This window comes from Suncus etruscus, chromosome X (genome assembly GCF_024139225.1).
Source record: "Suncus etruscus isolate mSunEtr1 chromosome X, mSunEtr1.pri.cur, whole genome shotgun sequence".
Classification (NCBI taxonomy): Eukaryota; Metazoa; Chordata; class Mammalia; order Eulipotyphla; family Soricidae; genus Suncus; species Suncus etruscus.
This window is the reverse complement of record NC_064868.1, coordinates 116,628,572-116,751,313: the sequence shown is the minus strand read 5'-3', so window position 1 is coordinate 116,751,313 and position 122,742 is coordinate 116,628,572. Positions and strand designations below refer to the sequence as shown.

At 44.3% G+C, this 122,742-nt stretch overlaps 2 protein-coding genes across 3 annotated transcripts; one reads left to right on the top strand and one right to left on the bottom strand.

The window, feature by feature from the left end:
- Positions 1-5,557: 5,557 nt before the first annotated feature.
- Positions 5,558-7,602, top strand: ZBTB33 (zinc finger and BTB domain containing 33). The gene has a single exon (XM_049767567.1). It carries the CDS (start codon positions 5,558-5,560, stop codon positions 7,565-7,567), a length of 2,010 nt encoding a protein of 669 aa, XP_049623524.1. The 3' UTR covers positions 7,568-7,602.
- A 3,244-nt stretch (positions 7,603-10,846) lies between these two features.
- On the bottom strand, positions 10,847-96,245 carry TMEM255A (transmembrane protein 255A). 2 transcript variants are annotated; one of them, XM_049767602.1, is made up of 10 exons: positions 96,033-96,245; positions 89,567-89,709; positions 77,500-77,562; positions 71,867-71,956; positions 59,852-59,920; positions 56,932-57,003; positions 56,449-56,537; positions 38,782-38,944; positions 23,238-23,381; positions 10,847-13,201 (listed from the first exon to the last, which is right to left on the bottom strand). In XM_049767602.1, the coding sequence occupies exons 1-10, from the start codon at positions 96,088-96,090 to the stop codon at positions 13,043-13,045; spliced, it is 1,050 nt and encodes a 349-aa protein (XP_049623559.1). In that variant the 5' UTR covers positions 96,091-96,245; the 3' UTR covers positions 10,847-13,042. The 2 variants fall into 2 exon arrangements, with proteins under 2 accessions (XP_049623559.1, XP_049623560.1); XM_049767603.1 differs by lacking the exon at positions 56,932-57,003.
- Positions 96,246-122,742: the final 26,497 nt, after the last annotated feature.

Here is a 122,742-nt window from a genome sequence, read left to right as displayed (position 1 = left end):
ACATTCTGGATTCCCTTGAAATGCCTTTTGAGCAAACTCCTAACATGTGATGCTTAAAATCCCAATTAAAATAATTAGGATAATGCAATAATTCCCATCCGCTTTGTTTTCTCACAACACAGAACATTGAAAAAGAGTATAGGAATTGCATGTGAATTTCTCATTTCATGTAAAAAGCAAGGTTTTTTTTATATTTTTGATATTTGATATTTTTGTTTGGGACATGACCATTATTGCAAAGAATGTGGGCTAGATGGTAGGTGCTGACCTGACCTCAATGTTGAATTCAATAAGGGTTAGATATATTTTTATTCTGAGATGAAGAGATAGTTCCTTTATCAAGGAAGCAAGTGTTTGGAACCTCATGCAATATAATCTTATTAAAAAATTTAAAGGAAATAAAGGTAGTCAATGGCCTTGATTGTTAAACAGAAAAGACTTATAGTGGGCCCGGAGAGATAGCTTAGCGGCGTTTGCCTTGCAAGCAGCAGATCCAGGACCAAAGGTGGTTGGTTCGAATCCCAGTGTCCCATATGGTCCCCCGTGCCTGCCAGGAGCTGTTTCTGAGCAGACAGCCAGGAGTAACCCCTGAGCACTGCCGGGTGTGGCCCAAAAACCAAAAAAAAAAAAAAAGAAAAAGAAAAAAGAAAAGAAAAGACTTATAGTTAGACTTCTACTCACTCTTAGTTGTTTAAAATCAATAACAAGTATAGAAGGGAAAAGACACTCAAAACACCCATCCTTGTTGGCTCATTCATCACGGTAGTCGGTAGTGTATTGCCACAGATTTTTAAAGGATCAAAAATCAGACCCGTATCAATTCATGAAACAACTATTATACCTCTTACTATTATAAACGACTCGACTTAGGATGCCTGTTATATCACAGACTTCAGTGCCTTCGGAGGAAATGCTACCTAACTACAAACAATATATTGGGCCCTGGATGGTGAGGACATGCTTTGCATGGATGTCTGAGCCCAGGAACAATTAGCCCATGACAAGATAATAATGAATGCACCTGTGAGCAGCAGGCATCATTCGAGATATAGGTGAAACAGTAGCATTCAGTTTGCTGCCCTTTCCCTTTGTTCTATGCCCTTGTCCAAATAATTTGGGGGGATCATCGTGAACCTACACATGGAGCTCTTTGACAAGGGAAACACCTGGGTTGACTTTTTGATTGATTGATTACTTTTTTTGCATCCATAACGATTTGATACAGGGTGGTCTGCTTGCCAGCAAGCGATGAGCAGTGCGCCTAATTAGCGATTCATCGCAGAAAGCCGTACTTAGCATTTATTCCTTAAAAGAATAAAAATTGAGTGGAATGTGCTTATTTTGCTCTGCTGGTCCTTGACTGCTTCGAAGCAGCGGCCGGACTGTGCTGGGGGCTATTCAAACTCTTTGCCCTCGTGGTGTCCCCAAGAAAACCAGCGAATGGAGCAAGTGGGAGCTTTGCAAAAGTACCAAAGCCGTGCATCTGCTCAAGTGCTGACGCCCCCGAAGGCGCCACGCGAAGTTCCGAGGCGAAATAGAAGGTTCTTAGCTTCCCACCCTGGGAGCTCCGGGTGCAGCCAGAGCCCGGGCTTTCCCTTTCTTTTTTTTTTCCCACCCTTTCGCCCTCCGGAAATGGGCTGAGCCGGCGCGAGCTTCCCAGCGTAGCCACGCCCCCTGGCGGAAGGAGCCGAAGCCTCGGAAGGCGCCGAGGGCCGGCCCAGCGTGGCCACGCCTCCTAACGGAAGGAGCCGAAGCCTCGGAAGGCGCCGAGGGCCGGCCCAGCGTAGCCACGCCTCCTAACGGAAGGAGCCGAAGCTTCGGAGGGTGCCGAAGTCCAGGCCAGAGCGGCCACGCCCCCTGACGGAAAGAGCCGAAGCCGCGGAAGGCACCGAGGGCCGGCCCGGCGTAGCCACGCCCCCTGTCGGAAGGCGCTGTAGCCGCGGAGGGTGCCGAAGTCAGCCCGGAGCGGCCACGCGCCCTGACGGAAAGAGCCGAAGTGGCCGAAGGCGCCGAGGGCCGGCCGTGCGTCGCCACGCCCCCCGGCGGAAGGCGCCGAAGCCTCGGAGGGAGCCGAGTCCCAGCGCCGCAGTCGCTTCGGCTCCTTCCGGCGCGCGCTGAGTTGCCCGGGCGCCTGGAGCGCGGCCGCCTCCGCACTGTGCCCTCTGTCGGCGACGCGGCGCGGAGCGGCCGGACTCACTCTCGCTCGCTCTCTCACTCCCTCGCGGCGACGGGAGGAGGCGGCAGCCGCGTCGGCGACGTCGGCCCGGACTGGAGCGCCGTTGGAAGCCGGAGCCCAGCGCCGCCGACCCCGTCCGGCGGCTCGTGCGTCGCGGACTCGCCCGGTGCGCCCGGCCCGGACGCGGGCGGCAGGTGAGCGCGGCCGCGGAGCGCGGGCGCTGGCGGCTCCTGGGCCGCGGCGGGCGGGCGGGCGAGCGCGGCGCCTCGTTGCAACCAGGAAGCGGCCGCGGCCGCCGCTCGGCTCCCCGGCCCTTTCCTTTGTGTGGGCCCGGCAGCGAAGGAGGCACGAGTGTCCGGGCTGCCGGGAGCCGGGGAGACGACGGAGGCCCGAAGGAGGACGCGGGCGACCCCCTCGCCGGCGGACACCCGCTCGGCCTTTTGGGGGGCCCTTTTCTGCCCCCTCCCCACGGCCACTTAGGAGCGTGTCTCCCGGGCCCACCGCCCCTGCCCCCCGGCATAACAATGCCGCCCGCTTGGCCTCCTCCGCGCCCGGCACCCCATCCTGCCTTCCCCTTTACCTACCCCCCCACCCCGGTGTGCCCTGGCTCAACTTCTCGGACCCCCCTCCGAGTGATCCCCGAACAGCAGCGTGCTTTTCGCGGCCCCCGGGGCTGCCGAGCAGCGCGCGCGCCGCTGCTGGGGGTCAATGGGGAAGATAAGGGGGTGACGGAAGGAAGATGGGGTGCCGCCGCTGCAGGGAGCCGCGTGTCGCTTTGCTGTCCCGGCCGGCTTGTGGGGCGTCCCCCTGTTGCCACCTTCACCGCGCCGTGGCCGGAGACGAACGGCTGGTGCCACGGCCAGGCTGGCCGTGGGTGCTGTTTCGGGGCCCAATCTGTAGGAGGAGGGAACCCGGACAAAATGAAAGCAAGCCCGAGGGACGCGATCTCCCCCATTGGAAAACCCTCTTTGCAAGCCCCCCCTAGCTGGAGCTTCCTCTTTAGGTCACCTAGCTCTCCCCCGTTGCAAACTGGCCTCTGTTCAAATGCCCCGATTTCGGTTCTCTGGTCAAAGGTCACCTCTTCTTTACAGGTGTGTGACTTTCTGACTGTCCTGCCTTAGGGGGAAGACTGGGGGGGGGGGCGATGGCAAAGGACGCCTTGCCACCAAGGCTGTTGGAAATCCCGGATTCGCAGACTTTCGGCCTACCTTGGGGTAGCCTTTGGAAGTTAAGCCTTTGGAAGCGGCTTCGGGGGTATCTGACACTCCCAGCCTTAATTAAGCATTGTGCAGGTAGTACTCGCTGAGTGTTTTCAAAGCAATCAGTGCTCATTTGCAAGAAAAACGAAAGCCCACAGTAGCTGTTGATAAGGTACCGAAAGTAAATGTCTGTCGCTTTCCACCTGCCCCCAGCATTTTTGGGAATTGGAAATACACATTTTGCGGGTCCACACCCCTCCCCTCGTATCTGCTCCTTTCCTGCTGAGTATTTTCATCCTTCCTTACTCACTTCGGTGCCTGTATAAGCGCCCTCCTATCAGTGGGTCGCATTCCTTCCCAGGAGGGCATTGAAATGTTGCACATTTTCCTGGGAATAAGCATTAAGAAATGATCCGCGTTCCTTTGTCTGATTTCTTCAGAAGAGCATCTGTTTAGTTCACTTAAGCCTTCAAATCTTTAACCTCCCCTCCCCCCCCCAAGAGCGGTGCCGGTAGAAAGGTGGAGTGCGCCAGAGGGAAGAAAGGAAAAGGAGAAGGTGTGAAAAGGTGTTAATAGTTCTATCTAGCCGAATCAGCCCGGTGTAAATAAGAACGGACAAAACAATGGGAAGTTTAGAAGTATTAATTATCTATCAGTGTTTACAAATACCCAGTCACTGGCAGCCCAGAGTAACTTCCTGGGAATATGTTCTTCAAGAGAAGTTGACATTTAGGAGTATATATTTTGGATTTAGTATTGCACTCAAGAATTTCTCATATGTAAATTCATTTCAATGCCTTGCTTTCATGATGAATATTTTTCTGTAAAAGTAAACGTGTGTGATTTGTCAAAAATTAAACCCAGGGCTTCACACATACAAGGCAAGTGCTCTACCACGGAGCTGCGTGCCTGTCCCTATTTAGAAGTTTATAGACAGTGGTTCAAAAATATTGCACTTCAACCATAGGATCAATAACAACAACATCAAGGAAAAATGAATTAAGTCTTCTTTTTTAAATTTTGCTTTGGAACCCACGCCAGCAGTATTCAGGGGCTTACTCCTGCCTACTGCTCAGAGATCAGTTCTGACAGTGTTTGGGGAGTGTTTTTGTTGGTGGTGGTGGTGGTGTGTGTGTTTGTGTGTTAGAACCCAGATCTGGGGGGGTTGTGGTGGTGGTGGCAGTGTGTGTGTGTGTTAGAACCCAGATCTGCTTGTAAAGCATGAACTCTTGACAGTTCAGGACGGTGTGTGTGAGAACTCTGACAGTTCAGGTGTGTGTGTGTGTGTGTGTGTGTGTGTGTGTGTGTGTGTGTGTGTTAGAACCTAGATCTGGGTGTGTGTGAACCCTTGACAGTTCAGTTCAGGGTGTGTGTGTGTTAGAACCCAGATCTAGGTGTGTGTGTGTATGTGTGTGAACTCTGACAGTTCAGGGTGTGTGTGTGTATAATCCAGATCTGGGTCTCTGTGTGTGTGTATTAGAACCCAGATCTCCTGCTTGTAAAGCATGAACTCTTGACAGTGTTCAGGAGGGTGTGGGTGCTGCTGTTTTTGTGAGTGTGTGTCCAGACCCAAAACTGGAAGGAAGAAAATGAATTTTATTCTGAAAACTGCTTAGAGGTCTAGCATGAAGGATATGCCTATCTGAGATGCAGGGAAGTGATTACTTAATACTCAACATCTGTAGATCAGTTTAAGACTTGTCTGTCTCTTCGGAGGGGAAATCATGAGATTTGACACGTGGTTATTACCCAACTTGTAGAAACAATTTCTGTAAAATCCCAAAAGACCTATAACCAAACTTTATTTAAAACTTGAAAGAACTTTCTATACGTATGAGGGAGGTCATGGTAAGGAAACAACAAATACTCCCAAGGCTGACCTGGTCTTTAATAGGAACCATATCCAGAGAGGCTAGTATAAGATTGGGCTGGGTGGAGGGATAGGGAGTGAATGAGGACTCTGGGCAAGGTGAGGGCAAGCTGACTCAGGTGGAGGTTGTGTTGGACTTTTATGGCATGAAGTCCTGCCATTATCCATTTTGTAGACCCCAGAACCTAAAATAAGGGTTGGAAAAAAGGGAAAGAATTGTGTCATGTTGCTCAAGAGTTTGATTTGTGACTGATAAAGTGCTTTTGTTTTTCTCCCTTAATCTCCTGCCCCCCTCTACCTTCTTTCTCAGGCATGGAGAGCAGAAAACTCATTTCTGCTACAGACATCCAGTACTCCAGCAGCCTGCTGAACTCCCTGAACGAGCAACGTGGCCATGGGCTCTTCTGCGACGTTACGGTGATTGTCGAGGACCGCAAATTTCGAGCCCACCGGAATGTGCTTTCGGCCTCAAGTACTTACTTCCACCAGCTCTTCTCTGTGGCCGGGCAAGTGGTTGAACTGAGCTTTATAAGAGCCGAGATCTTTGCAGAGATCCTTAATTACATATATAGTTCTAAAATTGTGCGTGTGCGATCAGATTTGCTGGATGAGTTGATTAAATCTGGGCAGCTATTGGGAGTGAAGTTTATAGCAGAGCTCGGTGTGCCATTGTCACAGGTTAAGAGCATCTCAGGTCCAGCTCAGGTGGCGAATGAAAACACCTTACCACCTGATTCGAGTGACAACCCTGATGCCCCCAAGTCAAAAGATGAGGCCCAAGAAAATGGGGCCACTGTCATGCCTATTATAACAGAGTCTTTCTCCTTATCGGCTGAAGACTTTGAGACTAAAAAGATCATTGTTACTGATTCAGATGACGACGACGACATCATTTTCTGCTCTGAGATTCTGCCCGCAAAAGGGACTTTGCCGATTCCCAGCAAGGCAGCTCCAGTCCTGCCTAGCCCAGGCACAGTTGCTATTTCAGATGTGACACCTTGTGCTAGCAGTAAGTCTCCCCCTTTGACAAATATCACACCTACTCCAAAACTCCCTCCTTCTGTGACCCCGACGGCACTGAGCTCAGCACAGGGAACTGAAAAATTGCTGGTCTCTTCGGCCCCGACACATCTGACTCCCAACATAATTTTGTTGAATCAGACGCCACTTACAACCCCGTCAAATGTCAGTTCTTCGCTTCCTAATCACATGTCTCCTTCAATCAATCTACTTGTGCAGAACCAGCAGGTACCTAGCAGTGCTGCTTTAACTGGAAGCAAGGCCCCAGAAGAGGAGGAGGAGATCATAGATGATGATGATGACATTATTAGCTCCAGCCCAGAATCGGCAGTCAGTAATACATCCTTGGTCCCACAGGCTGGCATCCCGCCAAATACCCCTTTTGATGGGTCATTGATACAGAAGATGCAGCTTCCTGCCCTGCTGCAAGAGCCCCTTGCCAATTCTTTGAAGATTTCAGATATAATTACGCAAAACACCGGTGATCCAGGTTTGGGAGCCAAACACCTAACAGAGAGCCAGAAGATCATTACTTTAGATACAGCTACTGAGATTGAAGGCTTGTCGACAGGTTGCAAGGTTTACGCGAATATTGGTGAAGATACTTACGACATAGTAATCCCTGTCAAAGATGACCCTGATGGAGGTGACGCCAGACTTGAGAACCAGCGGCCCAAGACCTCCAGTAGTGAGAAGGCCAAAAAGCGCATGAAAGTAAAGCACGATGATCACTATGAGTTAATTGTAGATGGACGGGTCTATTACATCTGTATTGTGTGCAAAAGGTCGTATGTCTGTCTGACGAGCTTGCGGAGACATTTTAACATTCATTCTTGGGAGAAGAAGTATCCTTGCCGCTACTGTGAGAAGATCTTTCCTCTGGCGGAGTATCGCACAAAGCATGAAATCCATCATACAGGGGAGCGAAGATATCAGTGTTTGGCCTGTGGCAAATCGTTTATAAACTATCAGTTTATGTCATCACACATAAAATCCGTTCATAGCCAAGATCCTTCTGGAGATACGAAGCTTTATCGGTTGCATCCTTGCAGGTCTTTGCAGATCAGACAGTATGCTTACCTTTCTGACCAGTCAGGCCCCGTGTCCGGAGTGAAGGATGATGGTGTTGGGTACAAGGCCGATGCTGGCAAAGAAACTCCAGTGGGGACCACATCTACTCCTCAGAACAAGCCAATGACCTGGGAAGATATTTTTATTCAGCAGGAAAATGATTCCATTTTTAAACAGAATGTAACAGATGGCAGTCCTGAGTTTGAATTTATAATCCCAGAATCGTATTAAACTCTTTCAAAATATCAGTATCAGAAAGTTTGGGTCTTAATTAAGAGGCGGGGGGGGGGCGGGGTTCAGAAGACCCAAAAATCAATTTAAGGTAAAAATGAGTTGATTTGGTCTGCTGTGTCATTTGGAGATAATTAATTTTAGAGGCGAATTTTGAAATGTTATGGATAAAACTTTGATAAAACTTTCAGTTTTGAGTAGAAATTATGAAGATCTCCCACCCAGTCTTTGTTGCTCTAGTTAACTTTCAGCTCATCTAATAAAAGAGGCAGAAAAGCAAAGCGTGGAAGAGATAGTTTACTGAGTAGAATTTGAAAGTCCGAATGTCCTTTAAAAATAACTGGAGTTATTAGAATACCCTAGTAAATCTTACAGCTTTCCCCTTATGTGTTAGCGCTATACTGATAAATTCTCAATTTTCTTAATATTGAGACAATATATATTGTGTCTTAATATATGGCATAAAAGAGTAAACAAGAACTTCTACAGTTGTTCTTAAAATTTCAGTCTTGTGTGTTCTCTTAGTTTAGATTTCTGCCTCTTCCCACCCTCAGTGAAATGACTGTGCAGACAAGTCTCTCATCTAAAGAATTAAAATAATTTCAGATAATTAGAATAGAATCTTTTATTGCCATAGTCTGGAAAAGACCAATGGCTTGACTACTGTATGTATGTTGTGTATGTGTGCATATAATATAATATGTCTGTATTATATATATATATCTGCAATGTGGTCTCTGGGCAAATGAATTAATGGAAAACAAGTCTCTGATGCAGACGGGCGATAATAAGTTCTGTTGCATTTATTTTGAAGCTGTTTTTACGTGAAAGAGTCAGGGAGTGGAAGTGATTGGAGAGTTCCTTTTTGCTCATTATGAGTAAAAAATACTTCAGAATGTTTTTAAATTTTGAATCTGAAAAGGCCACCAAATAAATCTTTATGTATAGATCTTTATAAATGATAGATTCCATAAATGAGACTCTACATATTTTGAGTGGAGGCTACTGGCATATATTTTTAAATGCTCATATTTAGAATCTAGTTTTCATGTGAAATAGTTAAATCCGTGATCTAGTATTTTCCTGTGAACAAGGCCTTTTAGGTTTCTAGCCCTTCTAAAAAAGTTCCGTTCCATCTGCAAATTTTTGCAGTATGATATAGCAATCAGAGAGTAAAGAACACATAAACTTGTTGATTCTCACTTATTTTGAGAATATAGCCGTCAAGTATTTACACTTTCAAAAGAAAGCCAAAATGAAATAAAGTGCTAGTACTAAAAGAAAGCAGGTGGAACAAATAAATAACCTAGCTTTTTATAACAAGGTTAAGTTGTTGGTTTCTGTAAATTAACTTTTTGCAAAGAAAAAAAATTAATAGATACTGAAAAAGATTGTTGTGCATAGTTATTAGTCATTTGTAACCTTGCTTAAGGATTTCTTAATCAGCATAGATATTTCTTCTCAATTACATATTTTTAAAAATAGTCTATCTCTTGCCTTTGAACTTAAGCTTTAATCACGGTTTCTTATGTATACATCACTTTTCTGACAGTAAGCTAGATTTGGAGATAATCATTTGGTATCAGACATCAATATTTGTAGCAAGACACAAGAGAAAAAAAAGAATAGACCCTGTGCTTACTGCGGGCTAGAGTGCATCTGTTTGTTTTCTGTTAGAAGTCTACCTTCAAATCATGTAAACTAATCCTTGGAAAATGTAAATGACTTTTGAACTTAAAAGACTGGTCTCTGGAATCAATGCCTTTTTCTCTTTCTGTGCAGATATTGATAGCATTACCCTGGACTCTAGTTAGATCCTCCATTTTTCAGTGGAAATTTGTTCTTGATTCATTAGTGTTCTTTCACCAGTGAGTTAGACACCATTTTACAAGTGTGAAAAATGCCAATGCCTGCAGAGCTCTCAGACCTATATCTTACTTGGTAGTACCAGGCTTTTGGGGCAGACCAGGAATAAAACTTGTGATGGAAGACTATCCATCCTAACCAGTGTGGATAGAAATCTTTGATGCCTTGCTGTGCTCTATGTAAGTTCTGAACCAGAAATTTAAATGATGTGCCCACTGACCATGTCTTCTGGAGTTGGGTGGGGAGTAAACAAACTGCAGTATTTATTGTATTTTTGCTAGAAGACTCTTATTTGCAAGTATGTCAGGGTCTTCGGTTTTTCTAAATGTTTTTTCACATCCAGAACATGGAAATCATGTGGAATACTCCTAGAGATTAAATTAAACTCCTCCACTCCCAGTAATTGTTGGGTTGGAAAGTTGTAGTATGCAGTTACCAAAAACTTACCGTGGGGGGGTTCCTTTTTTGTTTTGTTTTTTGAGTCACACCTGTCTGCAGAGGGGACCATGCATTGTTGGGGGATGGAACCTAGGGTTCCTGTGTGTCAAAAGTATGTGTTTCAGCCCTTTGACTCATTTCACTAACCCAGGGGTTTTAATCCTATTTTATGCACATTATTCTGGCTGTGGAACATCCTTTCTTTTCCCCTTTGAAGTTGGCTTCAGATTTACCCCTATGCCTTTACACATGTGTAATAGCTCTAAATAAGAGCTGTTTGAAATAGAAATGTGTTCAAAGAAGTGACCCCATAAAAGGCAAGGCTCAGATTAAGCAAGAGTTTTTTTTAAATAATCATAGCAATTTATGTAAACTTGATTTTAAAATAAGTTTTTAGATGATCTTTCCCTAGCTTACTAGGGGAAATTAATGCAGCCTTCCCCACACTGTGCCAGAAAGAGAAAGGAAATGGCAAAAATTGATCAGTTGTTCTGTGCTATCAAATCGAGAATCGAACTGAAGTTCCTGCTCCATTCAGCAGCACTGGCTTCCTCATCTCCCCTCTGTCAATGATGAAACCTTGTCATTTCTACTCAATACTGTTACTGTGCAGACTTGTACAATCTTCCCTACCCTGTCATGACTGTTCTTTTTATTGACCATTGCTTGATATTCATAGAGCTTCTTATGGCAAAAATAAAACTGTTATAATTCTGGTATCTGGGTGCCTTTCTTTTTTTAAAAAAAAAAGATCTTTCAGAACAAATCTATAGACTTGGTGTGATTTTCTAGTCTCTGTGTTGTCGGAGGAGATGACGACAGAATGGCAGTCACCCATTGTTTTAGGAGGCCGGTTAGTCACCTCCATGGTTTATCTTGAACCATGAGAGTTCAAAGTAAATCAGTGATTGTCAGTTGCTTTGAGTATTTGTGATACTTTTTTCTTTAGATTCCAGGAAGGCTCATATAAGTGGGTAAGGAGGGAGGATACTTTTATTAATTTGAAACATCACAAAAGCAGTCTGGGTTTCCAATATGGCAGTGATACAGATTTTAAGCAACATCCAGTTGATACAGGTTCTGGATTAATACTTTAATTTTTCATGCCCAGTTCAATACTTGAAAGCAGAATTAGGAAGATAGCAGTATTACAAAAAGCAGTCAAGGTACATATTGGAAATAGAAATTCCGTCATTACAGCAAACGTCTGGCAAGAGTAAAGCCGCAGATAGTACTTTTTCTAAGGTAACATGCACTTCATAGAATTCAATAGAATAGAAAAAGAAGCTGATCAAATTAAGTGTTACAAAATCTATACTGTTTCAAGTTATTTTGTAAAGTAAGAAAAATACATAGAAATGAGTTGTAGAATCTTAACACTTTTAAGAAATGTGATAAATGTAGGATATACTGTGAAATGGTGCCTTTTAGAAAATTAAATACTCATATACACACTAAAAGCAAAAGGTAAAGTATAAACAGCAAAAATTTGAGTAATAAAGTTCCTGTTTGTAGAGTAAAAGTCAATTGGTTACGAGTCCCTTTTGAAACCCAATAGAATTTTAACATGCTCAGAACTGTAAAAAAACAATCGTGCTTTTTTTTTATATACCTCAGAAGGATTCTGGTTTTTCAAATTTGAAATCTGGAGGAGACATCATTCATGAGGCTGAAAGTTGAATTGAATTTTTGCAAATATTTCCAGTGAACTGTGCATGGACCCCTCATGCCTTGGAAATTCGTGGTGGTGGGTGGACGGGAGCACCGACATTTGCCTGCCACCTCCATTCCGTCAAGTCTGGAGGTAGCGAAATTGGCTGGGAAGTTTTCCAGTGTGTGTTCTGTGTTTGCAGAAGGAAGGAGGCACCCTCCTCGAGCCCCTTGAGTTTTTCATTACACAAGTGTTAGTTTATCTCGCTTCCTTGAAACCATGAATTCTCAGGGTAATGAAAGAGTTCTGAAGTGAAGGCTGGGGGTGGGGGCAAAGTTAAATTTATTAGGTTGATGGGGTTAAAGCAGTGTTGAATCAAAAGAACTACATTGCTCCCTACCATGATGTGCCAGGTGGCTTTTAACTTAACAATAACACCTGGGAATTTGCCCAGTTGGCTACAGGGTGAGGTTAGCAGACTTGAAGCGGCATTGTAACACTTTTCATAATCTTGGATGGACATCATGATTGGTCACAGCAGAAACAGACGGACCAGTAAGAGCAATGGCACTAAAATACAGATGATTCTTAGGGAGTGAGGTGTAGGGCACGTGCGGTTTGCAGGAGTTGAAGCACAATATTTGAAGAGTAAATACAAAGATTAGTAACAATTCCTATTCCAACACAGGAAACTAATCTAGCATTTCTTAAAAACTGAAGTTTGACCAAACTTGTTCTGTCTTCGGTAGAGAGTGTATTTGGTAATACTGCAATGTAGAGTAGAACCACTGTCTCCTTTTAGATGATTTTCTATACCCCACGTTACTCTGCATTTCTTGCTTCCTGAATCATCAATCTTGTCCCCCACTATTTGAGGGGATATTGCACTTTTCCCTTTGGGAGGTACTGAGAACGAAAGTGGAAGGGAATGATGAGAGCAGCTGATTTTCAGTACTCAGAAGATGTACTAAGATGGGGAGTGTTTTCCACATCCAGACATAAGCAAAGAACTCTGTATTGGAACTACTGTAATGTCCCACCATCTGGAGATTTTCCCCTTAGCAACTGACTTTGATGGTAGGGAAAGATAGTACTTACAAGCCAGGTGCTTCAACTAAGGAACTAGGGGACCAAGAATTTGGATACCAAGGGTCTGAGGACAACACCCCATTTACACAAAATGAAATAGATGGAAGCTAGGCTTCGGAGCAGACAGCAATATGATTGCAGTGTAATCCAAGTCCAAACACAGTAAGCTGCTTGCTGGATTGAATCCCTCACCTTGTTTGCAAAGTAGGGTCTGCCCATCTTGGAAATGTGGGGTTTTACTTAGCCCTGCTCCATTCTTACGTTCTTACGTTGAATAAATTTCACCCTTATCGTTCCCTAGCCCAGGTGGCTAGTCATCCAAATTAAAATAATGCATGGGAATCACATTTGACATTTTGTTCCCTACACACTTCCACTAAAGCAGAAATACAAAAGCCACCATACTCATAATAGCTGGCTGGAATTCCTCTTTAGGGGCTGTAAGGTGGGGGCTTCTCAAAAGGAGGATAGTAGGGGGGAGAGTAACGTGGTGGAGCACTCGATGACCACATGTAGCTTGGTGAAGGAGAGGCAGACTGGGGCTCATCAGAAAGTCCGGAGGGAGGGGAAGATGGGAAGGTACCAGAATGCTGCATGGAAAAAAAAGAACAATATTAAGCTTACTTAATACTTAGGCCCTCACCCCTGGTTCTTGGGCTGTTCCTCACACTGTTTACAGGAGTGACCCCTGGCGGATCTTGGGGGACAGTATGGTTTTAAGGGTTCAAACTCCAGTCAGTGGGATGTGAGGTAAGCACCTGACCCCTTGTCCTAGCTCTGAGCCAGCAGTGCCAGTTTAGAGAGCTTGGTTGCAATAGCTAAAAATCAACACATAAAACTAAATACAACCCACATTGGCTGTTTCACCAAGAACTCCAGATCCTCACAAGAGTTTAAGAGGAGATGACATGAGTGGCTCCTGTATTCTCTCGGTCATTCAGACTGCAGAGTTTAGGCAAAAATCTCCTTCCCCTGGAACCCCCACATTCAGTCTGCTCCTCCCCAAATCCTCGTTCATTCTAGTCTTAAATCCATCGTCCACCCTTAGCACCTAAACCTTCAATACAGTATTATTCTCTACCTGTAATTCAGTAGCTCACCCTGAAGCTTATAACAACAACATCCCAACTAGACTCCACAAATGTCATTTGGGCCTTGATGTTCACTGAAGTTAAGCTATTCAAACCATGGCAAATCCTGGCTACGAGAATCTATTACCATGGGTAGTCTATTTGTAAACCAAAACTGAGACCGGAGAGGTGATCTCTGGTTGGTGGCGGTCTGTGGATCTGGAGCCTGTTAAGTAAATCGAACTATTCTTGCTCTACCTTCAGTCCTTAAGGGGAGACTAGGCAGGAGAGCAAAGGGAATCTGAGGCATGGAGGTGAAAAGGCCAATGATACAGAATGAAGGACAACTCAACAATTTGCTGACACTGAGGATTCCATTTTACTGTGTGACATCTAACTTGGGTTGTCTTGAGGAAAGCAAAGGATGCAAAGTTCTGTAAATATTTAGTGACTTGACATGTTAGAAGTCACCTGCTACTTCTTTCTACCTATCCCAGGTGTACCTTGGACCCTCAGAATGTGTTCTTTGTTGCATCCTCCTCTGCCACTGATTTCAGAACAGGAGTGGGTTACTAACAGGTTACTCCTGAAAGAGTAACTACAATGTCAGGAGGACGAGATGGATATTGTTTTCCAAATAGATCCTCTTCACGAGATGGTACACCTTGTGGATACTACTTGTGGGTACTACTGCCTTGTTCCAGGAGGGGAGCATAGCTGAGGTCTGAAGGAAGGCCAGAGAGGGACTTCAAGAATGGCAAGTGGGGGCCCGGAGAGATAGCACAGCGGTGTTTGCCTTGCAAGCAGCCAATCCAGGACCAAAGGTGGTTGGTTCAAATCCCAGTGTCCTATATGGTCCCCCGTGCCTGCCAGGAGCTATTTCTGAGCAGACAGCCAGGAGTAACCCCTGAGCACCGCTGGGTGTGGCCCAAAAAACAAACAAAAAAAAAGAATGGCAAGTGGCAGGAGGCCAGTTTTAGGCTCTCCAGAAGAACAAAGAGGAGTAAACAAGCAGCCTGAGAATGGCCGTGTTCAAAGTGTCAGCACGAAAAGGAACTAGTATACATCTGGGAAAAAGACCCACTTATAGTCAAGTTCCTCAAGAGTTTTCATGATGTTTGGGGTGGTCACACCTTTGTTGTGTTGGCCAGAGACTGAAGATGTTTTATCATTTTCTAGGCTCCAGCTAACCATACAAGATATCTGAAGTCAAACACCAGTTGACTAACTCTACTTATCCCCAATCCTGACTTCTGTGGGTGGGGGTGTCCTAGAGGATGGGATAGCCAGGTTTCTAGGTCTTGCTTCAAACACTGAAATAGCTGTTGCTTCCCAGATAATGTTAAAGCTGTAGATACTCTAGGTGCCACCTTCTACATTCCTCCCTGCTCTACTTCCCATCTGATGGAATGAGAACATCACAGAACCTTAAGAGCCTTCACAGGCCAAACAACTTGAGGCAGGGCGTTCCAGGCAGTCTTCATTTGGGGGAGGGCACCTCCAACGATGTTCAGAGGTTACTTCTGGCTCTGCATTCAGACATTACTCCCTATGAACCTGGGTAGGCCCTACCTACTGTGCTTGCTTTCCAGGCCCAGCCAATCTTTCTTAAAATCTCCTCCCCACCCCCAAAAAAGGGTCCGGAGATATAGCATGGAGGTAAGGCGAGAAGGTCAGTGGTTTGAATGCCGGCATCCCATATGGTCCCCGATGCCTGCCAGGGGCAAGTCTGAGTGCAGAACTAGGAGTAACCCCTGAGTGCTGCTGGGTGTGACCCAACCCTCCCAAATCTCCTTTTCCCTTGTGCCTCCAGGAACATAGGCTTTTCTCACATATATCACTATCATAACTTCCAAACTTTCTCCTCTGCCTCCCCAAACACTATCCTTATTTTCTACTTTCCTCTTCTGTGACTTTTTTTTTTGATTTTTGGGCTACACCCGGCGGTGCTCAGGGGTTACTCCTGGCTGGCTGCTCAGAAATAGCTCCTGGCAGGCACGGGGGACCATGTGGGACACCGGGATTCGAACCAACCACCTTTGGTCCTGGATCGGCTGCTTGCAAGGCAAATGCCGCTGTGCTATCTCTCTGGGCCCTGAACCCTCACCTTTTCCCTAGAGAACAGAACCTCAAAATTTCAGCATGAGGCAGCAGGGTGCTGTGGCAGAATCCCACCATCATTTTTCATGTCCTCAGGCCCCCAAGAGGCAGTGAAAGGCTTGTGGGGAGCAGCTGGCAGGGGTGGCAATTGAACCAGTGGCTAATAAAAGAGTGGGTGTGCAGTGGCCTTCAGATTTTCATTTCTTGTATTGAGGAGATATTGGATGGGGGAGAGAGCGCGATGCTTCTTCCTTCCCAGGGAGGATACTGGGAGTCTTTGGGAGCATTGAAGGGCTGCTGGCAGAGCTCAAGAGCAAACTGGCTGCTGTCCACACACCCTTGAGGTTTGGAGAAAGAAAGGCCCACAGCACCAGCGTGTGGTTTCCTAGCAACAGGCAGGCACCTTGAGAAGGCTTTGGCTTTGTTGCCAGCTGGGAGCTGGCCGGGTGCTTTTTGGTTTCTGCCTGTGAGTCGAATTTTCCTAATAAGACAGGCAGCTCCCAAGAACAGAGCTTTGAATCCTGTACCTCAAAAAACATCTACCAGTAAATGGTCTCCTGCTGGGTCTGTCAGTGGGAACTGTGCAGTGCCACAACTTAGAAGCTGGGGTGGCCTGCAGGACAAGGATGCTGAAAAAAGACCACTGAGCTGCCTGGCCCCACCTAGGCCTGCCCTTGGCTCTCCTGAAGACCAATGGCTTACCTGTCTCTTGGGCTGTCTCTCAAGTGCACTGTGAGGCCTTCACTACACAAATAGCCCTGGCCCTTGTACTGTGCAAAAGGAGGCCCGCAAAGGAAACAGGGTCTAAAGAGCAAAAAATCCAGGTTTCTCTTAGTTATTGGCATTCTCCCTATCTTTCTGGACCCCCCCCCCCAAAGCAAAAGCTGGGAGATAGAAGACTGGGGAAGAAGAAAAATAGATAAAAAGAGGATCAGACAAGCCTCTACCAAGGAAGACCTACCACTGCTTTGGCATTGACTTACTGCAAAGAGTGCTCCCAACACCCAGATGACTCAGCAACAGTCTGCATGCAGGGCAGATCGCTCCGCATTGAATGGTATGCTGAAACTAGAGGATGCTCCACATCTGCCTGACATCGATGAAAGAAATGCACAGAATCCAGAGTCTTTAAATATAAGAGTCTGATACCAACAATAGCTAAAGTGTGAAAAAGTTTCACCGGGACCTTGAGAATGACTCGAGTTGGACAGACTGGTATGCCTGGAACCCAGAGTCGGTCTTATGCCAATAAACTTCTGGGGTGAGGTCTTTTTGTAATCAGGTGAAGGATTTTTTTTTGTTTTGTTTTTTGGGCCACACCCGGCGGTGCTCAGGGGTTACTCCTGGCTGTCTGCTCAGAAATAGCTCCTGGCAGGCATGGGGGACCATATGGGACACTGGGATTTGAACCAACCACCTTTGGTCCTGGATCGGCTGCTTGCAAGGCAAACGCCACTGTGCTATCTCTCTGTGCCCAGGTCAAGGATTTTTTTTTCATTTTCCCATTTTTCTGGACCTATGCAAACAACGGCGATTGCCACTTCCACACCTTTACTATATTTTTTTACTCTTATCCTTTAAGGAAAAAAATACAACTAACTGAACTTAAAAACAAATAACTGTAATAGAATGCCTGTCTTGAATACAGGTAGGGGATGGGAAGAGGAAGAGGGCAATGTTACAGTGGTGAAGGGGGGTGTTCTGGTTATGACTGTAACCCAACTATGATCATGTTACTTAAATAAAAAATATATTAAAAAAAGAAAAATGAAAAAAAATTGGGCACTTTGGATAAAATCTCGTTTCCACCCTAAATGTCAAAATAGATATCTGTGGTAAAACATATCATCACCTAACTAAAACTGGCATGCGTTCATCAAAATGAAGGTATATTTCATTTTTAAAATAATAAAATTATCTGAAGACATTAAAAAATGAGGATCAGAATGGGGCCGGAGAGATAGCATGGAGGTAAGGTGTTTGTCTCTCATGCAGGTGGTCAGTGGTTCAAATCCCGGTATCCCATATGGTCCCCTGAGCCTGCCAGGAGCGATTTCTGAGTCTGGAGCCAGGAGTAAACCCTGAGCACTGCCGGGTGTGACCCAAAAACCAAAAAAAAAAAAAAAAAAAAAAGAAGGATCAGAAATGATGGGGAGGCAAAGATAATAAACAGGAAGGAAAAAATGGAGGAAAAACAACCACTGAGTGACAGCTGCTTGAGGTGCTCATTAATATGGACCATAATGCTTTTCTCCATTCTTTTGTGAAATGGGCCCGATTTGAAAACAAACAGGTCATTTCCGGTGAGTAAGAGGGATACTCTGCAGCAACGAATATAAGCAGAGATGCCTACAGGTAGCACAGGCCCAGAGACTTGCTCTGAGCTGAACTTGGCTTTTAGTGAAACAAGAGTTTTCCTACTAGGGAGTGTGGCCAGTAATCCTTAAGTGGTGTCCAGAAAACTATACAGGGTAAATAGTAGGGGGAGATATGGACTTTATAAGCCCCTCCCCCCAACTTTCAGAATTGAGGCTTCAGGACTAAAGCTGAGATAGCTGAGATATGAGGGACAAGAAAAGAAAGTGTGGGGGCTGATGACCAAGAAGGCAATGGGGAGAGTGTCAGCTTCCTGCTTTGGAGCAAGCAGAGTGCTAAAAAGCAACTTGGAGACCCACATTTGGCAGGGTCTGTCTTCAAGCTCAGCACTTAACACATACTAGGGGCCAATTGGGCTCTCCCAAGTCTTCACTCAAGGTCTAACCACGAGAAATGTTTCCCAAGCTTCCTAACTGCACAGTGGCCCAATAGGGGCCTGGCTTTGAGGAGAGAAATCTTTGGCTTCTCTCAACTTCAGGGTACAATGAAGATTCAGACTCAAAAGTGTATGAATTAGGGCCGGAGAGATAGCATGGAGGTAAGGTGTTTGCCTTTCATGCAGGAGGTCATCGGTTCGAATCCCGGCGTCCCATATGGTCCCCAGTGCTTGCCAGGAGCAATTTCTGAGCCTGGAGCCAGGAATAACCCCTGAGCACTGCCGGGTGTGACCCAAAAACCACAAAAAAAAGTGTATGAATTGTCCTCGTGGGAAATGACAAGAATGGGGAAGACATTCCCTCAGAAGACAGACTAGAAAGGTCAGTTTTCCTGCTTGAATGTGGGTCCTTTTGCAATCTGAAAAGAACAGAAGGGAACAGTCTGTCTGTTTGCTGTCTTTTTTCTCTTTTATTCCACAAGGCAGATTTGTACTTCTGGTGGCTTTATTCTCAGAGTTGGCATGTATTTTGCTGACTGCTTTCTCATATCTACAAATTTAAGCATATGTTCATTAGCCTCAACTGTTTTGGGTAGAAAATGGCATTTTCTTGGATGAAAGTATAAAGGATTGGAACCTGGTGAACTAAATTTAACTCAAATGCTCAAACAAAAGACTGCAGAAGTTCTAGTGGGAAAATGAATCACTTTGAAACAAATTTCTCAATAGGTCCAGAAACATAGGATAAAAAATAAGGTGCTGACCTTGCATGCAGCTGCCAACCCCAATTCTATCTCCAGCACCACATAGCATCCCCCCAAAAACCACCAGGAGTGATTCTGAACAAAGAACTAGGAATAACCCTAGCATTGCCCAGTGAATTTGGCCTAATGCCTCCCTCCAAAAAAAGAAAAACTAAATCCTTCAAAACCTACACTAGATAATAATCATATATCCACAAAGGAAATAGGAAATAAATCCTGAACCTAGACAAAGAATTTAGAGAGGACAGTGTTGTGTTCCAACAGCCCTGGAATAGGGAGCAGCTGAATGATGCTGATAGGAAGACTAAAGAGACTTTGAATCATGATGAGGAAGGCCACGATTGAAATCAGGAGAAGGAAGCAATGTCCTCAGTTTAACTAATGGGGAAAAGGTCTATACTGGGCTCAGAATTCCAAATCCCCCCCCCCCCCCAATTCCTCAAGCTGATCTGGAGCTACATAAAACTGAAACAAATGCTTGCTCTTTCACTTCACCTGTCACTTTTGGAAAGTCACATCCCTCTTCCCCGAGATTCAGTGATCTTATCTGCCAATGAGGGGACCCAGAGAGATAGTGCAGAGGGTAAGGTGCTTGCCAGGCATGTAGCCAACAGGGCTTGATCCCCTGAATCCCATATCGTCCCCCAAGCACCACCAGGAGTTATTCCTGAGTGCAGAGCCAGGAGTTAACACCCTAGCTTTGCTCTGTGTGGCCCCAACACAAAACAAAAGCCAAACCAAAAAAGAAGACGTTGGGCCACAGTGATAGTTCAGGGACTAAGGTACTTGCCTTGAATGAGGTTGACCTCCTGGTTTAATCCTTGGCTTTATATAGGGTCCCCCAACCACTGCCAAGAGTTATTCTGAGTGTAGAGCCAGGAATAAGCCCTGAGCATTTTTAGGTGTGGCCCCAAAACTAAAAAAAATTATAGGGGCTTTGGGTCAGAGATAGTACAGAGTTTAAAGCACTTGCCCTGCAAAAGGATGATCCTCTAGTTTGATCTTTGGCACCAGTTAGGATCCCCTGAGTACTATCAGGAATGATTCCTGAGCACAGAGCCAGGAGTAAGCCCTGAGTACAGTTGGGTGTGGGCCCATCATATCCTAAAGAAATAGAGGTGTATGGAGCCGAAGAGATAGCATGCAGGTAAGGCATTTGCCTTTCGTGCAGAAGGTCGTTGGTTCGAATCCCGGCATCCCATGTGATTCCCCCGAGCCCACTAGGAGCGATTTCTGACTCCTGGAGCCAGGAGTAACCCCTGAGTGCTGCTGGGTGTGTCCCCCCCCACAAAAAAAAATAGAGGTGTAGGGGCTGGAGCGGTGGTGCAGCAGTTGGGTGTTTGCCTTGCAAGCAGCTGACCTAGGATGGACCACGGTTCCATCCTTTGGCATACCATATGGTTCCCCAAGCCAGGAGCAATTTCTGAGCGAAGAGCCAGGAGTAACCCCTGAGCGTCACCAGGTGTGGCCATAAACAAAAAACAAACAAAAAAAGTGCTTCTTATAGGTGCCAGAGCGATGGCTCAGTGGTAGGGAGTTTGCCTTGCACACAGATAACCAAGGACAGATTAGATTCCCAGGCATCCCATATGGTCCCCCAAGCCAGGAACAATTTCTTTTTTTGTTTTTTTTTGTTTTGTTTTGTTTTGTTTTTTTTTTTTTTTTTGGGTCATACCCGGTAGCGCTTAGAGGTTACTCCTGGCTTATGCTCAGAAATCGTTCCTGGCAGGCTCAGGGGACCATTTGGGATATTGGGATTCAAACCACTGTCCTTCTGCATGCAAGACAAATGCCTTACCTCCATGCTATCTCTCTGGCCCTGCCAGGAGCAATTTCTTAGCGCATAGCTAGGAGTAACCCCTGAGCATCACCGGGTGTGGCCCAAAAATCAAAACAAAACAAAAAAGAAATAGAGGCTTAAGGGGTCAACCCATGTTCAATCTCCAGCATCTCATATGGTTGCCCCAGCATTGGCCTGAGTGATCCGTGAGTACTGAGCCAGGAGTAACCCTTGAATATTGAAAAGTATGGCCCCAAACAAAAAAATGAAAAATAAGTTCAAGGCCACAGAGATACTGTAGAGCTGTAGCACATGGTTTGCATGTGGGGGTTCAGGTTCAATCTGTAATACCTCAAGCAAGCACTTGAACACAGATATGGGAGTAACCATTGAAGATCACTGCGCGTCATCCCCAAGAACCATGTCAAGAGTAGCCCCAAAGCACTTGCAGAAACCAAAAAAATAAATACATTTCCACATTATTTTACCAAGCTTTAATAGATTCTTCCTTGTTCTGTACTTTATTATATATATATTACCACATCTGACAGATCTCAGGAGCTACTCCTGACTCCATGCTTGAGACTTACTCCTGGCAGTTCTTGGGGGACACTATGAGGTGCTGGGGATTGAACTGGAGTTGTCTTTGCACAAGACAAGTACCTTAATTCCCGTGCTATCTTGCAGGCTCCCTAATACTCTATTTAATAACAGATACATGTGCCTGTTCACATTACATACATATATTACTGCTGCAGTCTAGTCCTAGACCATCCCAAAGAGTCTCTAAACCCAGCAAAAGTGCACTTTATTCAATTAAATAGGGGTTTACTACATTAATTTTTTATCTGTAGCTACAATTAGATTAGCCAATTATTCTGTATTGCTACTTTGTCTGTTTAATTCGAAGCACCCAACCTACTCACGATTCTGTGTGGCCTGGAGCACTTATATGAATAGTGGGCACTTAGTGAATAGAAGCAAATTGCTCCTCCTTCAGAGATATTCCTTGGCTCCCCAGTTTTGAATGAGTGAGACTGTAGTGGAGTCCACTTTTCCTTTGGTCAAGAGTTACATGTCTGAAAGGATCATTTTGTTTGTTTTCTCTAAGAGCAAACAGCTTAGTGACTAACACACAGTAAGAAAAAAACTTTTATTTAATTAAAATAACTTTATTAGGTGCTTTTGGAAGTCCTATTTTTTTTTTTACTTAGTCTCAGCTCAAAAGGAAAAGGGGCAATTACAATTGTTTTATTTTGGGGGGGGCACACCTGGTGACGCTCAGGGGTTACTCCTGGCTATGCGCTCAGAAATCGCTCCTGGCTTGGGGGACCATATGGGACGCTGGGGATCGAACCTCGGTTCGTCCTAGGCTAGTGCTTGTAAGGCAGATACCTTACCCCTAGCACCACTGCTCCCGCCCCCAACAATTGCAATTCTTTTTGGGTTTTGTGCCACACCCAGTGGTAGTCATGGTTACTCCTGGCTCTGTGGTCAGAAATTATTCCTGGCAGGCTCAGGGGACCATATAGGATGCAAGGGATCAAACCTGCGTCAGCTGTGTACAAAGCAAATGCCCTTATTCACTATACTATTGCTTTGGACCCCAATTGCAAATTTCTAAGACCATATCTAACGTATGTTTGGTAAGAGGGTAAAAGTAGGAGCAGTGTGTAGTGAACAAATAATTTCTTTGTAGTCCTAGTTAAGAAGTAGGGGAGAAGGAACTTTTCCCTTATGATAGATTTGATTCAAAGCTGTGTCTGGCTCAGAGTGCACTTGTACTACAGAAGTAGGTTAAACCTCTCCCTGTTCAGAGGAAGAGGAGCAAAGTCCTTATCCATGATGGGTCCATGATGGGCCACCATTTTTTCAATTAAGCCATCTTTTTTGGTGAATGGGATACCTTGTCCTTCTCTCTTTTTCTCTCCGTTTCTTCCAACTCTCTGATGCTTCTCCTTTGGTGTCTGTCCTACCCACCTCATCTCTTCTATTGTCTGCCCACAGAGTCTCTCAGCTAAGTCAAGTTGCTAAAGGCCATCAGGGAGAGAGAGAGCCTAATTACTTCAGATATATGGAGAAAATGTTGTGAGTAGGGAGGAAACAAGAAAACATGAGTGAGAGTAAGAGGAACAGAGTTATTTTGCTCTCAAAACATACCTGGAAGTCATAAGCAGAATATGGTGGCAGGTGAGGAGGGCTGTGGTAGTAGGTATTGTAGGAGGCCACTTGAGGACGAGCATAGTACGAAACAGTTGGATGGGCATTTTCAACAGAACAGTTCAGTGCCGGAAGAGTTGGGTTCTAGAGAAAAACACAAATTACAAACAATATAAACATTCATCACTAGGAGAATGACTGAATAAATGGTGAGTCATCCATAGCATAGAATAGCAGACAATTAGAGATTTGGACCTAGATTTAGTGGCTAAGAAATTTATCTGGGAGGCTGGAGTGGTGGTGTAAGCAGTAGGGAATTTATTTGCCTTGCATGCACTGACCTAGGAAAGATCCCAGCGCACAGAGCCAGGAGTAATCCCTGAGCATCACCGGGTGTGGCCCAAAAATTAAAAAAAAACCTCAAAAAAAAGAGAAATTTATCTGGAATACAGTGTTAATTTTATTAAAAGGGTGAAGATAATACAGTGGGTAGGGCGTTTGCCTTGCATATGGCTGATCTGGGTTCAACCCCAGGCATCCCATATGATCCCCCAAGCACAAGGAGTATTTCCTGAGTATAGAGCCAGGAATATGTTTTGAGCATCACCTGGTGTAACCCAAAAACTAAAAAAAAATAAATAAAAGTCACCAACTCTAGGCAATAAAATGATCAGTGTTCCTATTCCAGGGATTAAGGGTAAGAGTAGTATTATTAGAGCAGTGATAATACTCTGCATGGGGTTACAGTGATAGATACAGCTTATTATACATTTTTCCAAACTCACAGATTGTACACCTCCCAGAGTGCAGACTTTGAGTAGCTCTGATGGGCCAATACAACTTCATTCTAGTAGCAATGTACTACTTTGATGAGGCTGTTGATAATGCGAAAGACTACATGTGCAGAGAAAGTCTATATACTTTCAACTTAATACTATTGTGAACCTAAAACTCTAGGAAAATAATACAAATTACTAAGCCACCATGTTAATATAGTATGATTACAATTCATGCGCAAATAAAGACCCAAACAATTGTATGTGTATATAAAGCTGTAACTTATTTATAAATGCAAATAAATTATAAAGTTTCACAACCATGCCTATTATTTTTTTATTGGAGGATGGGGTAGAGAAGGGTTTTGAGACAACGCAGCAATGCTCACGGGCTCCTCTGGGTACTACACTTAGCAGTGAACCCTCGCAATGTTTGGACAGCCATATGCAGTATTGGGGATGGAACCAGAATCTGCTATTTTCAAGGGAAGTACCCATCCCTGTGCTAGCTCTGGTGTGAACTAGGATTATTTTTTCAGAGGAAAGTACTACTAGGAGTTATATAGGGCTACATAGGGACTCTTCCCCTTCTGCTATTTAGCCATCATTTTTACAACTAATAGATAAATATTTTGTCATTTCCCTCAATTTTTCATTAAAAAATTTCAAACCAGGGCTGGAGTGATAGCAGAGTGGTAGGGCATTTGCCTTACATGTGGCCAACCAGGACGGACCCAGGTTCAATTCCCATATGGGGCCTGGCATACCATATGGTCCCCTGAGCCCGGAGCGATATCTGAGCGTAGAGCCAGGAGTAATCCCTGAGTGCCAGGTGTGTCCCAAAAATGAAAAAAGAAATCAAACCTATGGCCAGAAACTGTGCTATGTGACTTTTAAGGTGATAAGGGGGAAAAAAGACCCAATAAATAAAATTCAAATATGTGAAGCCCAATGTGCATTTGCTATGACCAAATGTGATGAATCACTAGGAATCTGTGAAAATCGTGACAGTTTCAAAGAAATGAGGGCTGATCTATAGTAGGAAGCTTGGCACAGTTAGGGGGTACAGTTAGGCCAGAGATGGACCACTATGAAAATGATAGTGGGAAATGGTCACTCTGGGCAAGAACTAGATACTGAAAGGAGGTAAAGTGATATACATAATACCCTTTCTGTAACAGTATTGAAAAAGAAAAGTGTCTGCCATAGAGGCAGGGTGGTGGGGGTGGTGGGTGGGAAGGAAACTGGGGACACTGGTGGTGGAAGTGTGCATAGGTGAAGGGATGGGTGCTCAGACATTCGATAACTGAAACTCAGTCATGAGAAACTTTTTAACTACAGCTCAGAGTGATTTAATAATTTTTTTTGTTTTTTGGGCCATACCCATTTGACGCTCACGGGTTACTCCTGGCTAAGCGCTCAGAAATTGCCCCTGGCTTGGGGGGACCATATGGGACGCTGGGGGATCGAACCGCAGTCCTTCCTTGGCTAGTGCTTGCAAGGCAGACACCTTACCTCTAGCACCACCTCTCCGGCCCCAATAATTTTTTTAATGTTGTGAGGTTTCCTACAGATTTCAACTTGGCTAAGGACATGAAGGATATTTATTTTTATCAGCCCTGTAGAATGAAAGAACAACCTTAACACTGCAAAGAAATCATGAACAAAGAAGCAGAATATATTGATTACAATGTAGAAGGAATTGGGTACCATATGGGCTCAAGAGATTGTACAGTGGATGACCAATCTGAGATTAATCCCTGGCACCCCGTATGTTCCCTGAAGCACCATCTGAAATGACCCCTAAATACAGAGTCAGGAGTATGCCCCAAGCACAACTGGGTTTGGCCCCTCTAAAAAAGGAAAGAAATGCACCCTCCAATAAAACAAACAATGGATTGTATACCATGATGATAATATATAACTCTTCATCTAGTCCAAGACAGAGTTCTTTTTCTCAACACATACAAAGCACTGCTTATTTATTCCCAAGCAGGCCTGTAAGTTAAAACTGTGAATGTCAGGATATCCAAGGTGTGTGTGTGGAGGGTACATGGTTTTGCCCATTTCAAATGTTACAATCAGTAGTGAAGAGGATAATTAATGAAGAGAGATCTTCAACATCAATTAGTCCTGTTTCTGGTTCATATCTACTCAACATTAACAGAGAGCAGATGCTTCCTCTGAAGTGATGAAAGTGTGTGGGCAGGCTCTGGCAGTGACACAGGCATCCATGCTGGGATGTTGGCAAAGGAAAACTTCCTTACAGCAAGTTTCAACACAGTTCTGTTGCTCTCTTCTTTGGAGTGGGTTTTATTGTTTACATTTCTCGTAAGCTTAAAGAACTACAAACCTCAGTCATTCCAATGCAGCTCAAGGGACAATCAGCCTCTAGAACAGGGGTCTTCAAACTACGGCCCGCGGGCCACATGCGGCCTGCAGAGGAGTCTAATGCAGCCCGCCAGCAGTGAGCACTGTTTGGTTGCCAAGATACCTGCCAGCATATACACTCAGTGTCACGGTTTCTCAGGGATGACGTTAACCACCTCCGCCCATGGCATGTTGTGTGCTGGGAGGGTGGGTGTGAGGGCGGTGTTGAGAGGGACACTGATGCGCCCTTGGGCCTGGTGCTTGGCGTGTGCATTGCTGATGACGTCACTGGAGGGCGCCGGATGCCGCGTGGCGAGGAGTACCACATGTGGGTGACTATATGATGTAAAAAGGCGCCTGCTCCACCCCCAGGCAACGTGGTGTCTGTGGTGCTGTGCCTGCCTGTACAGTGAGGTTTTCCTCTACTCCCTCCACTGCCAAAGGTCAGTCAAAAGTGCCATAGAAATAATTTTTTGCCAGATGGGGGTTCTGCCCGATTGGGCTGTGGGTGACTCATATGAAAATTCCCCTTTGGGGGTGGTGAGGCGTTCAGTGCTGAAATCAAAGTTAGGGGGTGGGCAGTGGTTGGGAGGTTAGGGGTTCAGTGCTGAATTGCCCATGTGGAAAATTAGGGGTTCGATGCTGAAGCATTTTAAAGGGGTTACATTGAAAATTTTATATGCATTTTGCAATTCCTTTTCAGTGTTCACATGCTGATTCCGAACATATCAATTTGGGCATTATATAGGGAGATATAACTGAACTATCAGGGACTGAGCTGGTCTGCTTAGAAAAGCCTGCAAGGGTAAGTGTTCACATCAGGGACTAATGGGGGTTCATACACTGTGTGTATATATACACACATATTTGCATTTCACTAATATCAGTTTGGAATCCCTAGGAAACAACGATGTCAAGAAAAAGAAAAATTGACGGTGAGTGTAGGATATTCAAAGAACAGTGGACTTACGATTACTTTTTTATGCGGTACAAAGAAAAAGCTGTGTGTCTGATATGCCAGAATATAGTTGCTGTGTTCAAAGAATACAATTTGCGACGCCACTATCAAACTCAACATAAAGATAAATATGATTGTTTGGTTGGAGAAGTGAGAAAAGATAAAATATTACAACTGAAACATACACTGACGACTCAGCAAAATTCTTTTGTGAAGCAGAAGCAGTTAAATACTTCCTCACTGCAGGCAAGTTTTCAAGTTGCCAAGCTAATAGCGCACAATGGCAAACCATTTGTGGAGGGAGAATTTGTTAAAGAATGCCTTATTTCTGTTGCCAAAGAGATGTGTCCAGAGAAGGCCAATTTATTTAGTACAGTGAGCCTTTCAGGAGTTACAATGACACGAAGGATTGAAGAAATGGGAGAAAATTTGCTGCACCATTTGCAAAACTCTGCAAAGAAACTTTGCTATTTTTCCTTGGCACTCGACGAAAGCAGTGGTGTTCGTGATTCTGCCCAACTTCTCATTTATATGCGTGGGACAAATGAGTATTTTGAAGTCACAGAAGAGCTTGCTGCACTGCAAAGTATCAAAGGTACAACCACAGGAGTGGATATGTTTGAAAAGGTTTGTCAAACTGTGAATAGTTTGGAGCTGGACTGGGTTAAATTAGTCAGTGTAACAACTGATGGTGCTCCTAGTAGCATGGTGGGTCTAAGAGAGGAGTAATTGCTCACAATACACAAGAGATGGACAAACATAACCATCCTCATCCAATTGCCATACACTGCCTTATCCACCAACAAGTGCTGTGTTGTAAATCACTGAAGTGGGACTCTGTTATGAAAATTGTGGTATCTTGTGTTAATTACATTAGAACTCATGCACTAAACCACAGACAATTTCAGGAATTTCTGAGGTAAATGTTGCCCATGAAGATGTTCTGTACCACACAGAAGTCTGTTGGCTGAGTAGAGGGAGAGTTTTGAAACGTTTCTATGACTTCCGCAGATTACAGCTTTTCTACTTTCAAAAAACCAAGAAGTACCAGAGCTCAATGATGCAGAATGGAAATAGCACCTTGCCTTTCTGACAGATATAACAGAGCTACTCAACAGTTTCAATCTGCAACGCCAAGGCAAGGGGAAGCTCATCTGTGATATGGCATCACATGTGAAAGCATTTGAAGTAAAATTAGGCCTTCTCATCAAACTAGTACAGGAGGAAAACTTCAGTCATCTCCCAACAACTCAAAACCTGTCAGCAGACAAACCATTGGTTGCATTCCCAAAGGAAACATGTCTGGCTTCACTAGAATTGTTGCAAAAGGAGTTTCAATTTAGATTCAAAGAGCTTCATCTCCATGAACAGGACATACAGCTTTTTCGTAACCCATTTTCTGTTGAGATTGAAAATGTCCTTACAATTTACCAAATGGAACTGGCTGAACTGCAGAATTGTGACTCTCTGAAAGACGCATTTAAGTCAAGTAACCTTTTGAATTTCTATGCATCTCTCCCCTCTGACACATATCCAAATATCAGGAACCATGCACTCAAAATAGTAACCATCTTTGGTAGCACTTATGCCTGTGAACAGACTTTTTCAAGAATGAAACATCTGCAATCTCCAACCAGATCAAGATTAACTGATGCCCACTTGCATCACTTGTTACGACTGGCAGTGACAAATATGGAACCAGACATTGACCATCTCATTAGCCAAATGCAGGCCCACAGTTCCCATTGAAATACTGGTGCGTGATCTGTTTATTTATAAATGGTTTCATTTTATTTATATAAGATATGTGCAGTGTGAGTAGGAATTAGTAGCTCATATAGTCCGGCCCTCCAGCTCTCTAAGGGACTGTAATCCGGCCTCCACTTTAAAAAGTTTGAAGACCCCTGCTCTAGGAGGTGTGGGAGAAAGTTTCAGAGCTGGGCCATGTTAGGAGCTGACTGGCTTTACCAAGGGATGGTGGTCAGAAATGCCTTTCCCTAGAACTCGAAGAAGATTGGTATCTCTGGGGAAGTCCCAGAAAATAAGTTTCTTTGGCCTTTTGTCAGTGAAAATATCCTGCAGCTCTTACCAAAAAATAATAATGAAGCTAGTTGTACGCAAATAAACTAAGCCTCTTGCAGAGAAACAGCCATGTAATGTAAACTAGAGCTCTAAGTTTCTGTATGGTGAGCAAGTCCAGAGGTCCGGGATCATCTCTGAAAGGAAGTGGATTATCGCTGGGAAAGAAACACGTAAGAAAAAGCAGTTACATCAAATGAGTATAAGACACATACAGGAGAGAAGAAAGTCCAGGGTAGAGTGGAGAGGAAATGGACAAACAACAAGAGACTGGTGAAGTGAAACACTGGACAGGGATTGGGCAAACAAAATGACCCCCAAATAATGACCTGGCTAGATTTCAAAGTAAATGATTCCATAACAAAGGCCCAAAGGTAACAAACTGAAAACTGGGAGGAAGTTTTCCTTGGGGTAAGGATGGGGAGGAGAACACTGAAAGAATGCAGAGGGAAGTGGCTACTTGATAAATGCTGGAAGGTGTTAAAATGTCTTGGGTCCAGAGAGATAGCATGGAGGTAAGGTGTTTGCCTCACATGCAGAAGATCAGTGGTTTGAATCCCAGAATCCCATATGGTGCCCTGAGCCTGCCAGGAGTGATTTCTGAGCATAGAGCCAGGAGTAACCCCTGAGCGCTGCCAGGTGTAACCCCAAAGAAACCAAAAACCAAAAAAATGTCTTAAGGTAAAACCCTATTAGGAACTGGTAAACCAAGGTGCCTAAAAGGGAATCAAAGTACCTGTCCTAGTGGAGGCTGGTGGGTGAGAGAGAAACTGAGGGCACTGATGGAGAAAAATAGACACTGATGGTGAGATGAGTATTGGAACATTGAATGCCTGAAACTCAATCATGATTGACTCTGTAAAATTAAAATAAAATAAAATAAGCGATTTCAAGTTGACAATAAATTTGACCCCTCTCTGTGTGCGTGTGTCTTGAGCTCTCTTATATATATGCATATAGGAGTTTGTTTCACTGTTAAAACTCTGGAACTCAAGTTATGAAACCTTGATTAATCAGTGGCCTTCCTTTTATTTATGTATTTACTTATTTTTGATTTTATGGATCACACCGAATAGTGCTCAGTGGTAACTCCTGGCTGTGTGCTCATAAATTATTATGGGGAGGGGGGCGGAGAGATAGCACAGTGGTAAGGCATTTGCCTTGCATGCAACCAATCCGGGACGGACCCAGTTTGATTCCTGGCATCCCATATGGTCCCTTGAGCTTGCCAGGAGCGATTTCTGAGCACAGAACCAGGAGTAACCCCTGAGCATTCCCATGTGTGGCCCAAAAACCAACCAATTAATAAATAAACTGTTAAAATTATTATTGGGGCTGGAGGAATAGCAAAGTGGTAGGGCATTTGCCTTGCATACAGCTGATTCAGGACAATGGTGGTTCGAATCCCAGCATCCCATGTGGTTCCTCGAGCCTGCCAGGAGTAATTTTTGAGTGCAGAGCCAGGAGTAATCTCTGAGCACTGCCGGGTGTGGCCCAAAATAAAAAAAAGAAAATATTACTGTGGTAGGCTCAGGGACCATATAGAATGCCAGGAATCGAACTCGGATCAGTGACATGCAAGAAAAGTGTTCTACCTGCTGTGTGCTATATGGCTCTGGCCCCAATCAGTGGTCTTCTGAACACCAATGAAAAAACTGGTTGTTAGCACAGGAAATGGTGAAAACAGTTGTATAAATCCTAAGACATGTAATGCATAGATGCTACCTACCATGTAAGCCACATCCCTGCCTATTTATTTTATTTTATTGGAGTGGCTAGTCGTGCTCAGGGATTACTCCCAGCATGGCTTGGGGGACCCTATGTTAATCTAGGGATCAAAATGTGGGTGATCTCTTGAAAGGCAAGCACCCTAAAGCACCTCTGTATTATCCTTTGGCAATCCTGTCTCCCAACTTTTAGCTGGAGATACAAAATAGGTGAAAACAGTAAGATGTAGATGTTTTTTTTAAAGACATCTCCTGACATAAACTGACTTGAAATTCTGATAAGCAAAACTTTCACAGGAGGAACAAATGATATCCAGATTGGAAACAAAGAGACACCTGTACCATTTGCAAAGTATTAAACTTCAATTAGGAAGATATTTCAATGGTACAGAACTTGACTCTGGGGAGTGAAGAGGGGGTGGTAAACTCCAGTCACTCAAATACTATAATCCTATATTTATGACTGTGGACTGGGAGACAAGGAATATAAATAGGGGTCAGACTCATTGGCAGGAAACATCTTGGCAACTGTTGACAGCAGGGCTAGTAGATGCCATTCTGGATCTCACTTGCCACAGTAAGAGAGCATGAGGGCAAATTCTTACAGAGTTCCATCCACTCTGGAGTTAAGTTCACTGGGGGCTAGGAAAAAATCTGTTGAGAAGATTAGTTTCTGGAAGATACACAGAACTGCCCCGTAACAGCCCATATCTGACTGCCAGCAACTGTCACACAACTCCAGACAGAAAATATTTTGTAAATCTTCTAAAGCACAGAGAATTACCAAAGGGGCCCAGTGCATAATGGGCTCTTCATTCACTCCTGCTTGTCCAGAAAGAGGCTGTCCTTGCCTGGGAATGCATAGTCTTCCAGCTGAGACTTAGAGCTTAGCCTCCTCTTAAATCTGTCCAGTTATAGCTCTCCAGCCACCACTCAGGTCTTTGTGATTTGGGCAGCTTTAAAGACTATTAGGGACTGACAACCTTAAAATCTTGGTTGCTGTTCATGAACAATCCAACACAGACTTTCCAGTCCCCACCTAGAAGACCCTCAGGAGAACCAGCTATAAAAGGGAGATCACCCACAGTGACGCTCAGGCCCACAGCCTGAAAATAACAGAGCCATGCAGACTACCTGAAGACAACTTCAAAGCAACTGTCATAATGATAATCACTCAAGAGGACCACATCAAAGGCTAAGAAGGTCTGAAAAAAAATCCAAAAATAGAAGCAATAGAGTTAAAGAATACAACAGCTAAAATGAAAAATATAATAGACAACAAACTGGGAGAAGCCAAAAATCTAATCTGTGAGTTTAAAGATCAAGTCATGGAAAGTACCCAAAATGACCAGCAAAAGGGAAAGAAAAAGAATGAAAAAATAGCATAAGAGTTATATGGGACAATATTAAGATGGATAGCATTAACACCATAGGAGTCCAGAAGAAGAAAGAATGTTATATTTTGAAGACATCATGATTTATCAAGTTCCTCATAGTTCAGTTTTAATCATAATATGTTCCAGCACCAGTTTCACTCCCAGTGTTGATTTCTGTCTTCCCTCCACTGATGTCCCAAGGTTTACTCTACCCTCTCTTCACCCCCAGCCTGACCCCTTGACAGGCACATTTTTAAGTTTTGTTGTAGTTTGGATCTCATGATTTCAGTGTTATTGACTCTCTGGTTCTTTGTGTGTGTGTGTGTGTGTGTGTGTGTGTGTGTGCGCGCGCGCGTGCGCGTGCACTCCTCTATGATACCCATGTGCCCGAAATCCTTGATTCCTGGCTCCTATTACTTTCTGTCCACTTCTTGATATTCTCCTCTGTACCCTTTACCTTCCTATATTCTGGGGGTCAAGAGTGATAGTTATCCCTCTCTTTAATACTTTGCATTCCCTTGCCCAATTATTCTAATATATGATATATGAGATCATCCTGTATTTGTCCTCCTTCCTTTGGATTACTACACTTAACATGATATAATCCAGTGCCATCCAAGTTGCAGTGAATTACATTATTTGACTGGCTTTTGGAGCTGAATAGTATTCCTTTATATATAATATATATGTATATACACCACATCTTCATAATCTATAAGATTGAAGAATATGGGCCCGGCAAGATAGCACAGCGGCGTTTGCCTTGCAAGCAGCCGATCCAGGACCAAAGGTGGTTGGTTCGAATCCCAGTGTCCCATATGGTCCCCCGTGTCTGCAAGGAGCTATTTCTGAGCAGACAGCCAGGAGTAACCCCTGAGCACCGCCGGGTGTGGCCCAAAAACAAAAAACAAAAACAAAAAAAAAGATTGAAGAATAGCTAAGGATTTCCCTAAGCTGAGAAAGGAATTAGATTCCCAAATCCATAAAGTGTAAAGGGTTCCAAACAAAAGAAATCCAAAGAGATGCACACTAAGCACATAGCAATTAAAATGCCATGAGCCAAAGACAGAGATAGAATAATGAAAAAGTACAAGAAAAGCAAAGACTCACATAAAAGGGAAATGCTGTAAAAATCACAACAAATCTATCCATTGAAACTACAGACCAAAAGGGAATGCTGTGGTCTATACAAAGACCTTTAACCAAGAATATTCTACCCAGCTAGGCTATCAGTAAAATTTAAAGTGGTGATTTTCTTTTTTTTCTTTTATTTTTTTTTTTGGTTTTTGGGCCACACCCGGCGGTGCTCAGGGGTTACTCCTGGCTGTCTGCTCAGAAATAGCTCCTGGCAGGCACGGGGGACCATATGGGACACCGGGATTCGAACCAACCACCTTTGGTCCTGGATCGGCTGCTTGCAAGGCAAACGCCGCTGTGCTATCTTTCCAGGCCCTAAAGTGGTGATTTTCATACAAAGAACAGCTAAAAGAGTCAAGGCCACTAGACTAGTCTTCCCAAAATTACTTAAGGGAGGTCTATAAAAGAATGAGACCCCCATTTGGCACTAGAAAGATCCCCCAAAAGCAGAAACTGTGAGAGAGGATAGTAATAAAGGAAACTCTGTTTTTGAGTTTCCTAATTCTTGTTATCTCCATCCTTTACAGTTTAGAGAATCACATTTTTCATTTATTACATTTTATTTTATTTTATTTTTTTGGTTTTTGGGCCACACCCGGCGGTGCTCAGGGGTTACTCCTGGCTGTCTGCTCAGAAATAGCTCCTGGCAGGCACGGGGGACCATATGGGACACCGGGATTCAAACCAACCACCTTTGGTCCTGGATTGGCTGCTTGCAAGGCAAACGCCGCTGTGCTATCTCTCCGGGCCCCATTTATTACATTTTCAATTTAAAATTTATACTTGATTTTTTTTGAAAAGATGTGAATTCTCTGTTAGAAAACAGGATAGGGGGGCCGACAAGGTGGCGCTAGAGGTAAGGTGTCTGCCTTGCAAGCGCCAGCCAAGGAAGGACCGCGGTTCGATCCCCCGGCATCACATATGGTCCCCCCAAGCCAGGGGCAATTTCTGAGCGCTTAGCCAGGAGTAACCCCTGAGCATCAAATGGGTGTGGCCAGAAAAACCAAAAAAAAAAAAAACAGGATAGGGTTTGGAACATGGTATACCTGAAACTCAACTATGGATAACTTTGTAAATCATGGTTCCTGGGGCCAGAGCTATAGCATAGTGGTAGGGCGTTTGTCTTCCACATGGCTGATCCAGGACGGACTTTGGTTAGATTCTCCGACATCCTATATGGTCCCCACAGCCAGGATCAATTTCTGAGCACATAGCCAGGAGTAAACCCTGAGTGTCACCAGGTGTGGCCCCAAAACAAAAACAAACAAAAAAACGTGGTTCCTATATTAAATAAGTGAAAATTTCATAAAAAGAGATTTTAGGATTCTTTATATTACTTATTTTATGTTGTGAGAGTTGTGATAGTTTGTAGTTTTTAAGGAACATGTTCACCACATAACGGTTTTGTTTGTTTCGTTTTTTGGGGGGGGCCACAGCCAGTGACGCTCAGGGGTCACTCCTGGCTATGCACTCAGAAATTGCTCCTGGCTTGGGGGATCATATGGGACAACAGGGGATCGAACTGCAGTCCATCCCAGGTCAGCACATCTAAGGCTACAGCCCTACCACTTGCACCACCCCTCCAGCCCCTCACATTAATATTTTTAAATTTATGTTCATAATAATTCCTCATGCTCCTAATATTTGGGGGAAATCTTTCGTGAGATTTTCAATTTTATTTCTGATAGTGACAACTTGTCTCATTTCTATTTTTTTTCTTTTTCAATCTTTCTAGTAATCTATCAATTTAAAAAGGTTTCTTATGCTGGATATCAAAACCCAGGTCCTCACACATGCCAGGCATATGTTCTGGTCAGCTACATTCCTATTCCCACATTCCCATCACAATTTATTTTATTGTTTTTTATTATCAATTTTGTTGATTTCTGCTCTTTAAATTTATTATATAACTTATCTGCTTAAATGGGGCCACACCATGCAGTGCTCAAGACTTACTCCTGGTTCTCTGCTCAGGAGTCACTCCTGGTGGTACACCGAGGAGGTATCATGTGTGGTTTCAAGGATGTGAACTGAGATCAGCTACATGCAAGGCAAGTGCCAACCCTTGTACCATCTCCCCAATCCTTTTTACTAGAATCTTTTTCTTTTGTTTCTGGGCAACACCTGGCAATGCTCAAGGGCTACTGCTGGTTCTGTACTTAGGAATTACTTCTGGCAGGGCTCAGGGGATCATGTGGCATGCTTCGGATCAAACTTGGGTTGGCAACATGCAAGGCAAACTCCCTACCCGCTTTACCCATCCTTAGTATATTCTTTTTTGTGTGTATGTGTTTTTGAGGGGTCATGCCCAGCCGTGCCCAGGGGATACTCCTGGCTCTGCACTCAGAAATTACTCCTGGCAGGCTCGTGGAACCATATGGGATGCCAGGGATTGAACCTGGGTTGTCCACATGCAAGGCAAGCACCCTACCCACTCTGCAATTGCGCTGGCCCCTCAAGGGGCATTTTTATGAATGGTGTTGGAATACATTTTAATTACTTTTTCAGTGGAATAAATTACAATCATTAAGATTGTTTTTAAATTGCAGATTTATAACAGCCAGAGCGGGTACAACCCTTGCTTTACATGTAACTGATCAGAGTTTGATCCCCAGCATCCCACATGGTCTCAGCTCTTGTTATCATTCCCTAGCAAGGGTGCCTCTGAAGACTCCAAATTTTTCTCCTCACAGTGGAAACACAACATAAATCACCAACCACAGTTGAACTCAGGCCTAGGGCTTCATGTAGCTTCACCTGGTTCTAGAAATTCCTGATGTGCTAGGATTTTCTCCACCCTGTCCCATTTGATTCAAGCGAGCTAAATCATGGCTCCCTTCAGAGCCCTTAGACTTTTACTTGTCTGGTTGCTTGAGAGCAAACATCTTGTCCCTGCTCTTTGCTTTTTAATCTTTCTTTTTCCCACTGGCCCTTGCTCGAATTTCCAGGGTACATATGTGATGATGTGAACTGCCTGCCTTGTTCGCTTTTACTATCCCAACAGTTGGGAACAATTTTTTACTTTTTTGAGTTCAAGCAACCAAACAAAGGAAGTAATGTCTGTTAAAACACATGTCGAACCAGAAAGAGCTATCGAAATGTTAGTTAGGGCAGTTGGTGGAAGAAGAACAAAGGCTCTGGCGCTTGGCAAATCTGGGCTCTAATCCCAGCTCTGCTATTTAGCTCCCGCGAAGCCACTTGACCTCTGTTGGCCTGTTTGCTCATCTATAAATGAGAGCAGCTGTACTTACCTCACAAGGTAAGAGTCGGGGCTGAGGAGAAAAGCTAAGAATGCTAAGAGACTTGTCAAAGAATGCTAAGAGACTTGTCAGAGAGTAAAGGGGCATCGCTGGTACCTGTCAGAACAGAAGATTGACAGCCACCCCTTTAGATCCAAGGTCACAATGAAATGAAGAGTTCAGAATCAGATTTCAACTGGGTAGCAGCAGGACTCTGAATAAGAAAGACTCTATAGACTCTGGTTGAGAATGGTTCTTGTAGGAACCCCATTGAGTGCCCCCAAAAGTCACCTCCCCCTTCCATTTGTATCTCCAGATTGAACTGCCATGTATCCCTGGATCAGAAAGCTCGAGGAATGATCCAGACACATCTGAACATCCACCTTGACGCCATATGCCCTCAACTTGCCAAACTCAGAACAGGCCAGATTTGACACCAACCCTCTCTTTTCACCTGCCATGATGCAATTTTCCCCAAGCCAAGGGGGATTCTTGTCACCCAAGAAGCTCCAATCCAGAAACAGCTTTTCCAAAACTTACTTCCCCCAAAGCTCCCTCAGACTACAAAACTGGGAGAACATCCTTCTCTTTCTTAAATTGGTGACTTCCTTCCCCCTCAGGGGAACTATGCAATGGCCTATACTCCAAAGGACTTTCCTGGGGGGTCTAGGACATGGGATTGAAAAATGTTGGTATGAAAGAGCAAGAGGAGAAGAGAGAAACAGGTAGGAACCGGAGTGTGTGGGCTTTGCCTGCAGGAGCCCTGGGTGCCATCCCTGACATTGCATGATCTCCTAAGCATTGTCAGGAATAACCCCTGAGCACTGAGCCAGGAGTAGTCTCCAAGAACCACCAAAACTAAGAAAGAGAGGGAAAACTATCCAATGCCATGCAGCTAGCAAATGGGTCTTAGGTGCCTTCAGTACTGAAGGCTGTCTTCATGGGGTTGCAGAATCATGCAATCCATGATGTACAATAGACTGTCTAGAGTTTGACCAGTCCTGAACTCTGTGGGTACTCACTCCACTGACAATGCTCCTTTGGCACAAAATAATTCACTAAGCACAAGTGGGACATCCCACTAAAGTAGTGGTACTCAAACCTAGCTACATATAGAGATTAGCAGGACAATAATTTGGTAGGGGTTGGGAGGCAGGCATTGGGCCACACCTGGTGGTGCCCAGCAGTTATTTTTGGCTCTGGTATTTATGAGTGTCCCTTATTGGTCTTCCAGAGGCAGACTATGTCATGCTACAGATTGAATCGGGCTTAGCTGCATGCAGAGCAGGCTTCTATCTCTCTGGTCCCAAGACTTTAATTTAGTCCCGGACACCAATCCCTATAAGAGATCCAGGTCTGTGGAATTTTAGAATGTATACATATTGTTATTATTTATTTATTTATTTAGTTCTTTGGGGCTATACCTGGTTGTGTTTAAGGTTTATTCCTGGCTCTGTGCTAGAAATTTCTTAGCTAGCAGGCTCAGGGGATCTTATGGGATGCCAGGGATCAAAACAAGATTGACAAGCTCCCTACCTACTATACTATTGTGCAGGCACCCTATTATATTTAAACTTTTATTTATTTGCAGAGGTGGGACTTCCCACAAGTGCCTGGCAATGTTCACCTTAGTTATGCGATTCTGATGATTTCTGTGCTTTGCCCAGTGAGCTGGTGCTTCTCAGGCCCATGGTGCTGAGGGCTACCAGGGCCATCCCAGCAGTGTTCAGGTTGCCATGCAGTGCAGGGGATAGAAATCGGGCATTGTGTATGCCAACCCAGGATGTACCCGAGTTCGATCCCCGGCATCCCACATGGTCCCCCAAGCCTGCCAGGAGCGATTTCTGAGCACAGAGCCAGGAGTAACCCCTTCCTTTCTTACCATGTCCTTAAAGCCTCCCAGGACTGCAGCAGTGATGATGCCCAGGAACAGACCGACAATGTTGAGAATGGTGGCAGACCAGAGCAGGTGGTAAAGGTGGATGATGTCCTGGCAGCTGCTGACATCGATGTATTCATAGTAGCCACCAGTGATCTCCACACGGCTGCAAAGGGAGAAGGAAGTGTAGTTAGGCTCCAGAGAGCAGACCTGTCCTCTAGGACTCTAGCTACCATAGCAGCTAGGCAAAGACAAGTGACCAGTATGGTGGGGATAAGGAATCTAGCATAAGGGACATATGTCATAGGCCTGAATGCACTTGGTGAGAAATACATTATAATATTTTAAAATGCGATTTCTCATTATAAAACAAAAGACTGATTTGTGGGGCCAGAGAGATGGTACAGCAGTAGGGTGTTTGGCTTGTACTCGGCTGACCTGGGAGGAACCTGGTTCAATTCCCAGCATCTCATGTGGTCTCTCGAGTCTGCCAAGAGCGATTTCTGAGCACAGGCCAGGAGTAACCCAAGTGCCACCGGGTGTGGCCCAAAAACCAATCAATCAATAAATAAAGTTTTTTTTAAAAAAGGACTGACTTGTCCAAGAAACACTTGTTCCCATCACTTATATTAACCCCAGAGTGCTTAATGATACTTCCTATGTATCAGTAAGGTACAATGCTAAGTATTTTATTTGTTAATTCTAGGCAGTCAACTATATTAGCTACTAGCCACACATGGCTATTTAGATCTAAATTAAATTCCAGTAAAGGGATCAGGAGACAGTGCAGTTGTAAGGTTAGGTTCATCTCTCATATCAAATTGCCCCCAGCTTTCCACCAGTCTCCCCATGGCAATCTGAAAGCCTTGCCAGAATGGCCCAGGTCATCACAGCTCCCAGGGCCCCAAGCACTACTATATCCTCTCACACTGAATCACCAGTTCAATTGGCTGAGGAGTAGTGCTCTGGGGACCCCTGCGAACCACTTTGAAGACCCCAAAAGTAAAAATATTATTTTTAAACTTTTCTTGTTTAGTGGCTATATCTAGTGGTGCTCAGGACTTACTCTTTTTTTTTAATTAATGAACCTTTATTTTAAAAATTAATGAACCTTTAGGGCTTACTCTTGGTTCTGCATTCAAGACTCACTCCTTGGGGGCCGGAGAGATAGCATGGAGGTAAGGCATTTGCCTTGCATGCAGAAGGGCGGTGGTTCGAATCCCGGCATCCCATAAGGTCCCCTGAGCCTGCCAGGAGCGATTTATAAACATAGAGCCAGGAGTAACCCTTAAGCGCTGCCAGGTGTGACTCAAAAACCAAAAAAAAAAAAAAAAAAAAAAAAAAAAAAGGACTCACTCACTCCTGAGTGAGGGGCTTGAAGAACCATATGGAATGCTGGGGATTGATTGAACTGAATAGGCCTCATGCAAGACAAATGCCCTACCCACTACACTATGGTATATTATGGTCCAAGAGTATTTTTAAAATTGAATTTAAAATTAAAAACCAGTTTTTCAGTTTTACCAGCCACATTGTAAGTGCTAACAGTGACATGTTGAAGGGCCACACTAGTGACTAATATTTCTATCACTGTAGAACATTCTAGTAGACCAGACTGCAAACCACACTGGTCCATGAGGTAAGAACTATCACCATTTCCTTTTTACAGTGAAGAAAACTGAAGTCCAGAAAGATGAGGAACTTGCCTAAGTCCCAAGTGGAAGAGACTGCATTTAGGCTTCAGAGATTTTGGTTACTTCCTCTCTTCAAACAAAACAAGACATCAAGTAGGCAAACACAGAGTCCCAATTAAGAACCAAATCTGAGTTGCTTCCCAAAGCCCGAATATTCCCAAAGCCCTGACTATTTCCTCTAGATGCCCATCCCAGGTACAAGGTGTTGACTTAATAAGAAAGTGTTTGTCTTATATATGTAAGGCCCTGGATTCTATAAACAGCACGACACAAAAATAAAAAACAAAGATACTGCATCCCACAACCACTCCAGAAGGAGAGAGCATGATATTTCTTTTAACACACACACACACACACACACACACACACACACACACACACACTCACACATTATCATGTGAGAAGACAATGAGGAAGTAGCCATCTGTAAGCCAGGAAGAAAGCCCTCATCAGTACCTATGATTTTAGGCTTTCAGCCTCTATAACTATTTAAAAATAAATGGCTGTCATTGAAGTTACCTTTTTTACTTGTGTGTTTTGTGCCATATCCAGTGGTGCTCAGGGGTTACTCTTGGCTCTGAGCTCAGAAATTGCTCTTGGCAGGTTTGGGGGACCATATGGGATGCCATGCCAGGGATCAAACCCGGGTCTGTAGGGCAAACGCCCTACTGCTGTGCTATCACTATGGTTCTTGAAGCTACCCTTTCTATGGCATTTTGTTATAGCAGTTCAAGCTGACTAGTACATCATCTTTCTCTAACTCCTCTGTAGCTCTCATTCTTTACATATGTGTTTACTTCACAAGTATCCATATCCCCACTTTGAAGTGAGCTCCACGAGAGCATGGACTTATTTCATTTGGTTCACTGCTGCACTTGCTATATAGTTGATACTAGACAAATAACTGTTGAATTCACGACTTTACACTTCCTATCCTCTTGGATGTGGCAAACTAGTTATCAACTTAGACACACGTTCAAAACTACAAAAATTTCAAGCTTTGTAATTCTTAAAGTCTTATCACAATGCTTTGGCATCAGGAAGGGTATTACATGTGACTCCACTGCTGATTTTTTAAAAAATAAAACTTATAGTTTAATCTTATAGTTTAATCCAGAAAAGACTCAGGAGGGATTAATCACACAAGATGATTTTGTAAACTTTACAAAGGGATTTTGTTGAGGTTTCTGTAAAATCAGAATTTGAAATCAATATAGTCATAGAAAATAATTGTCTGTGTTTATGTATATGTGCGCTTTTTGCATGTTTCAGCATCTTATTGTGTGTGCTTGTGGGTGTTTCTCTGTATATGAAGATCTATCTTTGAGAAAGAGTTGGTGAAACATGAAGATTCCTACATCCTGCCCATCCTACAGAATCTGGCAGAATCTCTTGGGAATGAGACACATAAATCTATGTTACTGAGTTCAGTGGTGTTTGAGATACACTAATTTTTTTTTTATTTTTGGGTCACAGCTGGCGGTGCTTGGGTTACTCCTGGCTCTGGGCTCAGAAATTGCCCCTGGCAGGCATGGGGAACCATATGGGATGCCGGGATTCTAACCACTGTCCTTCCTGAATCAGCTGCTTGCAGGGTAAATGCCCTACCACTGTGCTATCTCTCTGGCCCCAAGATACACTAATTTTTTAAATTACTATTACAGAGGACACACTTAGTACTTTTCAGGGTTCTATTTATTGGTTCAAATTAAGCCCAGTCTTTCACACAAACAAGGCATATATTCTACAGCTTGAGCCATATCCCTGATGGACAGGGGAGAGGGGTCCTTTTGCGAAAGCTGCAGGTTGCAAGAGGATTCTCTAGCTCTCTTTGCCCAATCTTTTACACCCTATCCTTCTTGTCTGTGTGGATTATTATTTGCTACAAATAAATATTACCAAGGTCTCCCCCCGAAAGGGGACAAGGGGATGGGAAGTAATTTCTCATTCTGGGGTCTGTTCTTGGATTCACAAATACCCAACAAAGGATTTAACAGCGAAGATAATTTACACGGTAGTACCGATGTAGCATCAGGATCCAGCAGGGCTGTACCTAGTGGTAGTCAGGGAATCCTATGATGCTGAGAATGAATCAGGATCAAATGCCTGCAAGGCATGCACTTTAACCCTGTACTATCTCTTCAGTCCCCAAAGCTTTAAATAGTAAATTTCCATAGTGAAATTTTAAAAGTGCATCAATCAAAATCTGGATGGAATTCTAGTATCTTCAGGGATATATATGAAGAAATAGTCCACAAAATGTCATTCATTGTCTCCTGTTAGTTGATTCTCTAACTCAGCCCTGGAGCTGGGGCAGTGGGGATACTTATTGCCCCTAAAAGGCACAGCTCTAAAATACTGAAAAATGCCCTAAAATACTGATAAATGCCCCAAACCTTAGAGCATAAGTACCGTATTTTCCGGTGTACAAGACGACTTTTGAAACAAAAAAAGTCAACCGAAAATCGGGGGTCCCGAAAAATGTTTCAATATGCCGCTAAATGAAAATTGTTTGAATATTGCCACAAAACGAATTTTCCAACTTGATCCTGCACCAATCACTGCAAGGCTGCTCGGACCGCCTCTCTGACTCAGCCAATCCAAGCAGGCTTTTGATGCATGCAAATTAGACAATGTTCTGGACCCAAATTTACACTGTAAAAAGCCTGCTCAGATTGGCCAGAGTCAGAGAGGAAGTCTATTACAGTAGAACCTTTGAACCTTTGCTTGTTGCGATTGGCTCACTGTGGTACATACAGTTGCAGCACTGGAACGTTCTGTCTGATACAGCGAATATAGGCCTAAACCTATGTTTTAACTGCAAAATTAGGGGGTCGTCTTATACGCCGGCAAATACGTTAAGTGTGAGTTTCTGGAGGAGGGATACAGGAGAGGTTGAGACCCAGTTTCTGACTTTCCCAGATAATCTTTGCCTGTTCTTGATACAGGGATTGCAGAATGGCTGTGCACACAGTTAGAGAGCACTTTTGAATCATGGCTTTGTCATGTACTGTCATGTACTGTCTGAACCTTAGCAACTTTCTGTACCTCTGTGAGCCTGGGAGATTTTCTGAGGAAATATATGAAGCCAATTCCTCTACACATAAGTGGCCCCATCAAAACATGGGGCTTCCCCCCACAAAAGTCAGAATCTGATAATCTGATTCAAAATTTTTGTGTCTTATTCATTTTGTTCATTTCTTTGTTTTGAAACCCACTGAATGATGTTCAGGGATTAGTTCTGGTTCTTCACTCAGCAATCATTTCTGGCAGGATCAGAGAACCATATGAAATGCCATGTCTCAAACCTGTGTTGGCTGCAAACAAGGCAATGCCCCATCCACTGTCTTATCACTCCAGTTTTGTGTCTTATTCCTAGAAGACTTCTATAAAAGGAGCAGACTTCAACTGAGGTCGCTTAAAAACATTTGAACATGGAACAGAGAGATGGTACAAAGAATTGAGTACATGCTTTGCATCCTGGAGGTCCAGGGTTGAGCTCTGGCATTGCATGATTCCAGAGCATCAGCAGGAGTAACCCCTGAACACAGAGCTAGAAGTTGCTCCTGATTTATACATGAAACCAAATTATTGACACCATTGCTAATCACTATCCTCAAATAAAAAATAAGAATAAAAAAAAAAGAAGTTGCTCCTGAGTAATGCTGAGTATGAACCAACCCCTCTCCCCCAAATTTATTTAATTATTTTAATGAATATGTATTTTGTTTCAGTTCAGACATATTCGGCAGCCATTAAAATAATTTTAAAAATTAAAGCAGGGGCTGGAGCAATAATACAAAAGGTAGGGCATTTGATTTGCACATGGGCAACAAGGATTGGATACCCGGCATCCCATATGGCCTATCAAGCACCACCAAGAGTGATTTCTGAGTGCAGAGCCAGGGGTAACACTTGAGCATCACTAGGTGTGGGTCCCATTCTCCTCAAATTAAATAAAAATAAAACCAACAGAAGGGGGCAAAGGGCTGACTTGATTTCAATCCCTAGCAGTCCCATCTGATTCCTTGAACACTACCAGTTGTAATCCCTGAGGGAGAAACTAGAAATAAGCTTGGAGCACAGCTATGTGTGGTCCACAAATAAAAAATCATTAAACAACACTAAAAATATTAAATTAAATCAAAAGGCAAAATAGGGGCCGGAGAGATAGCACAGTGGTAAGGCATTAGCTTTGCCCATGGCCAGTCCGAGACAGACCTAGGTTCGATTCCTAGCATCCCATATGGTCCCCCGAGTCTGCCAGGAGCGATTTCTGGGAGCAGAGCCAGTACTAACCCCTGAGCGTGGGCAAGTGTGGCCCAAAATCCAAAAAAGGGGGCAAAATAACGTTAATTGTAGGAGTCTGGAGAGATAGTACAATGCTTGCCTTGCATGAGGCTGACCCAGTGCTGTTTGAGCCTCAGAAACCCATATGGTCCCTTGAGCACTGCCAGGAGTAAGTCTTGAGTACTGCTGGGTTTGGCCCCCGTACTAGAAGTAAATGTTAATACTTTATATCTGAGTCAGGTTTAATAAATGAATATGGTTTGCCTCAGTTGGAAATAGACTGTTATATTTGGTTTGATCTCTGGACAGAGCCACCTCTGAAATTCAAACCTTGCCCTTCCTACCCTCAAGTTTCCAAGCCAGACACTGCCACCAGCAGATTAAGCTATCTAACATATCTTAAAAGGGAAACTATTAAATTAAAAATCTCAACAACAGAATGGGAGAAACTTTTCACCTAATACTCACCAGATAAGGGGCAAATATCTAAGATATACAAGGTACTTACAGAACTTTACATGAAAAAAAATCTAACCCCATCAAAAATGGCAAGAAGAAATGAACAAGTACTTAAAGAAGAAATACAAATGGCCAAAATAGACATGAAAAATGCTCCATATCATTAATCATCAGGGAAATGCAAATAAAAACAACAATGAGGTACTACCTCATGCCACAGAAACTGGCACACATCACAAAGAATAATAACAATCAGTGCTGGTGGGGATGTGGGGAGAAAGGAACTCTCATTCACTGCTGGTGGCAATGCTGTCTAGTCCAGCCTTTATGAAAAATAATATGGAGAGTCCTCAAAAATCTGGAAATTGAGCTCCCATATGATCTAGCCATACCACTCCTAGGGATATACCCTAGAAACACAAAAATACAATACAAACCAAAAAAAAAAAAAAAAAAAGGGCCCGGAGAGATAGCACAGCGGTGTTTGCCTTGCAAGCTTCCGATCCAGGACCTAAGGTGGTTGGTTCGAATCCCGGTGTCCCATATGGTCCCCCGTGCCTGCCAGGAACTATTTCTGAGCAGACAGCCAGGAGTAACCCCTGAGCATCGCCGGGTGTGGCCCAAAAACCAAAAAAAAAAAAAAAAAAAAAAAAACCAAAAAAAAACAATACAAAATTATCTTCTGTGCACCTATATATTTACAAAAGCCAGAATCTGGAACCAACCCAAATGCCTGACAACTCTGCCCTTTTGCATACCCCTACAAAAGATCATATTTCTCTTTAACTTCCTTAACCCCTATCATCATTATTCCTCATTTACCCTTTCTAACTTAAGTACTGTAGAGTCCTAATCATAACAGACCTAAGTGGTGCCCTGGAGTTAACACCCACCCAACTATTCCAAAAGGCATAAAAAGGACACTTATGTCTTCTCAACATTTTATGGGTGTTTTCTTAGACGGCTATAACTTTTGCTGAATATTTTCTTATACAGTGACGACCCCCCACCTTTTTTTTATCTTATCTTTGTGAACTGCTCAATATGGAATTTGGTGTGAAAGAGTCCCTCAGTTTAATGCTTATGTTTGAACCAAGTCATGGGTATTGTTGGACGTGTTCTTACGCCCCCATATATATGATAACGCCACGTGGCTTTATTTTTTGTTTGCTTAGGCACACTAAAACGGGAAAATACTATACATACCAATAAATTCTTATCTAATAGAGATGGGAACACACAAATCTTGTAGTGCAATGGAACCTTACACCCTGAACATTGACATAAAGACCTGGCACAGGCCTCAGAAGAATGGGCATTCTCCATTCACCCCGATCTAGAGAAGACATCTACAAAACATCCAAGGTTGTCTATAACATCACCTGGAGGCATTCCTCTACCAGGGAAAACCCTACAGCTGCTCTGACATTGATCTACTCAAAAGAGACTTCCCTTAACACTGAGAAGACTTAACAAGAACAATGACCTGCTTACTGGACAGGGGTTGCTGTATTGCCCCTTAATTGTGAGGTGAAACTAGAGGATACTCCACACCAGCCTGACTTCAATGTAGGATGTGCAGATTCCAGGATCTTTAATACAGAAACCTGATGCCAACAATAGGACTGCATGAAAAATAAAACTGTATTGGCACTACAGACAATGACTTGGATTGAATAGACAATGACTTGGATTGAATAAACTAGTTTGCCTGGAGCCTAGAGTTGGTCTTATGCCAGGAAACTTCAGGGGTAGTGGTCTCCTTGTATTTAGACCAAGGCTATTCCTTTCTATGATCCCCATATTTTGGTGGGCCTATGCAAATAATATTTGCCACTCTAACACCATTTTTACTGTGTCCGTTTGACTAACCCTTAAAAAAAACCTCTTAAACTTTTGATGTTAACTTAAACTAATATGTATGTGCATGAATATATAAAAATACTATGCCTTCAAAGTTAAGGAGTCACATAAATCTCATGGCTTTAGGTTGCTTTGTGTACTGCTAAGAAATGTTATAATGTCCTACAATCTGGGGACTTGTGGACAAAGTAATTGTACATGGGTTCTGCTTTATTTTTCTTAATGATTTTTTTACTGTAAGTTCAATATTTAGGCGTCAGCAAGGGGATTTCTTCTGAGAACTCTGTTTATGGGCGATTGTTCTTTCACTGTAACTTTACCTTGTCCTCTTTGCATCATTGGTCTCATAATTAAAAATAAAAAAATTAAAAAAAAGAAATTGTAGTACAGGGCTGGAGAGATAGCATGGAGTTAAGGCGTTTGCCTTGCATGCAGAAGGACGGTGGTTTGAATCCCAGCATCCCATATGGTCCCCCATACCTGCCAGGGGCTATTTCTTAGCACAAAGCCAGGAGTAATCCCTGAGTGCTGTGGGGTGTGACCCAAAAACCAAAAAAAAAAAAAAAAAAAAGAAAAAGACAAAAAAGAAATTGTAGTACATAGACATAATGGAATACTATGCAGCCATCAGGAGAGATGAAGTCATGAAATTTTCCTATACACGGATGGACATAGAGACTATTATGCAGATTGAAATAAGTCAGAAGGAAGATAAAGACACAGAATAGTCTCACTCATCTATGGGGTTTAAGAAAAATAAAAGACATTATTGTAATAATACACAGAGACAATTGACATGAGGGCTGGGAGGAACAACCCACGTTATGAAGCTTACCACAAAGAGACAAAGAGTGGTGAGTTAAGTTAGAGAAATAACTACACTGACAAATATCATGGCAATGGTCGTGAGAGAAATAGAATGCCTGTCTAGAATACAGGCAGGTGGTGGTGGAGGAGGGAAATGGGGGGCACTTGTGGTGGGAATGTTGCACTGGTGAAGGGGGGGTGTCCTTTTTTATAACTGAAATCCAACTACAAACATGTTTGTAATCATGGTACTTAAATAAAGATATAATTGAGCTGGAACAATAGCACAGCAGTAGGGCATTTGCCTTGCATGCGGCCTACCCAGGACAGGCCTGGGTTTGATACCTGATATCCTATATGGTCCTCCGAGCCTGCCAGGTAAAACCCTTGAGCACAGCTGAGTTTATAGCCCCAAAACCAAAAAATAAAAAATGAAGATATAATTAAAAAAATAAAAAATATATTTCTACAGCTCCAAATACTTTTTGTCTGCACTCATTTGACTTCAAAATGGAGTTTGTGGGGGGCCGGAGAGATAGCATGGAGGTAAGGCGTTTGCCTTTCATGCAGAAGGTCATTGGTTTTACTCCAGGCATCCCATATCGTCAACTGAGCCTGCCAGGAACGATTTCTGAGCGTGGAGCCAGGAGTGACCCCTGAGTGCTGCCGGGTGTGACCCAAACCCCCCCCCAAAATAAAGGAGTTGTGGGAGCCAGAGAGATAGCATGGGGGTAGGGTGTTTGCCTTGCATGCAGAAGGACGGTGGTTCGACTGGGTCGAACAAAAAATGGAGTTTGTGTATTTCAGCTAGGCTGGGAGCCTCAGACATGTCAACTTGACTCTTCTGGTATTTATTCCAACTTTTGGCTCAGAATCCCCCTGCTGCCTAGTAGTTACATCCTCTGTTCTCTGCCTGTCCTACCCCCTCCTCCTTGCTCAGGTTTTCGACATTCACCTGCGTAGGGCCATGTTTGAGGATTACAGTACCACACATTAGCTTTTCCCCTAACTCCCATCCCCACAGCCTCAGACACTCTGTTCCTCTTAGTCGGGAGCTTTGCCTACATTAACAATTCAGTGATTCATTTTATCCAGTTCTGGTTGAGAGCCTAGTCCATTGCTGAACTACAGCCGAAGCCCAAGTCACCTCTTGAGGGCAAAGGTTAACTCTGACACTCCTTTTCTGTCATCCTCACAGGGGTAGAGATACTCCAGGTCTTCACTAAATACTCAGTGAATGAATACCTGAGGTTGAAAACAGATTATACTAATCCAGTTATTGATCAACAGAGACCTTTAGCCTTCTAAATGTGCAGGGTGTACCTAGAGAGACAGATAACCTCTCTGTGTTTCAGTCTCCATGTTAACCAGGAGTCAACACTATTCACCCCTATGCTTTTCAATAGGGGCCTAGCACCATTGGCCAGGGGTAATGGAAACTGGGCCAAAGAGAAATACTAGACCTGGATAACTGTCATTATCCCAAAGCAAAATAAAGACAGTCTCCCTCATTGTGTTCTCCCCCCAAGTCTTACTTTGTTTAAGGTTATAGATCAAACAAGAGTTTACATCAGGGGATCAATCTGGGAAAAGATATTTTTGTTCATCCTGGCAACCTCTGGTCTACAAGTCACCCTTTCTTTCCTATCCTTTCCCTATAAAACACCTTTCGTGTGACCTTCAGATGAGGCAACTACTTTGAGGACATGTACCCTACATCTTTCAACCTGACAGCTGATTGCCAATAAAACTTTCTTGGGGTTGGAGAGCCTGAACAGCAGGGAAGGCATTTGTCATGTAAACAGCCAACTTGGATTCCATCACCAGGAGTGGGAACCTAAGCACAGAGCCAGGGGGGTGTTTGGGTCACACCAGAGGTGATACTCAGGAGTTACTCCTGGCTATGTACTCATAAATTGCTCCTGGCTTGGGGGGCCATACGGGACGCTGGGGGATCAAACCATCCTAGTTCAGATGCATGCAGGGCAAATGCCCTAATCGCTGCACCACTGCTCCGGGTCCCTCTCTCTGCTTGTCTTAAAGGGACCTGAATTCTCTCTCCAATCTGCTCTAGCAAACTGAGTTTCCATAGGGCAAAATGTTATTTTCTCAATATTCCTGCTTTGGCAACAATCTCTGGCACCTAGGGGGAACCCAGTAATAGCTTTTCATCAAAAGGCTACATGAAGGTAAGAAAACTCTTCTTTCCCTTAATTGCCAGCTGAAGCAGTTCATTAACTCTCCACTTCCCTTCATTTCCTTTAAGGTTGCATGCTAAAAAAAAAACAATGATATTGACTTGGAAGAAAACAACAACACAGTGATATTGACTTGACCTCGGGAGCACACAGGACAGCACTCCAAAAGGCAGCTTTTAGGGGGTTGTTTCCTAACAAAACTACCTTCCTGCATAAGGATACAAGTTTGCTATTAAATCATGGGAGCCCTTTAGGGGGGACAGAGGAAACTTTCCGAAGCACTATACAAATGCCTGCCTGATGTTTTTGTTCCCAATCCCCCCTCCTTCTTGGCCTCCTTTCAAGGAAATGGACTGGAAAAGCTGGCAATTTATTAAAGTCTCCACACCTCAAAAGCTGGTGGTCAGCTATATTTAGGCCTAGAGTTTAGGTTGCTTGGGTGCTCCCTGCCAGGAACCTGCCTCAATCAAGGAAGAAGTCTTCCCTTGATTGGCAGCTAAAGGCCTGTGTCCTTGCTTGATTGAAAGTGGGCCGCTTTCCTGATGAAAAACTCAGCATGCCTTTTTTTTTGGGGGGGGGGGGGCACATCTGGTGACACTCAGGGGTTACTCCTGGCTATGCGCTCCTGGCTTGGGGAACATATGGGATGATGGGGGAATCAAACCGAGGTCTGTCCTAGGTCAACACATGCAAGGCAAATGCCCTACCTCTGTGCCATCGCTCCAGCCCCTCAGCATGCCTTTTGCAAGAGGCTTTACCCTTGGAATCTTAGACATAGATTTGGAAAAGGGCCCGGGCTGATGCCCAGAGGGTGGCCTCCTGGCATCAGGTAGAAAGCCTGGTCCAGGCTGGAAAATCCTTAGGGAGAGAGCTCCTAATGTCCTTTCTTAGTAGCTTAGTCCAGTTCTTTGAATCCTTGGTTAGACTATGATATGGTACAGAGGCTAGGATTTGGTTTAGATCCCTGGCACCAAATGGCCTCCCAAGTATCCTTGTACAGCCCTGGAGACCTGCCAGGATGGCCCTGTTGAACCCCATCCTACAGAGCTTAAACTCCCTTACATCCCCTGGCCCTCACATTAAACTTCCAGCCTTGTTGACCAGGAGACATTGGGAGGGGGGTTTGTGACACTCCTCCCTGCCTTAAAAATTGTTTCCCTGATTATCTGGGACTCCTTGATGCACTGAAACAAATGGCACTCCCTTTTCATCAATCTTTTGTTCCCAGAGACAAAGATAACAACACTAGGAGGCGGGCCCAAATTTCCTGTCACCCCATCAAAAAACCTCCACCAACAGCCTCCATGCCTTCTTCCTAGCATAAAAACAGCCCAACTCCCCTACTAAACTCCAAAAAGAAAATGATGGCTGCATGTTTTTCCAGGCAGTCCAGTTCAGGCTTGGAAAACTCTGGGACCTTCTCAGAACCGGTGGGGTAGCTAGCTTTTTATTCTAGACACGACAGCCCAGTGACAAACCCTCTGACAAAAACCAGCCCAGCACCACAGCTGAAACTTATCAAACTGCCAAGCCACCAAATTTGTTCCAGATCTACAGATCTGGGCCACGTGGCTGCAAGCAGCCACACTACACTTCAAAATGTCCTAATAGTGTCAGCTCAGTAGGATCACAGCAAACCTGATGGGAAAGTGACAGAGAGGACCACTAAGTTCAGTGACCCTAAAGGGGAACACAGAAAACTCAGCTAGCACAAATCTTCAGACAATGACTTCAGTAACACCATGAAGAAATAGCACAATTCTTTCAAATTGACTCTGGTTGATCTAAGTTTTGATAATTTCCTTTGCCTTGGTGTCTTTTTTTTTGGTTTTTGGGCCACACACGGTGGTGCTCAGGGGTTACTCCTGGCTGTCGGCTCAGAAATAGCTCCTGGCAGGCACAGGGGACCATATGGAACACTGGGATTCGAACCAACCACCTTTGGTCCTGGATCGGCTGCTTGCAAGGCAAACACCCGCTGTGCTATCTCTCCGGGCCCTGCCTTGGTGTCTTAAGGAACATTCTGTGAAGCAAATTTTGTTTGTACTTGCAAGAGGGCAGGCTATGGTGGTGAATAAGAGATAAGTACACTGATGGAGGGAAGTTCATACTGGTCATAGGACTGGTGTTTGAACATTTAATGTCTGAAACAACTGTATTTAGAACAACAGCATCAATCATGGTGTTATCAGAAATAAAATAATAAAAAGACAGGGGTCCAAGAGATAGCACAGCGATAGGGCGTTTGCACACAGCCAACACAGGACAAATGGTGGTTCAAATCCTGGCATCCCATATGGTCTCTTGTGCCTGCCAGGAGTGATTTCTGAGTGCAGAGCCAGGAGTAACCCTTGAGCGCCAAAGGATGTGGCCCCAAACCCCCAAAAATAATAAATTTAGAGCCGGAGAGATAGCATGGAGGCAAGGCATTTGCCTTGCATGCAAAAGGACGGTGGTTCAAACCCCGGCATCCCATATGGTACCTCCCCATGCCTGCCAGGAGATTTCTGAACACACAGAGCCAGGAGTAATCTCTGAGCACTGCCGAGTGTGACCCCCCCAAAAAAAGGACAAAAACAAAAACAAAAATAATAAATTTGAAAAAGACAAAGGCAAGTTCATTGCCTTAGGAAGCCCAGCGTTTAACACTCCTCATCAGATTCCTTTAGACCCTTGAAGATAGTACTAGCAGCACCAGCGGCACCCTTTAACAAGGCACAGGGAAGTCAAGTTCGTTATTATGGCTTTCAGGTGAACAGGAAGAGAAACTGACCTTGTGTCTCTGCACTTGGAAAACAACACTGCATTTATGTAGCACAATCAAGTTCAGGTTTTGCATGCAGGAGGCCATTCTTAGTTTTGGACACAAAGGCTTTCCCTGCCCCCCTCTCCTCCCCAGCACTATCACCACTACATTCAGCCTTTGTTCCTCCAGCATGGCTAGACCCTGAAACTCATGTGGTGTGGCCCTAACCCCACCCTTGAAATCTCTATTCACCCTAGGGGCTCCACTAAATGGAATTTAAAGTGGAATTTACTGGAAAATACAAGATTGCAGACCTTTCCCAGAAACATGACCTAAAGGTCAGAGAAAGGTATGTCTAAGGAAGCAACATGGATTTCCCAAGTGCCTCCTGTCTCTTGAAATCTAGCCCCCCTTTCTGGATAACTACTCCCCCCAGCTTATCCACAGGAGGGGATGGACAGACCAGGGCAGCAGGCCACGGAAGGCAGGAGGTCAAGAGACAGAGCAGGGAGGGAATTGGGGAGGCACCAGGCATAGGGAGCCAAAGGACACCAATCCCCTATTTTTTTCGATACCTTTGATCATTTTTGGACAGGCAGGCTCAAGAAGGACAATGCTAGTTCCCAAGTACTGCTGCTAAGGAGGGAAGTTCTTTACAGGGGTTATGACAACATGAATAATTGAACCTCTCAGATAACCCCAAACCTCATTTAAGGGTTCCTGTTTTCTCTTCATCAGCCGCCAAATCTTTGAACAAAACGAGCCCCCATGCTGAGTATTGGCACAGAAGGTAAAGGGGCTGGTGTGGTCTCGCCCCCTTCTCCCTGCTCCAGTCTGACAGCTCAGCTCATAGTTTTCCAAAGACCAAGATGAGGGCATGTGAGGGAGGGGGGCCTATCACCCAAACTCCTAGATTTATCTCTTTGCTTGACAACTTTGAGCATTTAGGTCTGGTCAAAGCCTGCTCCTGGAGGACAGAATTGAGCAAATCCCTGAGCCCCCTGCCCATGCAGGGTACTCTCTGCCTCACCTGCTCAGGTTATTCTTTTGCTTTTGAAATTGCTCTTGAAAGTATTCTTTGTGGGGGCCCAAGAGATAGCACAGTGGTAGGGGTTTGCCTTGCATGTGGCCAACCCAGGATAGACCCAAGTTCGATTTCATCATCCCATATGGTTCCCTGTGCCTGCCAGGAGCGATTTCTGAGTGCAGAGCCAGGAGTAACCCCTAAGCGCCACCGGGTGTGACCTCCCAAAACAACAACAACAAAGTATTCTTTGTGGGTCCGGAGAGTATGTGCCTGACTCAGGTTTGATCCTGGATATCCTATATGGTCCACCTGAGCATCTTCAGGTGTTTCCCCAAAACAAAACAAAATAAAAGTCTTTGGGAAAAGATTTATCTCGGCTCTAGCCTATTGGTATGAACTTTTATTTTACTTTGTTTATTTTTGGTTTAGGGCAACACCTGGTGGTGCTCAGGGCTCACTCTTAGTGAGACCACAGTGCTGGGGATGGAACTGGGACTGATCATGGGCAAGGGAAATGCCTTAAAGCCTGGTACTATCTCTGCAACTTCTGAGCTGAATTCTTGGCAGGCATCTGCTAGTTGCCTTTGTTCTCATACCACTCAAATCCATGTTAAATAGCTCTCAACTGCTTGCAGGGTCGAGTCCAAGGTCATTCTTATGGCTACTGAACCCTATGTGAATGGGTCCCCCACTCCCTATCTTCTTGTGCTCCCTTCCACCCCCCATCTCCGCAGCTGCTAGACATACCCTCCCCACCTCCACTCCTTTGGGGTTATCTCCTAACTCCCACACCCTTTTCTCCTTTTTATTCTGTCTGGTTTGGGGGCTATGCCTGGCAATGTTCAAGAGATACTCCAGTGTATTGAGGGGACTATGCAGTGCCAGGAATAGGACCCAGGCCTCTCTCATGCAAAGCAAGTGTATCTCCCAGTTTCTTCCCTCCTTGACTGCTGGCCCCAGCACTAACTTCAGTCTTTTATTGGGGGGGCACACCTGTGATGCTCAGAACTTACTCTTGACTGCACTCAGGAATCACTCCCAGTGGTGCTCAGTAAACCCTATGTGGTGCCAGGGATCAAATCTGGGTTGGTTGCATGCAATGCAAGTGCCATATACACTATACTATCTCTTCAGTCACCCGGTTTTTAGTCTTTTGAGTCATCAGGATCCCCAAAACATTCACATACCCCCACTCTTTTTTAAACGTATTATTAACTTTTGGGCCACATCCAGCAATGCTTAGGGGTTACTCCTTTTTCTTTACTCAGAAATCACTACTAGCAGCCTTATGGTCCCCCATGGTGAATGCAGGTCATTTGTGTACAAGACAACTCTACCCGTTGTTCTTTCACTCCAGCCTAGTCCCACTCTTCTTATTCTACTGTATAATCCATTCTTCACATATCTGCCTTCTCAGTGTGGGAGCTCCTCATCGGCTGTCTTTATATTCTTAGCACTGAAATATCTTTTTTAAGAAACTGTATTTTAGCAGCAAGAAGGCCAGAGTGGTTGTAGCAAAGTTAGTATGTGTATTTCTGTGCTTAGATTCCTAAAATAGTCTTTCCTTGGGTTCCACATGGATTGGCCTCTCACGTCATTCAAGTGTTGACACAAATATTACCTTCTCTGAGAAATCTTTCCAGATCACTCGAACACAGCACATACCTTCCTCCACCTTGTCCCTTAACTATTGGCCTCTCCTGCTTAGTGTATTCCCTCAGATCTTCCATCAACACTTGGTCTATAATATATTCGTGGGTTTGTTGTCTTCCCTGAAAAACTCAAGCTGCTAGGGGCTTTGACATTGTTTTCCATTGGTATTTCCAATGTCTGGAACTGAGCCTGAAACAGAACAAGTGTTCAATATCTAGGTGTGGAATGTGGCTAAACTGGATCCGAGACAGAAGTGGCTTCCCATCCACCCTTAATGTTTTCAAGTTCTGTGTGATCTGGGGTCTCACTATCTGTTTCTTCTGAGTCTCCCTCCTCCACATGTGGACAAAGAGGACAAGAATGCTACTAGCTAAAATAGACCAAAGAGAAATACAGCCAGTGGGGCACTTTTCTTGTATGTGACTGATCTGGGTTCAATTCCTAGCACCCCATATGGTTCACTGAGCACTGCCAGGAATTATTCCTGTGCACAGACCCAGTAGTATCAATTGAAAATCATCAGGTATGGCCCCCAAACCAAAAAAAAAGCTACAGGTGGAAAAAATACAGTGGGTGGGTAGGACACTTACCTGATATGCAGCTGACCTGGGGTGTGATCCCCGTCACCTTATAGGGTCCCCTAACCCCTACCAGGAGTGATCTCTGAGTGAAAAGCCAAGAGTAATTTCTAAACACTGCCAGGCGTGACCCATCCCACTCCCAATTCCCCCCCTCCAAAAAGAACAGAAGAATGTTACCTACATCATAGGTAAAGGAGCAATTTAAGCAGACCTATCCTCTTAGTGTGAAGCTTGGCACAAAGATGGCAGGTGTGCTTGCCAGCTTAGCCAGCAGTGTTTCCCACCTCTCTGAGCCCAGTGAGTGGCCTCCATGATTGAATCATGAATGAAGTGAGAGAGGCTCTGTCCTTACCTCCCGCAGTTGTAGAGATCACAGCAGAAGCAGGTGTTGCCCCGGATGCGAGGTGTGCAGAATTCACGGCTGAGATGAGGGCATTTCACCTGGGGGCACACAACAGACAGGAGATGAGCAGGCCTGGACAAGCAGGGAGGCTGGACCCTCTGGGACTGGCTGTGTGAGTTCATGAGTGAGATGGTGAGGGTGGCTGTGAAATGAACACATCAATGCATGTGGGAAGTCTGCTGAACTGGTCCCTGAAGCCATCTCTAGGGGGAGCTTAATTCCAGCCAGCCTTCAACACTCCATCCCTGAAGGATAGAGATAGAGAGAGGGCAAGATGAATGGAAGGTGCAATGGGAGACTAGATGGATGAGAGGAAACGAAGCTAACGGGGGAAGGCAGGGGCAGCAGGGCACAAGAGGCTAGGAAGGCAGGAGGACCAAGAGGGGAGGAAAGCAGGAAGGCCATGACATGCACACGGAAGTACAATAGTACCTCTCTAGCTGCCTGTGTAAGGTTCCTCATAACCCTCGCAGAAGGAGAATTTTTGGTTGAGGAACTTATGACCTTATATAGGAAAAATAGGGTTAGGGGGACCAGGGTTACAAGTGAACCTAGGGCAGTCATTATTTACATTTGACAATTCCCCAAGATAATACAAGAAACAGCACCGTGACATCAAGAGAAAACCAATGACATTTCACACATCTTGAATATTTGACATTCATTTCCATTTAACCATCTCACCTAATTTTCCAGGCTCTCTTCATGTCCCCTTCCCCAACACATGCAAGGTTTTGTGTTTTGTTTCTTTTTTTTTTGTGGGAGGGCACAGTTGGTGATTCTCAGGGCTTACTCCTGGTTGGACTCAGGGGACCTTAATAAGATGCAGGAGATTGAACCTGGGCTCAGCCCAGCGTGCTACCTGCTTAGTATCTCTCAGCACCCAGTCTGTCAGTTTGTTTTGCTCCATGACAGAGAAGCTATGTGTCAACCAGGTATTTTTGTTCCATAGGAAGTTCCTTTGTAACATGTGTGCTGCCTGATGTGCTGTTGGAACATACATACAAACTTTGACTTCTCCTCTCTCATCAGAGAACAGTTCAACACCTGGGAAATATGTGATTGAGGAAAGGGAAAGGGAGGGAGAGACAGAGAGGAGCAAAAGGCTGAGAAAGCCAGAATAGAATAAATTATCTCCATGCCTTGGACAAAGACCTTGGCTCTGAATTCCTAGACAATGATTCCCCAAAACCTTAAGATGAGGATTTGTTCCTCATTTTGTTCTTTCTTCGTTTTATGTGTAGGTACTAGGAGATGGACTTTGGGAGAACAGCCTGGGATGGAATTCATTGTTCTGAAATCCACTTGTTTGCAACCCAAACATTCTTCCCTGTTTTCCTATCTTACAATGTTCTGGTAGGTGAGAGAGGGAGAGAGAGAGAGGGAGAGAGAGGGAAAGAGAGAGGGAAAGAGAGAGACTAGAGAGAGGGAGACGGTGAGAGAAGGCTAGAGAGAGGGAAAGGGAGAGAGAGTGAGAGAGAAAGAAAGAGAGTGAATACAGGGCGGGAAGGTGTTTGCCTCGCATGCAATCTACCCCAGTTCCATTATCAGCACCACCTAGGAACCCTCAAGTACCTTTAGGGACTCACTCCTGGGCATAAAGCCAGGCATAGTCCCTGAGCCCTATGGAATGTGGCTTCAATTCCAACCCACCTACAGATCCCCTTTAGTGGCCTTCAGATAAAATGGTTTCTTAGAGGACACTATCTTCCAGCTTGCAAGTATGGAAAATAAAGGACCCTTGCTTGGCTTCAGTCCAAAGGCCCTGCCTACCAGGTATGGTACATATAATAGTTTTTCCTGAAATTGGATGAGGTATCCACTATTTTCATCCATCTACTTCCCCTTTCTCCCTATCACAAATTTATCTTTTTTCCTAACTTTTCTGGGGGAGCTTTGAAGGTATCTTTCCAATTGAGAATCAATTGGCAAGTGTGAACCAGAGCGGTGCCATTACACAGTTCAGGCCTGAACATATGAAAACCAAACAGAGACCAGGATTACCAATATCCGGAACAAGATTAGGAAAATTACCCCGGGGGTGTCTGGGAAGGTAAGGACTAGATAACAACAAACAATAAGCAAACAGGGCTTGTAAACAAGGTGCATGGTTTATATGTGCCTTGAATACATGGGATAAAATGTATAAATTGTGTGCCTTCCTGAGGCTGGGGCTCCCAGTCTCTCTGACCTTGCTTGCAAGCACTCTGAGCTCCAAGTTCATTTGACTCATTGGCCCTAGGCACTGAGTCTTTTTTGTTTCTGTTTTTGTTTTGAGGAGGTTTGGGCCACACCTGGCTCTGCACTCAGAAATAGCTCCTGGTAGGCTTGGAGGAGCATACGGATGCAAGAGATCGAACCTGGATCCTGGGTCAGGCATGTGCAAGGCAAACTATAGCTCGGCCCTAGCACTGAGTCTTAATAAATCTATTCTTATACTCTCTTCTCTGTGTCCTCTGCTTTGCTCAGTGACTGGCCACCTAACACCAAAATCTCTTAGAAGCACACAGTAGAGGGGCTAGAACAATAGCACAGCAGGCAGGTCTCTTTGTTTTCATGCAGCAGACCTGGGCTCGATTCCCCAGCATTCCATATGGCCCCAAGAATCCACCAGAAGTGCAGAGCCAGAAGTAACCCCTAGGCATTGCTGGGTGTGGCCCTAAAGCAACAATGACAACAACAACTAAACGGGAGCAGACACCCCGCCCTGCTTCCTCAGAACTTCAAAGCAAAATGTCTCAGTGATCCTCATTTGTCCTTCTGACACCCCACTGCACATGTTTCTTAGACTCTGCTGCCTTAATTCCAACCTTGAGGCTTGGTGAGGCTTTTGCTTTTCTTGCTTCTGGGAACCAACTGCAGACAAGTGAAACAGATGGGCAAGGGGTCTGCTTTATGATCTCTGAAACCTGATCAGTCCCTCTTAGAATATGAGCCAGGCAGTGAGAGGCTGAGCTCAGAGGGACAAGCCTGTAATTAAAGAATCAAGTAGGTCAGATTAGGCCTCAGGGAAGCTCTGATCTAGGATCATGGGATCAATTAGCACTGCTCGGACCCATTGAGCAAATCCACTGGAGAAGATAAGCAGGAGCATTTGGGCCATATAAAAGAGTCACATAGTATGGGAGAGATAGTATAGTGATTAGGGCACTTGCCTCACATACCACCAACAGGGGTTCAAACTCTGGCAACATCTATGATCCCCTGAGCTTACCAGGTATAACCCCTGAGTACCGTCAGATGTGCTCCCTCACTCACCAAATAAAGAGGGTCAAAGAAAGGGGAAGAACTTTCAGGCAACACAGGAGACTTTCCCCCAAAGGTTAAGGCATTCAGCCTCTAGCTGACTCACCTCCTCAGCTTCCTTCTGGGATGTCTTTGGGACATAGTGGCAGCGGTTGGCATAGAGTGGTTTCAGATCCTGGGAAAGGAAATACCAAACCAAAGGAATTGAAGCTTTGAAAACTAAAGGAACATGTGTTCTAATTGGCAATAAAACATTTGGACAGACAGACAGATACACACACATAAGTAAGCAAGTGCTCTGATTGTCAATGTAAATATTTGGACAGACACTGGAGTAGGCAGTGGCTAATGGTTTCCTTTCTGTGATTTGCTCCTCTAGGAAGTCTGAAAATGTGATGCTTTCTATTAAAAAATGTTTTCTATAATATGGAGAGCTCAAAAATAGACTAGAATTACCATCTGACCCAGGGATAATACTATTTAGTATCTTTTCCCCAAATGCAGAAGCATCAATTTGAAAGGCTAGGCCTTTCATCAGTACTGCACTTAGTCCAATAGGCAAGATTTGGAAACAACCCAATTGTCCAACCAAAGATGAAAGGATCAGGAAGTTGGGGTACATATACATAATGGCATATGCTGCCCTGTAAGTAATAACAAAATCATGCGATTTGCTATACCAAGGATGAAATGAGAGAATGTTATGCTGGTGAAGTCAGTCAGAAATAAAGGGATAGACAGAGACAGATTTTTCTCATGTGTGGGACTTAAAGATATACAGCAAGGAAGCAACACAGGGCCAGAGGCAGCAGAACAGTAAATTTAACCCACAGAACTGAGTTTGTGGGTGGGAAAGTTGGAAAAGGGGGGGGGTCTTCAGGACCTTGGGGGAAGGGAAGCAGGTACTGTGGTGGCAGTTGTGGGGTTTGAAATTGTGGGGTTGTAAATCATTGCACCTCATCAACAAAGATTAAAAGTAAACAGTAAAGGGGCCGGAGAGATAGCACAGTGGCAGGGCATTTGCCCTACACAGGCTGATCCAAGACGAACCAAGGTTCGATTCCCAGCATTCCATATGGTCCCCCGAGCCTGCCAGGAGCTATTTCTGAGCACAGAACCAGGCGCAATCCCTGAGTGTGGCCGGGTGTGGCCCCCAAAACAAAAACAAAAACAAAGTAAACAATAAAATACTGAAAAATGCTTTTTATTTCAATCCTGGCTAAGAAATTAGAAAATGGATTGAGAAATCTGTTTCTTCAAATTGCCTCCCTGATCTTTATTTCTCACCCTTATCTTCATGCAATGAGTCCCCAGGAAACATGAGTCAAAACTCCAGGTTGTTCCTCACAAGGGATGCTACACTGAATGACGACAGCTCCCTGCTGTCACCGTGACCCTGTTTTTCTGGGAGAAAGCGCTTGAGAACTAAGCCCTAAGGGGGTGGGCCATTCCAGTGGAGAATGTTAGAAGAGCCTTCTTCTTCTTCTTCTTTTTGGGTCACACCCGGCGGTGCTCAGGGGCTAGTTACTCCTGGCTCCACGCTCAGAAATCGCTTCTGGCAGGCTCCAGGGACCATATGGGATGCCAGAATTTGAACCGATAATCTTCTGCATGAAAGGCAAACGCCTTACCTCCATACTATCTCTCTGGCCCCCCTAGAAGAGCCTTAACTGAAGTAGAAGGCATCTTTCACGTAGTTACACAGATTATATATAGATTGTGAGCTCAAAAAATACTGTTAGGAGCTATACACAAAGGAGACCTCTCATGCTAGCAGTCCAAGGGGTAAAGGGGGGAGATATGGGAGGCATGCTAGGAACAGAGGTGGAGGGAGGACAACACTCGTGGTGGGAATAGCCTAAATTCTTTGTCACTTGAAGATCCAGTGGTAGGTGGAAGCTTGAGGATCAGAAATACTGTCTACTTGCAGCTTGTACCATACCTCCCTCAAGTGGTAGGGGATATTGCAGAAGCCTATTATGACAGTTTATTTTGTTTTGTGTGGGGGCACTGAGTTACATTTGGCTGTGTTCACGGCTTACCCCTGGCTCTGTGCTCCATGATTACTCCTGATAATATTTAGAGGACCATATGTGATATCAGGGATTGATCTTGCATGTGGATGGACACATGCAAGAAAAATGCTTTGTTTGTTTGTTTTTGGGCCACACCCAGCAGCGCTCAGAGGTTACTCCTGGTTCTGTGCTCAAATCGCTCCTGGCAGGCTCGGGGGACTATGTGGGATGCCAGGGATCAACCCGGGTCTGTACTAGGTCTGCTATAGCTCTGGTCCCTGGGAAATGCTTTAACCCTTCCCTGTCCTATCTCTCTGATCCCTAAACAGTGATTTAATGTAAACTGACCTTCCTTAACGTTGCCCGCACTCTCCCTGTTTTCTTTCTCCATTTTTCATACCATTTCTAATTATCTTGGTGGTTGCTTTTTATTTTATAGGTAACTTCACATTTTCTGTACCAGAGTCTCAACCTACTATGCCATCAAGGAGTAGCAGAGAACTTTCTAGAACTGTTAACTGCTTCTGCATGATCTCTGGGCTGCCTAATGTTCTGAAATCAGGTTGCCCCATTGGCTTAGCCTGTAATCAGACTGGAAAGGAAGGAAGATGCTCAAATGTAGATGAACGAGGTACATTTCAGGGAGATGTAAGAAGGGTGGTATGGAGAGGGAGCTCCTATTCACCCAAGAGATCAGACTGCCATGATATTGAAAGACCAGTCACTGGATAGGCTGGTTCTAACAAGGACAAAGTGGTGTTAGGTTCCAAATATGCCTTCACAGAATACGGTCAACAGGGAGAAAGGACATAGTACAGACATAATGGTGCTTGCCAACCCTGGTTTGCTCCCTGACACCACATGGTCCCCAAGACAACACTATGGAGTGATCAATCTTCCTTCCTGAAAGCACTTCAGGTCTTTGTCCAGGTACTGTATAAATAGAAATGTTTTCACACAGATTCATGAACCTTACCCCCCCCAATCAAATACTCCACTAGGCTAGGGATGTGGCTCAATCATAGAGAATCTACTTTGCATGTATGAAGCCCTGCTTTTATATCCACTCCTATATAATAAAATTAAAGGGATCCTCTGTTGACCAGTAGCTTTGAGGGTAGCAGAGGTGATGGTAGAGGGCCTGAAACTATGCAAAAGGCAGTAGTTAGTCATTAAAGAACCCTTACCCTCGATAGAAATTGGATTTTCTCCCTATTGCCTTCAACTGAGGTCAGTGATTCCAATGATGAAGTATGTTAAGGAAATGCAAACCAAATCCACAATGAGCTCACACTTCCTTTCCACTATGCTGACTCCAATGAAACTGTCAAATAACAAGAGTTGGCAAGAGCATGGAAAAGTTGGAAGGCTCACACACTTCAGTGGGAAAGTCATGAATGTGGTGTGGTCACTTTAGCAAACTGACAGTTTATCAAAAGGTTAAAGAGTTACCCTATGAACTATGCAAAACACGCTAGGTATATTCCCGAGAAAAATGAAAAACATATGTTTGAATAGAAACATGCACATGAATATCTCCATAAACATTACCACAATACCTGAAAGACAGAAACATGAACTGAATGGACAAATACATTGTATAGCCATACAGCACAATATTATTAGTTTATAAAAATAAATGAAGTATGGACAACTATATCAACACAGATGAACCTTTACAACTAATTGAAGAAGTCTCATTGCAAATGGCCACATATTATATGATTTCATGAATATAAACTGTGATGAATGTAGTAAATCTAAAGAGGAGGAAGAGGGGCCGGGCGGTGGCGCTAAAGGTAAGGTGTCTGCCTTGCCAGCGCTAGCCTAGGACGGACCGAGGTTCGATCCCCTGGTGTCCCATATGGTCCCCCAAAGCCAGGAGCGACTTCTGAGTGCATAGCCAGGAGTAACCCCTGAGCGTTACTGGGTGTGGCCCAAAAAAAACAAAAAAAAAATAAAGAGGAGGAAGAATTAGAGCAGGAAGAATTGTAGGGGGCTAAGGAGGTTCGAGTAAATGCATATGGAGTTTATTTGGGGGATTGTAAAAATCTTCCCCAATGAACAAGATTAAAAGTTTGCTTGTGGGCCTGGAGAGATAGCACAGCGGCGTTTGCCTTGCAAGCAGCCGATCCAGGACCAAAGGTGGTTGGTTCGAATCCCGGTGTCCCATATGGTACCCCGTGCCTGCCCGGAGCTATTTCTGAGCAGACAGCCAGGAGTAACCCCTGTGCACCGCCGGGTGTGACCCAAAAACCAAAAAAAAAAAAAGTTTGCTTGTAGCTTTTTCATATACTAAAAACACTTGATTCTAAAGAATATAATTGAAGAAAGCTGCTAAAAAGAAAACAGGAGGAGGAATGAGAGGATGAAGGCTGGGAGGAAGCATATTAGCTCATGATGCTTTCAAAATCTACTAAAGGCCTCTTTGGCCACTAGGCCTGGAGTTGCCATGGAGACAGCTTCCTGGTGAATACTGAATATGATAATGAGGACAATAATACCTCTTCTACATATCTCAGAATTGCATTGCATTTCAAATAAGATCACAGATATGCAGACTCATTGAAAAGCTACATGTACTATGCAAAAATGAGAAATCAATACTCTTAAATGGCTTCTGATAACTACAAAATAATAACAGGTACAGTCTTATCAACTCCAAGTAAGGCTACAAAGAAAAGATTTCTAAGGTGATAGGCAATAAAAGTAAAAATTACTGGGTCAGGGTGGCAAGATGGTACATGTAAAAGTTCTTGATGTCAGGGCTGGAGTAATAGTATAGTTGATAAGGCATTTGCCATACACGCAGCCAACAAGGGTTCAATTCCTGGCATCCCATATGGTCCCGTGAGCTAGCCCAGAGTAATTCCTGAATGCAGAGCCAAGAGTAAATAAATCCTGAGCACCACGGGGTGTAACCCACAAGCAAAACATATATATATTGATGTCATGGGAGGCAAGTGGAGCCACATTTCTTGGTGCCCAGGAGGTTAGTCCTGGTTCATTTTTTAAATTTAGTAACCATGAAATTGCTGAGTTATTCATGATGATTTAAATGCATTTACCAGTATCCAACATTATGTTTATTTATAACCTGCTATGAGTGATTATTCTGTGTTGGTCTCTCTCTCTCTCTCTCTCTTACTAACTTTAGTATCAGCATGATACTATTTAGATCCCTCTTTGTAGCAACACATTTTTTTTTGGTTTTTGGGCCACACCCCGTGGCACTCAGGGGTTACTTCTGACTCTGCACTCAGAAATCACTCCTGGGGGTTGGGGCAATATCAAAATGGTAGGACGTTTGCTTTGCACATGGCAAACCCTGACAGCTTGGTTCGATTCCCAGTAACCCATATGGTCCCCCAAGCCTGCCAGGGGCAATTTCTGAGTGCAGAGCCAGGAGTAACCCCTAGGTCCTGCCAGCTGTGACCCCTCCCCCCAAAAAAGAAATCATTCCTGGCATGCTCAGGGGACCATATGGGATGCTGGGAATCGAACCTTTAAGATCTGTCGTCTCAAGCAAGGAAAATGCCCTACTGCTATGTTATGGCTCTGGCTCAGTATTTTATTTTCTGAGGCAGTTGTGAATGGGATTATTTACAAATTATTTACAAATATCTTTCTTCTGTTTCATTACTTGCACATAGGAAAGCCACAGAATTTTTGCGTATTAATTTTTAGCTTGCCACTTTAGCATACAAATGTATTGTTTCTTTTTTTCTTTTTTTGGGGGGATTTTTGGGCCACACCCGTTGACACTCAGGGGTTACTCTTGGCTGTGTGCTCAGGAATCTCTCCTGGCTTGGGGGACCATATGGGACATTGGGGGGATCGAACCGTGTGGATCATTTCCTCACCGCCACCCTGAGACCACCAGCTGGAGGGGGTTGGAGGCACATGACCTGGGCTGGCATAGAAAGGCTTCTCTCTCCATCCCTCAATCTCCAGGACTTTATAATTAATACGTTTTTTAACAGAAGCTTTAATATTTTTCTAAATGTTGTGGTGCTAGCAGTAAGGCATTGGCTTTGCAAGCGCTAACCTAGGATGAACCGCGGTTCAATTCCCCCTGCATCCCATTTGGTTCCCCAAACCAGGAGCAAAATCTGAGCACACAGCCAAGAGTAACCCCTGAGTGTCACTGGGTGTAGCCCAAAAACCAAAAAAAAAAAAAAGAGATTTTTCTAAATGTTATCTGCAAATAGTGATATCTTGACTTATTTCTTTCCTATTTGGATGTCCTTAATACCTTCTTCCTGCCTAATTGCTATGGTAAATACTTCCAGTACTATATTGAATAGAGATGGCAAGAGTAGGCAGCCTTGTCTTGTGCCTTATCTTAGAGGAAAAGCTTGTAGTTTTTCCTTGAGTATAATGTTTGCTGTGGGATTGTGCTAAATGATCTTGACTATATTGAGGAAATTTCCTTTAATTCTCATCTTATTTTTATCATGAACGGAAGTTGGTTCTTCTCAAATGCTTTTTGAATCTTACTCAAAATGCTTTTTCTCTGCATCTATTGATTTTTTAGTTTTTTTATTTTATCGATATGGTGTATCGATATTTATTTGCATATGTAAAATCACCCTTGCATTCCTTGGATAAATTCTACTTGTTCATAGTGTATATGAGTTGTTGGGTTCTATTTAGTAGTATTTTGTTGAAGATCTTTGCATCATGTCCATCAGCAATAAAGGCCTATAATTCTCTCTCTATTTTTATCTTTCTTTTTCACATTAATCTATCAAATAATGTTTGTTTCATAGGAACTTTTTACGAGGTCTTTCTCTTTCTTTAATTTACTGAAAGAGCCTGAAAAAATATTGGCAGTTGATCCTCTTTAAATGTTTGAAATACCTCACTAATGAGTCCATCTAGACCTGGGCTTTTGTTTTGAGAAGACTTTTGATTACCATTTCAATTCCCTTGCTAGTGATAGGTCTGTTCAGATATTCTAAATCGTCTTTGTTCAGACTTGAAAAGTTATAGGACCCTAAAAGTTTATCTATTTTTTCTAGATTCTCATTTTGTGGCATAAGAATCTCGAAGGTGGGGATAGAGTGTTAACACAGGGAATAGAGAATTTGCCTTGTACATGGCTAACCTGGGTTTGATCTCTGGTATCCTATGTGGTCCTGAGTCTGCCAGGAGTAATTTCTGAGTGCAGAACCAGGACTAACCTTTGAGCACTGTCAGGTATTGTCCCATCCCCCTAATCCCCCCAAAAAAGAAAAAAATTCTTTTTTTTTTGGTTTTTGGGTCACACCCGGAAGTGTTCATGGTACTCCTGGCTCTACGCTTAGAAATCGCTCCTGGCAGGCTCCGGGGACCATATGGGATGCTGGGATTAGAACCACCATCCTTCTGCATGCAAGGCAAAATCCCTACCTCCATGCTATCTCTCTGGCCCCAAGGAAAAAAATTATTTATTTTTTGGTTTTTGGGTCACACCTAGCAGCGCTCAGGGGTTCCTCCTGGCTCTATGCTCAGAAATCGCTCCTGGCAGGCTCGGGGGAAAATGTGGGATGCCAAGATTTGAACCATCGAGCTTCTGCATACAAGGCAAACGCCATACCTCCATGCTATCTCTCCAGCCCTGCCCCCCCAAAAAAAGAATCTTAAAGTAATCTCTGATGACACTTTGACTTTCTGTGGTATCTCTTTTCTAACACCTTTAAATTTCTGATCCATTTGTTAAGGTTCTCTCTCTCTCTTTGTGAGTCTTGCTAGTGGTTTATTGATCTTGTTTATTTTTTTTAGAGAGCCAGCTCTTGGTTGCTTCTCATCAGGGTTGCCTTTCTGACTTTCTAGAATGCTGATGATTCTTCTATTGTTCCTCTTTACTTCATCATAAAGTTCTCTTGTCAACTGTTCATTTATTTTAAAGCTTATTCCTATCTTCTGCTATTTTTTGGCCACATACAGTGGAACTCAGGGGTTACTCCTGGTTCTGTGCTTAGAAATCTATCCTGGCAGGTTCGGGCGACCATATGGGATGCTGGAAATCGAACCCAGGTCTGTCCTAGGATGACCACGTGCAAAGCACCACAACCCTATCGCTGTGCTATCTCTCTGGCCCTATTTTATTTTCTACACCTCATCTTGGACCTCACTGATTCTGTCCTCAGCAGATGTTCCTGTTGCTACTGGAAGGTGAGGCCTTCCAGTGACCTTTTCGTTTTGTCTATCAGGTTTTTCAATTCTGTTATTTCTGTTTGTAGTTTTCTCATTTCTGATCTCATGTCCTCTTGTCTTATTGACTATCTATTACATTGTTTCTTAAACATCCTAAGCAGCTCTACTCTGAATTTTTTTGTTTTTTTGGAGGGGGGTTCACACCCAGTATCACTCAGGGGTTACTCCTGACTGTACACTCAGAAATTGCTTCTAGTAGGCTCAGGGGACCACATGGGACACCCAGATTTGAACCATCATCCTTCTGTATGCAAGGCAAATGCCCTACCTCCATTCTATATCTCCGGCTCCTACTCTGAATTTTTTTTCAGAGTGATTATATAGGTGGCTGCTACTGATTGGGTTCTCAGATAAAAGTCTTTGCCCACTTCCCAGGGTATGGATGTGCAGTGCTTGACCATGGTTCCTTTTAATAAAGGTATAGTGAGTCTCTGAGATCCTCTCCTGATTAAAGAGAAACTGTAGTTTCAGGGCATGCTTGGGAACTGGCTTCAAAAAAAAGTTGCTATTACTGGTTCTGTGCTCAGTTTCTTTTTTTTTTGGTTTTTGGGCCACACCCTGTGATGCTCAGGGGTTACTCCTGGCTATGCGCTCAGAAGTTGCTCCTGGCTTCTTGGGGGACCATATGGGACACCGGGGGATTGAACCGCGGTCTGTCCTAGGCTAGCGCAGGCAAGGCAGGCACCTTACCTCCAGCGCCACCGCCCGGCCCCCTGTGCTCAGTTTCTATTGTGACCCCTAGCAGTGCTTGGGAGATCATAGATAGTGGCGTGGATCGAACCAGGGTTGGCCCCATGCAGGGCAGAGGCTTTACCCCCTGCAATATCTCTCAATCCTCTCACTTGCATTTTAAGAAGAAATGGATGACTGCTGTAGGAGCTGGAGAGATGGCACAGTGGTAGGGCATTTGCCTTACAAGTGGCTGACCCATGACAGACCTGGGTTTGGTCCCATATTGTCTCCTGAGCCTGCCAAGAGTCATTTATGAGCACAGAACCAGGAATAACCAGGTGCTTGCAGGTGTGGCGAAGGAAGAAAAGAAGGAAGGAAGGAGGGAGGGAGGGAAGGAGGAAGGAAGGAAGGAAGGAAGGAAGGGAGGAAGGAAGGAAGGAAGAAAGGAAGGAAGGAAGGAAGAAGGGACAGAGGAAGGAAGAAGGGAGGAAGGAAAGAAGGGAGGGAGGAAAAAGGAGGGAAGGAGGGAGGGAGGGGGGAAGAAGGAAGGAAGGAAGGAAGGAAGGGAGGGAGGGAAGAAGGAAGGAAGGAAGGAAGGAAGGAAGGAAGGAAGGAAGGAAGGAAGGAAGGAAGGAGATGACTGCTAAAACCAGGTCTGCTATAAAAGCCAACACTAATATTCCTGATCCTGAGCGACAACTGGGAAAAGGATCTCTCTCTACCTTCTGTTATCTTTCCCCTGCCCAGAAACGATGCCCTGGGATGTAATCGAACTGACAGACTGGGTGGTAGTGTGGGCCATATAAGTCTTTAATGTGGGAGGCTGACACTAAGGTCTGAGAGAAGGGGGTGAGAACAAATTGGAACTGAACTATTAAGTTCACAAGTGATCCTTTCCATCCAGACTCAAGAGCCCAACAATTCAGGATAACCTGTACCCTTAGTACAGGAATCAAAGGAATAAAATCTCATTTGCTCCACAGACTATTCTGTTAATAAAATTCTGTTGCAAAGTAGTCGTCTTAGTAAACCTGCCATTTTCAACTAGTTTGCGGGATATTTTTATACTCAGTTTTGGTTCAGTTGATGCAGGGGGCTGGTTGTAGGAGAGGGAAAGAATCAATATATATATATTTTTTTGGTTTTTGGGCCACACCCAGCAGTGCTCAGAGGTTACTCCTGGCTGTCTGCTCAGAAATAGCTCCTGGCAGGCACGGGGGACTATATGGGACACTGGGATTCGAACCAACCACCTTAGGTCCTGGATCGGCTGCTTGCAAGGCAAACACCGCTGTGCTATCTCTCCGAAGAATCAATATTTGAATCGTCTAGGTAGTCAGTAAGCTGCTGTTACTTGCTCTTGACTTGTATTTGTAGCCCAGATCAATATTCCCTGGGACTAGGAGTTGGTAGGAGGCTTGCTTTACCTGTGGCTAACCTGGGTTCAATCCCTGGCATTTCCTGAGTATTTCCAGGAGTAATTACCGGGTGCAGAGTCAGCAGTAATCCTTGAGCACCACTGGGCGCATCTCCTCAAAAAAAAAAAACAAAAACAAAAAACAAAAAAAACAACCAACAAAAATTCCATGGAACTTAGGCATTTTAACCTTTGGGGCCCTTTATGTTACCCCCCAATAATAAAAACTAGAGTTGATTCTTATTACTGTACTTGTCTAAAGACAAGTGTTTTTTTAAATTTGCATCATAAACTAAAATTGATTTGACCTAAAAATTAATGTTATTTCTTCTAATAATATTTCAGGGGTGTGGTCACAGGGTTGGGTATATGTAAGGCAAGTGCTTTAACACTTGTACTAGCTCTCTGGCCCTTGTTTGTGTTTGCTTCTTCTGAGTTGGCATGCTAATCTTAAGCTGCATTATGGGTCATGAATGGACATGAAGCTTGTTGTGACTCAGGGACTATTTTGTCCTGGGTCATATGTATGGAGTTAAAAGAAACAACAGGGGCTGAGAGATAACACAGCATTAGGGTGTTTGCCTTACACACAGCCGACCCAGGACGGAGATTCAAGAGATTTCTAAGTGCAGAGCCAGGAGTAACCCCTGACTATCGCTGGGTGTGACCCCCCCCAACCAAACAAATAAAAAGAAACAACAAACATTTAAAGAGAGATGAGGATTCCTGTAGAGAGTCACAGAAAAAGCCTTGAATTTTAGGCTTCTCCTGAAAATGAGCACAGGTTTGGGGTTCACATGTCCTTTACCTGAGTTTCTCCAGAGGAGGGAATATTTGTCCCTTGAATTCTAGAAGTGGGCTCTGGATAGAAGTTTCTAAGAGGAGATCTTTTCCATCCCTCCACCACCCATCATATTACTACTCTCCAACTATTTTTTCGTACAGCTGAGAAAAGGAATCTTTCCTCCTGTTCAACCTTGTTGCAGAAGGGGAGGAAACGGTCCACTGTGGAAAGCTTTGAGGACAGGGGCTGGAGCAATAGGAAAACAGGTAGGGCACTTGACTTGCATGTGGCTGACCTGGGTTCGATCCTCCATATCACAGATGGTATCCCAAGCTCAACAGGAGTAATTCCTGAGTACAGAGCTAGGAGAAACCCCTGAGCATTGGCAAGCATGCTTCCCACCCACAGATCCCCACACACACCCCAAAAGAAAGAAAAGTCAAAAAGGCAAAAAAAATAGATTTTTTGTTTATTTTTGGGTCACACCTGGTGATGCTAAGGAATTCTCCTGGCTATATGATCAGAAATTGCTCCTGGCTTGGGGGACCATATGGGATGCTGGGGGATGGAACCACAGTCTGTCCTAGGTCAACCATGTGCAAGGAAAAGGCCCTACCACTGCGCCACCACTCCGGCCCCCCAAAAATAGATTTGAGGCTCGCTTGTGGCCCTCTGCTGTGTTCTCCCAACCTTCTCACACCCAATGGCCAATTTTGGGCCATTTTCTGGGGCTCTGTTCACTTGGCTTTGCCTTTACAAATTTTACATATGGCTCTATATTTGGAAAACTTGCCCTGTGACCTGTAGTTCAAGATAAATTCCTAAGGCACATGTAGGTGACACTCCTGGCTAGACTCAGTTCTGTAGATGCCCATCTGTCCCATACTGTGTTCATTTGGACTGTCAGTCCTTAGACTCCCACATCCTGGCTGCACCCTCTCTTATTACCTCCACCATGCTTTGCACATATGCAGCACATACTCACTAAGCCCCTCATACAATTTCCTTTGCATCAGGACTCAGGCTACTCACAATGTGTCGGGCTGCAAAGACTCCATCCACGATGGCGCAACAAAAAGCTGCAATGACACCAAAGCTGATGAAGACAATCGATGCCACGAGCTGCAGGTAGGGCGGAAACATAACATCATCTGTTAGCTTTCCCTTCTCGGGGGTTCCATGGCCTCAGCCTTGGCCCAGGCATATTCGACCTGTCACCCCAAGATGCTGTTCTTTTCAGTTATGAGGGAAGTGAAGTGGGGTATGTAAGAGGACAGATTCCTTTGGAATTGGGGGTTCAGTGATGCGAAATAGGTTGCTCAGGGTTACCATCTTGTCTATGCAAGAATTTGGTGGCCCTAACTTTTAGTTCAATATTCTTCCCACCCTAAACAGCTGTTCAATGACACAGTGGCAGCGAGTGAAGATGGAGGGGGTTTGGAGAGAAGGAGATGGGGTCCCATCAGGGCCCACAGAAGCTCTTTTGTGTGTTTGTTTGTTTGTGGGTCACACCTGGTGTCGCTTAGGGGTTACTCCTGGCTCTGCGCTCTGAAATCACTCCTGGCAGGCTCAGGGGACCATAGGGAATGCCGGGATTTGAACCACCATCCATCTTGGGTCTGCTGCGTGCAAGGCAAATGCCCTACCACTGTGCTATCTCTCTGGCCCCAGACACTCTTTTTCTTTCTCTTTCTCTCTCTTTTTTTTGTTTTTGGGCCACACCCAGAGGCGCTCAGAAATCACTCCTGGAAAGCTCAGGGGAATATATGAGATGCTGGGGATTGAACCCGGCTATGTCCCAGGTCTGCAGCATGCAAGGCAAATGTCCTACCACTCCAGCCCACCTTTTTCTTTCTTTTTGCATTTTTGGCCACACTAAGAAAAACACTCGGGCTGGAGAGATAGCACAGTGGTAGGGCGTTTGCCTTGCACGCAGCCAAACCAGTATAGATAGTGGTTCGAATCCCAGCATCCTGTATGGTCCCCTGTGCCTGCTTGAATGATTTCTGAGCAGAGAGCCAGGAGTAACCACTGAGCACTGCCCAGTATGACTCAAAAAACAAAAAACAAAAAATACACTTTTTGAGAGTACAAAAACGAAGAATAGTAATTCTGGCATGCAGAAATAATTCCACTGTGGGCCTCTTCTTACACTCAGAAAAAAAAATCATACCTTTGACAGTCATAAACTACAACCTTCTATTTCGGGAAGTGCTATAGATAATGTAGAGTTGGGTTTTGAACTTGGGCCTTGTTAGCTATGCCTTCCATCTTTCTGAACTATCTCCATAACTCCTAACCTCTCTGTTCTTTGGGTGGTTGCGTTCCACTAGGTGATGCTCAGGGATTACTCATGGCTCTGAACTCATGGCTCACTGCTTGTGGGTCTCTCAAGGCCATGTAGGGTGCCAGGGATAGAACCCAGGTCAGCTAAATGCAAGACAAGAATGTTACCTGATGTACCATCGTTTAGGTTACTTTTGGGGGTGAGTGAGTCTTCCCAGTGGTGTTGGGGGCCTTCAGGGTTATACCAAACTGTGCTCAATAGGGTCATGCAGTGCTGGGAGGGAATCAAACTCAGGGTTTTGTGTCTGCCAGACTTACACTCCAATTCTTTAGAGTATTTCCCTAGCCTCAAACTCCTATTTTTCTTATTTGGGGTGGCATCTCAACTAGTGTGCAGACTGCCCCCTGGTGATACTAAAACTGGTCATGAAGGCCTTCTGGTTTAGTCTTGAAGTTCAGTACTGGGAACTACTGGTTAGTATTGTTTGGGCCCACTCCTGGGGAAGCTCAGCAAAGCCATGAATCACCAAGAATCAAACTAGGTGTCTAGAGCATGGCAGGAGTGGACTTCATGGGGCTGTGTGTTTACATAGTGCTAGGGATCAAACTCAACAAGCCATATGCTTTACTGTTAAACCACAGGCACACATACCCAGCCCAAACTTGCTATTTTCAAAGAGGAAGGTTTCTTTGAGGAAGGTTTAGGGACCCTGCGAACCTTTCCTGGCATAGCCTGGTTGTGTGGGTTGGAGGGGTAGTTCAATGCTCAAACCAGGCAATGCAGTACCACTTGGGATCAGTAGTGTTGGGGTCACCTGGGCCACACTTGATAGTGCTCAGAGGTTATATAGTGACAGGGATAACACGTGACCTGCAAAGCACATGTTCTAGCCCTTTGCACTTTTGTCCTGCTTCCAGATCTGTTCTTTTTTTCCTGTGGAAATGGGGGTTCTGAAGAGGGAAAGTGTGGTGCTCGAGATCATCATCTGGCTTATGTAAGAGCCTAGTGTCACTTTTATCTCAATGTTCTTTCCACCCTTCAAGTGGTTACTCAAAGGCGAGTGGCATCTGATTATAACGGGCACAGTTTTAAGGCCTCATATGACCAACATAGGCTTCTGCATCATTGAAGACAAAGAATATTCAACCTCTTGATATTTAAAGGCCAAAGACATTCTGTCAGGTTGAAGTCTCTGAAAGCAATCAATTGCACAGCAGGTAGAAATATGCATGTATGAAAATGGCTGTGTGCACTTCTTGAGTGTTTCTCCACATTTTTTCTTACTAGAAACTTTTTTCCTTGGACTAGAGTGTCAGTATAGCTGGCAGGGCTCTTGCATTGCACTCAACTAAATTGGGTCCCATCTTAAGTACTATAGATAATCCCCAGAACCCCACCAACAGAATCACTGAGCATAGAGCCAACTAAGTGCTATGTGCCAGGTGTAGTACAAATGCTAATCTCCTCAAATTATTTCCTTCTGGTATGTTCTCCCCTACATCCTAAGAGTTGGCTCCCTAGTCTCATGCAGGGCCCATGAATGTGATTTTCACATCTGCCCCCTGGGAATATCCTAGGTGGTCCACTGGTGGATCATAAGGTCCCCAGTTGAGAAACTCTACACTAGAGTCTCGATTTCCTGTGCCATGCTAGATAGATAGTAGGTTTCTCTAATGGTCTTGCTCTCACCTGTGATGGAGGTAGGTTTGTCCAGAGATTCAGGGAGTTATTTTTTGTTTGGTTTTTTGTTTTCAGGTCACACCCGGTGGTGCTCAGGGGATACTCCTGGTTCTGCGCTCAGAAATTGCTCCAGTCAGGCTCAGGGGACCATATGGGATGCTGGGATTTGAACCGGTGTCCGTCCTGTGTTGGCCATGAGCAAGTCAAATGCCCTACCACTGTGCTAGCTCTACGGCCCCTGTTTGTTTTTTTAAGCCACCCCCAAAAGAGCTCAGGGGTTATTCCTGGCTCTGTACTCAGAAATTACTCCTGACAGGCTTGGGAGATCATAGGGAACGCTGGAGATCTAACCTGGGTTAGCAGCATGCAAGGCAAACACTCTACCCACTGTGTTATCGCTCTGCAACCTCAGTGTGTTATTCTCCCTTTGAAATAGTTGTGTGGGGGCTAGAAGAAGGAGGAAATTAACATAACATGGCACTATGTTGCTCCCCAGAGCAAAGGAGGAAATCATTATCAAGACCACCCGAAGGGGGGCCGGAGAGATAGCACAGCGGCGTTTGCCTTGCAAGCAGCCTATCCAGGACTTAAGGTGGTTGGTTCGAATCCTGGCGTCCCATATGGCCCCCGTGCCTGCCAGGAACTATTTCTGAGCAGATAGCCAGGAATAACTCCTGAGCACCACCAGGTGTGGCCCAAAAACCAAAAAAAAAAAAAAAAAAAAAAAAAGACCACCCGAAGGTTCCCCCATCTTAACAGGCTAGGAGAAACTATTTCTTTCCTTCAAGAGTTGTTCTGAAATCTCTTTCCAGAAGTCTTCACAGCCCTATAGAGAATTGCTAAATAATGGATGAACAATGTCATGAAACTGGCATGATTAGCTATGCTCTGATCAGCTCCACAATTAAAACTTCTCCAGTTATTTTTGAATAATTGAAGCCCAAAGTGCAAACACAACTGACAGGAGGGGAGTCCAGGTGAAATGGAAGAAGAAAACTATTAGAAGTCCCCTGATGGTAATTTCCCACATTGCTGGGGAGAACATATCAGTAGAGTTCTCCATCCCTGGAGCTATTATGTTATCAGATTAAACCTGCTATTAAATAGACCCCATTAGCTCAGTCTGGCTGCCACAGAGACTTGGACTTCGAGTGCCTCCTCGATCCATCATCTAACCACTTACCAGGCCGCTTGATTTACAAGCCTGTAAGACTGCAAGATGAGGGGCGGGAGAGATAGTTCGATATCCAGCCCCACATACAATTCCCTGAGCATCACCCTGTTGGGCACTGGAGGCCCCTGAGCATTTCCAGGGTGGCTGGAGGAATCCCCAGTTCTGCAGAGTTCTAGCATTGACTCACTGGATTAGCTCAATTGAGAAGCTCCTGGGGGTTGGGGGGATGGTGAGGCCAAGACCCCTGAACACTGCTTGGGTGACACCTCCAAAATAGTCTACAGTTCAGTCTGAACATTTTCCCCTTGTCCTCTGGGAAACAGACTGAACCAGAAAATATGCCAACTTGTCCATGAAGCAGGAGAAGGAATTCAAAGGGCCCGAGTAAAAAGCTTTGCAGGCTAGAGCCATGAACCCAAGGTAAGGAGGAGTCCTTCCACCCTAGGAGCACCTAGTGTAGTCCAAAACCAACTCCTCTGAACCTTTTTTATCCTTTTCGGACACACCTGTTTGATGCTCAGGAGTTACTCCTGGCTAAGCGCCCCTGGCTTGGAGGGACCATATGGGACGCCGGGGATCGAACCGTGGTCCTTCCTTGGCTAGTGCTTGTAAGGCAGACACTTTACCTCTAGCGCCACCTCACCGGCCCCCCTTTGAACCTTTTAAACAAGCTTCTCCCTCTGGGTGTGTATTAAAACTGCACTGATTTAGCTTGCTTTACAATTTTACAATGCACATTGCTTGCTTCTATTTTTGTCTTTGATGTGTATTCTTTTTTGTTTGTTTGCTTTGGGGGTTACATTGGTGATAATCAAATATGGGGTGCTGGGGATCAAATCCAGGTCAGCTGTGAGCAAACCAAGTGCCCTACCCAATGTACTGCCTTTTAGAGCCAAATTTCTGTATTCTCTTTTATTTGGGGGGGGGGGCACATTCGGTGACACATGGGGGTTCCCCCTGACTCTGCGCTCAGAAATTGCTCCTGGCTTGGGGGACCATATGGGACGCCGGGGATCTAACTCAGGTCCGTCCTGGTCAGCAGCGTGCAAGGCAAACGCCTTACTTCTGTGCCACCACTCCAGCCCCTCTATATTCTCTTAATCCAAGTCCCCTAGATTGTCATTCTGTAAAAGTCAGGAACCCTCCGTGAAAACTTGCTTCAGATATTATGCCCCAGAGACAATGGGGATGGGGAGGTTCAATAAACAAGAAGCAAATGTTTTCTACATAAGCACAGTAGCCGGCTGGAGAAGCAGGAGCACTCCTTTAAGAGCAAGGAAGAAAGGAAGGGCAAGACCCAGATTATTCAAGACCTGTGACCTAAAGAGGCTAGCTTGGTTGCTGAGGTCCTCAAGACGAGAAGAAAATAAGCTCCCTGTCACAGGATCACTTGCAAAACAAATGCCCTTGACTTGTTACCAGCCAAAGGCAAGTTATTGTTTCTTTTCAGACACAATCTGGGCCATTTTGCAGAAATATATTACTTCTCACTATCAATGGGAGGCTATAGTGAAGCAAACTTACCATCTGGCGTTTGTTCTCAATCAGGTTGGAGCCAATGATTCCAAGGAATGAACCAAAGCCGAGCTGCAAAACAACATGGCATATATGACACATGAGAAGCTGGTCAGCTTAACCACATGCTTGTTCCAGCTCCTGGAACCAATTCAGAAGCATCCAAAGTAATGAGTGCTAAAAGGCTACTGCCCCTTTGCAGTTGTTCTTTACACAAATATATCATGTACAAAGTTTTTCTCCCTCCATTTGCCAATTTGTTTCCTTTTAGAAGATATGAATTACTCCTAAAATGTACCTCCTGTACCCGAAAAACTGAAAGTAAAGGTCAACCATAGCTTTTCAGAAGCCTGCACATTTCCATTTCAATATCCATTACCTAGCATCTGCCTGGTGAGTCATTAGGAGACATAGAATGGTAAAAAGCACACATTATATTGTGATGTTTATCATTCTTTTTTTTTTTTCTGAAAAGAGACCTTGTACTCTGAAGCATGAATTACAAAATATAGGTTTAAAAGGGCCATTTGGGATGCATCTGGCACGCTAATCAAACCCAGGGAACGCTTTAGAAATCAGTAAACACCTTAACCTAGACTTTGAGGAAGAAGGCTTTTTTTTGAAAGCCTCTATTTGTGGTTGGCCCCTGCTGCAATTTATGTTAGCACTTATTCACCTCTTCTTTCAGCTCTGCTCCGTTTATGGAAGAACGCATTCATTAAAGGGCGAGCAAAATGGCCGTGTAAAACCCTGCAAAACAATTTCCTTATCTAAGTGGCCGGGATGATGGCTCAATGGAGCTGCAGCCACTTTCCTCTCTGATTAGCTAATAAGTGGACGGGTCTGTTTGGCTCAACTGAAAAGGATCGCTAGCTGATGGCTATTGATGGGGAGGGAAATGGAAGAAGTAAAAAGCGGTGAGAATGAACCAATAAATCGTAACTGGTTCAGGGTTATAGTTTCATTGACTTTAGCCTCACTCATGGTTTGGGTGTTCTTCTGCAACCTTGCCTTGGCCCAATGGAACATCTATTTCAAAGTGAGACACCCCCTTCCAACACCCCAGTTTTATACTGAGGTTTGGATAGCTGATGGACTCAAGAGCTGGACAGAACCTGGGTGAGACAAAGTGTGTGGTTGCATCAGAAATCCATGAATAAAAGAGAAGGAAGGAATGTTTCGTTCCCAGTCTGACATATTCTGCTGGGCTGTCCAGCGAATAATAGACGAAATGTTAATGTGCACAAGAGAATATTCTTTTTGTTTTGGGGTCACACCCAGCAGCACTCAGGGGTTACTCCTGGCTTTGCACTCAGAAATTCACCCTGGAAGGCTGGGGACCATATGGGATGCGGGGAATCAAACCGGGTCCCTCCCCAGTCGCGGCCCTATGCAAGACAAATGTCCCACTGCTGTGCTATCGCTCTGGCCCTTTCTTTTCAATTTTAGTCCTTCCTTCCTTCCTTCCTTCCTTCCTTCCTTCCTTCCTTCCTTCCTTCCTTCCTTCCTTCCTTCCTTCCTTCCTTCCTTCCTTCCTTCCTCCCTCCCTCCCTCCCTTCTTCCTTTCTTTTTTGGCTTTTTTTGGGCCACACCCGGTGACACTCAGGGGTTCCTCCTGGCTATGCATTCAGAAATCGCTCTTGGTTTGAGGGACCATATAGGAGACCAGGTGATTGAACCATCCGAACTAGGTTAGCATGTGTAAGGCAAATGCCTTATTGCTTGCACCACAGCTCTGGCTCCTAGTTGTTTCTTTTTAAATTTAAATGTCCATTCAATTATATCAGTCTACAATAGTATGGAAGTTCTTACAGTTGCAGAGTTCTACACCAGTCCCTCCACCATTTTCTCATGGTTCCTATCTTCCTTCACACCACTTTAATCCCCAGGTATATTGAAAGTCTCAGCTTTATTTCCACTGAGCATTATCTAATCCCTTTGAGTTTTTATATTCCACATACTAGCGAGATCTTTCAGAATTTATCTTTTACTTTCTTATTTATTTATTTATTTATTTTTGGTTTTTGGGTCACACCGGGAAGCGCTCAGGGGTTACTCCTGGCTCTACGCTCAGAAACCACCCCTGGCAGGCACGGGGGACCATATGAGATGCCAGGATTTGAACCACCGACGTTCTGCATGCAAGGCAAACGCCTTACCTCCATGCTATCTCTCCAGCCCTATCTTTTACTTTCTGACTCAAGTCACTCAGCACAACACCCTCCAAATCCATCTAAGTTGCAGCAAAATTTCATGTTTTCTCATAGCTGTAAAATACTCCATTCTAGTTGCTAGCTTAATGAATTTGGTTAGTGTCTTAACCAGGATGATAATACATCCAAATCATTTTGTATAGTGTCTGACACATGGGAACTAGTAAATATTAGTTATGGTTTTAGTGCTTCTTATTCTTGTTTTGAAATACAGTTAATTTTAAGTGATTCTAGGTGATTTTTTTTGTGGTTTTTGGATCACACCTGGCAGAGCTCAGGGGTTACTCCTGGCTCCAAGCTCAGAAATTGCTCCTGGCAGGCACAGGGGACCATGTGGTACGCTGGGATTTGAACCACTACCTTCTGCATGAAAGGCAACTGGCTTGCCTCCATGCTATCTCTCTGGCCCCGATTCTAGGTGAATTTTTTTTATTTTTTAATTTTTATTTATTTATTTATTTATTTATTTGTTTATTTATTTTGATTCTAGGTAAATTTGACTGGAAAATCTTTTTTTGTTTTTTTGTTTTTTTGGGCCACACCCGGTGGGGTTACAGCTCAGGGGTTACTCTTGGCTGTCTGCTCAGAAATAGCTCCTGGCAGGCACGGGGGACCATATGGGACATCGGGATTCGAACCAACCACCTTTGGTCCTGGATCGGCTGCTTGCAAGGCAAACACCACTGTGCTATCTCTCTGGGCCCGACTGGAAAATCTTAACATTGTTCTAATTCCTAAGAAAGTTCTATATTCTATCTTATCTTTCCATGGAAATTAAGTCAATTTACTGTATAGTTTATTAGTTTCTCCAGATACTTACTGAACATTTCCTGAACTCCAATATTAGTTTTTGCCCTCAGATAGGAAATAAAGATCTTTGCCATTTCAAATAATTCTCTGATGACCACAACCAAGAGGTGGGCAGAAGCCTCATAGAATTGACTGGAAAGACAAGGTATTCCATGATTGGAAGTCTCAGGTTAGTAAGTGATCATTTAAGAAATATTTATTTTTATTATATTTAAGCCAACATGGTTACAATGATGTAAATGGTATATGGGTTTGTGTTTGTGTGTGTTTGTTCACGAAACAAGTTTGTATTTTTGTTTTTCAGTCACATCCACTGGTGCTCCAGACTTATTCCTGATTCTGCACTCAGGGATCATTCCTTATGGGCTCAGGATCTGAGCCACCTCTGCAACCTTACTTTGGCCCATTGGGGGCATCTATTTCATGTATGGGGTGCCGGGGATCAAACCCAGATAAGTAGCTTGCAAGGCAAGTGCGTTACTTGCTATACTATTGCTCCAGCTTCAAAGCTTGGTCTTTTTTGTTCTATTTTGGTTTTTGGGCCACACCTGGCAGTGCTCAGGGGTTACTCCTGGCTCTGCACACAGAAATAGCTTCTGGCAAGCTTGGGGAACCATATGGGGTGCCGGGAGTCAAACCTGGGTCCGTCTCAGGTTGGCTAGATGCAAGGCAAACGCCCTACTACTGAGCTATCACTCTGGCCCCAAAGCTTGGTCATTTTTTAACTTAGCAAGTATATTCTTAAAATATTGCGTCTCCAGTAAAGTCATTATTATACAGAAGAGGGTTTAGTAAGATCACCCCCTTTTTAAGCTAAGAAATACAAGAATATACTAAAAGATGTGTGTGGCAGTTGTCATTTTTTAATTGAAATTTATTTAGAAAAATGTGAGAGGAAAATGGGAGAAGTACGAGTTTGAGAGAGAGCACTTGGGCTTTTCAAGAGTAGAAATAAGCAAAGCAGCAGAGACAAAGAAGCAAGATGCTGTTCAAGGGGGAACATGGACTTGAAGAACAAGCCAATGATGTAAATGCTTATGGTTGATGTCTATAGTTACTATACCTTCACCGCCACCACCAAAGTGCTCAAAACTCTTCCCCATGGACCTTACCTTATAGTCCTCAGTCAATGGCTTTATCTAGTCCCTCCTCTTTCCTTCCGATTTGACTCCAAGTCAACCATTTTCTAACATTCACTATTTTTTGTGAGATAAATAAGAAGTCATGATGCCTATCTTTCAAGAGCTCATGATCTACTTGAGGGGAGACAGACTCTAGGGTTAAAGACCACTAAAGGAGGTGTAAAGAAAGGGCTAGAGAAACAAAAAACTTCAATTTTGCATTCAGATCCTTGACTCTGCTACTTAAAAACTAAATGACCTTGGCTTAGTCCTTTCATCTTCTGTGTATCAGTTTCCTTATCTAAAAAATATGAGCCATAAAGGTGCCATCATGCAGAGATGCTGGGACTACTGACACATTCACACTGGCACTGCAATTTGTGTTCAATAAGCCATATCCAAAGATGATGGTAGGGTTAGATGGTGGTAGGAATCAACTTGTTTAAGGGGACAACATATGTGGTGTGGCTTGAAGAGGAAGGCTGTTAAATAATTTCTAGCTCTAAGATTTCATGGGGGGATGAGTGCTTTTAAGATATATTCAAGGGCTCAGAGATAACACAGTGGCATTTGCCTTGCAAGCAGCCGATCCAGGACCAAAGGTGGTTGGTTCGAATCCCGGTGTCCCATATGGTCCCCTGTGCCTACCAGGAGCTATTTCTGAGCAGACAGCCAGGAGTAACCCCTGAGCACTGCCGGGTGTGGCCCAAAAACCAAAAAAAAAAGATATACTTAAGAGATAAAGAAGGTTCACCTTTTTGGGCCACACTCTGTGACACTCAGGGGTTACTCCTGGCTATGCACTCAGAAATTGCTCCTGGCTCAGGGGACCATATGGGATGCCGGGACCCAGGTCCATCTTGGGTCAGCCATGTTCAAGGCAAATGCCCTAATGCTGTACTATTGCTTCAGCCCCAGAAATCTCTTGAATTAAAGAGTCCCATACATTTCTGGCTCAACAGGTCAGAAAAGGAATTGTAGACCTGTATTCACAAAGCTAGATGAGAATATAAGTCCATTCTCTGTCACAAAGAATATGAATTATTTTCTAGGAAGTGTAGGTAGATGAAATCAATGACAGAGAATTCAAAGATTATAGACAGGGGCTGGTCAGATAATATAGCAAATAAAGTGCTTACCTTATATGACAGCCTGGGTTTGATTTTCTTTTTTTTTTGCCCTTTATCAAAGATTAATTGATTGTGTGTATGGAGGTCATTTTCGGAATAGTTAAGTCTATTCCATTGATCTGAGGGTCTGCCTTTATTCCAATAGCAAGCTGTTTTAATGACTATTGCTTTATAATACAATTTAAATCTAACAAAACAAAATCTGGGTTTTGATTTTCAAGATCGCAATGAGCCTGAGTCCCAGTAAGAGTGATTCCTGATTACAGAGCTAGATATAAGCCCTGAGCACAGCCACTTGTGGAAAAAAAAGGATGGTTGATCGTGTGGATGGTTGATGGTTGTGGAGGAAGGGTAGTTGAGCTGTACTTGCCAGGGCTTTTGGACTATTCTTGACTTTGTGCTCTGGAGTGCTCAAATGACTCCTGGTGGCGCCAGGGATGAACTGGGGCTGGCCTTATGCAAAGCAATCACCTTACTCCTAGTACTCTCTCTCTGACCCTGAATAAACAATTTAAGAATAGTAATGGGAGACCAGGGAAAGGCATCTGAGGAGAAATTTGAATGGTAAACTAGGCAGTCAATGTGGATTAGAACTATATGGCAGCTTTTCTAACATTCAAGTCTCATCTTTGTGGGGGTTGGGGATTTGGGCCACACCCAGCAATACTCAGGAGTTAGTCCTGGCTCTGTGCTCAGAAATTGCTCCGGCAGGCTCGGAGGACCATAAGGGATGATGGGGATCGAACTCAGGTCCTGCCCAGGTTGGCCAAGTGTAAGGCAAAAGCCCTACCACAGTGCTATTGCACCGGCCCCAAGTCTCAACTCTGAGTTATACTTAGTGAATAGACATTCACATTTTCCAGTGATCTTTTATTGTAGAAACATTTTCATTAGGAGGTAGACAAAATTTCTCCTTAACTCATAGAAATCACAATATCCTACTCCTTAGAGCTGCTCTTTCTATTTCCTGAACATTCACATCAGCCACAGCTCCACTGGTTTGATCAAAGTCTTTCGATGTGAAGCTGAAGTCACACTGAGCTAGTGAAGGGTTTGATTCTTTTAATGATTTCTGTTTCTCTCTCCCACTATTCCACAGAAAATGATAGACTTTTCAGTGAATGGAGCCTTCCAGGAAATGGGGCTTTAACTCCTGGCTGCTGTGCTGAAAGAAAAACAGGCTGGTATGGGTCCTAACAGCACATCTGCTGCAATGATGGTCAAACAAAACAAAACAAAACAAAACCAAACCCCAAACAAACAAACCTCTATGCTTGATCAGGTGCTCAACTCCACCTTGTGGGTTGCTTGGGAAACACATTTAGAGATTTTAAGCTCTTGGTTTTTGATCAAAGGTTGGAGAAGGGTCCCTCCGTGCATTTTCAGCATCATTGGCCATCTCAGGCATTAGTTATTATTTTATTTTTTAAGGCCTCCATAGTAGAAGAAAGGACACCGGAACTCTTCTGGAATTGGAATATGTGTTGAATATTAGAAGCTAATAAATTACTGAAACCAGGTGTGTTCCTTTGACAACTTGAATTAAAAAAATTCAGTTCAGACAGTATGATGAGCACCTCTCTCTATATTTTGGAAATGGTCTAATCTAATAATTGCTCCTTCCCTCGTCTGATTTGGAAAAATAAAATAATTTTTCTTTGTAGCTTTTGGGTCACACCCGGCGGCGCTCAAGGGTTACTCTTGACTCTACACCCAGAAATCGCTCCTGGTAGGCAGGGTGGACCATATGGGACGCTGGGATTCGAACCACCATCTGTCCGTGGTCGGCTGTGTGCTCGGGAAATGCCCTACCAGTGTGCTATCTCTCTGGCCCTTTTATTTTTATTTTTTTGGTTTTTGGGCCACATCTGGTGATGCTCAGGTGTTCTCCTGGCTAAGCGCTCAGAAATCGCTCCTGGTTTGGGGGACCATATGGGACGCTGGGAGATGGAACTGTGGTCCGTCCTAGGCTAGCACAAGCAAGGCAAACAAACGCCTTACCCCTTGTGCCACCGCTCCGTGCGCACCCCCCTTTATTTTAGCTTTGAAGCTACACCTGGTGGTGCTTGGGGCTATTCCTAGTGTGGTTCTCAGGACAGCTCCTGGCAGTGCTTGGATGGTCACGAGACAAATCTATCCCCTGGGCTCCAGTATTTACTCAATGTACTGAGTTATTTCCTTGGATCTGTTTTGAAATTTTAAATGCTCAGGCACTGTTAACACATTTAAGTAGAGTGCAAAAAGCGCAAAGGTTCAAATAACCCACATTTTTCATTGTTCTAGATAACCAAAATCTTGAAGACTAGTAATTTGTTTCAAGTGACAATTAGGGGCCAGAGTGATAGCACAGTGGTAAGGCGTTTGCCATGCATGCAGCCAACCTGAGACGAACCCGGCTTCGATCCCTGGCATCCCATATGGTCCCCTGAGCCTGCCAGGAGCTGTTTCTGAGCACAGAGCCAGGAGGAACTCCTGAGTGCTGCCGGGTGTGGCCCAAAATCAAAAGAAACAAAAAAATCAGTGCAGAATCTTAAAATGTTTTGCTATGCTCATTCTTGTTCTATCTCTAAACATACTTGAATTGTTGTGTTTTAGTTTTCAGGCTGTTGCTGATCTATCTGAATTAGACTTCTTTGGGGTGTTCATTAAAATCCATTTTTAGAGTTAGAGGGTTAGTACAGCAGGTAGGGTGCTTTTCTTGCATGTGGCTAACTTGGATTCGATCCCAGGCACCTTATTATCCCCAGAACCCTGCTAGGAGTAGTCCCTGAGCACAGACGTAAGTAGTAAGCCCTGACCATAAATGGGTGTGGCACAACAACCCAAATAAATAAGTAACAATAGGATAAAATGTATGATCTGACAAAAAGCACAAGAGGAAAGTGCTTGCTTTGCAGGAACTGCACATGGTCCCCCAGGAACACCAGAAATGACCCCTGAGCACAGTCACAAATCACCCCTGAACACCACTCAGCATGGCCCACAAATAGACAAGAATCCAGGTTCAGCACAAAATCTTTTTGAATCAAAGATTAGTGTGTGGTAAAAAAAATATAGGTTCCTGTGTCCCACTAGCAACACCAAATCAGAAATCTCTGGGTAGAGGCAAGAGTACCCCATTTTTCACAGGTTTACCAGGCTATTCTTAGGCACCTAGTGGAAAAACCCTGGTTTAATTAGCATTTGCATAGGAATTGTTAATCACTAACCTACAGGATTAGCACCAAGAAGCCCTTTTGTCATCAACCTGGGCTCCGAGGAATGGACCATTTCTGAGCCTGGAGCTGTTTGCTGTTTTGGGACAAGATGTAATTTATATCCTCAAATGGATTTTCCTGCTTTTCCAAGGGACATCATCCCCTTTTCTATCTAGAATTAAACTCGATTTTAAAGAAACAATCATGGGAACTCTGAGAGCATACTTTTGAAGGGTTAGAATCTAACGTTAGAGAATGAGGCACCTTTATTTAAAATTTTTTGGGGGACCACACCCTGCAGCACTCAGGGGTTACTCCTGGCTCTGCTCTCAGAAATCACTCCTGGCAGGCTCAGCGGACCATATAGGATGCCGGGGATTGAACCCAGGTCTGTTCCAGGTCGGCTGCATGCAAGTCAAATGCTGTACTTCTGTGAGGCACCTTATTTTTCATTTTAATCAGTGAGGGATGGCTCTCCTAGGAATGCTTCCCTATTAAATCCTATGAAGCACACACACTCTTCAGGTACTCCAGGAACAGCCACCCGGCACCCTCCTGCCTTTATTACTGTAATCCAACCTCACCACCCACAGTCAACTCTACAAAGAAGGTTCATGGCTATCATCGATGGAACAGAGGTTCTAACTCCGAAATGATATGCCAAATACCCCCAAGAGTCTGAGTTTTAACGTGAGCCTTTTGCTCACGAGTCAGGATGGTTTTACTCATTTATCGCAGCTACCCCAAACACACAAAGTCACGAAGACCCTTTACATGGTTTTCCCAGCCACCAAAATGCAATCTTACCCCTCTTTTCCTCTCCCTTCATCTGTTTGTGTTTAAAAATAAAATCGAATTCTGCCCATGATGGTTTTGGGGGGCCTGGTAACAGAAAGTGGACTGAGCGAATCCTCACATCTTATGTTTCTGTGGGACACTCGTCCTTGGTTGGGGCAAGAGCTGGAAGGAAATCCTTCCATATCTACAGGCAACTATGCCCTCCCTCTTTCCTCAGCAGGTGGGGTGCTGGTTACTCAGGCCCCTTCTTGAGCTAGCTGACTGCAGAGCCGGTGACCTTGGTAACAGGCTTCAGGAGTGCCCACTCATATGAAAGACATTTATTTTCCTCCCTTTTTTCTCACTTTCTCTCCCTAACACCCACTTTTCCCAGAGAAAAAGTAGGGAGAGGTGAATTCTTTGGTGTCTAAAAAGAAAAATAAAGACCAAAGACCCAGGGCTGGTGAGGTGGTGCTAAAGGTAAGGTGTCTGCCTTGCAAGCGCTAGCCAAGGAACGGACCACAGTTCGGTCCCCCGGCGTCCCATATGGTCCCCCCAAGCCAGGGGCGATTTATGAGCGCATAGCCAGGAGTAACCCCTGAGCATCAAACGTGTGTGGCCCAAAAAACAAAACAAAACAAAACAAAAGACCAAAGACCCATTGAGAAAATGTCTGCAATGTAGCAATGGCAAATTAATCACATCCCGGATATTCAAAATAGGACCAAAACTTTGGGATCACGTTTTGGCGTGGGATTCAATTACAGATTGTGTGGCTCTAAGTGAGGTTTGGCTGGCTTCATTTTTTTCTTCTCTTTGCTTCAAGGTTTACTGACGTTTATTGAGAAGGAAAAATACTACGAATTTTAAATATATACTAGGTCAGCCCTCTCCAAAGGAGACTGCATACCGTCCTTGGGGTGGATCAACCAATCCACCAAGGTCTGGATATTCATGATCCATTTTTAATATCTCTAAAACAGAAAGAAGAGGGTGTCACAGAGTTAGGACAGTGGGTAGGGTGCTTGCCTTGCACACAGCTGACACGAGCTTGGTCCTTGGCTTCCCATATGTTCCCCCTAGAACCACCAAGTATGATTCCTGAGTGGAGAGTCTGGAGTAACCCCTGAACATCGCAAGGTGTGGTCCCAAAACAAAACAAAAAGAAAAGGGGAAAAAAGGAAGTTCAGAGATTCGAGTTAAAAGACTGTCATGGGGCGCCCTCTGATGGCACAAATATCAGATGACAGACAAGGTGAGTTACCCTTTGGGAGGAGGGCAAGTTCCAGGCAGCAAAGGGCTGACAGTGGGGGCATTTTCCGGGTGCCCGGATGGCACGATCTATTTTTAACTAACCACTCCTGATCCAATGGACAAGTGGTTTGGAAAGAAGCCGGCTAAGAAACCACGAAGTGAAGATGACCCTAAGGCTGAAAGCAAGCAACAAGAAAACAGTAATTGTTACTGCGTTCTTTCTCAGAGTGAGCCACCAAGGGAGATGGTCTTTAAAAAACAATGACATCGGGGGCCGGGTGGTGGCGCTAGAGGTAAGGTGCCTGCCTTGCCTGCGCTAGCCTAGGACGGACTGCGGTTCGATCCCCCGGCGTCCCATATGGTCTCCCAAGCCAGGAGCGACTTCTGAGCGCATAGCCAGGAGTAACCCCTGAGCATCACCGGGTGTGGCCCAAAAACCAAACAAACAAACAAACAAACAAAAAAAAACAATGACATCTAGAGATTCAGAGCACGGACTCAACAGTAACGAAAACATGAGATCTAAGCTGCAACCCCTGAAATTTGTGATGTACTTTTCAATGTGTCAGGCATGTTGGAGGCGTGGCAGACGATGAGGGAAATACGGGTGGTGGGATTGGTGGTGAAGTGTTAGTTATCTAAAGCTCAACTCCCAATAATTCTATAAGTCGCAGTTCTTTGAACAAATCATTTTTAAAATGTTATTTATAATTAAAAATGAAAAATCATGATATCAACGAGGACAGTGTGAGCCCATCTGAGAAGTCAACCCCACCCCGATACTGCAAATAAGCATGGCGAGTTACTAATTAATTTAGTATCATTAAAGATTTCACACAAAGTACCTATCCTTTTGAGAGATATGACTGTCCTTAAGAAGATATCAACAATTGCTTATTCTGTTCGATCTGATATTTGAGTTTCCCATTTTCCTAAGTTTTCTGAACAGTGTATATATATATATATATATAGTAGGAGTAAATAAGCCATATAATTGATTTTTTTCTGGATGAGATAGTATAGCACCCTTGGAGATGAGTGTCATACTACAAGAGGGAGGAGAGGACTCATATTTCAGAGAACAAGTAGCCTCTGTTCCGTGGAAGAGGGGCAAGGTCTTTGAGTAAGTTTCCCTTTGCTGGTTAGAGACATCCTAGCCAGAAAACCTAGGAGCTGAAGTGTGATGGCTTGCTAGTGAGGAAAGGAGATGAAATTCTTTGATTCTCCCTATGATTCCTAATCCACTACTCTTTTGCTGTCTGTTTTTTTATTTTGGGGGCGGGTCACCCAGTGATACTCAGTGGTTACTTCTGGCTCTGCACTCTGGAATCATTCCTGGCTTTGTTGTGGGATCAAACTGAAGTCTGATGAGCATAGGCAAGGCAAATGCCCTTCTATCTTACTGTCCTCTCAACTACTCTTCTTAAAAGACCCAATCTATGTGTGTGTAAGTCTAGAGTGATATAAAGAAGAAAACATTAGCCACTCAAAAACAATTACGAACTATTGGGCATTGAGCTCAAATTTCTGTAGCCACTGAACTAATGAGACCTATCTATGCCTTTAATACTTACAATCACTCCAGGGTAATAACCTCCGACGGTCACATTTTGGGTCCTGGTGGTCGCTGCAAGACCCACAGTGAGGATCAACACAGACACAATAAGCAGTGTCACTGTCACATAGATGGAGTTTCGTTTCCTCCGGTTGAAGGCCCCTAAAAACACAAGAGAAACTCAAAGTCCTCATTGTGCCAAAGAAGGAATGAACTGGAAAAAAATAAAAACCAGCCAGCCGGTAACTGAGATTATTTCAGGTGAGCAGAATTTAAAAAGGGGGGGATGAGTTTTAATTTCTTAGTCAGTAGGTACCTTGTCACAATAAAAACATCGTTCTTGTTCCAATTTGCAAATAAACAACAGAAGTCGGCATAACCGTTACATAAAAAACAAAACAAATGTTTGTGCTGTTGGCATTCTATATTAAAAAAGTGTCACAGTCACTTGGTAGCGTGCTTTTTTAGGGCAAATTACAAGGCATATGATAAATGGGAAGAGTACATGTGGCAATATTAAATGAAAATATGTCAGCGCCAATATGCTACTGAGGTTTCTTTACTACGCAGGAGATATGAAATTTCATTTGCAGTGTAAATAGCAGGACGAACGCAGGGTCTGAGACCTTTCTCCCATTTGATTTCTGACATTTCCCGCCTCGTGTATAAACTTTAAAATGGTGTGTTGGCAAGATTTGTCACATAACAAATGTGTGTAATAAAGTAAGTGTGTGGAGACCATTAGTCCAGCCCGATATGTCTCGGGGGAGGCAGATGGGGAAGATGATAACTTAGACACATTTAGGCTTATGTGAGGGGACATTAATATACATGCCGAAAAGGCAGTTCTACTCAGTGCTTATCAGACATGGGAGCACAAACCAATATAGATCTTTTTTTTTTCTCTGCCAAACAAGCTTATTAAGTCAGATAGGATAAATGGTATCTGGGCTCAATTTCCATTTCATTTCTCCCCTCCCCACGGTCCCCCCACAGGAACTGAGGCCCATTCAGTGCTCAGCATTTCCAGGATTGGGGTTGGCATGGGGAGGGGACCTCCGTAGGAAATGGCAGGGGACCAAGCATCTTTTTTTTCTTTTCAAAATATAGACATGGTGGTGGATGGGAGATGCTAAAACCATCAAGGTCTTTAGTGGCGGATAAAGCCTGGAGTTGCTTCCTGATGCAGTGGTCCCACTAGCAGGTTCCTCATCATTTCTGGGCCGAAAGAGGCCCTTTATGTGTGTTCAGATATCCCTGCCATTTTGCCAAGTCTCAGTCAGCAGCTGCGGCCTAAAGCACATATATATGGTTGAGGAAAGGGGATGACATGCAAAGTAGGGAGCCCCAAGAATACCAGGGGGTGGCATGAAGATGGGAAAAGACAGACCTTGTAACTCTCTGGTTTTCTCCAGTGCATGTGTGAGTAGGGGGGCACAGGAGTTGCCAGGGCAGGTGGAAGGGGCTTTTGGTCTCCCCTGATTAAACCATGGAAAATGGGGGCTCCTGAGTTTTCAGGGCCATTTCTAAGATGATTCTAGGATTTCTGTCAGACCTTTTTCTCTGGAAAAGGAGTAGAGGCCTGAGTTTGGCTTGGCACCTTTTATAATCCCTGGGGAGGACCAGGAAGGGTAGGTGAGAAAGGAGACATCTCTCCCTCCCGAAAGACAGCTTCACCTGAGGAGGCCATAATGAATTTGTGGGGGCAAGTTCTAGGTGCTGCAAATAGGGAGCTGAGACAGTGGGAAAGAATCAGTCAGGGGTCAGAGGTGGTGGAGGAGTTACGGTTCCAGTTGACCTGATACCTGTGTTCTCACCCTAAATAAGTTCCAAAATTAGGGTCCCTGTCAAATGCTTCCACTGAGGGGTTCTGAGGCAAACTCACCTACACCTCCATCCCTTTTCTCCTTTTCACCCCCACAATTTCTAATCCTCACCCACCCCAAATTGACCAAAGAGAGCATGGGAACCCCTAAAGGCCCCAAGGGTATCTTGGGGGCCCATCAAAGTGTTGCAACACCTCACAAGAAAAAAAAACTGTCCACCTCCAAAACTCAATGAGGTTGAGACAGGACAGTTCGCGTGGGCACAGTCTTCTAAGACATATATACTTTGCACTTGCTATTACTCACTGCTCCTTCCATGGCGTTCGGGTCTATTCACAGCTCTTGGGTCTCCTTTGCAAATACATAAAAGCACAAATGTGACTCAGCAAACCACATAGTGTCATTTGAAAATCTTAATTTTTTCTCTTCTTTTTATTAAGACCTGAAATGAAACCTTGTCCATAGAGAAACCCAGGCAAAGATATACTACAGGATCATGAGACTCCTGGCGTCTAGATCTTCTTATTTTGGAATAAAATTGTCCCCCAAAAATTCTTCCTTTACTGGATTGAATATGGAATCTTTTTCTGTTCCTGCATGCTCTACCTCACACCCTTCCATTGATCTAAACATCATAATGGCATCAAATGAAATGATTCCTTGTTTTTCTTGGGGAGGCTGGCAGTTTTCAAACAACCCAGCATGAATCCCTTTGGGAAAGCAACAACTCCATTCCTTTTCACTGTTGGTTTGACTAGTAAAATCCACAGCTACTTAGATCCAGGCACATCTAGTCTCTGAACCGATGTGGTCCTGACTCTTAAAAGGCATCCGCTGAGATATTGTTCTGGTGGTCTTATTGTAGAAGGGAGAAGAACGTTGTTTAGATTAAGGTAAATTAGTGGCCTGTCTTGGATGTTCCGGAGAATACGGGAACCTCTTATTTTTTTTTTTGTTTGGCAAATACAAATAATCTATAAGAAGAACCACAAAAAGCCTGACCCCTGGTGAGGTACTTAAATTAGGCAGCGGATCCTTGCAAACAGAACTCATTGCAGAATTTGATCCCTCGTGTGCAGTCAATACTTGTTGAATAAGAAAGCAGCGACGGCTCTGAATAGCTTCCCTTTGCAGCAGACATCGGAAAGAAATGGGTGAAAAAAAGGAGGGATTTCTTTTTTAAATGGGGGGTACACTGAGGGCTCCCGGTAAAGTACCCTCCCCGTCTGTGTACTGACTGCCTGTGTATTTCCATTGAAACCACGCCCCCAGCAACTAACCGCAGGACGAGACGGAACCCAAGGCCTTCGCAAAACCCGCTGCTCCCTTCCTCCCCGCAGCAGTCTCCCTGCGGAATAGCTGCAGCCCCCCTGCAGTGCCCCACCTCCACCCTGGCTTCGTGACGACCAGTAGGCTCAGCTCCACCAGGACCCAATGATTTGCTGTCTCCATCCTTCACACCTCTCCCTTGCCAGGGTCCCCTCCACCATCCCCGTCAAAGCCCCCACTGCACTGCAGTGTTTGCATCTCAGTTCCCCGCTAATTCGGCAATCACTAGGCAGTTATTTTTTCTGGATCCACTTCACTCAGCTCCAATTACTCATTATGTCATATTCCCTATATCTCTTACTCCCCAGATACATTTCCCCCTTGAGGAGGCAATGATGATGGTCATCATCATGTCATGGGAATGCTACCTGTCCTAAGACCCAGGAACCTAAGGGTTGCTTCCTGGAAGGTAAGATTTCTCGGGTCACTTGTGTTTTTTCTTCCCATCTTGTACATGGCTTACGGACCCCTTTGATGATGGAGTTAGTTGTGATCTCTACCAGAGTGCAGAAAAGGGGGGCGACCAGTTTTCAGTCCTGCACAGTATATTGCTCATGACTGATTAATTTTTGGAGCCAGTCTTTTCAAACTATTAGCATTGGCTTACTGAATCAGCTTTGCCACACAGGGAGGGTCCCCAGAAGTACTACCGTTGCATATTTTTGGAAACAAACAGGTGGCCATTGATGCCAAAGCCTCCAGATTTCCAATTTTCAAAAAAATCTCCTAAACGTGCTAAAATCCACCAAAATTGTGTCTTTGGCAATTGTTTGACCAGAGAGAGGCAAAGTCAAGGGCGAATTATTCTTGCAATTATTCTTGCAATCTTACCTGGGAAGTACCCTGCTGCAGTACCTTTTACTTAACGCCTGGAGGCGGTATTGCCAAAGGGGAGAAAAGGGTGGCGGCCAGGGGATGAGGGGGCGCTGGAGTCAAATGACCGACTCCTGATTGCCAAGTGCCCAGAATTTGTTTTGCTCCAGAATTACCCACGCCTCCCCAGGCAGTCAAGGCACCCTGGTGCATTGTACGCCTGTATTTAATATTTGATGATTTGGGGGCTACTCTTGTTAGTAGAGAGAATCCGCTCAGGAAGTCTGCCTTTGGGGACAGACAGCAACTCGAAACCCTTCCTCTACTGAACATCCCCACTCCTTGTCGCCATGCCAGGCAAGGTGGCTTTGCCAAAATTAAGAAGAGTCGCTCCTAAGTAGCAAGGTGCTGATTCAGGCTGGGGCTGGGAAGGACCAGCGCCAGGAAACTCCGGGAAGACACTCCTTGTCCAAACTGTGGAAACCCAGGATTACCCCTCGAATCGAATTTGCTACTGTTTTCCCTCTGAGGACGTCACCAAGCCGAATGTGTGGCATGGGCTTGAGCAACTATACGAGATCTAGCATTCTTTTTTCTGCAGTGTGGAGTCTGGGGGGGTAGAGTCCCCCTTGTTTTCTCCTTGTACAGACCCTTAAGGGAACGCATCATAAAGCGAGGGAGCCTTGGGAGTCCAAGAAAGAGAACTGTCTTCCTCTTGTTCTTCTCACACACACACACACACACACACACACACACACACACACACACACACACACACACACACACACACCCGCCCACTGAGCAGGGAGCTACACGTCAAGGCTCGAAGCAGGGGGTCACTAGGCTGTCCCCTTCCTGCAAAACAGCCAACTAGTCGAAGAGAAGTGGAGTTTGCAGGTGGCTGGGGGGTGCGGTGGAAATGTGTGCTGCGAAATCACCCCCCCCCCCACCTTGTGTGTCAGTGTCGTCGGGGAGATAGGAATGCTTTGGCGCCACAGCTGGCCAAGGTGAGAAGTGCGTGAGTGTGTGTGTGTGTGTGTGTGTGTGTGTGTGTGTGTGTGTGTGTGTGTGTGTGTCTCTGATGGGTAAGGGGAGACAATCTACTGTTTTTGGGTTCTGCATTTGAACCCGAGTCCTTAGGCTCCTTTGTACCACGTTGCAAATAACTAACCCCTCCCTCAACGTTAATATTAATAATAGTAAGGTAAATGCTTTTTTGCTGCGTGTGTTGTTGAAAAGACGGATCTTTGCATTCTTCCAGGAGGTAGCACTTACAAAGACACCCTCCTGTGAACGAATTCTGTCGAGACTGAGTCTTTAGGCTGCAGGAGGGGGCTCTTATGGAGAGTTCACCCCTCTTCCCACCCACCCCTGCCCCTCCAGATGTTCCCGCAGATTCTTCCGGCGAGAGCCTGAGCCGACTGCGTGGCAGGACTTCGGGGACTATAAAGTATGACGGAAAGAGAGAATGCGATGTGGTTAAAGTGCATCCGAGGTGACTTTTCAAATCGGGTGGGACTATGGCTTGACCATCCCCTCCCGCTCTCTGGGGTTCCAGTCTTTCTTCCGCCCAGTGAAATCATCGGGCTTGGGACGGTGCCTCCTCAGATGGCGGGGTCTGGGCTTATGTTTTGTTGGCACCTAACCAGGACGTCCCTGCCAGGAGCAACCAAACTGGGGCCTGGAGGGAGATCTGTTCCCTGGCATGATTTGGGGAGGTGAGGAAAGGTATGGAACCAAGGCAGGTTAGTGAGTTTTCCCTCCCCCCCTTCTTACCACCCACCCTGGGAGCAAAAAGAACCACTTGGGGAAGATGAGCAAATGAGCTCGATCGCTTATGTCGTGTTCTGGTCCCTGTCTTTTTTTTCCTTCAAAATTACGCACATTCCGTGCGTTTGAAGCAGGAGCGGCATCAAATTCAAGGAATGTGGGTCCTGTCACTGCAGACGGCAGAGCTGGCCAGTCTCGAATGATCCCTCAGCATGTCCCTCCCAAGGGCCCCCTTCCCATTTTCTGTTCCCCCATTTTCCATCCTCCAGAGTGGCTCCTCCAAGACCCCCCACTAATTAGATGCAAATCAAGCCCCCTGTGCAACCCCGAATTTCCACGGACCTTTTTCTATCGGGGCTGGCAGGGGGCGAGGTGCCCACTCGGGCTAATTTGCGCCCATTTGGAGCATCCACGAAGTGACGCGGACTTTTGGCCGAGCGGGAGCGTCGAATGCCAAGCGAAGTCGCGGGGTGCGGGCAAGTGTAGTGATTCCCCCAGATTGCTGAGATTTAGCGCCAGTCTGGGAGACACGCACACACCCGCAACAACTCGCGGGCCGGCCGGCTGGCACGCTACCGGGGCGCTCCGGGCCCCGCGCTGCGCCCCCACCCCCGCTGGGCCGCTCCCCGGAGCCTCTGCGGCTTCGTAACCCTAATGTGACGGAGCGGGCTCGGACCCGCACCCCGGTCCTCGCTCAAGCTCTCGGGGCGCGGGAGCCAGGGCCCTAGGAGACGCGGCTGGACTTACCCATGGAATCGGGCAGGGACATGTCGCTGGCCCGTTGCTGAGTCAGGGACTGATGCATGGTGCGAGCTGCCCGGTGGCCTCGGCCCCCCACGCTGCTTCTCGAGCCCCGGGCTCAGGGAGTCTGGCCGAGCATCGTACCCCGTGGGCTGCCGCTCCCCGTCTCTGCGAGAGCCGCTGCGAGACTGTCTCGGAGCTGCAGCCGACCCGAGCACCGCCTCGCCTCCCCCTCCCTCCCTCCCGCCCTCCCTCGGCTCCTGGAGGCAGCAGCATTGGCGGCCCAAGCTCCCGCGTGCGCTTGCGCAAGACCCCCCCTTCCCCCTCACCCCCCACATCCTAGTTAACCACCTCCCGGCCTCCCATGCCAGACAGGGAGCTGTTTGCGCCCCTTGGGGCTGGGCTGCACAGCGAAAGAGCAAGAGGCTACATAGAGCCCAGGGCCAAAGCAGCCTTCTCTCTCTCTTTCTCTTTCCCTCTTTCTCTCCTTTGCAGAAAGGGGCTGGAGTGGGCAAGTGGGTCTAGGACGTATGACTGGAGGGGAGCCAGAGCCAGAGGTGCAGAGCCTGGGGAACACACACACACACACACACACACACACACACACACACACACACACACACACACACGCGGTGTAGGTTTGGTTTTAGTACTTCCCCAATGACATAATTGAGCTGGAGATGATCCAGAGAAAGGCCACTCTGGAATCAGGGGGAGGGAAAGGGGCTGCCATATGAAGATAGATTAAACAAATGCAGACTCTTTAGTGGAGAAAGATGAAGGCTGGGAAGGGATGTGACCAGTGTTTAAAATCAAGGCCGAATTGGCAGCGGCGGGAGGGGGTGCAGAGGGGTGGGTGGGGGAGAGCAGTCACCAGATGGGAATATTCTAGAACCAACCATCCCCTGAGAACTACAAGAAGCTCTGCAAAAGCAACTAGGCTTTGGGTTCAAGGTGTTTTTATTTCTACAAAGGAACTAATAATTTCTCTCCATCATCTTTCTGGGGCTGAAGGTATCAATTACCCCACTCGAGAAACAGCCGCAGACCAGAGCTATAATTTTCTTCTTGTCCCCTAGCAGCTGCAGAGGTAGACTTGGAACCTCGGAATCTGTTTGTAGATTGTCCAGTCAGTGAGTCCTTCTATGGCAGCTGCAAAGGCATGTTCCTCTCTCTAGACTGCTGAAAATCTCAACCATTCACTAGGTCTACACATGTGACAGGACAACCACACAAGGTGCTTAGAGCAAGTAGGGAGAGGCAAAGCCCATTCCCTGGCTGACTGAGGGAAACTGGGGTGGAGCTAAGACTGTCCATGAATTTAGAGAATAGCCAAGTTGAACTGTAACCCATCCTTCCAGGACCCCATTTGAATATGAGATTCTGTGTGATGTGCCTGAGCTGGAGGAATGGCTCCCATGCCTCCTAACATGAGAAGAACATGATGAGGTATCTCAAGCATGTCCCCAACACATCTGCAGGGGCAGTTGAAAGTAACTAATAGCTGCCAGTCCCTGGGGAAAACTTTGCTTGATAGGTTTGGCATCCTAAGGCCTTACCCTCTCCAATAGACTTTATCCCACCTCAGATGGAGTGTCCATTCTGCTTGACAGGCTTCTTTTCAAGTACTTTGGTGATGACAAGGGACAACCTTCTGTAAATGTCCAGGGTCACTGCTCTCTAGGCAAGGTAATCAAAGGCCCTTGCCCTGTCTCAGATTTCAAAGGAAGAAAAGGTGCTTCTGGAAAGTATAAAAAGAACCCCCATGTAAAGAACATGGGCACCTGGGGCCAGAGAGATAGCACAGCAGTAGGGCATTTGCCTTGCATGCAGTTAACCCAGGAGGGTCCCGGTTCTATTCCAGGCATCCCATATGGTCCCCGAGCCTGCCAGGGGCAATTTCTAAGTACAGACCCAGGAGCAACTCTTGGTGTGCCCCCAAATCAATCAATCAATAGAGGAGTTTAAAAAAAGAACATGGGCACCTCAGAGACTAGGGAGCAGTCATATACATTATCTACTGGGGTTTTGACACCTGTGATCTGGACTAAAGAGACAGTGCAGGGACTAAAGTGCGGGCCTGACATATGCAGCCAACTTTAGTTTGATCGCCAACCTCCACCACTGAGCACAGAGCCAGAAGTAGCTCCTGAGCGCAGCCTGGTAGAATCGACAGCCTTCTCCACTACAGTGAGTCTATGATCTTCATTCTCGACAGAGATAAAATAGTCCCCATTGAGAGATAGGACATGGGTAAAAAGCACATTGCCTTGCATGCAGCCAACCTTGGTTCAATCCCGGACACTCCATGGGTCCCCAGAGCCCCATCAGGAATAACCTTTAATCCCTGAGAACTTCTAAGATGTGGCCCCAAATACCTCAAACCCCCCCCCCCCACAATGATAGATGGGTGCATCAACAGCATGCTGGCCTTTAGTCATTGTGCATCAGTTTCAGAAAGGCTGAGAAACACTATCATTTCTATCTCCCTACATCATTGGTCTTTTTTTTTTTTTTGGTTTTTGGGCCACACCCGGTAACGCTCAGGGGTTACTCCTGGCTATGCGCTCAGAAGTTGCTCCTGGCTTGGGGGACCATATGGGACACCGGGGGATCGAACCGCGGTCCGTCCAAGACTAGCGCAAGCAAGGCAGGCGCACCTTACCTTTAGCGCCACCGCCCGGCCCCACATCATTGGTCTTGACTTCTATTCACTTACCTACATTTTTGGTTTTTGGGTGTCATACCCAGCAGCGCTCAGGGTTTACTCCTTGCTCTGTGCTCAAGAATTACTCCTGGGCCCGGAGAGATAGCACAGCGGCGTTTGCCTTGCAAGCAGCCGATCCAGGACCAAAGGTGGTTGATTCGAATCCCGGTGTCCCATATGGTCCCCCGTGCCTGCCAGGAGCTATTTCTGAGCAGACAGCCAGGAGTCACCCCTGAGCACCGCCGGGTGTGGCCCTAAAACCAAAAAAAAAAAAAAAAAAAAGAATTACTCCTGGTAGACTCTGCTGACAATATGGGGTGACGGATATCTAAACCAGGTCAGCCACGTGCAAGGCAAGCACCCTAACTGCCGTACTATCACTCCAGCACCTCTCTATCTACTTTTAACTAAACTACTGCCCTCACCCCATCCCACTCACAGTCTTGAAATAATCTGCAGCCACTAGTCCTGCTTTTACAGGAACACTTTTATTAATTAACTGATTTTGTTTCTATATAAGTTTTATCTTTTTTTTTTTTTTTTGGTTTTTGGGCCACACCCTGTGACGCTCAGGGGTTACTCCTGGCTATGCGCTCAGAAGTTGCTCCTGGCTTCTTGGGGGACCATATGGGACACCGGGGGATCGAACCGCGGTCCATCCTAGGCTAGCGCAGGCAAGGCAGGCACCTTACCTCCAGCGCCACCGCCCGGCCCCATAAGTTTTATCTTTTATAAAAAAAAAACGTTAAAAGGCTATGCATGGTGAGGGGAAAGCTGTTTTATACCTTCTTTGAGAGATTTTTGGCTCTAGAGAGCCCCAAGAAAATGAAATAGACACTTGTTGATGCTGCTTTCCTCAGACAGAAAGAAGCCTTTTCAATTTCTGGGAAAAGAAAATTGTTTACTATTTGACAGCAGAACAATTGGAATCTGTTAGAATCAAACCTTATCAGCTATCAAGGTGCCTTTAAGGCGTAAGCCTTGGTCGAGGTGACATCTATGCTCCCAAATCCTGTATGAAAAATGAAAAACACTGTTTGATAAAGATACCAGAGGTGCTCGCTATTTCCAAAAACGCTATGTCCTCTATACCCTTCCACCTGTCTCTTGGGGTTCCTTCAGGGAATTGGAACACAGCCGGCTCTCAGTCAAGTCAAAAATGACTTTTGAAACCAAGTAGCAGGCCCAGTGCAGCATCATAAGCTGCTCTGGGAGTAGTACCGGTGCTTTCCCTAGAGAGAGTTTGGACAAAGGATCAGAAATAAAGGGAAGGACTAGAAAGGGAACTCTGGGAAGAACAAAAAAAGCCACATTTCTACCAAGCTGAGCACAGAGACTTGCCCCCTTTCCTTCAAAAGAAAGTTACTTTGCACACAGAGTTTGCACACAGGAGTTTAAGGGATCATTACAAAGCAAGCGACAATTTTGCACGAACTTCACCCTGATTTTCTTTGTCAAAACACACGCAAATTTAAGAGGCTCCTGGCACAATTTACCTAGAAATGAAGGAACAGGTCTTTCATGGAAGTGAAGGCTACTACACAATTGTTCGGTTAACTTCTGATTAAAAAATAACTTAAAAGAAATCCCTTCCGGGGCCGGAGAGGTAGCATGGAGGTAAGGCGTTTGCCTTTCATGCAGGAGGTCATCGGTTCGAATCCCGGCGCCCCATATGGTCCCCTGTGCCTGCCAGGAGCAATTTCTGAGCCTGGAGCCAGAAATAACCCCTGAGCACTGCCGGGTGTGACCCAAAAAAAACCACAAAAAAAAAAAAAAAAAAAAAAAAAAAAAAAAAAAGAAATCCCTTCTATTGTAAGCTTAGTCAAACATACAGGATTGTCTTGTGTTGCCAACTGTTTTATTGTGTGTCAAAATTTTGCCAGTGGGGCTGTAGCTTGTTTCTGAGTGTCTTCTTCAAATAAGATTGTTCCCCTAGAAATTTTCTGACTACTCAAAAAATGCCAGGTGGCTCTTAATCTTTAACGCATTCAGTCAATTTGGAAATAGCAGTGGTTGTTGATCACTTTCTTCATATTTTAGGATCCATTTGACTAAGGAAATTGCCATAGTCCTTTGGGGCGTGGAATAGTGGATCATATCTACTTGTTTATGCCTATATCCATGCATGAATATGTACTTGGAATGATGGGCACAGTAATATAAAAATGCATGCATGCATAAACACATAAGTCCCAGTTATTCTCTGTATACCTTACTTATTTGACCATGCACAGAAAAGCATTTTAGAATGTTGCAAAAAATCAGAGACCAAATACTTCCACCTGAAGATAGAGTGGGGCCCGCCAGCTTACTTTCAGTCAGTGTTTGACACCCTGAAACTTTCCAGAGGAGAACAAAGGGGGACGGGATCTTTCCATGTATGACTTCTGGTTCTCATGGTCTACTGGCCACTTTCCACCCCATCTTTTTTTCTGGCCACACCTAACAGTGCTCATGCTGGGATTGAACCTGGGTCAACTGCGTACGAGACAAATGCCCTACCCTCTGTGCTATCTCTCATAGGGTGGTACCCTACTGGCCATTCTTTAGGGTACTAGGAAAATCATCATGACCCTACATACCACATATCATCTCCCACAAGCCTTGCCAGCAGTGTCTTTGAGTGTAGAGCCAAGAGTAAACCCTGATTATCACTGGGTGTGGCTCATGAAACAAAAAGATGTGAAGAGCTTAGAGAGTTGATGCAGAGAAAAGGGTGCTTGCTTTGCATGCAGCTGACCAGGGTTCAATTCCTGCACACATAGGGCTTCTTATGATTCCTGAGCACAGAGTCAGAAGTAAGCCACGAGAACAGCCAGGCATAAACCCCAAACCAAATAATAACATAGTTATTATTATAAAAATAAATACATGTAAGGGGCTGGAGAGATAGCATGGAGGTAAGGCATTTGCCTTGCATGCAGGAGGATGGTGGTTTGAATCCCAGCATCCCATATGGTCCCCCGAGCCTGGCGGGGGCGATTTCTGAGAGTAGAGCCAGGAGTAACCCTGAGCTGCCAGGTGTGACCCAAAAACCAAAAAAATTATTGTGTTATTTGGGCTGGAGCAATACCACAGCCAGTAGGGCATTTACTTTGCACCTGCGTTCAATCCCTGGCATCCCATATGGTCCCTCAAGCAGGCCAGGAGTGATTTTTGAGTGAGGAGCCAGGAATAACCCCTGAGCACCTCCAGGTGTGGCCCCCAAGCAAACAAACAAAATTGTGTTATCCAGGGGCCAGAGCCATAGCACAGCAGGTAGAGCATTTGCCTTGCATATAACCTTCCCAGGTTTGATCCTTGGCACCCTGTATGGTCCCCCAAGTCTGCCATCTGTAACTTCAAAGCCCACAGTCAGAAGTAACTAACATCTAAGTGCCACCAGATGTTACCCAACAAAATCATGTTATCCACGTGTATTTATTTATTTATTTATTTATTTATTTATTTATTTATTTTTGGGTTTTGGGTCACACCCAGCAGCATGCAAGGCAAAAAGACCTACAGCTGTGCTATCTCTCCGGCCCTGAAATAGCACAATTTTTTTTGGGGGGGGGCACACCCGGCGGTGCTCAGGGGTTACTCCTGGCTATCTGCTCAAAAATAGCTCCTGGCAGGCACAGGGGACCATATGGGACGCCGGGATTTGAACCAACCACCTTAGGTCCTGGGTCGGCTGCTTGCAAGGCAAACGCCACTGGAAACAGCACAATTTTTGATGGATAAAACATTTGTAATCTTTAGTGGTCATTGATTTTATAGGTTTCTACTTTTGTAGCATTATAAATAGTACAATGAACTAAATTTTTGCATTTTCATTACAACAGAATATAATATTATAGTGGAATTATGGCTTAAAGTTCAATTGTATTTTTTATATTTAAACATTTTAATCAATATGCATCTATTAAAGTGCACAAGTCTTTAATTTAATTTATTTAGGAGGTTGGGGGTCAGACACAGAAATGTTCTGGGGGCTGTTTCTGGCTCTGTGCTCAGAAGTGATCCCTGGAAGTGCTCAAGGGACCCCATGGGATGCCAGGAAATGGAAACACTTGGCAAGATGCAAAACAGGTGCCTTAGTATCTGTCCTATCTTTCTGGCCCCAATTTTTCTTTTTTTGTTTTGTGGTCACATTAGCAGTACTCAGGGTTTACATCTATCTCTGTGCTCAAGTACCACTCCTGGCAGTGCTTGGGGAACCATATAGGGTATTGGGGATCAAATCCAGGTCAGCTGCTTGCAAGGTAAATGTCTTACCCACCATACTTTCTTTATGGTTGCTCTGGCCCAGATTTTTAAGATTTACTACATATATGCCAAATTGTCCTCCATTATATCTGTGGCTTTTTTCTTTCCATCATAAACACATACATGGATTTATTTTACAAAGGAGATAGACATTTTAGCACGTGAGCTACAGCAGATCACAGTCAGCAATATGAAGAAGCAGATGCAAAGGAGAAGTTGGATTGGTATTGGGCTGGAACTAGACAACCAATGGGAGCTAGAGATGAAGCCTGAAAGCAAGTCCCAGTAGGTTGGCAGCACCGTGTCACAGTCTTTCTTGCATTGGAAACTTCCACCTGCTCTGTTGTTTCCCGTGTTATTTATTCCTATTCTCTTGCAGCCACTCAAAGTCATCCTTCAAATTTTCTGTAATCACAATTAATTATGCCTGATAGCTAGTAGATATTCAAAATACTCATTGACCATAGCTACTTTATTTTTGTTTTATTCTGGTTATTGAAAATTAAACATGACACTGTAAAAAGAACCTAAACTGCTTAGGTACACGAGGCAGTGAGTTAGCTTTTTTCCTACAATTACACTTTCCAGAGAAAATAATTAATGCATATTCCCAATTTTTCCCTCTGTGTATACTTTTTTTTGGTGTTTTTTGGGTCACACCCAGCAGCGCTCAGGGGCTACTCCTGGCTCCATGCTCAGAAATTGCTCCTGGCAGGCACGGGGGACAATATGGGACACCAGGATTTGAACAGATGACCTTTTGCATGAAAGGCAAACGCCTTACCTCCATGCTATCTCTCTGGCCCCTCTGTGTATACATTTAAGTACACATCTTAACATTTTAGGATTGGTTTGGAGCGTTAACTTTTTGTTTAAATACGGATACACCCTTTAGGGCCAGAGTGATAAGGGCCAGGGTGTTTGTCTTTTACTCCTCAGCAAACTGGAGATTCATCTCCAGCATCTCATGTGGTCCACCTGAGCCAGCCAGGAGTAATTTTTAAGCAGAGTCAGGAGTAAACCTTGAGTACAGCAGCACTGTTTGCCTTGCATGTGGCTGATCCAGGTTCAATCTCTGGCATCCTTTAAGGACCTGGCACGCCCACCAGAAGAGACCACCTGGGTGAAGAGCCAGGGGTAAGCCCTGAGTGTGACCTCAAATAAAACAAAAAATAGATAAGGTGCCTTTTTTTCTTAGCAAATAGCATATTCGTTTCAAATACATCACTGCAAAGTTCATTTTCTTTTTCTTTTTTTTTTTGGTTTTTGGGCCACACCCGTTTGACGCTCAGGGGTTACTCCTGGCTATGCGCTCAGAAATCGCCCCTGGCTTGGGGACCATATAGGACACCGGGGGATCGAACCGCGGTCCGTCCTATGCTAGTGCTTGCAAGGCAGACACCTTACTTCTAGCGCCACCTTCCCGGCCCCGCAAAGTTCATTTTCAATCTAAACCAACACTGTTTGTTTTTGTGTAGCAATGTTACATTCAACTTATATATTTTGGTTTTTGGGTCACACTCAGCGGAGCTCAGAAGTTACTCCTGGCTCTGTGTTCGGAAGTCGCTCCTGGCAAGCTCAGGGACCATATGGGATGCTGGGATTTGAACCTGGGTCCTTCCTGTGTTGGCCGAGTACAAGGCAAATGCATTACCAATGTGCTATTGCTCCGGCCCCTGCATTTAACTTATATTACAATTCCCACTTAGCTTTAATGGTCAAAGAATCAAAATTACATTTTATTGCTGATCACTAATGCGTGATAAAAAGCATCAGGAGAATTATATGAAAATGAACATAAAGAAGTCATTCTGATTTTCAAAGTGCATTGTTTGGAAACAATAACAAGAGCATTCAAAATGACACAGGTATACCTACTTCGAATAAATTTTTGATAGGAAAGTTCTGAAGAGCAATCGGATTCCTACTACTGAAAGGAAGTAGTTTCATTTTAAGATCAAAGTCTTTTTTGACAAAATGTCACATTTTTCTCTGTTGGAGGCATAAAATAGCAACCAAGCACGAGAATGCATGCAGCAATGAATACACGAGGGACGTCTTGATATTCAAAGAGACTAGATAATGCTTTTGGAATTTTAGAAGAAACCTAGCTGAGGTTAATAATCACAGAATGTTCAGGTTAGAGAGAAATCAGTCAATGAAGAAACATAATTAGCATATTTTATACCTGAGACTGTTTATTGAAGGGAAAAATCCATGCATAAAAGTTCCCCGTACTTAGTACATTTTAATCAGGACAAAAGGGCAGGAAATGAGGGGGGGTGCGGTTTGAAGCCCACAGCTAAGGCCTGGAGGGCCCCCCTGGGGACCCACAGTTTGCTTGATGATCTGATTTACCTTCCAGAGTGGTAGCTGGAGGGAATTATGGAGGAGGCTACAGTTAAGCTGCAACTGCCATATCCTTCCTTTCATTAATTAAAGAGCTGTGTACATCCTTTTGCTTTATATCCATCAAAAATTTAATTAAACACCTAATTAAATGTGATATTGTTGGAAGCAAAGAAGAGGGGTAGAACCTGTCTAACCATTTAGTTCAGGTTTGGACTGGAGAGAATTTTTGTTTTTAGCTGTTTCTGGGAATCAATAGATTTGCTACCAGTTCAAACTGCTCCAAAGAGCCTTCAAAAATGTTTACACTCTGTGACTCAGTAATTCCACTTCTGGGAATCTGTACAAAGGAGAGAGAAATCCAAAGGAAGATTTATGTGCAGGGACAGCTATGGTCATAGCTATGTTATTTCTACTAAAAAGGAAACATGGATAAAACCTGGAATACTCCAAATGAGAGGGAAGGTTCATTAGATGAGACCATGGCCATAGGATACACATACTATAAAGCCATAGCATGACAAAAGCCATGTTTCAAACCTTAAGAACATAGAAGAATCAGAATAATGAGTGGGAAACTGGCTAAGAATGGAATGGGCAGTTTGGCACAAGTTTCCTTTACAATTACATATATGTAAGTTGGAGAAACAGTACAATAGACATGGCACTAGCCTTACACACCATAGTGCTGAATTCAAGCCCCGGCATTGCATATGGTTCCTTGACCTCTGCCAGGAAGTGATTTCAGAGCACAGAACCAGGAAAAGGCCCTGAATACAGTTTGGGGGATGTGCAACTAAGAAAAAATGACAAGGAAATTCATATAAATATTAGCTATAGTTTTATGTGTGCTTCTATTTTGATTTTTGGACCACATGCAGCTCTGCTGGGAGCTTACTCTTGACTCTAAGCTCAGAGATCACTCCTGAAAGGCTCAGAGACCATATAAGGTTCCAGGTCTCAAACCTAGGTCAGTTGTATGCAAGGAAAGTGCTTACCTGTTGTACTCTCCAGTCCCTAATAGTCACTGTAGTTAAGAAGCTCTGCTTGGGGGCCGGAGCAGTGGTGCACTGTTTGATCCCCTGTTGTCCCATTTGGTCCCCCAAGCCAGGAGTGATTTCTGAGAGCATAGCCAGGAGTAACCCCTGAGTGTCACAGGCTGTGGCCCAAAAACAAAACAAAAAAGGCTCTGCCTGGGGAACTTATATTTTGTGCCTTTCTGGATCTTTCAAATATTATTCAGAGAGCATGTATTATTTAAAGAAATTTCTCCCAAGGTAAAAAAAAATGCTTCCCCAGACTGTCCAAACTTTATAAACAAATCAAATAGATAAATGTATCCTAAACTGTACTTGGGGGGAGGTGTTGCGTTTATTTCTGGCCCTGTGTTGTGCAGGGGATTGAACCAGGGCTGGCCACGTGCAAAGCAATCGTCTCAATCCCTGTATTATCTCTCCAGCTATGGAAATTGTACTTTGATTCCCTGCAGTATTAGGGACCTCCTCAAGTTCTATCAACTATCTGTCTGTGTGTCTTTCTGTCTGTCTGTCTGTCTTGTCAAACACAGCACTGCTTTTCCCTGCCCGAGCGCAAGTTTCTGGCGCTGTCTCTCAAGGGAACCAGAACTTGCCTTTCGTTGTGAGATTAAAGCTTGTTGGTGCCAGCGGGTGGGTGATCCTTTTTTTCTGGTCCAGCTCTTTCTCTGCCCCCTGAAATTACACCAGCAGGGGGCTGTCTGCCCTGCGGATTGCCAGAAAGCTTGCTGGGCAACGGACTTGTCTGGGAAGAGGAAAGTTACTTTATTACCTGGGATAGTTCAATTTGGGGGAAAGCTGGACTCAAGCGAGGCAACATTATTTAATAGGGAGGACCCCTTTGGTGAGATTGTCATTCAGGGCTTTGCTGTTGAAAGGATTGCTGTTTAATTGGACTTGGAAGAAGTTCTAGTGAAGGCAAATTGTTGCCGAAGTCAGAAAATCCAGATGCTGTTGTCTCTATGCAGAAGTTATTCAACGAAGAGTGAGATGTCTTCTCTGAACACATAGCCAGCAACGACCAAAGAAGAATAGACACAGAAAGAAGAGAGTCTTGCAAATGGAGCCCCAAGATCTCAATTCTATACATTTAGCAATGACCTTGGTGAAGGTAAGGATGGCTTAGTTGATCTGTTTTGTGGATAACAAAAAATGTAGAGAATAAAGGCTATGCTGTGAGGTTCAATAGAAGGAAAAATAACAAACAACCCTCCTTATGAACTTTGAATGTACACATGTGAAGTTCAAAGTTTAGTTTGAAAACTAATTAAAATTATAATATAAAGAGGGGAAGACAGGGAGATGGCTGAAAGGGCTGGATTGAATGCTTTTCAATCACACAAGAGTCCCACCTTCCATCCCACAAATGCATAGTCCAATATTGTTCCAATATTATGATAAAATGAAAAAAACTTTTTTTCTTGTAATCTGGTCTCACTTTGTGGAGGTATCTATTTTCCTATGCACAGACAAACATGTGTATGTACAGCATAGCATACCATAAACAATTTTACCCAGTGAGAGTAAGCAAAGAGAATCCAGTCTGTAAAAAATTACTCTGCAAAAAAATTACTCTGCAACATTTTAAAACAGCCAACATTATTATACAGAGTAGTTCTGCGGCAGCATATGTTTTCTTGTTTTTGGAAGTGGGAGTGTGGGCGGCCACATCTGGTAGTGCTGGGGCTTATTCCTGGCTCTGCAGGGGAATAATTTCTGGCTGAGCTTAGTGGACCCTAAGTGATGACTGGGATTGAACTTGGGTTGACTACATGCAAGGCATATGCTTTATGTCTTGATTTGATTTATTACCTCTCTGACTCCTCATTTGTTTTTAGTGGTTGCATTCCATTCTATCACGTGACTGTTTTTTTATTTAATTTACCCAACTCCTCCTCCATACCCTTTAGTTGAATATTTCATTTCAGTTTTCATAGTTACAAGCAATATGGTAATCAACGTCCCTATACATAAAGCACAGAATTCATTTAAGGGGCAATCTTCTTTCCATCAGTTGTGTACTACCTATTTGCAATTTGTTTCCTAGGCACCGGAGAACTGTTTTTAATAGCTACGCGAAATGTTCTGTAGCATTTTGAATGGTTCAAGGCATCCTTTCCAATTAAGTTGCAGTAGTCTACTGCATAGCATTATAAATTACATTATGCTTTAAAAGCATTTCATGGTCTTACATTACTGAGATGACGTTGTGAGGGTCTATCTTAATACTAATATTCTGGATTTGAAGGGGCATTGCTTGCAGAAAGTGGGCTGCTGGCGACCAAGGCAACCCAATGGGTGGGGAGCAAGGATCTACCTGTGACTGTATACTCTATTACCAGCCAGCATAATAGCTCCACTTCTGGCAAAATATCCAACTAGAGATAAGTAGTTGGCTTGATACCTACTTGCTAGGGAGAAAGAATGAGATGGAAGAGGCTGAAGAGACAGTGCAGAGGGTATGGCACTTGCCTTGTATCCAGCGGGCTTTAGTTCAAGTTCCTGACACCACATACAGACTCCAGCACTTTGCCAGGAGTCACTCTTAAGGATAGGACCAGGAATTTTTCTTGACCACTGCCTGGTGTAGCACCAAAAAAAAGGAAGGAAGAGCAGGGTAGGGAAAGAAGGAAGAAAGGTATAAAGGAAGGAAGTAGGGAAGAAGGTAGGACAAAGGAAGAAGGGAGAAAGGAAGAGAGAAAGTTGTTGTACTTCTATTAATGTCTGAATTGTTGAAGATGTGGCTGCATTCTACTCATGTCACCATGTCTTCTCTTCCTTATATTCCCACCGTCTCCATCTGCCTTTTGTTCTTTGCAGACCATTTCTATGATACCCTAATGGAGGTGTCTTCCTTATTGCCTGTACATCTTTTTAATTAAAAAAATTCCCTAGAGGATGGCAAGATAGAATGTGGGCTAAAGCACTTGCCCTGCATGTAACGAACTCAATTTGGATCCCCAGCACAAAGAACCCACCAGAAGGTTCTTTGAGTTTCATCAAGAGTGATCCCTTCACACTGAGCCAGGAGGAGCCTGAGCACTGTGAATACGGGCCCCCAAATATTTTAATTCCCTTTTCTATTTTGGTTGTAATGACCAATGATCTGGAACACACACCTGACTCTGATACATACTCCGTGGTGGTGCTCACTGGGGTTCATCTTCTTTAATCAGGGTGCTCACACACACATTGGTTGTTATGCTCTAGAAATTGCAGTTTGTTGGAAAAACAGGAATTACAGGTGGCAGTGCCACCCTGCATATGGGGGTGTTGGGTATCTAACTTGAGTCAAGTCTGCCAGGCAAGCACTTTATCGTAGAGTCACATCCTTAGTTCCCCAAGTCATTTCTATTTTTTTTAATTTATTTATTTATTTATTTATTTATTTTTATTTGGGTTTTGGCCATACTTGGAGATGCTCAGAGGTTACTCCTGGCTATGCAGTCAGGAATCACTCCTCAGGGGTGATATTCTCAGGGGACCATATGAGATGATATGGATCAAACCCCAGTCAGCCTCATGCAAGGCCAACCAATATACTCCCTGTTGTACTCTGACCCTCCATTTTTATTTTAGATCTCCCAGCTGCCAGTCTTCATTTGTACTAGCATGACAGAGAGTGCTTAAGATTAGACCATTTTCTACCCTGGGCCTTGGACCACGACAACTTATATCTAAGCCTCCGTTTTGATGTCCATCCAGTGTCAATAGTAAAGCTCTCTGTTTCACAGGGTTGATGTGAAGATGACATGGTAACAGCAATTGGAGAAAATACATTGAAAGTGTGAAGTGCTGTGGGACCACAAACTGCCATTATTATCTCTGCATTCTCTCTTCCAGATAAACTCAGTTGATGCCATTGAAACAAGGACTATTTGGAGACTAGAAGGTTTTAACCTGGAGAAAGGCTTATTAGAAGGGGATATGTCAGGCAGGAAAATAAGCCAGTGAAAGGCTGTTTTGAGACATAGTGTTGGGGCCGGAGCGGTGTTGCAAGCGGTAGGGCATTTGCCTTGCACATGCTAACTTAGGACGGACCTCAGTTCAATCCCCCAGCGTCCCATATGGTCTCCCAAGCCAGGAGCGATTTCTGAGCGCATAGCTAGGAGTAAACCCTGAGCATCACTGGGTGTCCCCCCCCAAAAAAAAAGACAGCGTTGTGGATCTTCAGATTCACATCTGTCAGTGGCTGCTAGCACCCCCATGATGGAAGAGTAACTGAAGTCTCCCCTACCAGGAAAAAATACCAGAAGGCTCTTTGCTTACCGTTTGTATGTCTGGAGGCAGGGGCAGGGGAGTGGAGACATGGTGTACTGGAGAGAAGGCTCAGTTAGATGGGGACATGAACAGCATGAATTTCTGGGGGGTTAGCCGGAGGAAGATCTGTTCTCCCCAGGGGGATGTGTTCTAGCAACTAACTCGGTGTATTTTTTAAAGGTCAGAGAGGCTTTGGCGCTATAGGATGGAGTGGCTGGGACACCTGATTAATGTCTGTGCAGGACTTTCCAGAAGGAAATTTAATCAGCAGAATGATTGCAGCAAGCAGCTGCTTGGAGGAAAATGATCTTGTTCTAACAGTGGCTGGTTTGATGTGTTGGCATTGTGGTGGGGCACGTACATGATTAGGCCAGCCCCAGGAACTCCTGACTGGATCAGCTAATAAGGAACTGCCTCGAAGAGCTGCAGCCCCTCCGTGACTTTGGGCAGCATCCTTTTGTGCAAATTATTGACTTCCTTCCTGCACCCAGCATCTTCCCTGTCGGCAGTTCTTATCCCAGTTGCTTTAATCTCACATCCCTACCAACTTCTTTTTTTTTTTTTTTTTTGGTTTTTGGGCCACACCCGGTGACGCTCAGGGGTTACTCCTGGCTATGCGCTCAGAAGTCGCTCCTGGCTTGGGGGACCATATGGGACGCCGGGGGATCGAACCGCGGTCCGTCTCCTAGGCTAGCGCAGGTAAGGCAGGCACCTTACCTCCAGCGCCACCGCCCGGCCCCCCTACCAACTTCTTTAACCATCATGATGACCTGGTCCCCTGAGGTCCATCATGATTAGTGCTTGCCCCCTTATTTCTAGGCTTTTCTCTGGTTATGTGCACACACCTCCCTCCTGGCCTAGGTATTGTCAAGTCTGAAGCAAGAAGAAAAATGGTCTCAGATCACCAAATGACTAAAATTTCCTCATCTAATGAACTCTTCTTGGTCTGTTTTTTTTTTAACCAGAAACACAGAGGTTATTACACAGACTGGCAGAATTTCTGTAGCTCGTCTCGCAATCCCTACCAGGTAGGAAATGCAGCGGAGATTTAGGTGGTTACCATGTGTCTCCACTCCAACACACTGATGTGCTCCCTTGCCAGGCCTCCCTTACCAGGATCTGTAGTTCAAGTTTAATGTTTTCCCAGTAGCAGGGATAGGTGGAACAAACCATGCACGTTTATTTTTTGTTTGTTTGCTTGCTTTTTAGTTTGAGCTGGGGTGCCTTCATTGGGAATCTCCACCTAATCTCTGTAGCATGCATTGGCACCCAACACATGAAAGATGAAGGGGGAGAGTATGTTAAGAGATTTTTTGTCTAGAAATTGGACAGAAAATTCAGAGAACTTCAAAAATTTCAGTATTGATCAAGTACAGAGTTCAAAGGGACTGAATTTTTTTTTTTTGGTTTTTCGGGCCACACCCATTTGATGCTCAGGGGTTAGTCCTGGCTAAGCGCTCAGAAACTGCCCCTGGCTTGGGGGGACCATATGGGATGCTGGGGGATCGAATTGCGGTCCTTCCTTGGCTAGCACTTGCAAGGCAGACACCTTACCTCTAGCGCCACCTCACCGGCCCCATGGGACTGAATTTTTTAAACAAAAAAGGAGAATTGGAATTATGAATTGGGGCCAGAACGATAGCACAGTGACAGGGCATTTGCCTTGCACGCAACTGACCTAGGATGGACCCAGGTTTGATCCCTGGCATCCCATATGGTCTCCTGAGCCTGGTGTAGTGATTTCTAAGTGCAGAGCCAGGACAGGTGTGACCCAAACACTCAAAAATAAATAAATTCAGGGAAGACCCTACTGCTGCTCTGACATCGATTTACTCAAAAGAGTCTTCCCTTAACACTGAGAAGATTTAAACAACAACAACGACCTGCATACTGGACAGGGCTTTCTGCATTGCCCTTTAATTCTGAGTTGAAATTAGACGCTGCTCTGCACCATCCTGACTTCAGAGTAGGATATACAGATTCCAGGACCTTCAATACAGAAACAGGATACCAACATCAAGACTGTGAAAAACATAACTGTATGGGCACTACAGACAATGACCAGGATTGGACAAACCAGTTTGCCTGGAGCCTAGAAAAGGTCTTATGTCAGGAAACTTCAGGGATAAGGTTTCCTTGTACTTAGGCCAAAAGTTTTTCCTTTCCATGACCCATACTTTGGTGGGCCCATGCAAACGATATTTGCCACTCTAACATTGTTCATACAGTGCTCCTGTGACTCTAAATCTTTAAGAAACCACTAGTAAAAATATCTGAAACTGCAAAAAAATGGTTTACATTAGTGTTAACATATATGCTTTTAGTTACACTAGCATTCTGGGGTATAAAGGAGGGAAAAAGGGATATATGCTTGGGAACAGGGATGAAGGGAGGACAACACTGGTGGTGATGGATATTCCCCTGATTCAATGTTAATATGTACCTAAAATACTACTGTGAAAGATATGTAAGTCATTATAATAAAAAAATTGTGTTTTATTCAGAAATGTTCTTTGACTTACATGTATTATTATATTAATTATATGTTATGTTATGCTATGTTACTATATTCTGTCAGTTTAACTCAATATGTTAATCAATTTTGTCTATTGAATAAATTCTTACAATAAAAATAAATAAATAAAAGTAATTAAAAAGAGCCCCTTCCCTTTTTGGCTCTTTGCCCTTTGGCCGTTCCTCTCTTGGCCCGGCTCGGCTCCCTGGCTTTTGGATCTTGGGGCCGCATGGAGCCCCCCAAAGGAAAGATGGCTAACAGGAGATAAGATGCAGGGCTAGCAAAATATTGCTGCGCTTGAAAGGTTATGAATAGGCCACACACACGTGGTGGCTAGGGCTTGAATAAAGATGATTCTTCCTGACGCCTGACTGTGAGTGAGTCTTGATTACGCCGATTACCTGGGCCTGGGACCCAGCCGGCTGGATGGGGATAAAGCCACGTGGCTGGGGCCTAAGCACAAAGGCCTCCATCCATCGCCATCCAGCCCCATCTTTAATTATTTGATTCAACAAATGGCGCTCCGAACTTTGACCTGAATCCTGGACCCAACAAATCAGCGAAAATGGTGAGATTTCTGCTCTTCTGTTTCATTTTGGCTCTTTTCAAATGCAGTCAGCCCAAAGGGTTTGGCCACGTGAAGCCATGTTCAGATATGGCCGTAACCCCTTCTAGGGCAAAAAGGGCAATTGAAAAAAGAGAGGTGAAAGCTTGCATCACCTCCAGCCCAGGCCCAGGCCCAAAACTGAAACTTTGTTACAAGAAACAAAAACCTGGGCCTCTTCAAAGACTTATTAAAAGTCTAAATTGGAAACGGAGGAGAAAAAAGACTATTGAAAATGGACTGATTTTCTGAGAATGACCTTTGGCTTGAATTTGGATTTCGACTTTGGAAATTTCGAACTGAACTTTTAGTTTAAATCACTTGGAACTCTGAACATCCAAAGTGCTCCCAGAGGGGAAAAAAGGCAGCGGTGAAGCCCCTGTGGCAAAAAGCTCCAAGCGGCAAGCTCCAAGCAGCTCGGCTCGGCTGGGCTGGGCTGGGCTCAGTTTGGCCCGGAAAAGCAAAAAACCTGGAATCCACCCTCCAGCGAACCGGCAGCGGGCAGCGAAACCGGCAACCTCATGGTCTACAAAACCGTCTACGGGGCCTGAAACTATAAAAGAGAGCCACGTGGTGAGATCAGCGTGGGACAAACCAACATCTGAACTTTAAAAGTTTACAAAAGCCACGTGGTGAGATCAGCGTGGAACAAATTAATCTAAACTATGGTTTTAGGTGTAGAAAATTAGTGGGTAGTAATATTTTACTCATATTTGGTGATGGGATAAGTTTTAATTAGTTAGTGGTTAAAAAATAAAAATATAAGGAAGGTAATACAGATTAGCCCATTTTAAAATCTAATTTCTAACCACCTGCATCTTTGTCTTAGTCATTTTCTTTATGATTTAAATGTGTTTTGTTGTCTTTCAAAGTTAATATTTTCTATTGCAAAATGTTTTACTGTGTATTTTAATGTACTTAGCCTGTTTTTAAAATGTATGTTATGCATGTATGCTAAAGTACTTGTGTATAGGAAAGGTATAGGAACATGAAGTTCCCCCAATATAGTTTAAAAGTATAGGAACATGAAAGTTCCAAAATAGTGCTTGGTAAAAAAGCATTAATAGAATTTTAGGTTACAGGTGTAAAGTATATTTTGCAAATGATATGTTTTTGAAAAGGGCTGGTATATTAATTTTCACTCTATTACGTTGGTGCATAAAAATATTAAGAAAAGGAGGAAATGTGGGTGTACCCATTTGAGACCCTAGACCCTCCCATTTCTGGGAGGGGTCTTGGAAACCGGATAGTAGGTGTAACTTTACCTGCAAGCCCCTCCCATTCCTGGGAGGGGTTTGGAAAAAGGTAGATAAGGCTGGGACCAAGGGAATTCGGCCCCTTCCCTTTTTGGCTCTTTGCCCTTTGGCCGTTCCTCTCTTGGCCCGGCTCGGCTCCCTGGCTTTTGGATCTTGGGGCCGCATGGAGCCCCCCAAAGGAAAGATGGCTAACAGGAGATAAGATGCAGGGCTAGCAAAATATTGCTGCGCTTGAAAGGTTATGAATAGGCCACACACACGTGGTGGCTAGGGCTTGAATAAAGATGATTCTTCCTGAAAAAAAAAAGTAATTAAAAAGAATTATGGATTGCTTTGCATGTTACAGTTTGGGCCATATCTTGATGGTGCTGGAGGGTCATTGAATAGTTTTAAGAGAATAGGGTCCAGAATGATAGCACAGTGGTAGGTCATTTGCCTTGCAAGTGGTTGACCTAGATTGATCCCCGGCATCCCTTATGGTTCCCCAAGCTTTCCAGGAGCTATTTCTGAGCGCATATCCAGGAGTAACCTCTGAACTTCACCGGATGTGGCCCAAAAAACAAAAACAAAAAGAAAATAGTGACATCTTTTACAAAAATTACTCTGGTAATGGTGTGAAGAATGAATGATGTGAAGCATGAATTCAAGTTGAGGGGAAGTAGAGTAAAACAAATTTGTTAGGAGATTGTTGCAATGATCAAGGTAAATAATATTCTAGGTCAATGGCAATAGGAAGATAAATGAAAAAAATAGCAGATCAAATCCTCAGGACTTGGGTTAGAGAGAGAGAGTAAGGCAGTAGGGCACTTGCTTTGCATATGGCTGACCTGAGTTCGTTCCCTGCACTCCATAGTCCATTCCCCCAGAGCCTTGTCAGGAGTGATTCCTGAACACAGAGCCAGGAGTAAGCCTGAAGCACACCTGGTATTTCTCAAAAAATAAATAAAATAAAATAAAACAAAACAAAATAAAATCCTTAGAACTCAGTGTGGAGAGAAAGGTAAGGAGATTGCATCTCTCAGAATTCTAACATGAGTGATATTGCAAAGTGAGACTATTTATTGATTTGGGAGGGTAAGCACACTACAATTTGGGGTGGCTAGTTAATTTAAGTAGCTAGATTTAGGAGTTCTGATTATAATAGTTTTATATGTAATTTTATTGTATATAATTACTGTACCATAAGTCATTTTTCTTTTATTTCCATTTTATTATAGCTTAGACTATATGGTAAAATTCATGTTTAAAGTTTATGGTTCAGTGGATTTTAGTACATTCATAAAGTTGTGCAATCATCAACACACTCTGATTTCAGAATATTTTGGAGGAATCTGAGAGGTTGGGCTACATTAAGCAATGCTCAGAGACTGAACCTGGCTTTGTGCCCATATATGATAGAGATTATTCTATGTCTCTCTCTCTACTTCTGACTAATTCCACCTAGCATGATACTCTCTAGATCCATCCATGTAGTAGAAACTTGTTTGATTTCATCTTTTCTTTGGCCAAGTGATATTAATATTCCCTTGTGTATATGTACCACAGTTTCTTTCTTTTTCTTTCTTTCTTTTCTTCTTTCTTTCTTTCTTTCTTTCTTTCTTCTTTCTTTCTTTCTTCTTTCTTTCTTTCTTTTCTTCTTTCTTTCTTTCTTTCTTTCTTCTTCTTTCTTTCTTTCTTTCTTTCTTTCTTTCTTTCTTTCTTTCTCTTTTCTTTCTCTTTTTTCTTTCTTTCTTTCTTTCTTTCTTTCTTTCTTTCTTTCTTTCTTCTTTCTTCTTTTCTTTCTTTCTTTCTTCTTTTCTTTCTTTTTTCTTTCTTTCTTTCTTTCTTTCTTTCCTTTCTTCTTTCTTTTCTTTCTTTTTCTTTTCTTTCTTTCTTCTTCTCTTCTTCTCTCTCTCTCTCTCCATCTCTCTCTCTCTTCTCTTTTCTCTCTTCTTTCTCTTCTTTTCTTTCTTTCTTCTCTTTCTTTCTTTCTTTCTCTTTCTTTTTCTTTCTTTCTTTCTTTCTTTCTTTCTTCTTCTCCTTCCTTCCTTTTGGTTTTTGGGCTACACCCTGCGGTGCTCAGGGGTTACTCCTGGCTGTCTGCTCAGAAATAGCTCCTGGCAGGCACGGGGGACCATATGGGACACCGGGATTCGAACCAACCACCTTTGGTCCTGCATCAGCTGCTTGCAAGGCAAACGCCGCTGTGCTATCTCTCTGGCCCCACCACAGTTTCTTTATCCAGTCATTTACTCTTTTATTTAAATTTAAAAAAAATTGGTTTTGGGGCCACACCCGGCAGCACTACTCCTTCCTGGCTCTTCTCTCAGAAATCGCTCCTGGCTCGTGGGACCATAGGGAATGGCGGGGATTGAACCCAGGTCCGTCCTGGGTCAGCTGTGTACAAGGTAAATGCTCTACCACTGTGCTACCACTCCAGCCCCTGGTCATCTATTCTTGACATGGGTTGTTTCTAGGTTTTGGCTATTGTAGAAAGAGCTGCAAGGAATATAGGTGTGCATTTGTCTTCTGTCCATTTTGAAATATTTTTTATTTAAGCAACATGGTTACAAACATGTTCAGAGTTGGGTTTCAGTCATCAAATGTACACCCCCTTCACAAGTGCAATTTTTCCACCACCAATGTTCCCCATTTCCCTTCTCCCCCACCCCTGCCTGTCCTTGAGACAGCCATTCTCTCTCTCTCTCTCTCTCTCTCTCTCTCTCTCTCTCTCTCTCTCTCTCTCTCTCTCTCTCTCTCTCTCTCTCTCGTTTTTGGGTCACACTGGCAGTGCTCAGGGGTTACTCCTGGCTCTACGCTCAGAAATCACTCCTGGCAGGTTCCAGGGACCATATGGGATGCCGGGATTAAAACCACCAACCTTCTGCATGCAAGGCAAATGTCATACCTCCATGTTATCTCTCTGGTCCCCTATTTCTCTCTCTAACTATCATTGTCATGATAGTTGTTAGTGTAGTTATTTCTCTAACTTGCTCACCACTCCTTGTGGTAAGGATCATGAGCTGATCCTTCTGGTCCTTATCTCTATTGTCTTTGAGTATTATTACCATACTGTCTTTTCTTTTTCTTAAATTCCACAAGTGAGTGAGAGAATTATGTGTCTATATCTCTTCCTCTGACTCATTTCACTCAGCATAATAGTCTCCATGTCCATCCACGTATAGGCAATTTTTATGACTTCATTTTTCCTAATAGCTATAGTATTCTGTTGTGTAGATGTACCACACTTCCTTTAGCCATTCATTTGTTGTCTGGGTTGTTTCCAGAATCTGGCTATTGTAAATAGAGCTACAATGAACATAGGTAGGCAGGGAGCATTTTTGTATTGTGTTTTTGTATTCCTAGGGTATGTCCCTAGGAGTGGTATTGCTGGATCAAATGGGAGCTTAATTTAAAGTTTTCTTTTGGTTTTTGGATCACACCAGGCAGTGTTCAGAGGTTACTCCTGGCTCTATGCTCAGAAATCGCCCCTGGCAGGCACGGGGGACCATATGGGATGCTGGGATTCGAACCACCATCCTTCTGCATGTAAGGCAAATGCCTTACTTCCATGCTATCTCTCCGGCCCCAATTTTCAGTTTTTTGAGGAATCTCCATACTGTTTTCATTAAAGGCTAGCTAGACTAGACAGCATTCCTACTAGCAGTGAATGAGAGTTCCTTTCTCCCCATATACCCGCCAGCACTGATTATTCTTGTTCTTTTTGTTTTTGGGGCTTTTGGGGTATATTTCAAGAAGTGGTCTTTCTGAGTCAAATGGAAGCCCAGTTCCTAGTTTTTTTTAAAGAAATATCTATATTGTTTTCCAGAAAGACTGAACTCGTTGGCATAACCAACAGAAGTGAATGAGGATCCTTTTTTCACAACATGCATGGCAACACTGATTTTTTTGTTCCTTTAATGTGTATTAGTCTCTATGATATGAGTTGGTATCTCATTGTTTTGATTTGCAGATTAGTGATTTTGAGCATTTTAATGTGCCTTTTGGTCATTTGTATTTCTTCTATTCTGCCCATTTTAATGGCTTTGGATATTTTATTCTTGTAAAGGTCTACCAGGTGTTCCTTACATATATTTGATATTAACCCCATATCAGATGAGTGGAGATCAAATCATTTATTCTAGTCCATGGGCTGGTTTTGTATACTGGTCTTTATGTCCTTTGATGTACAGAAGGCTTTAATTCAATGTAGTTTTATTTATTTATGCTTGATAACACTTTCTTGGTCAGTGGTGTTTCATCCTTAAAAATGCCTTTAGCTTCAACGAGTTTCTGTCTACATTTTCCTCTATGCACCTTAGAAACTCAGGTCTGATGTCAATATCTCTAATCCATTCTGCTTTGACTTTTGTGCAAGGCATCGGAAAAAGATCTGAGTTCAAAGTTTGCATGTAGTTGACCAGTTTCCCCAGCATCATTTGTTGAAGAGATTTTCCTTGTTCCTCTTCATATATATATATTTGTTTTTGTGTTTTGGTTTTTGAGTCATATCCAGCAGTGCTCAGGGGTTACTCCTGGCTCTCTGCTCAGAAATTGCTCCTGGCAGGCTCCAAGGACCATATGGGATGCTGGGATTCGAACCACCGTACTTCTGCATGCAAGGCATGCTCCTCCTCTTCATATGTTTGCCCCTTTGTCTAATATTATCTAATTATATATTTATTCAAGGATATATTTCTTTTTTGTTTTTTGGGCCACACACGTTTGATGCTCAGGGGTTACTTCTGGCTAAGTGCTCAGAAACTTTCCCTGGCTTGGGGGGACCATATGGGATGCCGGGTCCTTCCTTGGCTAGCGCTTGATATCACTTATCACCTTATCACTAGCACCACCTCACTGGCCCCATAGCAAGGATATATTTCTATTTCCTCATGTCCTTTTTAAACTTCTTTTTGTATGTTTGTTTTTGGGCTTCACTCAGCGACGCTCAGGGGTTAATCCTGGCTCTGTGCTCAGAAATCGCCCCTAGTAGGCTCTGGGCACCATATAGGATGCCAGAAATTGAGCCACCATTCGTCCTGGGTTGGCCACGTGTAAGGAAAGCACGTGCTGAGCTATCTCTCCAGTCCCATTTCTTGAAGTAGTATTTTGTAGTTTTCTTTGTATAGGTATCTCACCTCTTTAGTTAAACTATTTCCTAGGTAATTAATTTGCTGAGGCACAATTGTGAATGCAATTGCTTCTAAATCATTATTTACATATAGGAAAGTTATAGACTTTTGTGTGTTAATTTTGTAGCCTGCCAACTTTTCAAACCTATAGTTTCTAGGAGCATTTAAAAAGAAACCACTGCCAAGTTCAAAAAGCCCTTTTTTAAAAAAGGGAAAAGGAGGGCCCGGAGAGATAGCACAGTGGCGTTTGCCTTGCAAGCAGCCGATCCAGGACCAAAGGTGGTTGGTTAGAATCCCAGTGTCCCATATGGTCCCCTGTGCCTGCCAGGAGCTATTTCTGAGCAGACAGCCAGGAGTAACCCGTGAGCACTGCCGGGTGTGGCTCAAAAGCCAAAAAAATAAATGTAATAGTCCCCAAAGCATTTTACAGATTTAATGTAATTCCTCTAAGGATACCCATGACATTCTTCAAAGAAGTGGATCATGGGCCCGGAGAGATAGCACAGTGGCGTTTGCCTTGCAAGCAGCCGATCCAGGACCAAAGGTGGTTGATTCGAATCCCGGTGTCCCATATGGACCCCGTGCCTGCCAGGAGCTATTTCTGAGCAGACAGCCAGGAGTAACCCCTGAGCATCACCGGGTGTGGCCCCCCCAAAACAAACAAACAAACAAACAAACAAACAAACAAACAAACAAACAAAAAAGAATTGGATCACTCACTCTTGAAATTCATTTGGAACAATAAAAGCCCACTAATAGCTAAAGCAACTCTTAGGAAAAAGAAGATGGGAGGCATTACTTTCCCCAACTTTAAATTGTACTACAAAGCAATTGTCATTAAAAAATCATGGTACTGTAATAGAGACAGACCCTTAGATTAGTGGAGTAGACTTGGGTATTCAGAGAATGTTCCCCAGACATACAATCAATTAATCTTTGATAAAGGGGCAAGAAACGCTAAATGGAACAAGAATAGCCTCTTCAACAAGTGATGTTGGGACAACTGGTCAGCCACATGCAAAAAAGCAAACTCAGGCTTCCATCTATATCCATGCACAAAGGTCAAATCCAAATGGATTAAAACCCTTGATATCAGACCCTTACCCATAAGGGGTATAGAAGAGCATGTAGGTAAAATACTCCATGACCTTGAAGCTAAAGACATTTTCGAGGAAGAATTACCACTGCCCAAACAAGTGGAAGCAGAGATAAACAAATGGGACTACATTAAATTGAGAAGTTTCTGCATCTCAAAGAAAACGGTGACTAGGATACAAAGTCCATCCATGGAATTGGAGAAAATATTCACCCAATACCCATTATATAAGGGGCTAACATCTAAGATATACAAGGTACTGACAGAATTTAACAATAAAAAATCTAACCCCATTAAAATTTGGGGAGAACAGAGACTTTGTCAAGGAAGGAATACAGATGACCAAAAGGCACATGAAAAACTGCTCCACACCACTAATCATCAGAGAGATGCAAATCAAAACAACAATGAGGAACTTTCTCATGCCACAGAGACTGGCGCACATCACAAAGAACAAGAACAATCAATGCTGATGGGGATGTGGGGAGAAAGAAACTCTCATGGATGGACATGGGAACTATTATGCTGAGTGAAATGAGTCAGATGGAGAGAGACACAGAACAGTCTCACTCATCTGTGGGATTTAAGAAAAATAAAAGACAGTATGGTAATAATACCCAGAGACAAAAGAGATGAGGTCTGAAAGTACCAGCCCATTATATGAAGCTTACCACAAAAAGTGATGAGTGCAGTTAGAGAAATAACCGCACTAAGAACTATCATGACAATGGTAATGAGTGATAGAAATAGAATGCTTATCTTGAAGACAGGCAGGGCTAGGGGAGGAGGGAGATGGGGGCATTGGTAGTGGGAAGGTTGCCCTGGTGAAGGGAAGTGTTCTTTTTATGACTAAAACTCAACTACAAACATGTTTGTAACCATGGTGCTTAAATAAAGATATTAAGAAACAAAAAAGAAAAAAATTTAAAACTTAAATGGACCTGTTATACTGGCAGGCCAGGGGTCAGAAGGTGGTGGCATAAGATGTACTCTTGATCATTGGTAGAAGGAGGTCGACACTGGTGGTGGTAATGACCCTGATTCACTGTATATCTGAAATTCAACTATGAAGGACATTGTACATTACAATGCTTTCAATAAAATATAAAAAGAATTTGGGAAGAGGTGGGGATTGGGTTACACTAGCAGTGCTCATTGGCTATTCATAACTTTGTGTTCAGAAGTAATTCCTGGTGTCATTTGGGGGACTATAGGGTGCCAGGGATTCAAACTGAGACCAGCATAATGCAAAGCAAGCATTTAACTCCCTGTACTATATCTCAACTCCCGTTAGAAATTTTTGGTGACTGATGAAATCATGTTATTTGTTTAATATTCTAATTTGTTTACTATTTAAAAATTCTCAAATTTGCTATTCCTCTCTGATTCAATTTCAGTACTTTATGTCTAGACATGAGCAGTTTCATCTAGGTTATCAAATTATTTGGCATACAATGGTTCATTTTTTCTCTAACTGGAAGCTTTATTTATTTGAAATAACTGCAAGTGTTATGTATGAAACCATACCAATAA

Excerpts from the sequence above, each read along its gene's own strand:
- ZBTB33 (XM_049767567.1), top strand. The coding sequence starts at position 5,558 with ATGGAGAGCAGAAAACTCATTTCTGCTACAGACATCCAGTACTCCAGC.
- TMEM255A (XM_049767602.1), bottom strand. The coding sequence starts at position 96,090 with ATGCATCAGTCCCTGACTCAGCAACGGGCCAGCGACATGTCCCTGCCC. Across the intron at positions 71,957-77,499 it reads TTGAGAACAAACGCCAGATG|CTCGTGGCATCGATTGTCTT; the intron begins GTAAGTTTGCTT and ends CCCTACCTGCAG. Across the intron at positions 59,921-71,866 it reads TCTTTGCAGCCCGACACATT|GATCTGAAACCACTCTATGC; the intron begins GTGAGTAGCCTG and ends TTCCTTTCCCAG.